Here is a 126,081-nt window from a genome sequence, read left to right on the forward strand (position 1 = left end):
TATTTGAATCAAAGAAATGTCAAGACAACTGCAAAACGGAGGAATTAGATGTGTTTACTAATAAGGCGAATAGGAGACAAATCCAAACAACAATCAGTCAGAACACAGGGCCAGTGGGGGTGAGATATTAAAAAAATGATATGACATTAATGACATAACTGCTTGGAAGGAGTCTGTTGTGTTGTTAACACTGAAACTTCCCAGGTACCTCAATGTTGACACATGCGCACAACGCAGTGCACTAATCTTGATAAGGTCTGTAAGTGATTGCCACTGAACACAGGAACGTTTGAGTTTATTATATTCCTTGGTGTCTTCCCATAGTCCTTATTTTGACAGAGAGCAAACGAATGTGACTCAAATCATTTTGTCATTGCCTTTTCTCACCAGATCTAAAAGCCATGACTTCTGCACAAAAGTATTTGAGTACTTTTTTGTAGCCATTTGAGGAAAGTTTGTGGGCAGAGAAATCAGCACAGACCTGAAGTTTTCTTCTCACATGTGTGTTTGGAGATAGAGCTGGTCGTATCTACAGAGGTCCCTGCGGGCTCCGAGCCTAAACCATGACCTCACTGAACTGTGGGAAATGTCCACTGAGTTCCACATCCATACCAGTTTAATTCAGTCATGCTGTTGTCTGTGTGATGAAGGTTTCACATGGATGTGACTGATCACTAACTACAGAGGAGTTCTTTAAAACACACACATCCATTGCTATATTCAAAGCTAACATTGGTTATATATGTAGTTTTAACAAGATTAGGTATTTGCATGGCTTTTATGAAGGAAAGGTTTCATGGAGAAACTATGATAAGCTGAATACACATTGAATCAACGTTTCTACATCTTGTTTCAGCCTGATTTCTGCAAGTATTAGTGTGACCATCAAGAAATGAGTATGGTAATGGAGGAAATTACCTGCTTTGAGTCCTTTTTGTGAGTTCATCAGAGATTGCTGTAGCCTATAATTTGCTTTAACCTTCCATCCCTGGTTCTCAAGACCAGGCACCTAAGTGGCTCTACTCTACTCTTTTCTACTCTTCTATTTTACTCTTCCTTTTTAGATATTTAGATATACCTTAGTATACTAGCATAGTTCCACCTTAGAACTGGAATATAATATATAAGATATACCTTACTGAATTTTCATGTCTAAGGTAGGAGGGTTCTTGGACCAGGTCAGGTCTTAGAATATGTGCTGATACTGCTTGTCACTGTATCCCACACATTGTGGAGCTGGCCTGGTCTCTGAAGAGCAACCTCGAAGGCAAAAAAACAAACAAACAAAAAACAGGTCGATCTTCTGAAAGTCACTATCTGCATCATAGAACTGATACATGGGCATTCCCTTGGGCTTTTTCAGTTGCAGTGGTCCATCCACAGAGAAACATGCTAGATGACTGTTGTGTTGGAGTTTATATTCCCTCATAATACAAGTAGTATGCCTGATGTGATAGTCCATGAGTCCAAAGCCAATTTTGACCTAAACAGTACCAACTAAGGGGACTAAACAACACTTACATGACCGAAGGGTCAGCGGTTTGAATCCGGCTCCCAGATGCATATTGCTGTTGTGTCCTTAGGCAAGACACTTAACACACCTCACCTGTATATGAATGAGGTGGTGGTCGAAGGGGCCGTAGGCGCAGAATGGCAGCCACGCTTCCATCAGTTTGCCCCAGGGCAGCTGTGGCTACGCTAGTAGCTAACCACCACCAATGTGTGAATGTGTGAGTGAATGAATAGTGCAACTTGTAAAGCGCTCTGGGTGTCTTGAAAAGCGCTCTATAAATCAAAGACATTTTTATTATTATTATTATTACAATTCAGCCTCAGTATGAAATGACCTATACAAAAATATATGATAGCCTTCCTACAGTGATAGCTATATTACACAGGGGTCAACATTTAAAAATGGTACAGTCATATTTCTCAATATTTTTCAATATTTTTCTAGATTCCAGAAAGATTCCAATTTCCAATCATTTGGACAATCTATGCCTGAATATTATGGAGTTATGGGTTAAAAACAGCAAAAAATAGTGACAAAGGTCAGTTTCAGTTTGTAGAGGAGTCAAAAGATTAAGTTGTTCCAATTGTAGTTTGACCCCAGGTTTGAATCTCAACCTAGGTGACCTTTGCTGCATGTATTTTGTGATCTATGCTTCCCTGCCATTTGGCGAGCTAAAATGGAGTTGGTTTCTTAGTGTGTCTTAGTACACAAACATTTACATTACATTAAAACGGCACACTTTACGATGGATACAATAATGAGCATTTATTTGTCTCAACACTGAAAGATATCTAAAGTTTAAAAAAAAAAAGCTCATTATCACAGTAGGGGGCAGTAGCGAGCACGTCTCTTAAACTTCAATTCAGAAGTTAGTGTGACAAACAGTAGGCCATTTATTCGCTTCTCCCAGACGGCCCAGAGTTACACAATGATGTAATAACACTACGTCTGTCAGCGCAGAAGGAGCTGTATTCAAATGAGTGCAAACACAGAATAGCTACACATTCACAGACTCATGATCAAATATACAGCAGTCTCTTCTAATTACCGTCATTTTCCGTGACAAAAGATAGAGTAAAAAGGAGGCAGTGAAAGCACACGCTCACATACACACACCTATGACACTTCAAGGCTCTGTACGATGGAAGTGGTGTGTGAAAGCCAAGAAAAAGACAGAATGCCCCACCTGAAAACAGTGTCACCACTGAGGTGGAGGTTAGGGGCAGATGAATTAATAATCACCACCAGCCCAGTCAAATAGTGGATGAGGTCAGACAAGTCATACTGTGCTTGTAGACTCAACCTCTTTTTAGATGGCATTCAATGTGGCCAAGCAATGCAATTTCCTTTTTGTTTTTTCTCTTTTTTGTTCAGAGAGAGGTTCAAAGCCTACCCATGCCCAAAGATCCTAATTCATCTGTTTACACTTATGTCCTTGATGACATTACCCTCATGGCAACAAAGAGCACCGCCATTTGGAGATGTAAGCAACAGTGCATACAGCATCAGAACAGCTAGTGTTTACTGCCGACACATAGAGGTGATGCTGGGAGCCGTTAATAGTGTGAAAACAGTCATCAGAGTGATGTGCACATCAGCAACACACTGATGAGCAATTAACACACCCACGTGTTTGCAATGATTTGGGTGGATATAAAAATGTGCAAATTGATGAGAAAAATGGCACTAACAATGGCTGTGTTTGTGTTTTTAGAGGACCTTGCAAATGGTGCAATCTGATGTGAGCATGAATTCAGGGAATGTGAGGATTTACTTGCAAATGATGATAACTGGCTCATAAGCCGATTTCGATTTCCAAGGCCACTGTTACTGTTGGAGTTGCACGCAGAACTGCAGCCGGCCCAGAGTACAATACAGCGAGGAGCCCGGGGTTGTCTGAGCCCACACAGGTGCTGACCACACTGGGCTTCCTGGCAACAGGGACATTCCAGCAGCAACTGGCCAATCGGTCAGGAGTGTGCCAGTCAACCTTGAGCCAAGCCACGCCATGATAACTTTCAACAGGAACTCAGTGGGACTGTGGAAGACATCACTGAATGCCAACGAGGCAGTCACACAAATAACCATCAAGTGTGGAATATACCAAGATGATACATTGTCCCTGCTGCTGTTCTGCACAGGATTTAACCCCTCAGCCAACTCATCACAAAGAGCAGCTACAGATATCAATTCAAGAGTGGAGTAACCATCCATTAATGACATCAAGCTGTATGCCAGTAGTGAGGGAGACACTGACATTGACTCACTGATCCACCTCACCAGGATCTACAGTGATGATATCAGGATGTCATTCAGATTGTAACCCCCAAATTAGAAGACTGGCTCCAGCAGAATTCCAGGCACAACATCAGAGGTGTCCAGAAGAGTACAGTCCTAGGAACAGCTAAGATACTGCACCAAACCCTCAAACTCCCCAGAGGACCCAAGTTTCCTCCCCCGAGGGAGATTTTGTTTATATATATATATATATATATATATATATATATATATAGGGTGTCTCATCCTGGGGGACCAAATTGCACCGTTTTCTAGAAGAATGGTGCAATTTGGTGCGTTCCCGTCTGTTAAAATGCACAGGAATGCACCAAATTGCACTATTTTCTAGAAAAATGGTGCAATTTGGTCCCCCAGACCCCCCAACTCAATATAGCTGGCTTTCAAGCTCACCTCTCTTTTCAAAGAATTTGGTTAGCAGCTGCTTTCCCTCATTACCTCCGCCAAGGAGGTTATGTTTTCGGTCGAGTTTGTTTGTTTGTCTGTCTGTCTGTTTTCAGCAGGATAACTCAAAAAATTTTGAACAGATTTTGATGAAATTTTGTGGAGTGGTTGGAAATGACAAGAGGAACAAGTGATTAAATTTTAGTGGTGATCCGGATCACGATCCGGATCCAGGAATTTTTTAAAGGATTCTTCACCATTGCAGGATGTTGTGAAAGTGTAGGAACACGGACCCACAACAGGGGGCGCAATGAACGGACAATGGAGGAAGGTGAATAACAAGGTTTACTATTGTGAAACGAGCACAATGAATACAACAATCACAATTTGGGGTCGAATCCGCTGGTGTCGTGTGGGCAGGCTCGAAGGTAGGAGACGTCCGTCTCAGTCAAACCGAAACCACCCAGATCTCCTCTGCCACCGAACCCTGGAAATACTGGAACCGCCAAGTCCCGAATTCCCAGGTGGCCACTGCCTCCGCTCGTCGGATCCGGTACTGCTGGCGGGAGAAAGCAACAACACAGGTGTGGATGCGACAGCACCCAGTAACGGAGAGGGGAGAAGCCACCTCCACCTCTAGTCACAATATGGCAGGCAGGTGAGTACTTATCCAAGCAATTTAGCTTACAGTAATCAGCTGTCCTGAAAAGGTTTAACAAGTCTTTTAGCTAGTTAGTCAGAATATAAATGCAGAGAACGTTACCTCAGTCTAAAGGCGATATCTCGGCACTGAGGTGGAGACGCCGTCCTCCTGATATACCTCTGTGCTGAGTGGAACAGCTGTGTCCAGTGATGGGTGACAGCTGTCACCCAGGCTGCTCCCATAAGGCGGCAGCGCCCTCTGGTGCCTGGAGCCCGCACTCCAGGCAGGGCGCCCTCTGGTGGTGGTGGGCCAGCAGTACCTCCTCTTCAGCGGCCCACACAACAGGACCCCCCCCTCAACGGGCGCCTCCTGGCGCACGGCCGGGCTTGTCCGGATGGCGACGGTAGAAGTCGGCCAGGAGGGCCGGGTCCAGGATGAAGCCCTTCTTCACCCAGGAGCGCTCCTCGGGACCGTACCCCTCCCAGTCCACCAGATATTGAAAACCCCGGCCCATCCGACGGACATCAAGGAGCCGGCGTACAGTCCAAGCCGGTTCCCCGTCGATGATCCGGGCAGGAGGCGGCGCCGGGCCCGGGGTGCAGAGGGGTGAGGTGTGAAGGGGCTTGATCCGGGAAACATGAAAAACTGGATGGATCCGCAGTGAGGCCGGAAGCTGGAGCCTCACTGCGGCGGGGTTGATGACCTTGAGGATCTTGTAAGGTCCGATGTACCGTTCTTGAAGTTTCGGCGAGTCTACCTGCAGAGGAATGTCCTTGGTGGACAACCAGACCTCCTGCCCAGGACGATACTTGGGGGCCGGGGCCCGCCGCCGGTCTGCATGTTTCTTCGCCCTCGTCCGGGCCTTCAACAAAGCAGAGCGGGCGGCACGCCACACCCGACGGCACTTCCGTAGGTGGGCCTGGACCGAGGGCACACCGACCTCTCCCTCAACCACCGGAAACAAGGGGGGCTGATACCCCAAGCACACCTCAAACGGGGAGAGGCCGGTGGCTGATGACACTTGGCTGTTGTGGGCGTACTCAATCCAGGCCAGGTGGGTACTCCAGGCCGTCGGGTGCGCGGCTGTCACACAGCGAAGTGTCTGCTCCAGTTCCTGATTCGCCCGCTCTGCCTGCCCGTTGGTCTGGGGGTGGTACCCAGACGAGAGGCTGACCGTGGCCCCCAGTTCCCGGCAGAAGCTCCTCCAGACGTGCGAGGTGAACTGGGGACCGCGATCGGAGACGATGTCTGATGGTATGCCATGCAGACGGACGACGTGGTGGACCAGGAGGTCCGCTGTCTCCTGGGCCGTTGGGAGCTTCGGGAGGGCCACGAAGTGGGCCGCCTTGGAGAAACGGTCCACTATCGTGAAGACGACGGTGTGTCCCTGGGACGGCGGGAGACCCGTGACAAAGTCCAGGCCGATGTGGGACCAGGGGCGATGAGGCACGGGCAGTGGCTGTAGCTGCCCTGAGGTCTTTCTGTGGTCGGCCTTGCCCCTGGCGCAGGTGGTACAGGCCTGGACGTAGTCCCGGACGTCGGCCTCCAGGGATGCCCACCAGAAGCGTTGCCGGATGACTGTCACGGTCCTTCGCACCCCAGGGTGACAGGAGAGTTTAGAACCGTGACAGAAGTCCAGGACTGCAGCCCTAGCCTCTGGTGGGACGTATAGTCTGTCCTTTGGTCCGTTTCCGGGGTCCGGGTCACGGGTCAGGGCCTCCCGGACGGTCTTCTCTACGTCCCAGGTGAGGGCGGCCACGATAGCGGACTCTGGGATGATGGGATCCGGGGGATCCGACGGTTCCGTTTTGACTTCGTCTTCGTGCACCCGGGACAATGCATCCGATCTTTGATGATCCGGAAGTCAAAACGGCCAAAGAACAGTGACCAGCGGGCTTGCCTGGGGTTCAGCCGCTTGGCGGTCCTGATGTACTCCAGGTTCCGATGGTCAGTGAAAACCGTGAATGGCACGGCTGTTCCCTCCAACAGATGTCTCCACTCTTCGAGGGCCTCTTTCACAGCAAGGAGTTCCTGATTGCCGACGTCATAGTTCCGTTCAGCGGGGGTCAACCTGCGGGAAAAATAGGCACACGGGTGAAGGACCTTATCGGTCTTCCCGCTCTGGGAGAGCACCGCTCCTATCCCTGAGTCCGAGGCATCCACTTCAACCACTAACTGGCGGCTAGGATCGGGCTGCACCAGAACTGGTGCAGACGAGAAGCGCCGTTTCAACTCCTTGAACGCGGCTTCGCACCGATCCGACCAGGTGAAGGGGACTTTTGGGGAGGTCAGGGCTGTCAGGGGGCTAACTACCTGACTGTAGCCCTTAATAAACCTCCTGTAGAAATTAGCAAAGCCGAGGAACTGTTGCAGCTTCCTACGGCTTGTTGGTTGGGGCCAGTCTCTCACCGCCGCAACCTTGGCCGGATCAGGGGCGACGGAGTTGGAGGAGATGATGAACCCCAGGAAGGACAAAGAAGTGCGGTGGAATTCACACTTCTCGCCCTTCACAAACAGGCGGTTCTCCAACAACCGCTGCAGGACCTGACGGACATGCCGGACATGTGTCTCAGGATCCGGGGAAAAGATGAGTATATCGTCTAGATATACGAAGACGAACCGGTGCAGGAAGTCCCGCAAGACATCGTTTACCAACGCTTGGAAAGTCGCGGGAGCATTAGTGAGACCGAACGGCATGACCAGGTACTCAAAATGACCTAAGGGGGTGTTGAATGCCGTCTTCCATTCGTCTCCCTTCCGGATCCGAACCAAATGATACGCATTCCTAAGATCCAGCTTGGTGAAAATTTTGGCTCCATGCAAGGGGGTGAACACCGAATCCAACAAGGGCAAGGGGTATCGGTTGCGAACCGTGATTTCGTTCAACCCCCTGTAATCAATGCATGGACGAAGCCCGCCATCTTTTTTACCCACAAAAAAGAAACCAGCACCCATCGGAGAGGTGGAATTCCGGATCAACCCGGCAGCTAATGAGTCCCGGATGTAGGTCTCCATTGATTCACGCTCCGGCCGTGAGAGGTTGTACAGCCTACTGGACGGGTACTCACAGCCTGGAACCAAATCAATGGCACAATCATAAGGACGGTGGGGAGGAAGCGTGAGAGCCAGATCCTTGCTGAACACGTCAGCGAGGTCATGGTACTCCGCCGGCACCGCCTTCAGATTGGGCGGGACTCGGACCTCCTCCTTAGCTTGGGAGCCGGGAGGAACCGAGGAACCTAGACACTCCCGATGGCAGGTTTCGCTCCACTGAACCACTACCCCGGACGGCCAATCGATCCGGGGATTGTGCTTCAACATCCAGGGAAAACCCAAAACCACACGGGAGGTGGCCTGAGTCACAAAGAACTCGATCACCTCCCGGTGGTTACCTGACACCACCAGAGTTACTGGAGGTGTCTTGTGCGTGATTGGTGGGAGTAGGGAGCCATCTAGTGCCCGAACCTGCACAGGCGAGGTAAGAGCCACCAGAGGGAGCCCTATCTCCCTAGCCCATCTGCTGTCTAGCAGATTCCCCTCAGAGCCCGTGTCCACCAGTGCTGGGGCCTTCAGGGTTGAATCCTCAAACAGGATCGTGACTGGGAGTCGTGTAGCAATGTGGGTGTGTCCCACGTGAATGTTCTGGCCCACCCCTGGCCCAGTCTCTAGGGGCGGGCGTTGGAGTTTAACCGCTCGGGGCAGTCGTTTGCGAGATGCTCACTCGAGCCACAAACAAAACAAGCTCCGTGGGCCCGCCTCCTTTGTGCTCCAGGTGCCCTAAATGTTGCCCTGCTCGTGTCCATAGCTTCGTCAGCAGGGGGAGCCGTAGGCGCACGGAGCGCAGGAACAGAGGAGCGTGGGGAGGGCGGAGGTCGATCGGAACCGGAAGGGAGAGGGACGACGCGTGCCTGGCCACGCCCTTCGCCTCGTTCCCGACGGCGTTCTTCTAACCGGTTGTCGAGTCGTATGACCAGATCGATGAGACCATCTAAGTCCCGCGGTTCGTCCTTCGCCACCAGGTGTTCTTTTAGGACCAGTGACAGTCTGTTTACAAAGGCGGCGCGGAGAGCAGTGCTATTCCAGCCGGATCTCGCCGCCGCGATGCGGAAGGCGACTGCATAGGCAGCTGCACTCCGACGCCCCTGTCTCATCGACAGTAGCGCGGTTGAAGCGGACTCTCCTCTGTTGGGATGGTCGAACACCGTTCTGAGCTCCCGTATAAACCCATCGTAGGTATGAAGGAGCCGTGAGTTCTGCTCCCAGAGCGCTGTAGCCCAAGCGCGTGCCTCCCCGCGAAGCAGGTTTATTACATAAGCTATTTTGCTAGCATCAGTCGCGTACATCACGGGACGCTGTGCGAAGACGAGCGAACACTGCATCAGGAAATCCGCGCACGTCTCCACACAGCCTCCGTACGGTTCTGGAGGGCTTATGTATGCTTCTGGGGACGGAGGAAGGGACCGTTGAACGACCAGTGGAACGTCACTTTCACGCGCAGGGTCCTCGGGAGGGAGAGCTGCAGCGGCGCCTGGAGGGCGCGCCTCCACTTGTGCGGCGAGAGCCTCCACCCTGCGGTTTAGGAGAACGTGCTGCTCGGTCATTAAATCGATCCGAGAGGTGAAAGCGGCGAGGATCCGCTGCAACTCACCGATTACCCCTCCCGAAGCCGCCGACGCGCCTTGTTCTTCCATTGGCCGTTCAACAGCCGGTTGACGCCCCTCGGGATCCATGACGCTGGCCGAGATATCCTGTTGTGAAAGTGTTGGAACACGGACCCACAACAGGGGGCGCAATGAACGGACAATGGAGGAAGGTGAATAACAAGGTTTACTGTTGTGAAACGAGCACAATGAATACAACAATCACAATTTGGGGTCGAATCCGCTGGTGTCGTGTGGGCAGGCTCGAAGGTAGGAGAAGTCCGTCTCAGTCGAACTGAAACCACCCAGATCTCCTCTGCCACCGAACCCTGGAAATACTGGAACCGCCAAGTCCCGAATTCCCAGGTGGCCACTGCCTCCGCTCGTCGGATCCGGTACTGCTGGCGGGAGAGAGCAACAACACTGGTGTGGATGCGACAGCACCCAGTAACGGAGAGGGGAGAAGCCGCCTCCACCTCTAGTCACAATATGGCAGGCAGGTGAGTACTTATCCAAGCAATTTAGCTTACAGTAATCAGCTGTCCTGAAAAGGTTTAACAAGTCTTTTAGCTAGTTAGTCAGAATATAAATGCAGAGAACGTTACCTCAGTCTAAAGGCGATATCTCGGCACTGAGGTGGAGACGCCGTCCTCCTGATATACCTCTGTGCTGAGTGGAACAGCTGTGTCCAGTGATGGGTGACAGCTGTCACCCAGGCTGCTCCCATAAGGCGGCAGCGCCCTCTGGTGCCTGGAGCCCGCACTCCAGGCAGGGCGCCCTCTGGTGGTGGTGGGCCAGCAGTACCTCCTCTTCAGCGGCCCACACAACAGCAGGATAGGGGGAATTTTGACATTCTAGTTTCTAACTCCACAAAAACAAGGCAGAAAGGCTTGAAAAAAAATTAGGGTGTAACATAGTCAAATGTTCTATCAAACAACAAACTTTGGTGATGATCGGATCCGGATTCCGGATCTGGTGATCCAGAATATGCAAAAATATAGGGAAAACAGAAAATGTGTCAGTGTGAGGTGACAAATGAAGCTAGAGATGCACAACTAACACCAAATTGTAGCTGAATCTATACTGATTCAGTAAGGTGTCATCAGATTTGATGTAGCTTCAAATGTTATGGAGCTAGATCCAGAAGAAAACCGCCATTACCGAAAAATCATTTTTATACAATAACTTTTGAACTAATAAAGACATAAAAGTGATTCCAAGTTCTAGTGGTATGTTTTCATGGTCAAGGATGTCAAATATAAAGGAAAGAAAAGTGTATGTATCATAGTTTTGGTTGTAACACTGAATTGTTGACTAGATCACTGTGCCGAGGGAATCTCTTTAGGGTCAGTGACCCTATGGCCTTGTGCAGCACATGCAACACTTAAAAAATAGTTCTATTTCAGAATTTACTGTTATTTATTTAGAGAAGTGTTTCATAAATGTTAAAAAAATCATATATTTGCAGTTTAGTTGAATAATAAATTGAATTTTGTCTATTTGTTTTTGTCTATAAGCACATGCAATATCAATATCAGTGCTCAGATGACAGTAGCTTCTGGGAAAGGTGCAAGTTGCAATAAACTGTGATGTCAAGCGCTAAGGATACATGCTATCCAGTCACAGCAGATGAAACTTTTTTACTAGCAATCATCATTGTTCAGACTTTTTTAGGTTCAGTGATTCCACGGCGTGTAGATGTTATGGCGTCAGTGACCCCATGGCTTTGGCGGAGGTTTGCACTCTCTGAGTGCTTCTAGTTTAGTTTTCTTTTCCTGTCCTTTTTTCTTTTCTTTTTTTAAAATCCGGCCTTTGATTTTTGAGGAAAGACATTTTATTTCAGCCTAAACACTAGGGCTGCAACTAACGATTATCTTACTAATCAGTTCATCGGTCGATTATTTTTTCGATTGTTTTTTGTTTTGTTTTTTTTACTTACATGTGAGTTTTGCCATTATTTCTTTAAGTGAGTTATTATTAAAAGGCCTTTGTCACACAACATCAACGTTTGACCTTGTAACAAAGTTATGTTATATTCTCCTCAAAAACATACCTGGAGTAGTGTTTTGTTTTATTTTGCACATACATACATCACTGACACCGCAAAGAGATTTCCATCAGGTTTAGATGCCTACAGCAACTATCTCAACCACTGACAACAGTCCACGAAAGTATTTTAAAGGCCTGACGAAAGTGTAATATGTTATATTTAATAAGATATTTTCATGAAAAAAGACACAAATGTGCAGTTTACTGCATTTTATTTTTTTTCTTGTGTAAAAACACAGCTTAGATGTGGTTTGACTGAAACAAATTGTCATTAAACTTAATAAAACAGGGATGAAGTGTAGGATTAAGATGCATTAGGTGTTCACAGTTAACGATTATTTCTATATTTATTTATGTTCATTGTTAGTTGGTTTAATCTTTTCTGTTTTGTTTTATCAGATTCTTTTTGTCTGTTTCTCTAAAACTGTATTGTGGCATTATTAGTTATTATTACTATTGTTGTTGTTTCTATTATTATTATTATTGATATATAAATACAAATAAATGAATAATATTACAATTTGTAATACATTTGACTCTTTTACGACAACAAACGCTGAGCCATGAATTATTATACAGAAAACAAATGTGCTGACAGCTGCAACAGCTTAATGCTAACTTCAACATGAAAACACCATAGACATGCTAACGCGTTAGCATCGGTCCCGTTATTAAGTTATAAAATACATCTATCAACTGTTCCAGAAGACCATAACAGGTCAGATTAACATTAAAAGGTAAATGTTACTCACAGACATATGCTCTTTGGGGTTTTAGTGGGGAAAAATTAAGATTAAGCGAAATAAAACACTGAATTAGCAAAGCACCAGATCGAAGCAGTGATTCGTAGATCGAAGCAGTGATTCGCTGCTTCGATCTACGAATCACTGCTTCGATTGGTTCAAGGTTCAAAGCAAAGCCGCGCTGCAGAAACGGTTGATTTATATGGAAGAAACGAAACATTTGCGGTAAAACAAAGTTATTTAACAACTAAATGATGACTAAATTAGTTGACAACTATTTTAATAATCGATTAAATCGATTAGTTGTTTCAGCGCTACTAAACACCTCCTCTTTCTGGGCCCTCAGAGATCTTTTAATATTATTATTAGAGCAGAATTATGTTTTGCAACATTTATACATTCATTCTAATTATAGTCTATTATATTTTACAACATGAATTGCATGGACATTAATAACATGCAACACAAAAATGTATTAAATGCCAGTTTTTTGTGCCCCCCCCCCATGCTCTGGGCACAGTTTTCAGTTCACTATTTATTTTTTGATGTTTTAAACCTTTATCTTTTGTACCACATGATCAATGTAACCTCTCCATCTGAAGTTTCCTAAGAAACAAATCATCTGTCTCCAGTTTTCCAGAAAACCACCTAGCAAATTCAGGTTTCCTTGCCATTTGCTGGGGAGTTAGTTCATTCTGAGACTGAATTTTGTATGGAAAAAGGTGCAAGTCAGCCCTTAGGATGCGTTGCACAGAACCCAATGATTTTTGTTCGCTGAATTAGGGTCAACTGCAGCATTTTTCCTGGACTTTAATATCTTGCAGAACAAACTTTAGGGTTCCTGAAATGAGAAAAACACCATTATTTTCCAGTAAAACCCTTTCCTGGTGTTAATATTTCAGAGTACATAGTGTGAAATGTATGTTTGTATTTACCACCACTGGTCTGTGCATTATTTCATGATGAAAACTGACAAGAAAAGAAAGCACTGATTTTCTCAGTATTTGCAAAGAACAGTTTTTTTGTCATGCTTGCAGCTTACTCTCAGAATGTCAGACTTGCTGAGCACGAGGTCACTTGTGCTATAAGAAACATACATCAGTAATCGGCTCATCTGTATGATGTCATACCTCTGTATTGTGTCATGGAGGGGCCTTGGTTTCATATTATCCAGAACTGATAACTGGCTTGTACAAAAACATACATGTACAATAAAATATGTGTGTGATCAGTCCTGTATAAACATTTATAATGGGCATTGATACAATATAGTGTCAAATTCTGCTCAACACAGAGTTGATTAGAACTTAAATGTTAAGCTGTTCCTGCATTTTAAGCAGCGCAACAAAGACGGATACCTCTTTTCTGTAAATGTGTGTTATACGATGTTGATTGTGATTGCAGCAAGTTATTTGTGCAGGATTTCTCTCCTGTGGAATGCTGCTCACTGCCATTTTAGGCATACATATGTTATATGTCAAACGGCTTTAGTGGGGGAACAGCACTAGCGTGGTACTATGGGAATTGTCTCAGTGTTCTTGTATGAAGGAGACCTCAGTTGTCAGTTGCTACAGTTCTGGCACTAATATATCATCGCTGCACTGCCTTAAATGGGAAACAGACGCCCAGATTTGTGCTTTTCTGCAACATGTTTCTGATTAAGACCAGATTGGTCTGTGGTTGGTTCTGATCCACAGCCAGTTCTGACTCAAGAACAAGACTGTTTACCCCCAACTATCCTTTCATTTACATTAATCTGTCCTCCTTCACAACCTATAACAATGAAGTATAAAAATGGCTCCAAAAGTTTGAACAGCTTAATAAAAGAAGCTGACGTTCAACATTTTACTGAATTCATATCAGAGATGCCAGAATTTAGACTAAATGCAATTACTACAGTTATTTTCATTCTAGCAACTCAACACTCAACACTAGTGTTAACTTCACGAAGCCAAAGAACAGTGGAAGAGTTTTACCAATTACTGAAAGTGTCAAAAAGGGCTTAAAAATGAAATTCAAAGACAGTGACCAGCACAGTTAATAATAAGAGCAATCTGAGAAATTTGTGACGTCCACCAATCTGGATCCAGATCACCTCCAAAATTCAGTGGAGTCTTCCATGTCCTAATGTCTATTTGTGGTGCAAATTTAGTGAGAATCCATGAAGTAGTTTTGAAGTAATTCTTCAAAGCCCATAGAAAGTGAAATCTTGATCTAGAATCTGGATCCAGATCACCTCCAAAATTCAGTGGAGTCTTCCATGTCCTAATGTCTATTTGTGGTGCAAATTTAGTGAGAATCCATGAAGTAGTTTTGAAGTAATTCTTCAAAGCCCATAGAAAGTGAAATCTTGATCTAGAATCTGGATCCAGATCACCTCCAAAATTCAGTGGAGTCTTCCATGCCCTAATATCTATCTGTGGTGCAAATTTGGTGAGAATTTGTGAAGGTTCTTTTTTTTTATGTAATCCTTCAAAGCCTATATAAAGTGAAATCTTGACCCAGAATCTGAATCTGCATCACTTCCAAAATTTACTGGAGTTGTCCATGGCCTAATATCTATCTGTGGTGAAAATATTGTCAAAATCTGTGCAGCAGTTTTGATGTGATCCTGCTAATAGACAAACAAATAAATAAATAAATGCCAATGATTTTATTATGTCCTTGGTGGATGTAAACATAAGCCACCAGACATCCCGCTGAGAAGAACTACAGATAAAATCTGGAAACATTTCACACAAAGCTTTTACTGGATGCTAAGCACAGGATGGAACCTGTGACAAACTAAAATTCTTCGTACTCCTGAAATGGCTCCCACTTCTGGATGGCGGGCTATGTGCCTCTGATGTCTGAGCTGCATAGCAACCTTGCAATTTACTTCATCTTATGCCTAACTCAAAACCCACTGTATGTGCTACTATGAGTAGTCTACGGGGAAAAATGTGGCAAAATTGTACTTGAGACTTGAGAAGTTTGTAGACTCCCTGTGGAGACTTTTGGTCCTGTACATGCAAATGCTATGGATCCTGCAAAAAAAAAAAAAAAAATCAAGAATGCATACAGTATATACGGGACCCGTACATACTGTTTTACGCCTGAACCAAGTCAGGAGCACAGCTAGTGGGGGGTTTGCAATGACAGTAGGACGCAACGGTCACTGTACGAATGACATGCCTCAAAAGTACTACACAAGTGTTGTGTGGGCCGCCAGAAGAGGAGGTACCGCTGGCCCACCACCAGAGGGCACTTCCGCATCACGGCTGCGAGATCCGGCTGGAATATGACTGCGCTCTGCGCCGCCTTCATAAACGGACTGTCGTCGGCCCTGAAGGAGCACCTGGTGGCTAAGGAGGAACCGCGGGATTTGGCTGAGCTTATCGATTTGGTTATACGATTGGACAATCGGTTAGAAGAACGCAGACGGGAGCGAGGCGAAGGGCGTGGTCAGGCACAAGCCGTCCCTCTTCCTCCTGGGTTCGAAAGAGAGCCGTCTTCCCCATGCTCCACAGCCACAGCGCTCCGTGTGGCTACAGCTCCCCCTGCTGACGATGCTAGGGACACGAGCAGGGCCACATTCAGACAGAGGAGGCTGATCCGCGGGGAGTGCTTTGTCTGCGGCTCGAGTGAGCATCAGCAGAGAGTCTGCCCCAAACAGTCAAAACACAAACGCCCGCCCTTAGAGAGTGGGCTGAGGGGGGGTCAAAACATTCACGTGGGTCATACACATCTTTCAACACGACTCCCAGTTACAATCCTGAGAGGGGATTTAATCCTTCAAGCCCCAGCACTGGTGGACACGGGGTCAGAAGGGAATCTGCTGGATAGCAGATGGGCAAGGGAGGTAGAGCTCCCTCTGGTGGCGCTTTCTTCGCCAGTGAAGGTGCGAGCACTAGATGGCACTCTTCTCCCTTTTATCACACACAAGACACTACCTGTAACCCTGGTAGTGTCTGGGAATCACCGGGAGGAGATTGAGTTTTTTGTAACTCCTTGTACCTCCCGCGTGATTTTGGGCTTCCCATGGATGATTAAACACAATCCCCGGATTGATTGGCCGTCTGGGGTTGTGGCTCAGTGGAGCGAAACCTGCCACCGGAATTGTTTAGGATCCTCGGTTCCTCCCGGTGTAAACGCTAATGAGGAGGTTAAAGTCCCTCCCAATCTGACGGCGGTGCCCGTTGAGTACCACGATCTTGCTGATGTCTTCAGCAAGGATCTGACGCTCACCCTTCCCCCGCACCGTCCGTACGATTGTGCCATTGATTTGGTCCCGGGCATTGAGTTCCCATCCAGCAGGCTGTACAATCTCTCACGTCCCGAGCGCGAATCAATGGAGACCTACATCCGGGACTCATTAGCTGCCGGGTTGATCCGGAATTCCAGCTCCCCGATGGGTGCAGGTTTCTTTTTTGTGGGCAAGAAAGATGGCGGACTCCGTCCATGCATTGATTACAGGGGGCTGAACAACATAACGGTTCGTAATCGATACCCTTTACCCCTGTTGGATTCAGTGTTCACGCCCCTGCATGGAGCCCAAATTTTCACCAAACTGGACCTCAGGAATGCATACCACCTGGTTCGGATCCGGAAGGGAGACGAATGGAAGGCGGCATTCAACACCTCATTAGGTCATTTTGAGTACCTGGTCATGCCGTTCGGCCTCACTAACGCCCCCGCGACGTTCCAAGCTTTGGTTAATGACGTCTTGCGGGACTTCCTGCACCGATTCGTCTTCGTATATCTGGATGACATACTCATCTTTTCCCCGGACCCTGAGACTCATGTCCAGCATGTACATCAGGTCCTGCAGCGGTTGTTGGAGAACCGGCTGTTTGTGAAGGGTGAGAAGTGTGAGTTTCACCACACCTCTTTGTCCTTCCTGGGGTTCATCATCTCCTCCAACTCCGTCGCCCCTGATCTGGCCAAGGTTGCGGCGGCGAGAGATTGGCCCCAACCAACAAGCCGTAGGAAGCTGCAACAGTTCCTCGGCTTCGCAAATTTCTACAGGAGGTTCATTAAGGGCTACAGTCAGGTAGTTAGCCCCCTGACAGCCCTGACCTCTCCAAAAGTCCCCTTCACCTGGTCAGATCGGTGCGAAGCCGCGTTCAAGGAGTTGAAACGCCGGTTCTTGTCTGCACCAGTTCTGGTGCAGCCCGACCCTAGCCGCCAGTTCGTGGTTGAAGTGGACGCCTCTGACTCAGGGATAGGAGCCGTGCTATCCCAGAGCGGAGAGACCGATAAGGTTCTTCACCCGTGTGCCTACTTTTCTCGCAGGTTGACCCCAGCTGAACGGAACTATGACGTCGGCAATCGAGAACCCCTTGCGGTGAAAGAGGCTCTTGAGGAGTGGAGACACCTGTTGGAGGGAGCGTCTGTGCCGTTCACAGTTTTCACTGACCATCGGAACCTGGAGTATATCAGGACCGCCAAGCAGCTGAACCCCAGGCAAGCCTGCTGGTCACTGTTCTTCGGGCGTTTTGACTTCCGAATCACCTACCGCCCCGGGACCAAGAACCAGAGATCGGATGCCTTGTCCCGGGTGCATGAAGATGAGGTCAAGACTGAGCTGTCGGATCCACCGGAGCCCATCATTCCGGAGTCCCTCACCTGGGACGTGGAGAACACCGTCTGTGAGGCCCTGGCACGGAGCCCGGACCCCGGAACTGGACCAAAGAACCGTTTATACGTCCCACCAGAGGCCAGAGCTGCAGTCTTGGACTTCTGTCATGGGTCCAACCTCTCCTGTCATACAGGGGTGCGTAGGACCGTGGCAGTTGTCCGGCAGCGCTTCTGGTGGGCGTCCATGGAGGCCGACGTTCGGGAGTATGTCCAGGCCTGCACCACCTGTGCCAGGGGCAAGGCAGACCACTCCAAGACACAAGGACTTCTGCAACCGCTTCCGGTGCCTCATCGCCCCTGGTCTCACATTGGCCTGGACTTTGTCACGGGCCTCCCGCCGTCCCAGGGCATGACGACCATCTTCACGATAGTGGACCGTTTCTCCAAGGCGGCCCACTTCGTGGCCCTCCCGAAGCTCCCTACGGCCCAGGAGACAGCAGACCTCCTGGTCCACCACGTCATACGTCTGCATGGGATACCAACTGACATTGTCTCGGACCGTGGTCCTCAGTTCTCCTCACAGGTTTGGAGGAGTTTCTGCAGAGAACTGGGGGCCAACGTGAGCCTCTCGTCTGGGTATCACCCTCAGACGAATGGACAGGCAGAGCGGGCCAACCAAGAACTTGAACAGGCCCTCCGCTGTGTTACATCCGCGCACCCGTCGGCTTGGAGTCACCATCTGGCCTGGATCGAGTACGCCCATAACAGCCAGGTGTCCTCTGCCACAGGCCTCTCCCCATTTGAGGTGTGTCTGGGGTACCAGCCCCCATTGTTCCCCGTGGTGGAGGGAGAGGTCGGTGTGCCCTCGGTCCAGGCCCACCTGCGAAGATGCTGTCGGGTGTGGTGCACCGCCTGTTCTGCCTTGTTGAAGGCCCGGACGAGGGCTAAGGCCCATGCAGACCGCCGGCGTTCCCCGGCCCCTGCTTACCAGCCCTGGCAGGAGGTGTGGCTTTCAACAAAGGACATCCCCCTCCAAGTGGACTCACCCAAACTCAAGGACAGGTATATTGGTCCATTCAAGATCCTGAAAGTCCTCAGTCCGGCCGCAGTGAAGCTCCAGCTCCCAGCTTCACTGCGGGTCCACGCGGTTTTTCATGTTTCCTGGATCAAGCCACACCACACCTCACCCCTCTGTGCTCCCGGACCGGCGCCACCTCCTGCCCGGATCATCAATGCAGAGCCTGCATGGACGGTTCGCAGGCTCCTGGACGTCCGTCGGAAGGGCCGGGGGTTTCAGTATCTGGTGGACTGGGAGGGGTATGGACCTGAAGAACGCTCCTGGGTGAAGAGGAGCTTCATCCTGGACCCGGACCTCCTGGCCAACTTCTACCGACGTCACCCAGACAAGCCTGGTCGGGCGCCAGGAGGCGCCCGTTGAGGGGGGGTCCTGTTGTGTGGGCCGCCAGAAGAGAATGTACTGCTGGCCCACCACCAGAGGGCGCCCTGCCTGAAGTGCGGGCTTCAGGCACGAGAGGGCGCTGCCACCAAGGACACAACCGGGAGTGACAGCTGTCACACATCAACTCATGACAGCTGTCACCCATCATTTTATCACTCCATAAAAGCCGGATGTCATCTCCACCTCGCTGCCGAGATATCATCTACCTGTGAAGGTAATTCTCTGCTAAACTGAAAACATTAACTAACAGTCTGAACTTCTTTGCAGCCGTTTTCCTGTAAGTGTTTCCTTATCTGTGGGATTGGCGTTTGGTGTGATCAGCGACGGCTTCGCTTCACCCCCCAACCAGATAAGTGGTTGACAGGATTTCTCTCCTGTGGAATGCTGCTCACTGCCATTTTAGGCATACATATGTTATATGTCAAACGGCTTTAGTGGGGGAACAGCACTAGCGTGGTACTATGGGAATTGTCTCAGTGTTCTTGTATAAAGGAGACCTCAGTTGTCAGTTGCTACAGTTCTGGCACTAATATATCATCGCTGCACTGCCTTAAATGGGAAACAGATGCCCAAATTTGAGCTTTTCTGCAACATGTTTCTGATTAAGACCAGATTGGTCTGTGGTTGGTTCTGATCCACAGCCAGTTCTGACTCAAGAACAAGACTGTTTACCCCCAACTATCCTTTCATTTACACTAATCTGTCCTCCTTCACAACCTATAACAATGAAGTATAAAAATGGCTCCAAAAGTTTGAACAGCTTAATAAAAGAAGCTGACGTTCAACATTTTACTGAATTCATATCAGAGATGCCAGAATTTAGACTAAATGCAATTACTACAGTTATTTTCATTCTAGCAACTCAACACTTAAAGCTGTAATGGCTTTGAATTTTTTTAACAGTTAAATCATAAAAAGAATTTGTCACCTCTATAATTTCAATCCATAGTGTGCAAATAAAGGATTCGGATCATCTTTTTTTCAACAATATGATCAAATCCACCTCTTCTAAGCAAAATATTGGAATTTTGAACCAGACAAGTAAAACATGCGAAAACATGTCATGACAGATTCACTGAGAAACTCAGTTTCCCAGCATGCCATTTGAGAGAGAAAGGGAACAGCTAGTGTTAACTTCACGAAGCCAAAGAACAGTGGAAGAGTTTTACCAATTACTGAAAGTGTCAAAAAGGGCTTAAAAATGAAATTCAAAGACAGTGACCAGCACAGTTAATAATAAGAGCAATCTGAGAAATTTGCGACGTCCACCAATCTGGATCCAGATCACCTCCAAAATTCAGTGGAGTCTTCCATGTCCTAATGTCTATTTGTGGTGCAAATTTAGTGAGAATCCATGAAGTAGTTTTGAAGTAATTCTTCAAAGCCCATAGAAAGTGAAATCTTGATCCAGAATCTGGATCCAGATCACCTCCAAAATTCAGTGGAATCTTCCATGCCCTAATATCTATCTGTGGTGCAAATTTGGTGAGAATTTGTGAAGGTTCTTTTTTTTTTATGTAATCCTTCAAAGCCTATTGCCTGTTGTGTGGGCCGCCAGAAGAGGAGGTACTGCTGGCCCACCACCAGAGGGCACCCTGCCTGAAGTGCGGGCTTCAGGCACGAGAGGGCGCTGCCGCCAAGGACACAACCGGGAGTGACAGCTGTCCCACATCAACTCATGACAGCTGTCACCCATCATTTCATCACTCCATAAAAGCCGGATGTCATCTCCACCTCGCTGCCGAGATATCATCTACCTGTGAAGGTAATTCTCTGCTAAACTGAAAACATTGACTAAGTCTGAACTTCTTTGCAGCCGTTTTCCTGTAAGTGTTTCCTTATCTGTGGGATTGGCATTTGGTGTGATCAGCGACGGCTTCGCTTCACCCCCCAACCAGATAAGTGGTTGACAGGAGCTGCACGTGTGTGTGATTAGAGGTGGAGGTGACTTTCCACCTTCTGTTTTTGTTACTGGGTGTGCACACACCCACATCTCACTGTTTGTGCTCCTCGCCAGCAGTACCAGATCCGACAGTCGGGGACGGTGATCACCTGGGAATTCGGGACTTGGCGGCTCCAGTATTCTCCGGGTTCTGTGGCGGTGGAAATCGTGTGGTTCCGGCTCTTATCAGGACAGACGTCTTCTATCCTCGAGCCTGCCCACACGTCACCTTGGTGTATTGACTGCTGTCAGATTCTGTGATTGTCTGTATCATCGTTGTGCACATTCACAACATTAAATTGTTACCTTTTGGCTCATCTATTGACCGTTCATTTGCGCCCCCTGTTGTGGGTCCGTGTCACTACACTTTCCCCAACAACAAGTACTCCACGCTTGCTATTTGTGAGGCCTGCAACAGAGAAGTACATCTGAGTTTCTACCCTATGTGTGGAGTGCACGCGCGACCTGCACATCACACAAGTGGCAAGACTGTTCGGGTACATATATTGGGCAGATCATGTAGCATTGTAAAAGGAAAGAAGATGGCTGTCTCCATACCACCGCAATGACTGAGGATGTTGGACCTGTATTGCTGGCTTACAAACCTCGGCCCAGTGTCATAAAGCCATCTAATTTTTTAGTCTACTAAACTTACTTAGTTGACCAAGGTTAGTCACCCAACATTAGTCGTCTAATCTCCGTTTCACATCAACGGCTAAACTTGTCCATTTTCAGGGACATAAGCAGCCTCGCCAGTGCCATTGCCAAGAAATGCCTCCAGGGGGCGAGAGTTTTGTTTTCTTCCAAGTTGGTCATCTGCTACGGACACGGCTGAGTCCGCCGCACCAGAGGAGAAGCACTCCTGGCCTCGGTGTCTATAAACATCTCCAATGGATTATTCCGGTCCCAGAACAGCCGCTCCTGCTGCAAGGCTCTCATTCCTTCCTGCTCCATAAATTGGTGGTACATGATAGCCGCCATTTTTTAGATAAGACATGGAAGTTTTTTTTTTACTAAAATAAGATTAGCCTCTTCTGTACCAGGCTAAAAACATTGGCTAACGCAAAACTTTAGCCGTCTAAGCGCTTTGTGCAACAACTAACGTCAAACGATTTGTCAACTAAGTGAGTTTAGTCAACTAAACAAGATTAGACCACTTTATGAAACCGGGCCCTGGTGAATTGCAAGTCACTCACACTCTATATGCACTGAACATACACTGATCACATGCATCAGACATACTCTCTGCACGGTCTAATGACAGAATTTTCCCCAGGCCTCATGCAAGTCAGGCGTGTAACTTGTACTTGACAAGTACTATGCCTGCACTCTTTTCCAGATTTTCTCCCGGATTCCTGAGGCCCGGCTGTAGGGTTGCCAACTCTCTGAAAAATAAATAAGGGACACCTCACCGCCAGGGCCGACCAGCCGACTGACCATTGCCTTCACCCTTCCCAGCGTCTGTGTGAAACGATTTTTAACCATTTGACTGTTGACTTGACCCTGAATTTAGGTAGGTGTATACATGCATTTGTTCTGATATGAACACATGGAAAACAAATTATTATTTAGCAATTTATTTTTAGTGCAAAATAAATTTTCACTCACAATTTCAATATGAGCATTCTGTCTTCTTTAAAAATAAATCTCTGTAGTGCTATTGCTTAACTTAAAATTGTATAAATTAACAAAAAAAAAACAATAGAAAATTTGCATCATCCAAAACAATGTAACAGTGCAAAACAATGTAACAGTGCACATTTACACATTTAGTGTAATAAAAAGTGCAAAAAATAAAGTCTGAAAAGTAAACAATACTGTTGTCGCGCACCTTTTCCACCCAGCCATTTTCCTTTTCTCATTCTCCCCTGTATTTTTGCATTCTTTTTTGTTTGTTTGTTTTTTTTTTTTTTTTAGGAGGAGGAGTAACGACGTTACAGACATTGCTGTCCGTAGGCATATCTGCAGTGTCGGTGTCTGTATCGATATCAGCCATGCTGCTTTGTTATTGTCGTCCAGCGACCATCGTCGGCTCATGACGTCGGTATCTTCTTACGAGCAGATGTCCCTCGACCAATGAGATAAGAGTGATTCTGTATCGTCAACTCGTGTCTGTCAGCTCATTGGTGAAAAGCTGGAGGGAGGCTGGGATCAAATTTACCGTAAGTTTCCATATAAAGCGCCAGTCAAGATCCAGACTTTTTGATTCTCACAGAAATACGGGACAAACTGCGTCCCGTTTCAGGTCAATACGGAACGCACACTTTTATTTCCAAATAAGGGACGATTCCGTTTTTCAAGGGACGGTTGGCAACCCGGCTGTGAGCTACCATACCCTGCAGCCCATGCATATCGAACACAGATATAGCAAGTTGTGAGTTAGGCTTTAAATGGTTTAGGGTTAGGATAAGTTTAATTTTTCTGCATGAATAAAAACTTTCACAGAATGCATTTGTACAACTTATGTTGTTTTGATGTATTGATTTTTTTTTTCTTTCAGGAGTTTGTGAAGCCACACATGAGTGACTCTTCAGCAGTCCTAATTACATCACTTAAAAGTGTCACTTTATTGTGTGACGAGAACCATCTGCAGTTCAGTGACACTTACATCATGGCAAGAACACGCAAAGAGGTGCATGTAGTACAGACTTGTAACTACTATGGACTGTCAGACAAGTTCTGAATTGTTTCAGTGTTCTGATGGAGAGGTGTCACTGAGAGGATTCCAGATAGAATGAGCTATACTGTTGTGAAAAGCTGGATGTTGAGTAATTTCTTACTTTTAAATTCAGAGAAGACTGAAATGGTGCTTGGTCACTGCACTCATCACATCTAAATGCTGGGTCTGTTAGAGAAGCACAGGGCTAGCTGCTGGTGACCAAATTTAGTAATCTGTCTGCCTCCCTGTTGATTTACTGCTGGTGCAGATATTTCTGGTCGACTGAATTCTGCTCCTTTCCTTATGTCTGAGGCACTAATGACACCCTCAACGGATCCTGGCCCTGCACCCCAGGGCACCGGACTAACCTCAGATTGCCCTGCCCGTTGCACCAATAACTGGAAGTTGTACTTCTTTGGGACCGAACCGGTGTCGCCGACCGAATGGTCCCCCTAAAAATAGGTCCCCCCCCCCGATGTCGTGGTTCATGGATTAACTCCTCATTTCTGCTTCAAACTGCACTCCAGTCATCATCTATCTCAGCAACAGATATCTGACTCTTTTGTACAACAATCATTTCCACATAAATTCAGCATTATTTCATCATAAAAGGCAGCAGAAGTGATCAGAGCGCCACGGCTAAATGAGCTGCGAGCTGATGCGTTCGCTGCGCGTCGGTCATTTCAAAGCGTCATGGAATTTCATTGAGTTTCTGCTTAAAATGACTTTGTTTCTGCTTAAAACTAACTTTAGAATGATTTAAGAGGTTTTACCTTCATCATCTGATGGTTAATAATCCCATTAATCCATTTGATCAGTTTGGGTGAAGAAACTCCATCTCAGACATGTTGCTGTGGTCCGAAATGACGCATGCGCAGATGCAAAAGGCAGACCATTTGGTCTGCTACACTAGAGGTGGGCGATACCGGGAATTTTGGTATTGATCCGATACCAAGTAAATACAGGCCCAGTATCACCGACATTGATACTGATACCAATACTTTTTCATATTTAAGCTTCATGGATCCAAAGGATCCAAAAGACCTAGGATAGAATTTTGCCAAACATTGTATGTGACAAAATAATACTTTATTATCACAATCAACATTTTTGTTTAAAAAAATATCACTCAACACAACTTAAAACAAAATCTCCTGAGGTAGAGGACTGACAAACCACAATACAAGGGTGCGCTGCTCCGTGTTGTGTGACACGGCGCAGCACTGCTCTTACATACAGAGAGTAGACTTTGATGAATCTACGTGCGCAGCAGTGTGTGCGGGAGAGAAAAAAAAAGCTTGAGTATCGATCTTTTTACACAAGGATCATTCAATATCAATACCAACGTTGGTATCGATATTATCGATATTAGGATCGATCCGCCCACCTCTACGCTACACCGGAACTGGTCATGGACACCGATAGATTAAAGACCCATGAAGGACTGCTTTTTTGTCAGTTAAGTGCTCTGTTTTTGTTGCTCTTTTTCTGTTTCTGTTTTTTCGTTTGTTCTGTTTGGTAAGAAATTCTTAAAAAATCTGTAAAAACCTTGCGTAAATGTAGTTAGATTGGTGTACTTTTTTCTTGAATCCAGTAGATGGCGATGTTGCACTGAGCATAGGTTTGCGCTATTTACTTATAATTTTTATACATTTTATATTTCTGTACAGCATTATAAATAGTATTTGTTTGCAATAACAGCTGAAGTACTTTGCTTTGGTAAGGTTAGACCTTACTTGTGTGAAGCACCTTGAGGCAGCATTGTTGTGATTTGGTGCTGTACAAATAAAATAAATTGAAATTGAATCGAATTTGCAATGCTTTATTGTGCTCAAGGGTGCAGTTTAGAACTAGAAATTGGGGGGGATAAAGTGTGAGGCCCGCAGGGCCGAAGCCCATAGGCTGGGGGTCTGGGGCCGCTTTAGGCCCCCAGAAGCCAACAGTTTCTAGATAAGCTCAGATGCATTCTGAACATCCAGAACAGTAATTTTAATGTTTTGAGAAGACCATAAAGTGGACACCATTTGACTTATGCAATTTGAAACTGTGGATATAAGTACTTTATTCTGAGAATAGCCAGCATTGATTTTATTAACATCCTGGTGTAAGGTATCATCACATATGTAGAACTCAAAAAAGAATGATAGGTTGAGTTTTCATTAAAAAAAAACAAGCAACTGCAATGTGGTAAAATGTATTCATAAATATGAAAGAACAGGCTCTTAATAATTATTAACTATCGCATACTGTATTTTTTTTCTCTCAAGATTTGTTTTTGCATAAGTTTGAAAAAACAACAGATCATAAGTTTAGGATAAATTACTTATCATGAATTTAATTTTCGAAGTCACACTAATGACAACACTCATACTGAACATAATTTTGCTTGTATAGACTGATTTTGGAGATCAAGCAATAATTGCAGATGGGCTTTCTGAGGTCCCAGATAGCTTTTCTGATTTCCTTTTCTAACTTTCAGAATTTAGTAAATTAGCATATGGTCCATTGACACTAGTCCCTAGAGGCAACTATTTTTGGCTTCAAATCTGGGCAAATGCAGTCCCAGAAAATTCAGAATGTGACAAACAAGAAACAGGTGTTGGAAACAATTACATTGTTGTAATCAATGCTGCTAAAAATACAAACTTGCAGAAACAAAGATACTATTCTGACATGGTTTTGCACATAAGACTGACAGCATGTTTCAAGTACACACATATATGTCAGAAGGTGGGGGGAGCATACCATATTCTGTCCCCCCTGGTTGAAAAGGTGGGGGGGACATGTCCCCCATCCCCCACCAAATTGCGCCCATGATTGTGCTAACAGCCACCAAACTCTACATTTTTTTCTGCTATAAGATATTGAATAAAGGTTACACCAACTTTGTTCCCATGATATTTGTGTTATGCATAAAAACAAGTTTTCAGCAAGCAATTAGTTAAGACCAAATCAGCACACACCTAAGATATTTAAACCTGCTGCTTCTGGCCCAAATCAGGGAGAATTCAAATGTCAGTAAGCACCCAAATATCTGTCCCTACCTGTAAAGTACCAGTTTGTTGGGAGTTACTGATTCGTCAGGAATGATCTCTTGCTATCCTCTGTATTTAATCAATGGGTTATTCATTAATTTCCTGTTAGATTGCAGGATCATCAGTACTGGCCTTTACACAGGTTCTGTGAGTGCTGATTGGACCAGGGGAAAAAATCTCTGACTTATGGTGTTCATCAGAGCTGTGTTCTGGCTTTTGCTCTGTTCAGTTTTTGGATGTTCTGGATCTTCGGTAGGGTTGTGCAAACCAGCAGCTTTCTTGGTGAGGAAAGGTTTACTGACCTTGACTTCACAATGCTGTGATCTTTGTGGAATCATTGGATAGCTTGATGGCAGCACCTAAGTATCTGAGTGCGGAGTCATAGTGTCAGTGTTTATGACTGTCCTGGATCAAGAGTAAGATCCAGACCTTCAATAACTTCCTGGACTTAAGTATCAGAAGTGAATGTGTATGTGGCAAAAGTGTTGTTGCTGAGATATTACTTACAAGGATATGACCTGATCAACTGTTGTTGCCAAAGTGTATCTAAAGTGTCCAATTTTCAATGTTCGAAAAGTATGTATTTGACATAATGATTATATTATGATACAATTTCAATAAGTTTTGACAGGAGCAAATGTGGTGATCTGCTGTATCCACATTATACAATATTTTGAAAGTATTGATTTTTTTGTTGTTGTTGTTGTTATTACCGTACATTAATCTGTTTCTGTGTCTGTTAGATTTTTTTTTAATTTTGTAGATACTAAACCGTTAGTATTTTCCATTTTTTTAAATTTTTTCCTCCGATATGAAGCAATCAGCAATGTTTCTCTGATGCCATCTAGTGGCCAAATGAAGAACGTCATGTTTTTCCTTATAACTTGCTCGGAATTAAGATTTTTCTCTTCTTACATATAAGTGACCCATTTAACATGTTAAAGTAAGTTATTTCTACTACTGTTTGCTTGTACATTTATCAGCTAGATTAAAGGTTTGAGATGCGACGTTTCGTGTTCTGTCCCTAATACTTGCCGTCGTTACGTCATCAAAACGAGCCGTGCACAGGCATGGCAGACGATGACTTGTGACCTTTTTCTTTTCATCTACTTAGGTGATTTTTTTATTGTTTTTATCCTGCCATTTGTTTTGTCTAGCACATGTTCATACTTATTTAATTGTTGGTGGTGAATAAGTTTATCAATGATGTACTTATTTTGTGTTAAAGTAAACATTAGCAACAGCTAAGCTCCGAGCCTAGCTAATCAACATGTTACAGAAATGGTAAATCTGTACACTTATTTATTTTTAATTTTGCTATAGAGCTTGATCGGAGATTTCCAGAATGTCTGTGAAGAAATCATCAGTCCATGCCAAATGGATAATCGGAAGAGTAATTGGGACTAAAATGTTTAAGACTGCCAAAGTGAGAGTCACACGGCTGGTTCTGGATCAGTACTTACTCAAGGTAAAATTTAAGTGACAGTTTACTGTTGACATGATTGTTCTTTAGCTTATTCCACAATCATGTCGGAGAGTTTATATCTGTCAGTCAAATAAGGATGTGGTTCAGTTTATGAATGAGCATTTCAGCCTGTCAGGGACTACAGATGGAAATTAGCCTACGGCTGCGTGGACTCCACAGTTGTTTCTTTACATTTCAGTCAGACTGAGTTCTGTAGATGTTGTTTTTATTCTCTTTGGTTTGGAAATGTTTCAGGAATTAGTGATCTTTTATTACTATGTTTAGTTTACCACAGGGCTGTCACCGTTCAGAATAACATAATGAGACCAGATTATAGTCAAAAACAAGTCGAACCTTGCGAATCCAGACAGGCTGAGAGGTCTGATTTGAGGAAGGCAGCAAGCTTTAAGTCAAAGGCTTTAAGCAAAATTTGGAAGAACATTAGAGCTTGACAGACAGGGAACGCGTCTTGTAACACAACCCCAAATCCCGTAGTTCAGGATCTGTATTCCTAAAGCATTCTAAGGCTAAAAGTAGCTCTTAGTAATGTCATTCTAAGAAAAATATTAGAATCCCTTGAATTCTTAGAATTTTCCTTTGGTAAGATAAAATTTATTCAGAAAGCATCTTAGGCCTTAAGAGAGCTCCTAATGTGCAAAACTGTTAAGAGGAGGGAGGAGGACTCTTAAACAGACAAGACCACAGAAAGACAGAAAGGAAGGAGAGATGTTCTCTGTATGTTGAATGGCAGTGATTCAGTAACACGCTACCAGCTTGATTGTGCAGGGATAATGTTTGTGGCTGACCTCATCAGGAATGAAATTACTTTTCGTACCTAGTGTAGTAACATAACGCCTGAGATAAAGGTCATCACAACATTGCAATACCTGGCTGCAGGAAAAATGTAAATTGCATGTAAATTCTATAACATTCATACAATTATCAATATCAATGTAAGCAATGCCAGCAAGCTGCAATCTCCGCTCTCGCTTTGGATTGCATCACATACCAGCGCTTCTCACACTCGTCTCTTGTGTGCAATTATCAGTATGGAGAGTAAACATAATAAGCTAATCCATATAATAATCAGCATGTGAATGAGTTATGTTGAAACATTTTGAAGCTGTGTAACAATTAATTTAATTTTGCTGAGTTTCATCATCATGACATTAAATTATTTTCATGATTACACATTTCTTAATACAGTTCATATGATCTGTTGATTTTACTGTCCATTCATGACTAGGAGTGCATTTGTTTTTTGTTTTTTTTTTCTCTTTCCCTTTTTGTGACAACCAATCACAACTCTTAAAGGACTGTGTCATACCTAGCAATGGGGTCAACCCCGCCTCCTCACAAAGAAAATAAATGTTTCTTCTTGCTCAGAGTTGCTCTCAGACACTTCCTGGCTCACTCTTAGGCTAAGATTCATTGCTAGGAATCTTTAGGCTAAGTTGGGAGCGCTCTAAGAGGACTCTGGGATCCTTTGTGAATACGGGCCCTGGTCCGTAGCACATTTCATTACATCACAGATTCACAGAATGTGAATTCAACACCTGAGTAAAACATAAACTACAATGGGCTTTGATCTGAAAGTGAAATTATTAATAGTAATATGAAATATTTTGTAAAATATGAGTGAAAACATCACAAGAACTTTCCATCCACCTTGAAGAACACATTTATTTTGCGTGGAACCACAACAGATAAAACACCATAAATTTATGCTTATCAACTTGAGCAGAGGTTCTGAGCTCGTGTTGTATCGTACTGCTTACAAAAATTGAAATCAAAGTACAAAAACTGTTATTTTTCCAATAGTACAGTCACTGACTACAACCACAACTCTCACTCGCTTTCCACCCTTCACCTTTCTGCTTTTTGCTTTGACCTGACTTGGTGCATGTATATAAACACGACATGATACATTAATTACAAGGTGTAGTTATCACCCTATGCATCTGTCCATTATTAACTACATCTAAACCATTTGTTCTATTTCAATTAAGCTTCACAGACTGGTAAAGCACCATGTAAGGATGTGCATGGAGGAAAATAAATCTGGTTTGGACTTTTATTTATAAAAAAAAAAAAAAGGCCCAGACCAGAATTATTTTCTGTATGTATGTATACATACTGATGTACTGATGATTTATTAAAATACATTATTTTAATACATCATATTTGATCTACATCATATCTACATAGTTGGCCACTTTGTTAATTCAGGTATTTCATCACAAGCAATTTACTATCACCAATATATAATATATGTCAGTAACTGGTGTGGCAGAATGGGGAGTATCATTTTATGAGTTTGATCAGATATCTCATGTACCTGTGTGACTTCTATATAAAAAAAAAATGCTGTGCTTTATAAATAAATGGTGCAGCAATTAAATTCATTTTGCATGAAGTGGTAAATGCAGTTTATACTCTCTCTCTCGAAGATGCATTTTTGAACAGCTGCCTCTTATAATCCAGGAAATACTCTATGGTATTAAATCACTTAGAAACTTGTAGATACGTCAAGGTGCACTCCTACAAAATAATAAAAGGAAGTCATCTCAGTTGTATGATAGGATAGGACTGTGGCAAAATAATGGGTAAAATTACATCAAACATTATTAAATGCAGATGAATTTTAGCACATAGTGAACACTGATGGACTGAAAACACTAGTAGTTAAGCAGATAAGAGAATATTTAGAGCAGAATCCTGCAAATGTTGATAAAAGCATCAGATTCAGCAGAAATACTCCTTAGACATTCCTCTTTTGAAAAAAACGATTGGCCACTTGAATTTTCAGTCAGCGTTCAGGTAGACGTCAATTGAAGAATTACACAGGGGTCAAAATTAAAAGATGCTCCAATCATATTGAAACCTATACCACATTATTTACCTGATCATAAAGATTCCAAAAAGGTATAGTTTGGACTATCTGTGACTGAATTCTATGGAGTTATGGGATAAAAACAGCAAGAATGGTGACAAAGCTCAGTGTCAGTTTATACAGGGGTCAAAAGTTAAAGTTGGTCCAGTTTTGGTAAAAAGTGATGCAAATTATTAGTTGATTTAACAGGGTTTTTAAAAGGAATAGTTTGGACCTTGTATCATGCTTAGTTATCACGTTACGGGGTAACGTGTCACATGTCATAGAATCCAATGGACGTTGACCTTGTTGGACCTTTACTTTGCAGACCAAACATTCAACACTGTCAAAACTACTCCATTTATTAATCCTATTAGCTCAACTATTAATTTGCATCACTTTTTACCAACATTGGAGCAACTTTAACTTTTGATCCCCTCTGTCACCATTTTTGCTGTTTTTATCCCATAACTCCATAGAATTCAGTCACAGATAGTCCAAACTATACCTTTTTGGAATCTTTCTGATCAAGCAAATAATGTGGTGTAGTTTTCAATATGATTGGAGCATCTTTTAATTTTGACCACTGTGTAATTCTTCAATTGACCCCTACCTGTCCACCGATTGAAAATTCAAGTGGCCAATCATTTTTTTCAAAAGAGGAATGTCTAAGGAGTATTTCTGCCGAATTTGATGCTTTTATCACCATTTGCATGATTGTTTCAGTTATCTGCTGCACTATAGGAAACTTCATTTGGGTTTCTTCTACGATATGCTTTCTGTAACTGTGTGTGAGCAGACTCCTGCATGTCAGTGAATGTAGCACCAGACATGCAGCAGCATAGTAGTAAAAACCATCTTTGGCCAGTAAATGCAGGATTGTGCATGACACAAATACAAGCTCATCCAGTTTGCTACACATGATGTTCTGAAAGCACAGCTGTCTCTGATTTGTTTTTTTGTTTGTTTTGTTTCAGAAAAAGCTATGTGTGTGTCAAAATCATGCTTTTGACATCAGGAAATGTGAATACTGAAAGTGCAGTGGAGTACTGATTGGTGTTTATCCAAAGAAGTCTAACGATCCTCACTTTTGTCTTCCCTTTAGTACTACAACAAGAGAAAGACCTACTTTGCCCACGATGCATTGCGGCAGTGCACTGTGGGGGATATCGTCCTTCTAAAGGCTCTGCCTGAGCCCAGGTCTAAACACGTGAAGCATGAACTTGCTGAGATTGTTCATAAAGTAGGCCGGGTGGTCGACCCGCTGACTGGAAAGAAAGTAGCAGGAACTGAGTTTCTTGAGTCGCTCACTGACCTTCCACACGGCCTGGGTGGCGAGACGTCACTAACAGAGAAATTACAGGAGCTCAACATCTCATCTGTCCCCCACGTCACCGAATCAACACCAGCACCCACGTCTTCTTAAAACTGAAAAATAATAAAATAAAATCCAGCATGTAATATTTCTTTTTAATATGTTCATGGAAAATAGTTTTTGAAGATCTACCTCTGTAGGTCATCTGGATGTCAAGTCATTCTCAAGTCATGAATTGGCAAGTCTCAAGTCAAGTCCCAAGTCATTCTCAAGTCATGAATCGTAAGTCTCAAGTCAGCTTGCAAACAATTGGTAGTCATTATGGCTTGAGACTTGACTTGAGACTTGTGACTTGCTAATTCATGACTTGAGAGTGACTTGCTGGTGACTTCATCCCACCTCTGCTCTTTTGTTCTGATTGATGTAATGGTAAGGAGTCCGAAGCATTTAGGGAGTTTCACATCATGGACCATCAAGGCCCAGATCTGAGTTCACTTCACCCTAATGTCCAGTCCAGTGAACACTCTGTAGTGTATTTGAGCACAGGTCAAAGAAACGTGCAACGATCCACTTGAAAAGGTGGTCTCAAGTACAGTTCATATGCACTAACACCTGGTGTGACAAGCTGCCAATGTAGTATGTGATGTAATGTGACTGTTTTGTTCAAACATGGCAGTGAAAGGATCTCTCTGCTTAGGAAATTAAATGCTTGGTGGAATTTTGGGCAGACAAAAATGTACAGTCACAACTGGAAATTAGAAAAAAAAATTCAGATGTTGGAATAATTCAAGAGTAGTTACATTATGTGGCTGCACAACAAATGTTGGACAATGGTGACGATGTAAATGCGCTCTGGTGTCAAACAACATAATGTGAAAGCTGGCTATAGGATAGGGGCCACAATTATAGTCAGACAGAGTATAAAGTAATATGAAAACACCCTCAGTGAGATGAGACAACTGCTTATTGCTCACTGCCGCAGTCCCTCAGTACTTGTTCCATCTGCTGGAGCCTTTTAGGAGGCAAAGCTGGAAATACTCTGGTTCCTTGGAAAGCTACAAAATAATGGTAGTCCATGAGCCAGTAGTCGGTTTTGACCTACGAGTAATTGTAATCGTAATTGGTACCACTTAAAGCAGACCTGGGCAGACTGCGGCCCGGGGGATACATGCGGCCCTTTGCATGTCTCTGTCCGGCCCTCATGAGGTCTGTGATTATTATTACATATATTAAAAATGTCAAGCTTCTGTGTTGCAAATAATTAGAGAGGTTTATTTAGGTATATTTAAATATTTACATATTATTACAATAATAAAAATTACCTATAAAAGCTATTAAATAGGTAATTTTTTGTAAAATTTGTAATGGGAGACGGCCGAGTTATCGATGGTGTGGCCCTCGGACATAATTCAGGTTCCCTATGTGGCCCCTTGTAAAAATTAATTGCCCACCCCTGACTTAAAGGGACCACACGACACTTAGAAACTAGCTTCAGTGTACCACAGCCTACACAACAAGGTATGGTGGTCATCCCAGGGGACGAGCTGCAGCCAGGTAGGAGTCAATGCAGAATAACACGGGTGAAAATTTTAAAATGGTCCATTCATGTTGAGAAGCATATCGCATTATTTGTCTGGTCATAAAGATTGCAAAAGGGTACAGTTTGGACTATCTATCTATGACTCAATTTGGAGTCATGGGGTAAAATACCTGACAGTGTGAGGAAAATATTTAAAAATGTCATTTGTTGAAAATAATTGTATGCCCATTTTGTGTGGCCTTTCTGCATCTACAAACTGATTTATGAAGATAAAATTTCTATCAGCTAAATGCAGTGAACAGAATAACCCTCACATTTCTTCAGTAATATTCCTTATTAAATATGTTAAATTACTGATTTAACCAGGTTTGTCATTTATGAGCTATGCACAAACCATAGAGGCTAAAATGACTAGAGGAGACATTGGCTTTCACTTGAATAATTGTTTATTTTGAACATGTAAATAAACTTATAAACAAGTGCACTTTGCAGAAAATATTCACAAACTGAAAAGCATAAAGCAGCAGAAATTGTCAAGACACTTTGTTTTCATATTCGATAAGTAGTGAGAACTACAGAATTTATTTAGGCCCACCTCCTCTCTATAACACTCACTAATAGTTGTCCAGCTCCTTAATTTCCCTTCATTTATTTACATAGATATTACCTTATTTTTTTGCAAATCAAAAATATAGATTCATAATATCCTTATCAAATATCTAAAATTATCAAGCAAAATTCAAGTTCAATACTCAGAAATATATCATAAAAATGCAAATGAATTCATTACTCATACAGTGATGTGAAAACATTTGTGCGTCCTTTAGCTTTTTACATTAGAAATTTTTATTCAAGATTCAAAGTGTTTATTGTCATACATATATATATACACACACACACACACAGCAAGAACAAGCAAGTTTCTCTGTGCAATGAAATTCTTACTTTGCTGTCCACACTGGTGCTGAGTTATATATAAATAGTAAAAAATACAATGGCAAAAATATCTGGTTTATACAGTGTCTGATACCTACAGTGGAATGTGCAACACAGTTGTGCAAAGTGTGTACAAAATGTACAGTGATGTGGTCCACAGTTGTGACTTCTGTCAACTGTTCAGGACACTGATGGCAGAGGGGAAGAAAGTTTTTAGTGCTGATGTTCTGCATTAGATTACAATTTGTTCATGTAAATGGGGAATCTTCTTCACAGACTAAAGTTAATTATGGAGTTCCACAAGGTTCTGTGCTAGGACCAATTTTATTCACTTTATACACGCTTCCCTTAGGCAGTATTATTAGACGGTATTGCTTAAATTTTCATTGTTACGCAGATGATACCCAGCTTTATCTATCCATGAAGCCAGTGGACACACACCAATTAGCTAAACTGCAGGATTGTCTTACAGACATAAAGACATGGATGACCTCTAATTTCCTGCTTTTAAACTCATAAAACTGAAGTTATTGTACTTGGCCCCACAAATCTTAGAAACATGGTGTCTAACCAGATCCTTACTCTGGATGGCATTACCCTGACCTCTAGTAATACTGTGAGAAATCTTGGAGTCATTTTTGATCAGGATATGTCATTCAAAGCGCATATTAAACAAATATGTAGGACTGCTTTTTTGCATTTACGCAATATCTCTAAAATCAGAAAGGTCTTGTCTCAGAGTGATGCTGAAAAACTAATTCATGCATTTATTTCCTCTAGGCTGGACTACTGTAATTCATTATTATCAGGTTGTCCTAAAAGTTCCCTAAAAAGCCTTCAGTTAATTCAAAATGCTGCAGCTAGAGTACTGACGGGGACTAGAAGGAGAGAGCATATCTCACCCATATTGGCCTCTCTTCATTGGCTTCCTGTTAATTCTAGAATAGAATTTAAAATTCTTCCTCTTACTTATAAGGTTTTGAATAATCAGGTCCCATCTTATCTTAGGGACCTCGTAGTACCATATCACCCCAATAGAGCGCTTCGCTCTCAGACTGCAGGCTTACTTGTAGTTCCTAGGGTTTGTAAGAGTAGAATGGGAGGCAGAGCCTTCAGCTTTCAGGCTCCTCTCCTGTGGAACCAGCTCCCAATTCAGATCAGGGAGACAGACACCCTCTCTACTTTTAAGATTAGGCTTAAAACTTTCCTTTTTGCTAAAGCTTATAGTTGGGGCTGGATCAGGTGACCCTGAACCATCCCTTAGTTATGCTGCTATAGACTTAGACTGCTGGGGGGTTCCCATGATGCACTGTTTCTTTCTCTTTTTGCTCTGTATGCACCACTCTGCATTTAATCATTAGTGATCGATCTCTGCTCCCTTCCACAGCATGTCTTTTTCCTGGTTCTCTCCCTCAGCCCCAACCAGTCCCAGCAGAAGACTGCCCCTCCCTGAGCCTGGTTCTGCTGGAGGTTTCTTCCTGTTAAAAGGGAGTTTTTCCTTCCCACTGTAGCCAAGTGCTTGCTCACAGGGGGTCGTTTTGACCGTTGGGGTTTTACATAATTATTGTATGGCCTTGCCTTACAATATAAAGCGCCTTGGGGCAACTGTTTGTTGTGATTTGGCGCTATATAAAAAAAATTGATTGATTGATTGATATGACAAAAACAAACATCTGGCTTTTTATATTAAAATTTCTCAAATGATGCCCTTTACCCTTTAAACTCACATTGAAAAGTAACCTCTACATCAGGAATTAAAAACAATTCTAAAAGCCAAAATGATGGTGTGCATATAAGTATCTTAAAGTATAACACATGTAAACCATCAATTTTGCATCCAGTTTCCTTCAGACAAGTCGGGATGGATACATGAACATTTCCAAGACATTAATTTTATCTTGGACTTGATTTATATAAGTTAGGAAATATAAACAGTATAGTACTCGGTGGTACATCTGTCCAGATGTGGCAGTTCCGTTCCCAAAAACTGAGTGACTGTGCAAGAAGGAGACTCGTGAAGAAAGACAATAAGACAGCCCTGAAGATGTTCCTGGCTTCTGTGCCTGCAACTGAAGAAATTGTGCGTCATCCAAGTTTTGCAGGACACTTTCCCATTAAGTTGAATGGGAAAGTGTGTTTTGACTGGTACTGCACATATACATACATAAATATAGATACACAGTACATACATAGTATATGTGACCATGCATATGTAATGCTACCTACAATGGGATTCGTAAAATTCTACATATACGTATCTTACCTATTAATTATAAAAAAGGAAAATAATGGTGCAGAATATATCTTTAGTAACCTACTGAATAAAACTAACTGCTGTAAATGCCTGATTATCAAATGCTCACCTCATTCTGGTACCTTGTGAGAATCATGTCCTTGTACTTTGTTATAGACTGATTTATGTTTGTACATTGCTTTAGTCTCACATTCAACTTATGTTATGCTTAGTTATCAAGTTAAGGGATAACATACGTCATAGAAACCAATGGACGCTGACCTTGTTTGACCTTTACTTTGGAGACCAAACATTCAACATGTTTAAAATTGTTCCATTTATTAATCTTATTCATTCATTCATTTTCAGCCACTTACGGTGGCAAGAGAGCAAGCAGCTCATTCCACACTTCCCTATCCTCAGCTAAGACCTGTAACTTTTCCCAGGGGGTAGCAATGTGTTCCCATGCAAGCTGGGGAAATATAATCTGTCAGGCGTGTCCTGGGTCTTCCCCAAGGCCTCCTTCTGGTTGTATGTGCCTTAGGAAGACGACCAGGGGGCGTCGTCACCAGATGCCTGAACGCACGTCAGTTGGCTCCTTTCGATGTGGGTCCCTCCCAGATAGTTGAGCTTCTCACCCGGTCCAGGAGTGTAAGCCCAGATACCCGATAGAGGAATCTCATTTCTGCCATTTGTATCTGCAGTCTTAAACCCCCGTCACATATAGCAAGAATGTGCAGGAACCAGCCAGACACGGCGAATATATTACCATAATCGGACGCAGTTGGGAAGAAAAGAGGAGTGGTCAGCCGTGTCAGAACACAGCCAGGTTACCTCATCCACACCTGCACGATGACATCCAAAGCGTATGTAGACAACAGGTAGACTGCTGTCAGACGCCATAAAAGGCGCTGAAGACTGCCGATGTCCAAATGTCTGGATGGCAAACATGGGACCGGAGTGGGGGGCAGAGCTGTGTTCCTCCCTTTGCACAGTCCCTGCCGGTGTCATGCCAAAGTAGTTATCCTCATCAGATACAAATTCTGACAGGGATAACTACTTTGGCACGACACCAGTTCCACATCCACACTGCGCTCCTGGGCCGTTGTTGGAGGTGAGATTTGTGTTTATTAATGTCACGGCCTGGCACAACAGTTCCATGTCATATCCCTTACAGAGTTAGAAGGTGATCATATATTACAGTGGTGAGATTTGTTCAGCTCTGAGCCTGACGTGTGCAATGACGTGTTACTGTACATGAGACCACAGAGAGGCACAGCTGCCTGTGGTCTACAGAGATATGATGGAGACAATAGTTCATATTATTTATGTCGCCCACGGGAAGGAATGGACAAATATCTGTACTGTAAGGTCTATTGTGGATATAATAGGCTGCTCAGATTTGCGGTGACGTGCACGCAATAGCGCATGGTGCTTTCGGTTTGATAGTCGCTGTTAACATTCATTGTACAGGATGAAGTGTGCCACATACATATCAACAGATCCTTTGCTCTCCGGGGGGCAGGACATTGGAGGTGGACATCATTATACATGGCACATGCAGGTCATACTGGCAGCATTGCCATGCCAGGTCCATCTTGAGGTTCCCTCATTCAAATCATTTCGGATCCTGTTTTTCCGCCATCAAAATACTATGTATTCTGATGGCGGCAAACTGGATGGACACCTATCCAGTGGTCCAAGATTGCACATGGACCACTGGATAGGTGTCCCATCTTGATGGCGCCCAGAGGGTTTTGAACATGTGCATCACACTTGGGGCCGCGGGCCAGTTTTGACCAACTGTGTGGAGTCTCGCAGATAGCTGTCAGAATGTTTTTGAACTGTAACTGGACACTTTTTGGATGTGGGCTGAATCGTCATTCTGACGCCATTCGGCCTCATTCTGGCTATGTGTGACAGGGATATTAGTCTTTCAGTCATTACCCAAAGCTTAAATGACCACAGGTGAGGATAAGAGCGTAAATCAACTGGTAAATTGAGATCCTGGCCTTCTGGCTCAGCTCCTTTACCACAATGGTTCGGTACAACAACTGTAAAATTTCAGGCACCGTCTCAATCCGTCTGTTGATCTCATGCTCTAATTTACCCCTACTTATGAACACGACCCCGAAATACATAAACTCCTCCGCTTGGGGCTTTAACTCTCTCATGACCCAAAGGGGACAGTCTGTTTATCAGATTTGGAGGTGTTGATTCTCATCCCAGTCGCTTTGCACTTGGCCTCAAACCTGCTCAGTGCACATTGGGGGTCACTGCCTGATGAAGCCAACAGAACCACATCATCTGCAAAAAGCAGAGATGCAACTCTGAGGTCACCAAACTGGATACCCTCCGGTTCCTGACTGCGTCTTGAAATCCAAACATCACAAACAGGATCGGTGACAAGGAGCAGCCCTGTGGGACTTCAACTCCCACCGGAAACTAATGCAGAGAATGTGGGCACAGCTCCTACTTTGGTCATACAGAGACCTGATCTCGCATTGCAGTGGTTCTGGTACACCATACTCCCGCAGCACTCCTCCCTTCCCCTCAGGATACCCCAATAAGGGACCCGGTGTTCGGTCGAGATGTGCGGTCTTGCCGAATTGTGTGTCCCGATGCATAAATCGACAGTTCCGCATCCCAACAATATTGTGCTGTAAATACAGCGTGCACATGCAAATTTAAATTTTTTAAAATTGAAAAGACACTTATTGCTGTTGTATTTTTTTGTGTAAAGAGAAAACTTATTTCCATTTCCTTCAGTGAGGGAGCTCAACTCCACACATGAATGTTCTGTCGAGTTGACTTGTCGAGTTGTGTGTCCTGACAATATTGCGCTGTGAATACCGTTTGCACATGCAAATTTTCAATTTTTAAAATTTAAAAGACACATATTGCTGTTGTATTTTCATTTCTTGGTCGCTTGGTTGGGGAGTTCAACGTGGTAAAGAGATGCAAAGTCAACCTGGGGGGTGGGGGGGGGGATTGTAGACAACGTGCGCATGCGCAGTTGTGCAGAGCCCTGGCTTCTTAACAGGCTCATAGCCCGACAACTGGCTCGGCTATGAATTGGGCCGGATAACTGGTCTCCATCTTGGAGTGAGATTTCCCACTCCTAAACAACCAATAGGAGAACAGCGCTCACGCCACACCCCCAAACTTTCTCAAAGTGAGGCTGACCAACGTTGACATCAGCGTCTCGGCCACCAACCAATCACAGGCTAGGAGAGAGAAGCCAGTATCTGGCTCAGTTCCGGGCCGGTTGTTGGGCTAGGAATGACATCTCGTCAGGACACTGGTCATACACCTTTTCCAAGTCCACAAAACCCTCCAGTATCCTTGCAAGGGTAGTCCACTGTTCCATGACCAGGACAGAACCCACATGCTCCTTCTGAATCTGAGGTTCGACTCACAGTCCTCTCTTGTTCCCTGGCATAGACTTACCCAGGGAGGCTGAGAATTGTGATTCTTCTATAATTGGAGGACTGCACAACGCGCTGTGCTTTTTATTTTAGCTACGCAAAGACTAAGAAACTATGGGAAAATGTTTCAAAAGCTGTCGCCTGTAAACAGGCAGAGCGGGAGTGTTTGTTGTTTTCGTGAGGGAGCGAGGGAGTGTTCAGCAGGTCTGTGACAGCCACAGCAGAGGCAGCTGTTAGCCACAGGCTAACGAATGCAGCTCGACAGCAACAGCGCCCGCTGCAGCAAGAGGACTGAGGACAGCGACCTCAAAGCGCACATTTTTCCATCAGTTCAAGCTTGTGCTGGCTGACTGTGTGGCCCCCTGTCGGCTCAAGTCCACACGCCAGGCCCAAAGTCCACGTGAAGCCCGTATGGAGTTTCGCAGAAGGATGGCAACCGGGTTGGATGGGGTGCTGATAACGCTGCTTTTAGCCTCAATTTTTACATCTCTAGCACCACCGTGGAAGAATTAGGCATGGAGGCATTCAGGAACAGTTTGAGTTCGGTGTTAACAGACTGCTACCAAAGAACTATCCCTAAAGACTAACTATTTCGTGAGGCAGGTGATTGTAGAAGAATTTTTAGGTCCATATTTGAACTGTGATGAACTATCAAGTGTCCTGATCCGAACTGTATGTCCTCTGGTTGAACTAGCAGGTGTTCAACCCAAAAAAAGGGCTCTATTAGTCATTTAGTCTGTCAGGGGCTTTCCAAGGCCTTTTAGGTGCTTTCCCGCAGGCCGCGTGCAGGGGCCTCAGGCCAGCTGCACGTGTGGCTGAGGCCACGTGCGGAGGGGGCCTCAGGCCAGCTGCACCTGTGGCTGAAGGTCTTTTAAAAAAATCAGTTGTAAATCCTTCATGTTTTAATGGGAGCGTTTGTCACATTGAAATAATGGCCTAACACCTGCTTAGGGTTCACTAGAGGACGCTTCCAATAGAAAACCATGTCTTGGGAATGAAATAAATAAAAAAGTCGAAGGAGGAGCGATGCCCGCGGGTCTCCAATAAATAGACGAGCGCGGTTGTCATATTCAGTCTCTCTAGAGGACTCAGTTTGTCTAAGCTTTGTGTCGAAGGCTTAAATAAACTTAAAAACTCTGTGCATTTTATCTTGCTTAAGGCTGAATTATTCTAAAGTGTTGTGTCATTTTCTAGCATATCACTTGCAATTAGTTTGTGTTATCTAAAAGACGACATCCTGAGAAGACTAAAGACGAGCCGCGACAGAACTTGGCGAGCCAGCTTCAGGAGGGTCCAGGGGCATTCCGGCAGCCTGGGGCAGTCCAGCTCATCCCTCCAGACCGTAAATAACAGTGATCACGACTAAAAGGTAAGCAGAAACCTTTTATAATTTCTGCACGATCTGGAGGAGTGAGTCGGGATTTCCGCCCAAGTTGACAGGTGATATTTTTAATTGCCTCTTACCCAAAAGAACCTGGACTAAGAAAATTGATAAGAGACTAAAAAAAGATAAGATTGAAAATTATCAGGCCTTGTAGATAAAATGCTCAGAAGGTGTGTGTGTTCCCGGGAAAAAGAATGTCTATGTGAGTGAAAGGTCAGGAATGTTCATGAACTCTGGTGCGGAAAGAGTGCATGGAGAACTAACCTGGATGCTTGGGGAATAATTGGTGTTGAAATTCGTTACTAACGTGCCGGCTGATAGCATGCGCTGTAGGGGTTAATTTAGGGGAGTATACTGACAAATAGATACAAGGTAATACAAGGTTATTTAAAGAGTTTAACAGAGACTGAAGTGAAATAAGTGAGAAAAAAGAGTTTAACAAGAGAATACGTGCAGAGAAAGCACAAGATAAGCGCCTGAGGGGGCGCAGTAGAAATACCGTACATGATAAAGAGATTTAAAAGTGCAAAGTGGCACAGCTGACAGTAAGTAAAAGAGCTCAATAAAGGACGTCATTTTTTAAGAAAAGAGAAAAACTATAAAAAAAGATAAAATAAATGAAGAGTTAGTGCAGAATACATGAGAATTAATGAAGCAGAAAATAGTGCAGTAAGGCACCAGATACACGCTTGTGGGGCGTGGGAGAAGAATAAGTAATTAAGTACACAGTAATATGAGTTTTTTATAAGACAAGAAAAAGAGTATTTTCAGTGCAAAGGCACATTAAGCTCACGAGGAGCTCAGTAAGTGAAAAAAAAAAAGGTAGAAGAAAGTGCAGAAAGGCACAGGATACGCACGCGAGGCGCGGTAAGGCGTAGAAATAAATGAAATATTGTATGCTCAGAAAGGAGCTTGTGAAAATAATATAGTAAGCACAGGATACGCACGCGAGGTGCGGTAAGGCGTAGAAGTAAATGAAATATTGTATGCTCAGAAAGGAGCTGGTGAAAAATAATATATTAAGCACAGGATACGCACGCGAGGCGCGGTAAGGCGTAGAAGTAAATGAAATATTGTACGCTCAAAGAGGGCTTGAAAAAAGTAATATATGAAGTTGCTGACAGCGCCGGAGAAGCTGTCTAACGTGAAGAAGAGATACATGCTTAAACAGAACACATTGGTGTTAAGTGAATAAAAAGGTTGTTTAAAGCCGCGGAGTGAAAAGTGGCAGAAGTCTAGATAGAGATATATAGAAAGTTGTTTTTAATAATTTTTGTGTATAAAGCTGTTGAAAATTGTGTGTGGGAGAGTGGAGAGTAATCTGTGTAAAGCTGTGAGAACTTGCAGGCTGGCTGACATACAAGATTAATGTGAAAGAGTACGAGGGGGAGGTATTTAGACCCAACAGGAGGACTTGGGAGGTGCATGACAGGCAGAGAGGAAAGTGTGAGACAGAGACAGTGAAGAAAAAGACAGGAGAAGAGTGCTATGTAAATATATTATTTCAAAGAGAGAAAACTAATAAACAAACATAGCAGAAAAAGACTAGAAGCAGAAAGTTAAAAAAAAAAATTAGAAGGAAAATAGAAAGTCGGGAGCAAAGACATTAGGAAGTGTTAGGGTTGTAAGAGGATTAAATAAATAAAATTGGCTATAAATCAAAAGAGATAAAGCTTAGATTATAGTGAAAAAGCTGACAGACTGATCAATGCTTGGGACAGTCATTGATGGGAGACTTAAGTGATGATGAAATAATACTCCCAGAACATTACTTGACTGACGGAGACATCGAAACCCAGGGAATCAGGACACATTTTTGGCTGGAAAGGACCTATTTTGACAGGGTAGGAGCAGAACATTGGCAGGACAAACAAGAGATCAATCAGAAATTATGGCAGATTACTAAGGTAATCAATCTGAAGCAAAAGAAAGAACAATTCCCTCTAATTAATTGGGAGCTGCTGATAAGACGTCTGTGGCATCAGGGTTTAACCCCGTGGCTGGAGCTGCTTTGTGCTGACCCTAATAAAGAACTTAGCATACCATTAAATCATTTAGTAACACTACCAACCGATCCAGGTGAAGAACTGTTTCCTAGGTTGACTCTGACTGTGGTCCCAAGGAAGGTTCGGTGGGAAACAGGTAAATTTTCATATTTAGTTAAAGAAAAAGAAGACGGGCATAGCAGTTGGAAATTTAATCCTTTTAAGGGTTTAAAATACAAAACAGGTGTTACAGCCAGCAAGTTATTGGTCTGGATCAGGACAGCCCCTGAGGGACTACCAGAACACCATAGAAACACCTCACATAGCGTTTGTCAGGGTTACATGGGTAACTCTCAAGGTCAAGGTCGGGAAAGTACCCTGCTAGACTTAGTACTAAGAAAATATCCAGGAAAACGCATTAAGGCCAACCAATGTATGAAAAAGTGGCACAAAAGGTCACATGGGGGCAGGCAATGGCCTTTGGAGGGATCATTTGATCCCGTGATGTGTGAAGCAGTTGCGGTAGAAATACAGAAAAAAGAAATTAAAGATCAGCAGAAGAACGTAAATAACAACAAAAAACGCACTGAAGAAAAAGAAGTTTTGGCCTTGTTCAAGCAGGAAGCACAGAGGCTACAGCAGAAAAGAGAAAAAATGACAGAGGAAAGATCCAAAGAGACTAAAGCCAGTGCACCGAGCTGGGAAGCAGAGCCACCCCCATATAAACGTCATGATATGGGGAAGACAGCTGGACAATTTGTATTAGGAACTCGTGAAGAGGACCAAGGCATGGATGTGGAGGGCAAATTCACACTGACACTAAAAGCTCGAGAGCCACAAGGAGACAGGTCCTCAGTCTGTCAAATGGATCATACAAGGTCTCCAAGTCCGAAAGTAAGTGGTCGCACACCACGACCAGCAGGGGGGGCCACAAATAACAGTGACACGGAGGCAGACGAGGATAAAGAGAGAGACCTGAAGGCTCCGCCTGCACATCGAGGTCCACTGAAAACCGTCCCCTCCCACCATAAGTCAGCCGACTGGACCTTCACAGGCTATAGAGGCTCCGAAGAGTGGCACAAGAGCTTCTGTGACACACTGGATCTGGCCAGAAGAGATAATGAAGAACTAGCTGAGCAACTTCGGCTAGCGAAGGAAAGAATACAAAGACATAGGGACGCCGAGGAAAGAAGAATATTACAACAATCGACGCCCAATCAAGGGAATCACATTATAGAGCCACCCACCCGAAAAATTTCTGGTGAGATCGTCATTGAGACTGCAAAAGAGGCCCGACTCAGGCAAAGACAACAATGTGTAGCCAAAGACATAGCGGCTTTAGAACAGAATATAACCGACTGGATGGACTGCCTGGAACCAGTCAGTCGCACTCGATCTGGAAGACAGTATGGAGCCCGCACAGAAGAAGAGGAGGACGAAGACCTCATATGCCCATTGGTGGTTAGAAATGGTCATCATGTGTATACCCCATGGAGCTGGACAGACATGGTGGGGCTGGCCAACAGACTGCCAGACATCACCCAAGGAGCTGGGAGATGGATAACTGCCTTAGAAGAAGGCACTGCAGGGGTAACCTTGTCTTTAGGTGACATAAAAGCCTTGCTAATGCATGTCATGGGAAAACATGACACTGAAGAATTAGCAGGAAAGGTTGGATTAACACAAATGATGGGCACTAATCAACATGATGAAGTCCCCTTTAATCGCTATAGAAACTCCATGTGGGAAGGACTGAGAAGAAAGTACCCTGAGGTCTTGGATCCCTCTAAATTGGATGATGAGGAGTGGACACCTGAAGAGTGCCCAAAGAAGTTCCTGCACCGATTCCAGAAGAGATGGGCGGAGGAAACAGGAAATGCATGGAACCATTCTCCAGCAACTGAAATCCTGTTTAAAATAACTGTAAAAAAAGCTCTACCAGATGAGGTTCAGAAAGCCCTAGATGGAGTTGTGGGACTATCGAAAATGAATTGGGCTTTATACTCTGAGCATATTTGTCACCATCTTGAAATCTACAAGAAAGAAAAACAAAAAGAAGAAGATGCAGCAAAATCCCTGACGAAAAAATTGGTGCAGATGCAGTTGGGAGAGCTAACCAAAGTCAAGAAAGAAAAAACAAAGACCCAGGCACCAATGATGACCCCTGTTCCTTCTGAGTCGGCAAGCCTAGGCCCTACGGCAAACACTGCTGCCACCATACAGGCACCTGTGGTAACAGCCACACAGAGCCCCCAAGGAGCAGCAGGGAGCACTGCTGCAGGAGAAGTCTCAGCACCAGTGGAGCATCACTATCACTACCATAGCACTGGCACACCCGGAAATGGACCCACCTACAGTCATGGGTGGAGAGGAGAGTCACGGAACTTTCAAGGTCAAAGAGGAGGGTGGCGAAGAGGATCTCGCCAACCTTCATTTGGAAACAGATTCCAAAACTCAGCTCCCAGGAACAGTCAAGCGGGACCGCCTATGGGACCAACACCCCCAATAGGGGATCAACCCTCTAATGAGTGTTGGAGCTGTGGACAACCTGGACATCGAATGAGAAATTGTCCGGCCCGACCTTGGGTTGGACCCTCTGCCTATTGGCAATAGGGAGGCCTAGAGAAGACAGAGGGGGAAACGGTGGCATTGGCTATTTCGATGATACCTAAGGAAGAGCCAACCGTCACTGTTAATATACAAAACAGAGATTTCCCTTTCATGGTGGATACAGGGGCAACATACTCTTGCATAGGGAAAATGGGCGCTCATCTCCCCCTCTCTGGGTCTGTAATTAAGACCATCGGCTTCTCTGGGAAGACTCAAATAATACCGTTTACACGCCCACTTCCTGTAACGATTGCAGGAAAAACAATTGAAGCACCCCTGTTATACTCACAAAATACACCTGTGAATTTGCTGGGAAGAGACATTTTATGTAAGCTACAAACCCAGATAGTGTGTACCCATCAAGGACTGCAAATACACTTTCCTGACGAAGCACTCGCCAACATTATGGCGCTTATGGACATGGAAAATAAGGTCCGACCTGTGCAACCCATGGTATACTGGCTGAAGTTACAACCAGAAAATTCAAATCTTCAACTGGAATGGGAAAAATGGAAGCCCTGGGCAGAACAACACTATGAAGCAGTATGTACACCTAGTTTACCTTTACATGTCACCCTGATGTTCGATGCCAAACAAGAACAAACTGACTATGCATGCTGCTGGGATGTATTGATGAATCAACGGCTGTTTCACATAACCACCACAGAAATTTATTTAGGCCCCCAAGGGGCCGCAGCTTCTGTCAAGCTAACTTCAGCTGAACAACAATGGTATCAAGTGCCGAATGCCACGCCTCATGTGACCCTTTTAGTCTCAGAAAAGTACGAATCCCATGACCTAGGTCCAATGGTAAAGACAGCCTCAGAAGTTGAAGAATGGCAAAACATGGAAAGTCCACAAGTACATCTGTCAAAAGACCAGCAGTTTATACGAATTAATTTAAAAGTAAATGATGAGGCTATAGCTCAAAAAGTGGAGCTCAATCCTAGACCAGAGGGACAGATGGTGTTATCGGCCCAACAAGAGAAATTGTTAGAGCAAATACCACCAGTGGTGTGGTCCAAAAGCAAAACGGATGTAGGACTAGTAAAAACAGCCTTACCAGTAAAAATAAAAGTAAAACCGGGAGCAAAACTGCCTCACCAAAGGCAGTATCCATTAAAACCTCAGGCTATTGAAGGCATAAAACCAGTAATTAAGGGACTAATGGCAGCTGGAGTTCTAATAAAAACTGCAAGCCCATGCAATACTCCTATCTATCCTATCCCTAAAAACAATACCAAAGAGTATCGGCTGGTACATGATTTGCGTCCTATCAATGCAATAATAGAAATGGATGCACCTATAGTACCTGATCCGCATACTATACTATCAAGCATCCCTGCTGGAGCAAAATGGTACACAGTAATTGATCTGTGTTCAGCCTATTTCAGTGTGCCTGTGCACCCAGACTCACAACATTTGTTTGCATTCACATTTCTGGGACAACAGCTAACGTATACACAGCTACCTCAGGGACTGAACCTGTCCCCAGCCATCTTTAACAAAGTCCTGGCTGAAGATTTACAACACCTTGACATACCCAGTACATTGGTGCAATATATGGATGATCTCCTTATTGCATCAGAGACTCAAGAACAGTGTGAAAAAGATTCATTAATTGTATTGCATGCATTGGCAGATGGAGGTCATAAAGTAAGTAAGGACAAATTGCAGTTCTGCAAACAACAAGTAGAATACTTGGGAAGACAGTTGTGTGGGACCACGCGATGTATAGCCCCAAGCCAAGTGGAGGCTATAATCAAGGCTCCCAAACCCCAAACAGTGGGACAGATGCTTTCATTCCTTGGGATGGCAGGGTACAGTCGGCCGTGGATTTGTGATTATGCTATAAAAACTGCACCTTTGCGTGCCATAATTAGAGCAGTGGGGCAAACAAGCAATGCAGCTCTCCTCGTCTGGACAGATCAGGCAACGGGAGCTTTTGAGGCCCTAAAAACAGACATGCAATCTGCTCCCGCGTTAGGTAACCCAGATTATGGGAAACCTTTCCATTTGTATGTTACTGAAAAAGCTGGATATGCTTGTGCTGTACTAATGCAGGAAACAAATGAAGGAAAACAACCATTGGCCTATTATAGTACAAAGCTTGACAACATTGAAACAGGATTGCCACCATGCTATCAGGGTCTAGCAGCAGCTGCCTTTGCATTTCAAAAAGCATCATCCATAATCATGGGACATGCAGTAACGTTGTACACGTCGCATCAGTTACATGCCCTGCTAACCAGTCAACGTTTTGTCTTAACACAAGCTAGACGCACTGGATATGAAGTTGTGTTGTCCGCTCCAGAAATAACAATACAACGTTGTCACACGGTGAATCCCGCCACCAAATTGACCACACCGTTAGATGGTACTCCACATAACTGTGTGGCAGAGACAGAGAAATTTTTGAGAGCCAGAGAACATTTGTATAATCACGCCATAGATACAGATCTAACCCTGTTCGTGGATGGCTCATGCTTTCGGGATGCCGCGGGATTGCATGCGGGTATGGGGATTGTTAAACTAAACACGGATGGCGAGACCTTTGAATTACTGGAGTCCCAAGGAATTGATCAGCCTTGTTCAGCCCAACTGGCAGAAATCAAAGCCTTAACTATGGCTTGCCAGATAGCTAAAGATCAACGTGTTAATATCTACACAGACTCAGCCTACGCTTATGGCGTATGTCATGTACATGCAAACATTTGGAAACAAAGGGGATTCCTGAGAGCAGATGGCACCCCTGTCACTCATGGAGAAGCGATTTCCCAACTGTTACAAGCTCTCCAATTACCGTCTGAGGTAGCCATCATTAAATGTGCAGGTCATCAAGAGAATAATAACATCATAGCTCAAGGTAACAACCTAGCAGATGACGCAGCGCGCAAAGGAGCACAAGGAGAAAATATGTTTCCCCTGCTAACCATCCAAGATTGTGCCCCACTGGTTTCACTTGACGCACTGATAGTGGCTCAAAGTAGGGCCAGTGGAGAAGAAAAACGAATGTGGGTTAAACGAGGCGCTATTGAGACACGCAGTCAGGGGCCAGCGGACAAGCTGTGGCGCAGTAGTCATGGACATTTTGTGTTACCCACCAATTTATTACGACATGCAATCATTTGGGCCCACGGACCCGATCATTGTTCGCGAGTCCAAATTATGAACAAACTAAAAGCTGTCTGGTGGTCACCATATATGGCAGCAACAGTGGACCGTTTGTTGAATGAGTGTGAGGTATGTGCACAGTACAATGTCCGGAAATCATTCACAGCCCCTTTAGCCCACATTCCGGTCCCTGATGGGCCATTCAGACATCTTATGATGGATTTCATAGACATGGGAGCTGAAAATCGAGTTAAACGAATGAGATATGTTTTGGTAGTGATATGCAGATTCAGCCGATGGATTGAGGCAGTAGCCTCTGCAAATCAAGACCATAAAACGGTAGCCAAATTCTTGTGCCGAGATGTCTTTCCAAGATTTGGCATTCCAGATACTATCTCATCTGACAACGGTAGGGCTTTTGTAGCCAAGGTTACACAAGAAACATTCAAACAATTGGGTATCAAACAGAAGTTTGGGTGTGTTTATCACCCTCAATCAAATGGGGCAGTGGAACGGGCTAATGGCATTTTAAAGAACAAACTAGCAAAAATCATAGCAGACAGCAATGGCAAACTAACCTGGCTGGATGCGTTGCCGCTTGCTTTATTGTCAATGCGCTCACAAACTAACCGACTAACCCATTTGACACCATTTGAAGCTCTTACAGGTCGGCCGATGCCTATTCCATACCTGAGAGGACCCTACGAAGGACCATCGCTGGAGCAGCTACAAGACGAATGGCATAATTATCTGAGACAGTTAACCCAAATACACAAAACTATCTTTTTGCAGGTCAAAGGTGCTACAGAAGACAGAGAAGCAGAGATTCCACTTGAAAATCAGAGCATCCAGCCTGGTGATCTGGTTTACGTTAAGGTGTTCAAAAAGAAGTGGGACAGGCCCCGCCGAGAAGGTCCTTTCAAAGTTATTCTTGCCTCACGTACAGCAGTCAAAGTAGACGGTAAGGACACTTGGTTTCATTTAAACCACTGCTGTAGGGTTGGTGGCCCAGCGCCCCTGCGGCCTCGGCAAGCTCGTCTTGGCAGAGCCGCCGGGCCAAGGGGGGAAGCAGGAGAAGCCAGAGACCCTACAGCAGCACCGAGGGACGGCCACGCCTCCCTGCAGCCAGAAGAAGCACTGAGGGAAGGCCACGCCTCCCTGCAGCCAGGCGAACACTGGCCAAGGCGCTCACAGAGACTGATTGAACAAAGACGACGCACAGCTTCAGAGAGTAGTGGATCCCTGCCAGATAGAGCAGCGACAGACTCAGATGCAGACTCAGAGACAACTGGAGACGCAGGCCAACAGACAGACAGAAATACAGACCGACAGATAGACAGGCCACAGGAGACATCAGACTCGGACAGCAACTCAGTAGATTTACCGACAGAAGAACCACAGGAAGTACAACCCAGACAAAGCACAGATACACCACACATCCCTAGTGACAGCTCATCTAGTGACAGCTCACTCAGTAGCACATCTAGTAGCACATCTCAACAGTCACCAGAGCAATGATTAAGGAATTATTCAAGGGATTGACAATACTACTGGTGGTCAGTATGGGAGAAAATAGACATCCAAAACATACAAGTGACTGTGCCGTGGCCATGGCCGCAATAGCAGCTAAACAAGGCATTCTAAACACAGGAAAAACATATAATTTGGTATACATTAAATCAAAAGCCTACAAGAACATAGGAATACAGGGAAAGCTGGGGGATTACATATTAGGCGAAGCCATTAGCATCAAATGTGAAGAGGAGGGAACACTCAACATAGAGGTAATTTGTGATAAAAGAGGATGCAGGGAAACCAAGCAAGACGTAACTGTTACAGTACATGAAGCCACAAAATGGGTAAAAATCAAACCAAGGAAAAAGAGGACAATTAGAAGCCTAGAAACAAGCAGTCACTTAGGGAGATGGGATCCCAGTACAGACCTAGCCCGCACACAAGGGTTGAAGACCAATTTATACTCAACAAAAATATAAATGCAACACTTTTGGTTTTGCTCCCATTTTGTATGAGATGAACTCAAAGATCTAAAACTTTTTCCACATACACAATATCACCATTTCCCTCAAATATTGTTCACAAACCAGTTGAAATCTGTGATAGTGAGCACTTCTCCTTTGTTGAGATAATCCATCCCACCTCACAGGTGTGCCATACCAAGATGCTGATTAGACACCATGATTAGTGCACAGGTGTGCCTTAGATTGCCCACAATAAAAGGCCACTCTGAAAGGTGCAGTTTTGTTTTATTGCGGGGGGGGGGGGGGGGGTACCAGTCAGTATCTGGTGTGACCACCATTTGCCTCATGCAGTGCAACACATCTCCTTCGCATCATCTGTGAAGAGAACACCTCTCCAATGTGCCAAACGCCAGAGAATGTGAGCATTTGCCCACTCAAGTCGGTTACGACGACGAACTGGAGTCAGGTTGAGGATGACGAGCATGCAGATGAGCTTCCCTGAGATGTTTCTGACAGTTTATGCAGAAATTCTTTGGTTATGCAAACCGATTGTTTCAGCAGCTGTCCGAGTGGCTGGTCTCAGACGATCTTGGAGGTGAACATGCTGGATGTGGAGGTCCTGGGCTGGTGTGGTTACACGTGGTCTGCGGTTGTGAGGCTGGTTGGATGTACTGCCAAATTCTCTGAAACAACTTTGGAGACGGCTTATGGTAGAGACATGAACATTCAATACACGAGCAACAGCTCTGGTTGACATTCCTGCTGTCAGCATGCCAACTGCACGCTCCCTCAAATCTTGCGACATCTGTGGCATTGTGCTGTGTGATAAAACTGCACCTTTCAGAGTGGCCTTTTATTGTGGACAGTCTAAGGCACACCTGTGCACTAATCATGGTGTCTAATCAGCATCTTGGTATGGCACACCTGTGAGGTGGGATGGATTATCTCAGCAAAGGAGAAGTGCTCAGTATCACAGATTTAGACTGGTTTGTGAACAATATTTGAGAGAAATGGTGATATTGTGTATGTGGAAAAAGTTTTAGATCTTTGAGTTCATCTCATACAAAATGGGAGCAAAACCAAAAGTGTTGCGTTTATATTTTTGTTGAGTGTATTTTACCAATGGTTGAAATTTTCGGCTAGGCAGATCAGTGAAAAGCCTTGCATAGCCTGTCACCGGAAAGGTGTGATACCTCAGGCTAAACCCCTACCTGATATCAACAACTGTTATAGGAGCCCCCAACATAACTCAGACCAAGCAGAATGCTATACACAATGTGTTATGAAAATGGCAGTAGGTGATGAAAAATATGCTGCCGACAGTAAACTTTGTCCAGTGCCCCTAAGTACAGAAGGAACCGTTCCACCTATGATTAAAATAGAGAAAGGGATGATACACCCATTCTGTATAGCTAAAGGCTTAGTAGCACAATACATAAGCGATTGGCAGGTAGGGACGACCCAGCCAAAACACCACATACAGTGTATGCAAAAGCAGCAAGAATACAAACCGGCCAAAACAGCATGGAACATTACCGTCTGTCACACCCTGCCAGCAGCAGGCATACAGTGTGAACAAATAGTACCGGCCATAGGGGGGGTCTGTAATTGGACTGAATCTCACCCATGCTTCATGGGTATCTACTCCAAATTTAGCTAAGGGAACGGTACCCTTAGCTGACATCTTTTGGATATGCGGACAAAAAAGGAAACTCCTGTCATCGCTGTCCCCGAATTGGAAAGGCCTTTGTGCTCCTGTGATGCTCACAGGAGCAATAACAGTAATTGAAATGCCGAATTCAATACAACCCATGCCACAGAAACTTCGTAAGAAAAGAGGAATAATGACGTTTAAAACAGACTACAACATCACAGTAAGAAACGGGATACCAGAAGGGATACCCCGACAGTTAGAAGCCATAGACAGTAGCAGAGTTAAAGCAGATGAAGATGCGGATAAATGGGGATGGGCATTGGCTCTGTTTGGGGTTACTCCAAAAATCCGTTCTAGGTTCCAGGAGGTGCAGTGGATTAATTACTTGTGGTATAATCAGCAAAGATACCTGAACTGGACATTGGCAGCAGTAGGAGCCTTAACCGAACAACTGCACGCCACCTCGCTAATGACAATGCAAAATAGATTAGCTATCGAGATGATGATGGCTGATGAACAAGGAGTTTGTATTATGATCAAAGCCACCGAATGTTGCACAGCTATTCCCATGCGTACAGTGGAAGACGGAAATTTGACAGAGCTCTTAATCACACTTGAAGAGATGCAACAGGAACTGTTAAGTAACTCCATAGGAGGGAGAAATGAAACTGACGATTCTGGATACATTGTAGGGAATGGAATTAATATTGGCCCACTGTTTTCACTGTTTGGGACTCTAAGGAGAGGGTGGATATCATGGAAAGACTGGTTATACCAGATAGGTGTAATCTTGGCACTAACAGGGGTGGCGGTCTTGCTGGTAATATGTTGTGGTATTCCCTTGATAAAATTTCTGGTCAACAAATTGATTTCATCCACAGTAGGACAGCTCCCACTGTTAGCCATCCGAGCCCTAGAAGAAAGCACAAACGAAACAGACAGAGAACCAGAATATATGGAAATGGATGAAATACCAATTATCCTCCCCGACAGCCCCCAGCTCCCTAATATTGTGGCGTATACCCCAGATAGGGAGGACTGGGATGGACCGTGCTTGGTGATATTGTAGACGAGGAAGAAGACATGCACGCACATTTACATTCACACACATGCACCCACAAAAATGAGGGATAGGATAGACAATATCTGAAAGAATGACATGGAGCTGTAATAATGAACGTATATGTATATTACTAGGACACAGGAGTATGGCTGAGAGACCAGACTCCCCTGATCAGGGACCTATGCCTGATCTGCCTCTATCAAGTCTGATTGGACTCTCAGAACTGCTTGGAGAAGAGGATATACAGGAGGGATGGTCGAGACATGATTGGTCGCCACAGCCGCCTTCCATCCAGCAGCTAAACCAGTTGGCAACAGAAGGATCTTCATCGTTCCAGCACCTGGCGATGACGGCTTCACAGAATCTGCCTGCAGCAAGAGTCGGCCCGAGGACTCCACCATCACCTGAAAGACCCTTTGGACTCAGGAACAGCCATGGAGACAGTCACATGTGCCAGTGGCAACGATACCCTCCAGGGGAGGCAGCCAAGGTCGGCCATATGCAGCAACCGCCCGAGTGCATCCTAGACCCAATTCACTGCTAGGACCTGTCCCCAGCTTTCCACCCCCAAGGCAGGAGAGATATTCTGATCAGCCCAGTACCTCTGGAGGAGGATCAGCAGGGGTAGACCTTAGCCGAACTCACCCACCAGGACAGAGGGGAGCTTTGTACAGGCTGCTAAATGCCCAGAGTGTCCCACCCACTTGCCTGTGCGACATCAACAATACTCCCCCACACACGAAATGCCTTCCCCCTTGTACTTCCTGTCCCCTGGATTGCACAACCTTAATCTGGTCATGGTCACCCCACAGGACATGGCAATCTTGGTTCGAGAGCTTCATCTTCCACAAGAGTCTGTTCCAAAAACCTTGGAGCAGCTCCTGCCCCTCACAAATCACATTCCCCATGAGCTATTTGAGGAAATCATGCCACAACTAAGTCAGACAGCTGCATACCTGTTCAGGATACACCGTGACAATGCCAACATCTCTTGTGCTCAGGAGGGCCTCCATACTCAACTGTGTGGTCTTCAGTCTAGTATGGACATGCTAGCCTGCATGATGGAGCATATGGAAAGGGAACAGCTAGGGCTGGCCACCACCACCCTGAATGTGGGCAAGAATTCTCTGTGGGCCCTGTACAACCTGGCCAAGCAGCACAAGGAGCTGGAAAGATCCATCAGAGAACTGCACGACTGTCTGAAAGCCAGAATTCCTGATCCTCCCCCCACTACCCCTGAAAGGCCAACCTCCCCATGTTCCCCAACTTCTCCCAAAACTTCAGATGCTGAGTAAATGCTGAGGAGCGCGGACTGACGTAATGGCACTGAACACGGACTATGATCTTGGTTCTTGAGTTTGAATTGCGGACTGGTTTCAGAAATCTGAGTGTAAATAAAACAAAGAAGGATATATGTTAGTAACGAAGGTTGGGTAAATGTCTGTCCTTAGCATCATCTGCGTAACACAGATAAAGCTAAATGCATACACATAGATATCACATTGCAAAGCTATAAAAAGGGGACCCTTACACGGCGTGTTTGTAGATTTAGTAGTAAAAATGCACCATAGGGACCCCTTTTTTCTTAAATTATAGCATGCCTCAAGAGACATGCATCGCCTAAATTTGGCGTCTAGCCAAAAAGGGCATTAGAAAACAAGCTGAAAAAGAAGAAAAACAAAGTGGAGAATGTTGAGAAATGGCCTATAATGAAAACCATTATATGATTGACTAAGGCAAATGACTTAAGGACGGACATGAAGGGAAACCATTTATTGTGTTTATCATTTAACTAGACATAGCTGCGCTAACCTTAGAATAGTTTCTTGATTGGTTGACTAAATAGTGGTAACGTAGGGGTTATTTGATGCATTTAAATAATAAATGTGTGACGCTTTAACAAAATAATATGTAGAACCAAGTATACTGGGTTGGAGCCTCTGGTTGAGTGAGTCAATAGATGCCAGAAGATGATTGGTTGCACTGATGTCAATGTGAAGCCTTTACTTTGCCATGATTAAGAGGTTGATGTAACTTGTTTTATGTGGCCATTTTAAGTGCCTTGAATTACACCAAAACTCAATGTTTGAATGTCACCTTGTGTTGATATAATCCAGCTAATTGCTCACCTTGTGCCTTAGTATGTAGGTTCACCTGCACTGCAATATATTTACCGTGTGAAGTATCACTGATATTCATATCCGCACCAGAGTTATCAGTAAGTCGAGTGATGTGTTTTTCTTTTTTATTGCAATGCACAAATGAGGATGTCTTGTCAGTAAACAACCCAAGAGTATAGTTGATGTAATGGGACTCTTTCGAGTCCCAGAGGAGGGACTGTAGAAGAATTTTTAGGTCCATATTTGAACTGTGATGAACTATCAAGTGTCCTGATCCGAACTGTATGTCCTCTGGTTGAACTAGCAGGTGTTCAACCCAAAAAAAGGGCTCTATTAGTCATTTAGTCTGTCAGGGGCTTTCCAAGGCCTTTTAGGTGCTTTCCCACAGGCCGCGTGCAGGGGCCTCAGGCCAGCTGCACGTGTGGCTGAGGCCACGTGCGGAGGGGGCCTCAGGCCAGCTGCACCTGTGGCTGAAGGTCTTTTAAAAAAATCAGTTGTAAATCCTTCATGTTTTAATGGGAGCGTTTGTCACATTGAAATAATGGCCTAACACCTGCTTAGGGTTCACTAGAGGACGCTTCCAATAGAAAACCATGTCTTGGGAATGAAATAAATAAAAAAGTCGAAGGAGGAGCGATGCCCGCGGGTCTCCAATAAATAGACGAGCGCGGTTGTCATATTCAGTCTCTCTAGAGGACTCAGTTTGTCTAAGCTTTGTGTCGAAGGCTTAAATAAACTTAAAAACTCTGTGCATTTTATCTTGCTTAAGGCTGAATTATTCTAAAGTGTTGTGTCATTTTCTAGCATATCACTTGCAATTAGTTTGTGTTATCTAAAAGACGACATCCTGAGAAGACTAAAGACGAGCCGCGACATGATATTAAGAGCCCTTGTCACTGCAAGGCACCGGGCTTCCTGGGAAAAATACTTGAGCAAGACCAAATAACATTCCACATTCTTGTGCTCTGAACAAATTCTGTTTCGTCACTCTTCTCTGCTCAGGGGACATTTCTCCCAACCCGGGACCCCAGGTGAGAGGGACTGAAGAGAGAGCAATTATACGGAAATGGCAAGGGACCAGCAAGAAAACCTCTGACCTTCAAATTCCCCTGCAAAATGTGTTTTAAACCCGTCAAGAAAAATCAAGATGGTGTCTTCTGTGACGGCTGTGGCCTGTGGATTCACAGACGCTGTCTCAACATGCCAGATGAAGAATACAGGCAGCTCAGCCACCCCGACCAGGTAAATGAACCTTGGTTCTGTATGGCATGCTGTCTTCCCCAGTTACAGACTCATTCTTTAACCCTGAAGGGGTTGACACTGTAGAAAATTGTCCCCCTGGACAAGCCAACATAGAACAAGTGAAAACTGTTAAAGGGCTTAAAATGGCTCACCTCAATATAAACAGTTTACTGGCAGAATTAATGATCTTCCTCTAACAACAGTATATTGACATTCTGATCTTATACAACCATATCTACTGATGAGATCTCCCTTCCAGGGTATGCTGTGGTCAACCGTCGAGATCGTACAAGACGTGGAGACGGTGTCATCTGCTATGCTAGGAGCGCTCTCCCAGCCAAGCCTCTGATGCAGTCGAAGCTACGCAGTGCAGAATGCATTTGGACTCAGTTTAACCCTCCTTGACAATGCTCCTCTGTGGTTGGGGGAATCACCCAGCAGTTCTTTGCCTAAGCTCATCAGGGAGCTTGACAAGGAGGTTCAGCTGCTAACTATGACTGACAGGGAGATTTATTTCCTTGGTGACTTCAATGCAGACATCACCTCTCAATGTGGCTCTGAGCTTCTCCAGTGTGCATCTGACCTTGGCCTGCAACAGTTGGTTGATGAAACAACATGGTCCACCCAACCTCCACTTCAATCATTGATCTGGTATTTATGTCCGACGTCAGCAAGGTGGAGGATGCTGGGTTGACATCTATTGGCATATCTGATTATAATCTAGTGTTTTGTGTGAAAAAATTGGATAGAAGACATATTCCTTCCAAATATACTCAACAAAAATATAAACGCAACACTTTTGGTTTTGCTCCCATTTTGTATGAGATGAACTCAAAGATCTAAAACTTTTTCCACATACACAATATCACCATTTCCCTCAAATATTGTTCACAAACCAGTCTAAATCTGTGATAGTGAGCACTTCTCCTTTGCTGAGATAATCCATCCCACCTCACAGGTGTGCCATATCAAGATGCTGATTAGACACCATGATTAGTGCACAGGTGTGCCTTAGACTGTCCACAATAAAAGGCCACTCTGAAAGGTGCAGTTTTGTTTTATTGGGGGGGATACCAGTCAGTATCTGGTGTGACCACCATTTGCCTCATGCAGTGCAACACATCTCCTTCGCATCATCCGTGAAGAGAACACCTCTCCAACGTGCCAAACACCAGCGAATGTGAGCATTTGCCCACTCAAGTCGGTTACGACGACGAACTGGAGTCAGGTCGAGACCCCGATGAGGACGACGAGCATGCAGATGAGCTTCCCTGAGACGGTTTCTGACAGTTTGTGCAGAAATTCTTTGGTTATGCAAACCGATTGTTCCAGCAGCTGTCCGAGTGGCTGGTCTCAGACGATCTTGGAGGTGAACATGCTGGATGTGGAGGTCCTGGGCTGGTGTGGTTACACATGGTCTGCGGTTGTGAGGCTGGTTGGATGTACTGCCAAATTCTCTGAAACGCCTTTGGAGACGGCCTATGGTAGAGAAATGAACATTCAATACGCGAGCAACAGCTCTGGTTGACATTCCTGCTGTCAGCATGCCAATTGCACGCTCCCTCAAATCTTGCGACATCTGTGGCATTGTGCTGTGTGATAAAACTGCACCTTTCAGAGTGGCCTTTTATTGTGGGCAGTCTAAGGCACACCTGTGCACTAATCATGGTGTCTAATCAGCATCTTGATATGGCACAGCTGTGAGGTGGGATGGATTATCTCAGCAAATGAGAAGTGCTCACTATCACAGATTTAGACTGGTTTGTGAACAATATTTGAGGGAAATGGTGATATTGTGTATGTGGAAAAAGTTTTAGATCTTTGAGTTCATCTCATACAAAATGGGAGCAAAACCAAAAGTGTTGCGTTTATATTTTTGTTGAGGTATATATATATAAAAAAAGAAACTGGAAGAACTTTGATGATTCTAAGGTTCAAAATGACTGTCTACAGTTCAAATTTGTAGGTTTCTTTTCTGCTGACTCAGTTGAAATGGCTTGGTCTATCTTTAAAACGTTCGTACTACAGGTCACTGAAACTCATGCCCCAGTCAAAGAGTGTAAGGTGAGGGGTCAGTCAATCCCATGGTTAACTGATGAAATTTGAGATGAAATATACAAAAGAGACCACCTCAGATGAGTTGTGTCTAGGTCAAGATGTGCCCATGGTCATGCAAAATTCAGAGCTCAGAGGAACAGAACTTGTGATCTATTAAGATCTGCTGAAAGAGCTTACTTTGACACAATTATTAACAACAGTGCAAAAAAATCAAAATTGATCTGGGCTAACCTTAAGATGCTTCTGTCTAAATTCTCAGTCAATTATTCCTAACCTCCTCATCAACAGGGTGGAGATATCTGAACCTGTTGCTATGGCTGGTGCATTCATCAAATTCTTCACAAATGTGGGAAAAGATCTGGCAAGCCAGTTTAAGAGTATTGCATTCCCACATATAAATATAACCTGCCCTGTGTTTCAGGTTTCGACCTGTTGGCATCTCTGAAGTCTGCAAAACTTTGAAAAATCTCAATATATCCAAAGCACAGGGTTTGGATGGCATCCCTGCTCGTGTCCTGGAGGTAGCTGCACATGAGCTTTCTCTGCCCTTGGCTACCATTTTCAACTTTTATCTGCTTAACAGCACCATCCCTGCCGACTGGAAGGAGGCCCTTGTCTCCCCAGACTTCAAGGATGGCAACAAACAGGACATGTCAAATTACAGAACTATTTTAGTCATTCCGCTTTGTATGAAGGTTTTTGAGAGACTGGTATACGACCAGCTTTATGCTCATATCTCAAAATACCACTTACAGTCTGGTTTCAGGCCCAGGCATTCTACTTCTACAGCTCTAATCAATGTAACAGACTACCTGTACGACCAGAGGCAGCACAGCCATACCACCGGTGCTGTTTTCTTAGATTTAAAAAGGGCCTTTGATACAGTGGATCCACAAATCCTCTTGCAAAAGCTGTTCGCCATTGGTGTCCAAGAATCAGAATTCCTCTGGTTCCAAGACTATTTCACCAACAGATCTCAAAAAGTCAAAATTGCTAATCCTACCTCTGGCTCCCTACCTACAACCCCTGGCAAAAATTATGGAATCACCGGCCTCGGAGGATGTTCATTCAGTTGTTTAATTTTGTAGAAAAAAAGCAGATCACAGACATGACACAAAACTAAAGTCATTTCAAATGGCAACTTTCTGGCTTTAAGAAACACTGTAAGAAATCAAGAAAAAAAATTGTGGCAGTCAGTAACGGTTACTTTTTTAGACCAAGCAGAGGGGAAAAAATATGGACTCACTCAATTCTGAGGAATAAATTATGGAATCACCCAGTAAATTTTCATCCCCAAAACTAACACCTGCATCAAATCAGATCTGCTCGTTAGTCTGCATCTAAAAAGGAGTGATCACACCTTAGAGAGCTGTTGCACCAAGTGGACTGACATGAATCATGGTTCCAACATGAGAGACGTCAATTGAAACAAAGGAGAGGATTATCAAACTCTTAAAAGAGGGTAAATCATCACGCAATGTTGCAAAAGATGTTGGTTGTTCACAGTCAGCTGTGTCTAAACTCTGGACCAAATACAAACAACATGGGAAGGTTGTTAAAGGCAAACATACTGGTAGACCAAGGAAGACATCAAAGCGTCAAGACAGAAAACTTAAAGCAATATGTCTCAAAAATTGAAAATGCACAACAAAACAAATGAGGAACGAATGGGAGGAAACTGGAGTCAACGTCTGTGACCGAAACCGCCTAAAGGAAATGGGATTTACATACAGAAAAGCTAAACGAAAGCCATCATTAACACCTAAACAGAAAAAAACAAGGTTACAATGGGCTAAGGAAAAGCAATCGTGGACTGTGGATGACTGGATGAAAGTCATATTCAGTGATGAATCTCGAATCTGCATTGGGCAAGGTGATGATGCTGGAACTTTTGTTTGGTGCAGTTCCAATGAGATTTCTAAAGATGACTGCCTGAAGAGAACATGTAAATTTCCACAGTCATTGATGATATGGGGCTGCATGTCAGGTAAAGGCACTGGGGAGATGGCTGTCATTACATCATCAATAAATGCACAAGTTTACGTTGATATTTTGGACACTTTTCTTATCCCATCAATTGAAAGGATGTTTGGGGATGATGAAATCATTTTTCAAGATGATAATGCATCTTGCCATAGAGCAAAAACTGTGAAAACATTCCTTGCAAAAAGACACATAGGGTCAATGTCATGGCCTGTAAATGGTCCGGATCTTAATCCAATTGAAAATCTTTGGTGGAAGTTGAAGAAAATGGTCCATGACAAGGCTCCAACCTGCAAAGCTGATCTGGCAACAGCAATCAGAGAAAGTTGGAGCCAGATTGATGAAGAGTACTGTTTGTCACTCATTAAGTCCATGCCTCAGAGACTGCAAGCTGTTATAAAAGCCAGAGGTGGTGCAACAAAATACTAGTGATGTGTTGGAGCGTTCTTTTGTTTTTCATGATTCCATAATTTTTTCCTCAGAATTGAGTGATTCCATATTTTTTTTCCCTCTGCTTGGTCTAAAAAAGTAACCGTTACTGACTGCCACAATTTTTTTTTCCTGATTTCTTATAGTGTTTCTTAAAGCCAGAAAGTTGCCATTTGAAATGACTTTAGTTTTGTGTCATGTCTGTGATCTGCTTTTTTTCTACAAAATTAAACAACTGAATGAACATCCTCCGAGGCCGGTGATGCCATAATTTTTGCCAGGGGTTGTATTACTTGCGGCATTCCCCGCGGATTGATTCTCAGTCCCCTTTTGTTTACATTGTACATCAATGATCTGCTGAGTGTGGTCAAGCCCAGCAAAGTAGTACTTTATGCTGAGGACACAGCACTATTTGACCCTGGGAAAGCAATCTCTGAGATCCAGACTAAATTGTCAGAAGACTTAAGTGCAGTCTTTACTTGGCTGCAGGCAAACAAACTTACTTTAAATGCAAAGACAACCAAAACCATGTTGTTTGGCTCCTAGCAGCGGCTGTTGAAAATCCATAAAGGGCTCAAAATCCAAATCAATGGCGAGACATTGGAACAAGTCTCACATTTCAAATACCTGGGTCTCTGGTTCGATGGTGCTCTAAAATGGAAACACCACACTGAGATCATTAGTAAAAAGATTTCTCAGCATATTGGTATACAGGCCAGAATTCGCCCTTTCATCTCCTCAGCCACTGCAAACCTGCTCTACAAATCTATGATAGCCCCCATCATCTCATATGGTGATGATATTTGGTCCAAGGGGCTACAATATAATCTTGAGAGAATCCAGAAATTACAGAACAGAGCTGCTCGGGTTGTGTTCAGGTGCAGTTGTAGAACTTACATTTCAGACATGCACAGGGCGCTCAGATGGCCAAAGTGCCTGGACAGTATTACGCTTCATGAATGCTTACTGGTGGGGAATTGTGTATTGGGGAAGGTACCCTCCTACCCAAGAGGCAACTTCATGAGGGCTTGTGAAATTCACACACACAGTACCCGGCATGCAGATGCCAGACTATTTGTACCAAGAGTTAAACTAGACTGTGTGTAGCGGCTGCACTCCGCGTTTTGTTGTTATGACTCCACCCATTCACTCCCCTCGGGATGTGAACTCACGATCCTCGGCATGGAAGATTGACTCTTGAACTAGAAGGCTAAAACCCAGGGCTCTGGCCTTGTGACCAGAGAATCCTTTTGAGCTGTTGGGAGAGTGAGGTTTACTAACTACATCTGCACAGCGACACCTACTGGCCTCCGTTACATGTGCAAATAAACTATTTTTCTATGAGGGGGCCATTCTACATGTATCAGAAGCGCTACCTTTTACAATGTGCAACCAGCACTCAAAAGACATAATGGACTCATATTGAAAACAATGTAATATAATCACTGGTGAAATCAGCATCAGAATGTCATTACATATTTTCATTGATTTGCCACTATCTGGGGCTGGTCCCCTATTTCCCTCTCTTGCTGTCTCTCTCAGCCTCTGTGCTACTATTGATATTTATGTGCTGTTTATCTAATGAAAGACACTCTTAATGTACCACTGACTTTGAATTTTAATCTGTGATCTTTAACTATTTAAATTTTAGTCACAATGTGCTATGGTATTAAATTTGACCAGTGACATATGAATGGTAATCGAATGCTTGAATGTGTGAGTACTCAGTGTGCTGTATTTAATACTGTTTACTGTGGCCAGCCAGGATATCCTGAATAAAGATATTTTTATTATTAGAACTGGAACACACTGGAAAGTGATTGATCCTATTAGAAAGACAGATTAAGTGATTTAATAATAATAATAATTATTATTATTATAATTATAATAATAATAAATTATGCTAAGTGTTTGTTTTTCTGTTGGAGTTAAAAAAAAACAAATTCGTTACGTTGAACACCAGGGTACACTTAGATGACGTAATGTTTAGTGACGTCAGCTATTAAAAAGCAACAGCTTTCTGGGGAAACATGGCGGGCAGAGTCCTCCAAAGAGCAGGCAACGGCCTTAAACACACTAGAAACGCACTGCGGACCAATGGTCATGTAACGGTTTTCGTAAGGTTAGAGTTTCACACATCAAAGTAGCCACAGCAAACGAAAACAACATAAATAACGCCTGTAGTTCTTTTAGCGTTGGATAGCTTCGATGGCTAAGCTAATGCTACACTATGTTAGCCAGTTTTTCCAAACTTGCTAAGTTTTTGCTCATGTTAATTTTAATTTTTATTTTTATTTAAGTTGCGAAGTGGACTATTATGTATGTTCTCATATCATCTGTGCGATGTTATGGCTTTGTGCTTAGAGGTGATGTTAAAGTGTGCAGAGAATAAGCGTGTTTCTCAGTGTAAAGCTTCAACTTCAAGGTCAAACTGTAGTGTTTGTTTTGACTGAGTGACACAGTCTGAGCTGTGGCAGGTGTCTGTGCTAAACAAGGCTCTGATCCTTCAACACAACCCCACTACAGCATTCAACACACTATTTACAATGCTTTCTTTTTCTTATGTGGAAAAACATTGAAAGCCTCAATAACTACTGTGTGCTACACTTGCAAAAAAAAAAAAAAAAAGTTTCCAAATTATTCACGTTTTGGAAAAGTAATGTTAATTTCCATTTTCAAGTCCACTTAGAAGTCATCTATGAGATCTTGCTGTTGGTAATGAATAAGTTATCTAGAATTGCCACAGCAAAGTCATTACAGATGATCTGTGTTTGGATTTGGCACAAGTTTTACACCAAATGCCCTTCCTCGTGCAACTCCAGTCTTTCTTGGAGAAATGCACACAGGTGCTGGTCTTCCTAAGAGATGTCTCATCTAAGTACTGACCCTGCTTTGTTTCTGAGAGCTGACTGAATCAGGCTTCCACAAAGCAGAGTATTCCAGCAAACGCGATTAAGCCAAATACAGCTTATTTTGACAAGTCGCAACTTTCTAAGTGAGGGTTCCATTCCAGCAATCTCACTAACGTCAAGTTACTGTAGTAACTTATACTTCTGAACTAATCTGGTCGCTACCAGGCTAACTGTCAGGCTTAGTCTGTGTTGCCGCTTAACAATACCTCTCAACTCTGGGAAATATCAGAGAGGGAGATATTTTTTGCCATAAACTTATCATGAATGTGCAACCCACCCTTGAACCCTGTAGAGTACTGTGCATTTTTCTTTCTTTCTTATTAATTTGTTAATTAATCCTATTTAATTTATTTATTTATTGCACAGTATGTAAAATAGTAAAAAAAAAAAAAAAAAAGTCCAGTAGAGCTTAGTGCCACTCTTTGCAGCTTTGAGTTCAGCTTTGAGTTGTAGGTTTGAAGTCACTGGCCTTGCAGTCTGAGTTGAGTTTGAATCAAAATCAGAATCAAATTTATTGCCAAGTAAGTTTGCACATACAAGGAATTTGATCTGGGGTTATTGAAAAGAAAAGAAAAACACTTCTATAAGTAAAAGAGTCAAATAGACAAAACCATATTCACTGTTAAATAAATAAAATGAAATGGAATGGAATGCCAGTGCACACGCCGAAACGTGAACAATTACTGGCCTCCGCTTCAAGTTGGACCAATGCAATACATTCTGGGTAAAATGTACTGATAAATAAATGTGTCCTTATTCTGAAGATGGCAATACTTTATGCTACTGCTGTAGGTGTTTTTGACGTCTAAATTATGAAACATGACACCATAAGTGAGTGGTTGGGTTGTATTATGGGCTTCAAAATGCCAAGCTTCATGCTGTTTGAGTGCAGTGATGTTGGAATAATCCCAGAAATTTCTCCTGCTTGTTCACAAAAGCTGACAACTTAATAATTGAATTTTTTCTGGAGTCTGACATATCACTCTATAAAAAATGTTTTCATTTTTTTATGGAGTGATACATAGCTTAAAGTTGTTTAAATTAATGTATCACTACATAATTTTTTTTATTTGTTTTATGGAGTGATACATAGTGTAAAGTTATTTAAATTAACATATCACTCCCTAAAAAAGTTTTAATTTGTTTTGTGGAGTGATACCTTAGTTTAAATAACTTTAAACTAAGGTATCACTACAGTTATTTAAACTAATGTATCGCTAAATAAAAACAAAAGAGTTAAAATTTTTTATGGAGTGATATGTTAGTTTGAAGGTTGAAATGCACAAGAAGTCAGCCTCCAGAAAAAAAAAAATTAATTATGACATTATCTACTTTTTGCGAGCATGCAAGAGAAATTTATGGGATCACTCTGGGTTGTAGTACATATGCCAGGCCTGTGTGTGGCACTGTAATGTCTCCAGAAAAAAGCAGAAGAAGACTAGAGCAATTTAGCAGCAAAAGCTACAGCTTTCCAGTGCAACACACGGAGTAAAATAGTCAGAGAAAGAGTCAGCGCTGATAATCTGAAATAGACTTGCTACGCATTTAAAGCGAAGCGGTGTGTTTGTGTATTTTAAAAACACGCGGACCGCTCTACATGGGGAGTGACTTGATTCAGTGGCCGGCTGCTGTCTCTCTCTGCCCGGTGTGAGGGGAGTGCTGAGAGCCCCTTACACCGGGCGAATCACAGCTCTGTCCTCGACCACATTGACAGTCTCTGGAAGAAGGGAGGAGGAGGAGGACTACAAATACTTGGGAGTGGTGATCGGCAACAGACTAGACTGGGCATCTAATACTGACGCTGTGTGCAAGAAGGGGATGAGTAGACTCTATTTCCTGAGGAAGCTGAGATCCTTCAATGTGTGCAGCAAGATGTTGGAGATGTTCTACAATAGTGTTGTTGCCGGTGCCATTTTCTTTGTTGCTGTGTGTTGGGGCAGCAGCATCAGAGCCAGGGATTCAGATAGACTGAACAAGATCATTAAGAGAGCTGGCTCTGCACTTGGTCAAGGGCTGGAGTCGCTGGAGATGGTGGTGGAGAGGACACTGAGGAAGTTGTTGTCCATTATGGATAATGAACAGCACCCTCTCCACCGGTCGGACAGCGGAGCAGCTTCTCACACACACAGGCTGCTTCAGCTCCGCTGTCGAAGGGACAGATACAGGAAATCTTTCCTGCCACATGCCATCACACTGTATAATAAAAGCTGATCCATCCTTTATCAGTATATTGAGACACCCCAAGACATCTGGTGTATACTGCTAATCCATATATCGGCTCTAATATACTGTTACTGTACATTATTACTGCACATTGTACATTATTATTGCACACTTTACTGCACATATTATATTTTTTCTTTATTTCGAATTTTCATTTTATATATTTTATTTCTATTTTATTCCTTATTTTATTCTACTATTAATAGTGGGAACAAGGGTGCACTGTCTAAGTGTAAATGCTGCTACTGCAAAGACATTTCCCAGCTTGGGATGAATAAAGTATTTCTATTCTATTCTAAGAAGATCCTCTCAGCAGAAGTCCGTCACTCTTTGTTCTGTGTTTTGCTCGGACTCGCACTGAATGTTTCGCTTTTTAATTTTCGATTTTTTTTGGGGGGGGGAGCAACACGCAGCGCTTTACAAACATGGTAACTTAAGTGAAAATAAAACAGTGACTGCGAGGCTTGCATGTTCAACCTCCAGCTGAAATGCATCTGCTGAATCGCAGGGGAATCTAGCAGGGGAAAATATCAACTAGACATAGGTCAAAAGTGACTGGTCCGTGTCCTCAGACCAGTGGATTTCTCTACCCCTGCATGCATGTACCCACAAGTGATACTGGATATTTATTGATGTTGATATTACTTATGACAAAAACAGCAGGATGAATGCAGGGCTAGGTCTGTATTATCTACTAGCATTTAGGAAAAAATGCTTCAAAACACACTGCAGGTGGACATTGACCTGAGCCATATTGGATGAATTACACATTCAGTATTTTTCTACTGCTTATGTGAGTCCAAGCAGCTCATCCCACACTTCCCTATCCTCAGCCAAGTTCTCTGCCTCTTCCTGAGGGATCCTGAGGTAATACCAAGCCATCCTGGAGATATAAGTTCCCCAGCCAGTCCTTGGTCTTCCCCGGGGCCTCGTCCCAGTTGGACATGCCTAAGTCCTCTCAAGAGAGATGACCAGGGGGAATCCTCACCAGATGCCCAAACCACCTTAACCTGCTCCTTTCAATGTGAAAAGCAGTGGCTCTACTCTGAATCCCTCTCAGATATTCAAGCTTCTACTCTGTCTCAGAGTGTAAGCCCTGATACCCAATGTTCAAGTGAGAATAGCAGCATTAATCGACTAGTAAATCGAGTCTCGCCTTCTGGCTCAGCACTTTCTTCACCATGACAGTCCAGTACAGTGTTCACAAAACATCATTTGCAGCCCCAATCCATATGACAATCTCATGTTCCAATTTACCTCATCTCTGGATTAGATTTTTTTTTCATCTTTCAATTTTTAGATTGACAGTGTCAATAAATGTCAGTATTTCAGTTTCTGAAGACAAAACCTAAGTTAAATGCTCCAGAAGCAAAGTGAAACAAAATACATTTGCGGTAAAAACCTGGTAGCGAAACATGAACAACATTCCCACCATCTGGTGATGACTGTCTTCTCGACTTCAAGTACTCAGTGACTACAAATCATTTTGCAAGATGTATTATAATGGTATTTCATTGTTCTGTTAGTGAAACATGCCAAATCAACATGCAGATCCACACTGGATGTGCTGTGGTGATCCTGAGTGAGAACAAGGGAGATGCCAAAGGGATTATTAAAATAGTAGTTCACTATTCTATTAGTTATGATTTGGCTATCCCATTATTTTTATCTCTTTAAAATTGGGGATCCCACAGAAATGAAGTGCTCTAATTCCTTTACCAGTCACCTGATTTTCAAGTAAGCACCCTCAAAGCTGAAATCTATGTGTTTGTGGTCATAATTTACTTTAAACTCCAATTTACTGTGGTAGATGCCTAATAATGTCCAAATATGTATTGACCTAACTGTATATATTTTATGCAGCATAAGAATTGTTGTATATCACTTTTGTGGTTCCTTTCACCCCAGGAGTCTGGCTGGGTTTCGTGATGACAGCTGGTTCAAGTCTCTTTTTGTTAGAAAGGTCGACCCCAGGAAAGATGCGCACTCTAATGTACTTGCCAAGAAGGAGGACAACAATTTGTATAAAATACAGTGTATGTATACTTAACCTGACTTTAACCATCATAGTGTGATGTTGAAAAATTGATAAGACTATGGAAGAGTCAAATAGAATACCAAAAAGAAGAAAAGAAAAAACAGGGGTAACTTGGTGTTTTAAAGCCCCTGTCACAGTGGCGTATTTGTAGAGCTGCTCATTACAGCCTGTCGTTTACGCTGTAATGAGCAACTCTCCGCCCACTTCACGTGGCCTTTTTTTCTCAATACGCAGCAGTATGTTGAGGGCTACGCTCGTAGGACGGAAGAAATTAAACATGTTTAATTTTCTTCGGAGTACAGCACAGCATGGAGCCTTCACGCGAGTACACGCTGCGCCGTGCTACTGTCCGCTATTGTGAGCCCGCCCATGCTTCAGCACGGTACTGTGCGCCATTTCACATCTCCCTGTTGTTCTTCTGGAGCTATAAATACTGCAAGATCGTCACTTCACTTTATCATACTGGACTCATTATATAAGGACTGTTCGCTGTGTCGCATCGTTCCATAAAAGCGCTATCTCGTGCGCGGTCTCTCTCTCTCTCTCTCTCTCTCTCTCTCTCTCTCTCTCTCTCTCTCTCTGTGTGTCACAGAGAGAGAGAGAGCGAGAGACAGACACCGCTTTTATTTTAAGGAGTCTGATAGTGCACGCGGTCTCTCTCTCTCAGAGAGGGAGACCGTGCGCGCTATCAATAAAAGCCCTCTCTCCCAGTTTAACGAGTCACAGCCTTTTGTTCAGGGCAGCCTTTACCACAGCCAGACTCAGCAGCATCTGGACACAAAGAAAGTGATCCACCAAGACAAAAAAAATAATAATGTTAAATGACTGTTTTTGAGCCACACCACACCATGCAGTAGAGAACAGAGCGCACTTCCACAGAGGCAGAAAATAGCACTGAACTGGTGCGGCATGTTACACGTGACTGTGTGCACACATTAAAATGCGAACACACACAGCTGCAAGTATGAATGAACACTGAAAAAGGCTGAGTACGCGCGTTTTTCTGGTGTATTTAAATGAAACACAACGCCGCAATGAGCAGCTCTACGAATACGCCAATGTGACAGGGGCCTAAGGAAGATATGTTAACCAGATGACTCACCCCACCCCCACCCAGTGTGGCCTCCACATCTCCCACCTCATTTTCTCAATGCAAAAATGCATTTCTATTGACTTCACTGGTATTTGAATTTTCTCACCTTCATTGTTTGCCAGGGAAGAGCTGGTGATGTCACAATAAGCACAACACAGTTAGATTTTGTTTTCCATGATGTTTTGAGAGTTATCTTTTTTCAGAAAAGCCCCTGTCCAACTTGTGAATCGCATAATGTAGTTTTCACTCTGTGATAGAATCTATTTCAGACATTCAGACGTTATTAAACAACGTCCAAAGAAATGTGCTGATCATAACTGTGTTTTGGAAAACTAAAATCAGCTAACCTCCATTGGATTACAAATGTTAACACACAGAATTTCACAATATAAGTTTTTGTTGTGTAATGTTTGTTTTTCATTAAAATACTTCATTTTGAAGTATATATGAAGGGAAATAGCAGTAGCTTTGTGCACTTAGTGGATTCTTCCACAAAAAACCTTAACAGTTTTGGTATGGGAAACTTGGAAATGTACGAGGTCTACTAGAAAAGAAACCGACCTTTTTATTTTTTTAAAAAAACTATATGGATTTGAATCACGTGCGATTACGTCAGACAAGCTTGAACCCTCGTGCGCATGCGTGAGTTTTTTTCACGCCTGTCGGTTGCGTCATTCGCCTGTGGGCAGGCTTTGAGTGAGCACTGGTCCACCCCCCTCGTCGGAATTCCTTTGTCTGACTTCTTCCTGAGAGACTGGCGCTTTGCTTGATCAAAATTTTTTCTGAAACTGTACGGCACATCCAAGTGGACACCATTCGAGAAATTCAGACGGTTTTCGGTGAAAATTTTAACGGCTGATGAGAGATTATGGAGTGTTACTATCGCTTTAAGGACAGCCCACGGCGCTGGACGGCTGAGCCGCCGTTGTCAGCCTGTTTCGAACTGAAAACTTCCAAATTTAAGCCTCTGGTGACCCAGGACGTCGTGAGATAACAGAGAAGTTTCAGAAGAGGTCGGGATCAGCAGTTTATCCGGACATTCCACTGGTAAAGAAGATTTTGTAATGAAAGACGTGCGGACGGATTCGCGCCTCGGCACCCAGCCGCTCATGGCGCGGCGCCACAGAAAAACTTGGACGTGCCTTACAGTTTCAGAAAAAATTTTGATCAAGCAAAGCGCCAGTCTCTCAGGAAGAAGTCAGACAAAGGAATTCCGACAAGGGGGGTGGACCAGTGCTCACTCAAAGCCTGTCCACAGGCGAATGACGCAACCGACAGGCATGAAAAAACACACGCATGCGCACGAGGCTTCAAGCTTGTCTGACGCAATCACACGTGATTCAAATCCATATAGTTTTTGAAAAAATAAAAAGGTCAGTTTCGTTTCTAATAGACCTTGTATTTTAGATTTATGGCAACCTTGACAAAAAAAAAAAAGGACAGAGATCAACCTGTTGAGCATAGTTGGGTTAGTAACTGCTGGATTAAAAGCTGTTACTGTCTGCATTGTCATGTTCACTCCTGTTTTATTATCTCGTTGCAGTTCACAATGTCAAGCCTGAGTGTCTTGAGGCTTACAATGATCTTTGGTAATTTTTTTATAAACATTTCTTAGATTTAGTGTCCCAGGCTTGAACATAGTCATGAAAATCATGCGTTGGTTTTTATTAATTATTCTGATACATTTTCTCGTGTCTGTGTGCTTAGTGAAACAGTTTTGCCTTCCATTCATGCTGACCCTCACTACCCTTGTGAACTGGTGGGCACCTGGAACACATGGTACGGAGAACAGGATCAGGCAGGTAAGAGCACATAGCAAACTGGTAAGCCTGCATGTGAATGACATTTGGTTCATTTGTAAAAACTCTTCTTCAAGACAACCTGAAGAGAATTAAAGGCCCATAAATTAATCTGAAGATGAAGAAAAATGTGTAGATTTGATATGGGATTACCATGTGATGTTTAATGATGCATGCACTGGGACGAGAGCTCCGCCTTTAATCAATACACGCACCAGCTTCATGGGAGTGCCCTGACTAACTTGCTTCATCCAAATTCAGCTGAATATTATGCTCTTTAAATGCCACAATTACACTACCTTGGAGTTCAGACCATGTTTTTGGTGGCCTATGGTGCAAAGAATTTCTGGTGCTACTCTATCAATTTGCCAGCACCATCCCTGTCGACACTTTTTTTAGACTAACACACCCATGGGCACACATGCAATTCTATGGTGGTCGATAGGGACCACAACACATCCATATTAAGACATTAGAAAATACACAAACCATTTACAAATGCAAAAAAAAACAAAAAACTGTAGCAATTTGTTGCATCAAAAACATCTTGCAAATTGAAAAATGTTGGCAAACATAGAGAATAAATAGAAAAATGGTAGCCGCACACTCCAGTCTCATATCTGTCTTTATTAACCCATGTTTCAGCCCATGTCCTTGATCAAAAACATTGATAAAGACCATATACTTGGGTATATGTAAAATTTATAAATTTATAGTCGTAATATTATGAGAATAAAGTCGTAATATTATATTATGACTTTATTTTTGTAAAATTATGACTTTATTCTCGTAATATTACAACTTTTTTCTCGTAATATTACCACTTTATTCTCGTAATATTACGACTTTATTCTCGAAGTCTTAAAATTACGACTTTATCATACTGAACTCATTATATAAGGACTGTTCACTGTGTCGCATCGTTTCATAAAAGCTCTCTCTCTCTCTCTCTCTCTCTCTCTCTCTCTCTCTCTCTCTCTCTCTCTCTCTCTCTCTCTCTCTCTCTGTGACACAGAGAGAGAGAGAGCGAGACACCGGGGTATGACTTTATTATGACTTTATTCACAAAGTCTAAAAAAAAAAAATTCAATGTGGCCCTAAAACGCAGTTGTAGATTTGGGTTAGTGTTATTAAAACCGTTTTTTGAGCTGCTACTTGATTGCAACAACAGTCCCTGTAGTCACGACTAACATCTTTAAATGGCTATTACACACCCTCAGAAACAGCGCAACGGCCCAACTACAGCGTAATTTTTGTCATACATGCTGTTATAATGCTGACAAGAAGTACGTATATATATATATATATATATATATATATATATATTAGGGCTGGGCAACGTTAACGCGCTAACGTTGCGTTAATTATTGAGGTCATTATCGGCGACAATTTTGTTCCTCCCCTTAACGCTGCGGTTTTTTTTTTGTTTTGTTTTTTGGCCTTTTATGACTGTGCTCGTTGCCTTTTATTTTGAAAGCGTCAGTCGGGGGCGAGCTTATGCTGCTGCTTCCTGCTGATAGCTGAGTTCACACAGAAAACGACACGAGGATGGAGAAAAGTACAGGCTATGCAATGCACAACAAAACAAAATGCAGAAAGACGCCGAACTTTTGAATGGACATTTTCGGTACAAAGTTCTACAGGATCAGGCCCGGATCTTTTACGCATCGTTCGTCATCGGTAAAAAAAAAAATCTTGAATAATCTCGAATAGCCGAACGTGTCCCCGCGGTGAACACAGCTTTTCGGTGGTTTTCATGTCAACCTATAGTCCGCAAATGATACGGATTTTTCCGAGTTTCAGAATCATACGGACGTACAAATAAAGTCGGATATTCAGGGTTTGGTCTGTAATAAACTATTTCTGCAGCGCGGCTCCACTTTGAAACCATGAACCATTGAAGCAATGCTTCGATCCAGTAGCTCGTTGGTTCTTTGATTCACTGCTCTTCAGAAACGGCAAGCCGTTTCTTAACCCCTCGCAATGCCATTAAAATATCGTCAGTCACTTTTGTGTGGATTAAAGTCACTAACTGGGACTCTTGTCTTGTTGCTGTCAAGAAACGAGAATCGTCCTCCGTTCCATTGACACAGCTCGAAACGCTGCGCGGCCGAGACAAGAGTCCGGTTGGAATTAATAACTTCAAAATGAATCGCCGCTTTAAATAAAATTACACCTCTTAACCAAATGTAATACAGACAAGAAACTACAATCGACTAAAACGGGTTTTTTCCTCCTAAAATGAAACGTGCTGTATTTTCTTTTCAAATTACATCCTGAAGTGAAGCACAGCATCTGTAAACTCAGCTCAGATATATGGAAACACATTCATGCCAATGTCTGAAAGGAAATGCTTTTGACAAAAACTACAGATTTTGTTTATTCCTATTTATGTCCAGAGATCAAGGATTCACCATGTAGAGTTCATTATGTACAAAGTTTAAGGATCCAGTGACCAAATTCATATTTATTTACTTTAAGACTCAATAAAATGTTCAGTTTCGATTCAGTTTAATCGGCTTATAAAGTGCCAAATCACAACAAAATCTAAATATACTAAAACAAATACATCACAATTGTACACATATCAAATTGTGGCATGTGCACAATTGTGACGTATTTGTTTTAGTACATTTAGTCATGGACATGAATATTATTTTGATATGAAACAGGATAACAAATGACCTGCCAGTGGTTTTATATTTGATTTCATTAGTGTGTTTCAGTTGGAATTTACATTTTCAAATTTATGCTATGTTCATTTACATTTTCAAATAAAACTGTGCTTTTAAGCGGCTTTTGAATTTATTTTTGGGTTTCACATATACCATGCGATTAATCATGATTAATCACAGAAAGTCATTGAGTTAATGCGATTAAGATTTTTTATGTTTGCCCACCCCTAATATATATATATATATATATATATATATATATATATATATATATATATATAATTATTATTATTATTGAAAAAAATTGATCTTTTGATGTATGACTCGATCCGTGGGAATTAAAATGAGAATCGATTTAAAATTGGCAAATCAATCTTTTCAACCCAGCACTATAAAATACTGTAGGAGAAACACTAAATCTCTGTAATATTAAATTTAATTAATCTGTAAATACATTTATTGTTGTTTTGAAAGTTGGGGCAACCTTTCCTGTAATCCCTCTGGTGGCTCCCTATGCTTCCCAGAATGCACCATGGCACCAGCAGAGTTCTGTTGTCTCACAGCGCATATAAACAATGGCTAGAGAGGATGTTGATGCCATTGATCTAGCGAGTTCACGGGCGATTATAATGATGACATGTTCTCCCACGTTGAGAGGGTTATCCACAACCCCAATTCCAGTAAAGTTGGGATGTTGTGTGAAATGTAAATAAAAACAGAATACAATGATTTGCAAATCCTCTTCAACCTATATTCAGTTGAATACACCACAAAGACAAGATATTTAATGTTCAAACTGATAAACTTTATTGTTTTTGTGCAAATATTTCCTCATTTTGAAATAGGTGCCTGCAAGACATTTCAAAATAGCTGGGACAGGGGCAACGAAAGACTGGGAAAGTTGATGAATGCTCAAAGAACACCTGCTTGGAACATTCCACAGGTGAACAGGTTAATTGTAAACAGGTGAGTGTCATGACTGGGTATAAAAGGAGCATCCCCAAAAGGTTCAGCCATTCACAAGCAAAGATGGGGTGAGGATCACCACTTTGTGAACAACTGCGTGAAAAAATAGTCCAACAGTTTAAGAACAATGTTTCTCAACGTTCAGTTGCAAGGAATTTAGGAATTCCATCATCTACAGTCTGTAATATAATCAGAAGATTCATAGAATCTGGAGAACTTTCTACATGTAAGCAGCAAGGCTGAAAACCAACATTGAATGCCCGTGACTTTTGATCCCTCTGGTGGCACTACATTAAAAACCGACATCATTGTGTAAAGGATCTTACTGCGTGGGCTCAGGAACACTTCAGAAAAGAAAACCATTGTCAGTTAACACAGTTTGTCACTACATCTATAAGTGCAAGTTAAAACTACCATGGAAAGTGAAAACCATACATCAGCAACATCCAGAAACGCCACCGCCTTCTCTGGGCCCGAGCTCATTTGAAATGGACAGACGAAAAATGGAAACGTGTGCTGTGGTCTGTTGAGTCCACATTTCAAATTGTTTTTGGAAATCATGGACGTCGTGTCCTCCGGACAAAAGAGGAAAAAGACCATCCAGATTGTTACCAGCGCAAAGTTTAAAAGCTAGCATCTGTGATGGTATGGGGGTGTGTTAGCGCCCATGGCATGGGCAACTTACACATCTGTGATAGCACCATCACTGCTGAAAGGTACATCCAGGTTTTGGAGCAACACATGCTGCCATCCAAGCAACGACTTTTTCAGGGACGTCCCTGCTTATTTCAGCAAGACAATGCCAAGCCACATTCTGCATGTGTTACAACAGCGTGGCTTTGTAGTAAAAGAGTGCGGGTACTAGACTGGCCTGCCTGCAGTCCAGACCTGTCATCCATTGAAAATGTTTGGTGCATTATGAAGTGCAAAATACGACAACAGAGACCCCGGACTGTTGACCAACTGAAGTCATACATCAAGAAAGAATGGGAATGAATTCAATCAATCAATCAATTTTTTTTTTATATAGCGCCAAATCACAACAAACAGTTGCCCCAAGGCGCTTTATATTGTAAGGCAAGGCCATACAATAATTATGTAAAACCCCAACGGTCAAAACGACCCCCTATGAGCAAGCACTTGGCTACAGTGGGAAGGAAAAACTCCCTTTTAACAGGAAGAAACCTCCAGCAGAACCAGGCTCAGGGAGGGGCAGTCTTCTGCTGGGACTGGTTGGGGCTGAGGGAGAGAACCAGGAAAAAGACATGCTGTGGAGGGGAGCAGAGATCGATCACCAATGATTAAATGCAGAGTGGTGCATACAGAGCAAAAAGAGAAAGAAACAGTGCATCATGGGAACCCCCCAGCAGTCTACGTCTATAGCAGCATAACTAAGGGATGGTTCAGGGTCACCTGATCCAGTCCTAACTATAAGCTTTAGCAAAAAGGAAAGTTTTAAGCCTAATCTTAAAAGTAGAGAGGGTGTCTGTCTCCCTGATCTGAATTGGGAGCTGGTTCCACAGGAGAGGAGCCTGAAAGCTGAAGGCTCTGCCTCCCATTCTACTCTTACAAACCCTAGGAACTACAAGTAAGCCTGCAGTCTGAGAGCGAAGCGCTCTATTGGGGTGATATGGTACTACGAGGTCCCTAAGATAAGATGGGACCTGATTATTCAAAACCTTATAAGTAAGAAGAAGAATTTTAAATTCTATTCTAGAATTAACAGGAAGCCAATGAAGAGAGGCCAATATGGGTGAGATATGCTCTCTCCTTCTAGTCCCCGTCAGTACTCTAGCTGCAGCATTTGGAATTAACTGAAGGCTTTTTAGGGAACTTTTAGGACAACCTGATAATAATGAATTACAATAGTCCAGCCTAGAGGAAATAAATGCATGAATTAGTTTTTCAGCATCACTCTGAGACAAGACCTTTCTGATTTTAGAGATATTGCGTAAATGCAAAAAAGCAGTCCTACATATTTGTTTAATATGCGCTTTGAATGACATATCCTGATCAAAAATGACTCCAAGATTTCTCACAGTATTACTAGAGGTCAGGGTAATGCCATCCAGAGTAAGGATCTGGTTAGACACCATGTTTCTAAGATTTGTGGGGCCAAGTACAATAACTTCAGTTTTATCTGAGTTTAAAAGCAGGAAATTAGAGGTCATCCATGTCTTTATGTCTGTAAGACAATCCTGCAGTTTAGCTAATTGGTGTGTGTCCTCTGGCTTCATGGATAGATAAAGCTGGGTATCATCTGCGGAACAATGAAAATTTAAGCAATACCGTCTAATAATACTGCCTAAGGGAAGCATGTATAAAGTGAATAAAAGGTTAAAAGGGAGTTTTTCCTTCCCACTGTAGCCAAGTGCTTGCTCACAGGGGGTCGTTTTGACCGTTGGGGGTTTTACATAATTATTGTATGGCCTTGCCTTACAATATAAAGCGCCTTGGGGGTGTTGACTCATTTAAACTAACATATTCATCCTGCTGTAACCAGGTTTCTGTAAGGCAGAATAAATCAATATGTTGATCAATTATTATATCATTGACCAACAGGGACTTAGAAGAGAGAGACCTAATGTTTAATAGACCACATTTAACTGTTTTAGTCTGTGGTGCAGTTGAAGGTGCTATATTATTTTTTCTTTTTGAATTTTTGTGCTTAAATAGATTTTTGCTGGTTATTGGTGGTCTGGGAGCAGACACCGTCTCTACGGGGATGGGGTAATGAGGGGATGGCAGGGGGAGAGAAGCTGCAGAGAGGTGTGTAAGACTACAACTCTGCTTCCTGGTCCCAACCCTGGATAGTCACGGTTTGGAGAATTTAAGAAAATTGGCCAGATTTCTAGAAATGAGAGCTGCTCCATCCAAAGTGGGATTGATGCCGTCTCTCCTAACAAGACCAGGTTTTCCCCAGAAGGTTTGCCAATTATCTATGAAGCCCACTTCATTTTTTGGACACCACTCAGACAGCCAGCAATTCAAGGAGAACATGCGGCTAAACATGTCACTCCCGGTCCGATTGGGGAGGGGCCCAGAGAAAACTACAGAGTCCGACATTGTTTTTGCAAAGTTACACACCGATTCAATGTTAATTTTAGTGACCTCCGATTGGCGTAACCGGGTGTCATTACTGCCGACGTGAATTACAATCTTACCAAATTTACACTTAGCCTTAGCCAGCAGTTTCAAATTTCCTTCAATGTCGCCTGCTCTGGCCCCCGGAAGACAATTGACTATGGTTGCTGGTGTCGTTAACTTCACATTTCTGTGTCGTCGAGTGGGGAAAAACGGTTAGAAATGTGAACGGGTTGGCGGTGTACACGGGGCTTCTGTTTAGGGCTACGCTTCCTCCTCACAGTCACCCAGTCGGCCTGCTTTCCGGCTGCTCGGGATCTGCCAGAGGGGAACTAACGGCGGCTAAGCTACCTTGGTCCGCACCGACTACAGGGGCCTGGCTAGCTGTAGAATTTTCCACGGTGCGGAGCCGAGTCTCCAATTCGCCCAGCCTGGCCTCCAAAGCTATGAATAAGCTACACTTATTACAAGTACCGTTACTGCTAAAGGAGGCCGAGGAATAACTAAACATTTCACACCCAGAGCAGAAAAGTGCGGGAGAGACAGGAGAAGCCGCCATGCTAAACCGGCTAAGAGCTAGTAGCTGCGCTAAGCTAGCGGATTCCTAAAAACACGCAAAGTGAATAATGTGTAAATAATTTAGAGGTGATTCAGCAGAAGGAGTGCTTTAGTTAAGGCACGTGACGATTACACTGTGAAACAAATCGTAATCTAGATAACTAGATCAATCTAACTGCACAGATTAAACAGCTAACAGATACAGAAAAACACCTCTGTGCTCTGGAACAGGAAGTGATACAATACCGCAGTGAGAGCCAACCACCAGTAGAGGTGGTTGGCTCTCACTGCCAACCACCAGAATTCCACCTACAAAGCTTCAACAGTTAGTGTCCTCAGTTCCCAAATGCTTATTAAGTGTTGTTAGAAGGAAAGGTCATGTAACGCCGTGGTAAACATACCACTGTCCCAGCTTTTTTGAAATGTGTTGCAGGCATCCATTTCAAAATGAGTAAATATTTGCACAAAAACAATAAAGTTTATCAGTTTGAACATTAAATATCTTGTCTTTTTGGTGTACTCAATTGAATATACTCAACAAAAATATAAACGCAACACTTTTGGTTTTGCTCCCATTTTGTATGAGATGAACTCAAAGATCTAAAACTTTTTCCACATACACAGTATCACCATTTCCCTCAAATATTCTTCACAAACCAGTCTAAATCTGTGATAGTGAGCACTTCTCCTTTGCTGAGATAATCCATCCCACCTCACAGGTGTGCCATACCAAGATGCTGATTAGACACCATGATTAGTGCACAGGTGTGCCTTAGACTGCCCACAATAAAAGGCCACTCTGAAAGGTGCAGTTTTGTTTTATTGGGGGGGGGATACCAGTCAGTATCTGGTGTGACCACCATTTGCCTCATGCAGTGCAACACATCTCCTTCGCATAGAGTTGATCAGGTTGTCAATTGTGGCCTGTGGAATGTTGGTCCACTCCTCTTCAATGGCTGTGCGAAGTTGCTGGATATTGGCAGGAACTGGTACACGCTGTCGTATACGCCGGTCCAGAGCATCCCAAACATGCTCAATGGGTGACATGTCCGGTGAGTATGCCGGCCATGCAAGAACTGGGACATTTTCAGCTTCCAAGAATTGTGTACAGATCCTTGCAACATGGGGCTGTGCATTATCCTGCTGCAACATGAGGTGATGTTCTTGGATGTATGGCACAACAATGGGCCTCAGGATCTCGTCACGATATCTCTGTGCATTCAGAATGCCATCAATAAAATGCACCTGTGTTCTTCATTCATAACAGACGCCTGCCCATACCATAACCCCACCGCCACCATGGGCCACTCGATCCACAACATTGACATCAGAAAACCGCTCACCCACACAACGCCACACACGCTGTCTGCCATCTGCCCTGGACAGTGTGAACCGGGATTCATCTGTGAAGAGAACACCTCTCCAACGTGCCAAACGCCAGCGAATGTGAGCATTTGCCCACTCAATTTGGTTACGACGACGAACTGGAGTCAGGTCGAGACCCCGATGAGGACGACGAGCATGCAGATGAGCTTCCCTGAGACGGTTTCTGACAGTTTGTGCAGAAATTCTTTGGTTATGCAAACCGATTGTTTCAGCAGCTGTCCGAGTGGCTGGTCTCAGACGATCTTGGAGGTGAACATGCTGGATGTGGAGGTCCTGGGCTGGTGTGGTTACACGTGGTCTGCGGTTGTGAGGCTGGTTGGATGTACTGCCAAATTCTCTGAAACGCCTTTGGAGACGGCTTATGGTAGAGAAATGAACATTCAATACACGAGCAACAGCTCTGGTTGACATTCCTGCTGTCAACATGCCAATTGCACGCTCCCTCAAATCTTGCGACATCTGTGGCATTGTGCTGTGTGATAAAACTGCACCTTTCAGAGTGGCCTTTTATTGTGGGCAGTCTAAGGCACACCTGTGCACTAATCATGGTGTCTAATCAGCATCTTGATATGGCACACCTGTGAGGTGGGATGGATTATCTCAGCAAAGGAGAAGTGCTCACTATCACAGATTTAGACTGGTTTCTGAACAATATTTGAGGGAAATGGTGATATTGTGTATGTGGAAAAAGTTTTAGATCTTTGAGTTCATCTCATACAAAATGGGAGCAAAACCAAAAGTGTTGCGTTTATATTTTTGTTGAGTATAGGTTGAAGAGGATTTGCAAATCATTATATTCTGTTTTTATTTACATTTTACACAACGTTCCAACTTCATTGGAATTGGGGTTGTGGAGGAGGTGTAGTACTTGTGATGGACTTCTGCTGTGCCCCGATGTTGTCTTGTCCATACTTTACGTGGTTTGTTTACATTGTGCCATGAACCGGAACTCTGCTGAAACTGACCTCTCGCATGAGTCATGGACTGCCAGATGGTGCGAGATTCAAGACTGTGAAACAGCGAATGACTGTTTTTCATCTTTCAAAGGGACGCAAAAGAAAAAGCTTAAGAACCACTAATATTTAGAGACAAATTATACAGTTGCACATTGCGTTCAATCTCATATTACCTCTCCACTTTTTGACAGCAGTCACATTTGATAAATATGAATAGGAATTATCTGCTGGTTTATAGATGGGACAAGACTCCTTTACTGAGAGCTCTTCAATAATCACATCAAACTTTGCTAGTGCTGCTTTTGCTGGTCATTGTTCTCCAATACAGTAGGGTTCTATATTACAAGGTTCAGTTGGATCAAAGTATTTATGAGTCACTTGTGTACAAAATCTGACTTCACAGGACACTCTCATCCTGCTGCTGTTCACTGCAGGAGTGTTGAGGAGGAATTCTCAAACTGCTTTTTTCCCCCCTGTTTTAAATTTCTCTTCAAAAGCCGTTTGCTCTTGTTCTTCTACCCACTGAGAAAGGGAACTTTTGCTTATAATAATAACAACAATACAAACTCTGTTGCACTTTCTCTGGTTGCTGTCCTTGTGGTGAAAGTCATTTCTCAGTTGTAGTCTGCTGCTAATATCTCTGTGTACTGATACTGTCAACCTGGTAAAGATCATCAGAAAAGTTGATTCAAACATGCTGTTAGTTTTGACAAATGATGTCACATTTCCCATTGGTGCACTTGCTTCCAAATCAGTTGAAGACCACCTGTACATGTTTTCCATATACATCTGGACTCTGGATATACATTAGACTCTATTGGCTTTGCTCAAAAAGTAAATGAGTCCACCCACCACTTTAATCATATCTTAGATCTTGTTCTGACTTATGGTATGGAAATAGAAGACTTAACAGTATTCCCTGATAACTCCCTTCTGTCTGATCATTTCTTAATAACATTTACATTTACTCTGATGGACTACCCAGCAGTGGGGAATAAGTTTCATTACACTAGAAGTCTTTCAGAAAGCGCTGTAACTAGGTTTAAGGATATGATTCCTTCTTTATGTTCTCTAATGCCATATACCAACACAGTGCAGAGTAGCTACCTAAACTCTGTAAGGGAGATAGAGTATCTCGTCAATAGTTTTACATCCTCATTGAAGACAACTTTGGATGCTGTAGCTCCTCTGAAAAAGAGAGCTTTAAATCAGAAGTGTCTGACTCCGTGGTATAACTCACAAACTCGTAGCTTAAAGCAGATAACCCGTAAGTTGGAGAGGAAATGGCGTCTCACTAATTTAGAAGATCTTCACTTAGCCTGGAAAAAGAGTCTGTTGCTCTATAAAAAAGCCCTTCGTAAAGCTAGGACATCTTTCTACTCATCACTAATTGAAGAAAATAAGAACAACCCCAGGTTTCTTTTCAGCACTGTAGCCAGGCTGACAAAGAGTCAGAGCTCTATTGAGCTGAGTATTCCATTAACTTTAACTAGTAATGACTTCATGACTTTCTTTGCTAACAAAATTTTAACTATTAGAGAAAAAATTACTCATAACCATCCCAAAGACGTATCGTTATCTTTGGCTGCTTTCAGTGATGCCGGTATTTGGTTAGACTCTTTCTCTCCGATTGTTCTGTCTGAGTTATTCTCATTAGTTACTTCATCCAAACCATCAACATGTTTATTAGACCCCATTCCTACCAGGCTGCTCAAGGAAGCCCTACCATTATTTAATGCTTCGATCTTAAATATGATCAATCTATCTTTGTTAGTTGGCTATGTACCACAGGCTTTTAAGGTGGCAGTAATTAAACCATTACTTAAAAAGCCATCACTTGACCCAGCTATCTTAGCTAATTATAGGCCAATCTCCAACCTTCCTTTTCTCTCAAAAATTCTTGAAAGGGTAGTTGTAAAACAGCTAACTGATCATCTGCAGAGGAATGGTCTATTTGAAGAGTTTCAGTCAGGTTTTAGAATTCATCATAGTACAGAAACAGCATTAGTGAAGGTTACAAATGATCTTCTTATGGCCTCGGACAGTGGACTCATCTCTGTGCTTGTTCTGTTAGATCTCAGTGCTGCTTTTGATACTGTTGACCATAAAATTTTATTACAGAGATTAGAGCATGCCATAGGTATTAAAGGCACTGCGCTGCGGTGGTTTGAATCATATTTGTCTAATAGATTACAATTTGTTCATGTAAATGGGGAATCTTCTTCACAGACTAAAGTTAATTATGGAGTTCCACAAGGTTCTGTGCTAGGACCAATTTTATTCACTTTATACATGCTTCCCTTAGGCAGTATTATTAGACGGTATTGCTTAAATTTTCATTGTTACGCAGATGATACCCAGCTTTATCTATCCATGAAGCCAGAGGACACACACCAATTAGCTAAACTGCAGGATTGTCTTACAGACATAAAGACATGGATGACCTCTAATTTCCTGCTTTTAAACTCAGATAAAACTGAAGTTATTGTACTTGGCCCCACAAATCTTAGAAACATGGTGTCTAACCAGATCCTTACTCTGGATGGCATTACCCTGACCTCTAGTAATACTGTGAGAAATCTTGGAGTCATTTTTGATCAGGATATGTCATTCAAAGTGCATATTAAACAAATATGTAGGACTGCTTTTTTGCATTTACGCAATATCTCTAAAATCAGAAAGGTCTTGTCTCAGAGTGATGCTGAAAAACTAATTCATGCATTTATTTCCTCTAGGCTGGACTATTGTAATTCATTATTATCAGGTTGTCCTAAAAGTTCCCTAAAAAGCCTTCAGTTAATTCAAAATGCTGCAGCTAGAGTACTGACGGGGACTAGAAGGAGAGAGCATATCTCACCCATATTGGCCTCTCTTCATTGGCTTCCTGTTAATTCTAGAATAGAATTTAAAATTCTTCTTCTTACTTATAAGGTTTTGAATAATCAGGTCCCATCTTATCTTAGGGACCTCGTAGTACCATATTACCCCAATAGAGCGCTTCGCTCTCAGACTGCAGGCTTACTTGTAGTTCCTAGGGTTTGTAAGAGTAGAATGGGAGGCAGAGCCTTCAGCTTTCAGGCTCCTCTCCTGTGGAACCAGCTCCCAATTCAGATCAGGGAGACAGACACCCTCTCTACTTTTAAGATTAGGCTTAAAACTTTCCTTTTTGCTAAAGCTTATAGTTAGGGCTGGATCAGGTGACCCTGAACCATCCCTTAGTTATGCTGCTATAGACGTAGACTGCTGGGGGGTTCCCATGATGCACTGTTTCTTTTTCTTTTTGCTCTGTATGCACCACTCTGCATTTAATCATTAGTGATCGATCTCTGCTCCCCTCCACAGCATGTCTTTTTCCTGGTTCTCTCCCTCAGCCCCAACCAGTCCCAGCAGAAGACTGCCCCTCCCTGAGCCTGGTTCTGCTGGAGGTTTCTTCCTGTTAAAAGGGAGTTTTTCCTTCCCACTGTAGCCAAGTGCTTGCTCACAGGGGGTCGTTTTGACCGTTGGGGTTTTACATAATTATTGTATGGCCTTGCCTTACAATATAAAGCGCCTTGGGGCAACTGTTTGTTGTGATTTGGCGCTATATAAAAAAAATTGATTGATTGATTGATTGATTGATCTGGACCTACATCAGAAAGAAGATCTTGCGTAAAATGTGTGCCAAATCAACACACACACTAGTGATGTGAAGGTCCATTCATAAGTGACCTGAAATATCCGATTCTTTAATTTACCCTGACCGCAACTTGAACCACGAATATTAATGAAGACAAAATGATTCCCTACTCACAAATTGGCATTGCAATTAGTGCATAGAACATAAGCAGCACTGCTGTTGTCTTCACAAACAACCTCTCCAAATCCTTCCTTCTTTTCTTGGCGGTCTGCTGTTTAATTTTTTAATTCTCCTGGCTTGAACGTCTACCACACTTTCTCCATGTTCTCTCTCCAATCACATGTCTGTGGTAAGCAGGTACTGCATCTTTTCACATTCGGATTTATTTAACCAATGATGTTTTATAAAGCAATTTTTTTTTTAAACATTGATATTAGCCTTGAAATATTATTTGATTTTTGCCACAACAGATCCAGTACGCTGGATGTCCTTCCTGACTCAACTCCAGTTTTACTTGGAGAAATTTACACAACCCCTGGCCTTCTCAGTGGTCTCCCATCCAAGTACTATTCAAGACCTCTTCTGCTTGGTGTCTGACATCCAGTGTTGAGGTCACACATTACAAAAGCAACGCAATTACAGTAATGTATTTCTTTTTGCTGTAACACATTAATGTAAAGCATTACTAATAAGTTTTCAGTCATACTTTTTACATATTTCAGTAATGTGTGTTACAACCCAGTTTTAACCCCAAATTTAGTGGTGTTTTTTTTTAATAAAAAAAAACAAAAAACAACAAAACAAAACTCACCACCAATGTGAGAACTTTGGCAAAAGAGAAAAAATCTGTGACTAAAAGAGCTGTTTCCTCTTGCTGGAAGTCTATTCTTGAAGATCTCAGAGGGTGGTACATTTGGAAGATGGACATATGTTCTTTTCAGTTTGTCAGAGACCAGGACAAGAATATAATAATCAAGTGCAATCTAGTGGCGTAATGAATCACAGCTGATCTGTGATCCGTGTGGACCTGCCCCCCACGGATTGGCACACGTGTGAACTGCAGGTTAAATGCAAAGTTTACACGAGTGTGATCTTTCTGCTCATTGTGACTTGTTTTGTAATTGCTTTTATTTTGATGCAGTTGCATTAAAATCACACTGAGTGGAGGGGCTGTGCGTACAGTTTGTTCAGTTGCACATGCCTCTTGCTCCACGTCAGTGATGTGGGGCTTTTCCTCAAAAGCTGCATTGATAAATCCACTGCGCACGCTGTTGATAAACATATCAAAACTCTGATTGAATCTATCACCTTGATAAAGGTGTTTTTGATTAGCCGATTAAATTTGATTCACTTAAAAAACTGTGCGCTTCCTCTCTTTTTTTTTTGTGCGAGGTGGAGTGAGCAGCTACGGAGCATTGTGTATTTTTAAAAAATATACAAACACTGCTTTGCTTTAAATACACAGTACATCTCTTTTAGATCAACAGTGCAGATTTTTCTTTGTTTGGTAGCGTGGATTCATGGAGCTGATAGAGGGATTTAAAAACCACTTTTCTTCATGTCTTTTCTGCACCTGGCACACAGACTGTGCACGGACAGACCCACAGAGGTGAGGGATGGGAATGGTCCGCTCAAACCCCTTAAATGTCCACTTTTAAAGACATTTTTTGCACATTTTTTAATATGAACCAGATTCTGCTACTTGAAAGAAATGTAATATAATGTAATAATAATAATCCCTTAAGTGCACTTGTTTACTCTGCGGAAGGTTCCCAGTTCAAGGCCACACCTGCCACATTTTTCTATGTAACGTGGAGTTGTGTCAGGAAGGGCATCTGGTGTTAAACTTCTGCCAAATCAACATGCAGATCCACTTTGGCTCTGCTGTGGCGACCTTGAGTGAAACAAGGGAGAAGCTGAAGAGACTTACTAATAATGACTTACTCTTTGAAATATTTAAGAATAAAGTAATGCAGTTTGAACCACTTTGACTTTGACTGAAATACTGGTTTTGACTGATTTTGTCTGAGCCCAGTGAATCGAGCGTGTGTAGCTGAGCTGAGTCTCCACAGCTATGGCCAGAAGACTTTGTGCAATCACATGCTCTCGTGGTAATAAATAACTCTTGAAAATCAGAATCTACATTTTCAGATGATTTCCATCTGAAAAGTGTTTTTTTGCTTCCTTGTTTGCTTTGTTTTTGAAATATATTTATTGAGGCCTAAACAAGGCTTAAAATGGCTCTTAGGCTTTTGCCTAAAACCCACCAGGACTCCACCCTGGGTCTGGCTGAGGCCCTACAGTGGGGCCCCAGACCCCCTGCCAACTTTCAGGACTCATCAGGATTTCTCATTCTCATACCTGAAAATGGAAAGTAAAGTAGTATGTCTTTTTTTTTTTTTTTTTTTAATCTGGTCGAATCGTATCTGGTCTGAACCATGGATTTGTGGTCTGTAACACCCCTGTTGTTAGTAGCCCTTAGGGCCTACAGTCATTATGCTACACTATATCGCCCTCCACTGGATGTATAATGAGTTGCAGTAAACTACATTTTAACATTTTAGAATGCTGAGTCCTACTTCTGCAGTTATTTTGGTGAAAGTTACTCACAAGTAACGCAGGAGTTGTGTAAAGCATTGCAGTTCAGAATCAGAATTTCTTTATTGTCCCGTAAAGGGAAATTAATGTTGCAGCAGGAGCACACAAAGGACAAGGTACACAAAGATAACAATATCAACAGTGAAAATAAGACCCAATTAAAAGTCTAAAATCAAACAAGGAAGGAAACAAAGGAATAAACTTAATAATAATAACTAACTAAGTAACCTTTATCACTAAACTTAGTAATAAAAGTAAAACTTAATAATAATAGTAATAATAATAAAATAAAATAAAAACAATACCCATACAATGTCAAATATTCAATCCAGAGTCCATGCCAAAAACAAAAAGTATTGCAAAAATGCAATATGTGGATGTGCAAATAAGCAATAGTAGTGCAAAATAAAATCATCAAAGGCTAATTGCCATTGAGTAATAAAATTGCACTAGGAATAAACGAGACCTGAAATCTTTTAGTCCTCCTCATAGGAGCCCTAAAACGACGGCCTGAGGGCAAAAGCTCAAACTCTTTTTTTCAGTGGATGATTAGAACAATCCAGAACAGCATTAGCCTTTCTCAGGACCTGTCTGTTATAGATGGACATTACCCCGGCCTGCTGACTGCCTGAGATTTTTCCAGCAGTTTTGACAAGACTGCCAAGATGACTCTTATTTAGACAATTCAAATTTCCAAACCAAGCAACAATACAAAAAGTCAAAACTGATTCAATAAAACTTCTATAAAAAAGAGTCATCATCTCAGAAGAAACCTGGAAGGTTCTCATCTTCCTCAAAAAGAACAATCTTTGCTGAACCTTTTTGGAGATAACATCAACATGAGGTTAAAGCAAAGTTTATTATCAAGGACCACACCCAGATATTTATAGTTCTCCACCATCTCAACATCAACATTTTTAAGAACAGTTGGTGATGGAAAACAGGTAGACTTCCTAAAATCACTAATCATATCTTTAGTTTTTGACACATTCAATTCTAGAAAAGACTCCTCACACCAAGAGACAAAGTCATCAACAGCAGACCCATGGTCCTGCTCATCTCCCTGAAGAAGACTGACAATAACTGTATCATCAGCAAACTTTAAGATGTGTCTGTTACTGACACTGCTGCGGCACTCATTAGTGTACAAAATAAAGAGCAGGGGTGACAAGCAGCAACCCTGAGGAGAGCCAGTAGAAGAGGGGAGCACACAAGAAAGAACACCATTGACTCTCACACACTGTGACCTATGAGTTAAAAAGTCAGTTATCCAACTAATCAGGTGAGGATCAAGTTTAAAATGATGGAAGAGCCTATCAGCAAGCAAAAAGGGTTGGATGGTATTGAATGCTGAGGAAAAGTCTATAAATAAGAGTCTGGCATGTGTCTTCTGCCCCTCCAAATGCCTAAACAAAAAGTGCAGTAATGTTACCACTGCATCCTCGACACCTCTGCCAGCTCGGTATGCAAACTGCAGCGGGTCAAGTTGTTGTTCAACATGCAACAAAATTTCTGATCTGATAATCTTCTCAAAAGTCTTCATTACTAAAGAAGTCAAAGCTATGGGCCTGAAATCATTAAATACTTTGGGGGAGCCACTCTTTGCTATTGGAACAATAACTGAATGTTTCCAAAGCTTAGGTACTTTGTGCAGCTCAAGAGACCGTGAGAAAATATAATGGAAAATGCTGCTCAGCTGATCCGCACACGTTTTTAATACTTTACCACAGATATTATCAGGTCCAGGGCTCTTAGCCTTAGTTTTCTTAAAAAGATTTGCCACATCATCCACATCAATAGAAAATGCTGGAGACATTGTCAAAGTATCTTTAAAAACACCTGTCCGTGCAATAAAATTCTGATTTTCAAATCGAAGATAAAAACTGTTTAAATCATCTGCTAACTCTTTATCTGAAGTAAAACCATCCAATGAAATTTTGTCATTCCCCTTCCTCAGTAACCCTGTCATTGTTCTCATTCCATTCCAGGCTTTCCTCAAATTGTTACTGCTCAGTTCAGCCTCAATTTTATCTTTATACCTTAATTTTGCCTTTTTTATTTCAGACCTCACTTCCTTCTTTAGTTTTCTTTCTGTAAGGTCATCACCCATATCAAAGGCAATTTTCCTTTTGTGAATAAGTCCCCTAATATCCTTAGAGAGCCATGGTTTATTATTAGGAAAAATTTTTACCTCCATAGAAGGAATCACAGAGTCTCTGCAAAATGAGATATAGCTACACACAACATCGGTGAGTTCATCAATATCTGAGCAGTCCTCCTGGAATACAGACCAGTCTGTGCAATCAAAACATCCTTGTAGGGCAAGTGAACTGTCATTGCTCCAGACTTTGACTTGCTTTTCGCAAGTCTTTTCCCTCCTCAGCACAGATTTATACGTGGGAAGGAGGTGAACAGTGTTATGATCTGAAGAGCCCAGTGCAGGTCCTGCCTCAGATTTGTACGCCCCTTTAATAGATCCATAACACAGATCTAAAGTTCTGTTACGCCTTGTAGGACAGGTGACGTACTGATAAAAATTTCTCAGTGATTTCTTAAGATTACAGTGATTAAAATCCCCCAAAATAAAATTTGGAGCATCAGGAGAAATAGATTGCAGGTCGTGTATCACTTTAAAGATTGTGTCTGAAGCAGATCTGACGTCAGCTTTGGGGTGGATGTAGACCACCGTGACAAATATTTGAGGAAATTCCCTTGGGAGGTAGAACGGCCTCAGTGACACAGACAAAAGCTCAATATCAGGTAGGCACAGCCGCTGGCGCACAGTTACCTGACTGCACCATCTGCGGTTTATGTACAAGCATACTCCTCCTCCCTGAGTTTTACGCGTCGCTTCACTGTCCCGATCCAGACGCACAGGAACACCGAAGCCGCTGAGTTCCAGAGAAGAGTCACAGTCCGAATCAGACAGCCATGTCTCAGTAAATGCTAAGACACATGCATCCCTGAATTCCCGTAAGTGAAGAACATTTCCCTGTAGTTCATCAGTCTTATTCCTTAAAGACTGAACATTTGCCATGATCATAGAAGGCAGAGGAATACGGTTCTTACTTTGAAGTTTCCTGATGCACTGACGCACGCCGCCTCTCCGTCCACGTTTCCGACATCTCGGCTTCCCAAAGCTCTCCCGAAATACGAAAGATAAATCTTTTGTAGAGTTTTTGACCAGCCAAGAGTGTGTGGGATCATTCCCGGCTGCACAGTGCCGTCTTAATCCTATGAGAGCCTCCCGTGTATATGTGATTGTTTGGGAGTGCTCATAGCTCCAGGTAAAATTCGCAATAAACAATGCGAATAAGAGATAAATCATCTCCATTGCGACAGGGACTCTGTTAAAACAATCACAAATGTACAGGTTTCCAAAAACAAACACTTAAAACAGGTTAAAAAGAACATAAAATAGACACAGAGACAGTAACATTGTTAATGTATCTGATTACTTTGAAATAACAGTAACTGGTAATCTATGATGTGTTACACTTTGGATGTAACTTGCCCATCACTGCTGAGATCTGATCGGATCAGCCATACAAAAAGCATAGTGGCTGCTGAGGTATTATTTGACTAATATACATAAAATTATTTTTCACTGACCCACCCACAGCTGACCTGAATATCAGTAAAAAAAATACGACCCTCGTACAAGGGTCAGCTGAAAAGTTCTGCCTTCGACACAGTTATTTCAGTAACAAGCAAGATACATGAATGGCATATCTGCTTAAACTTTGGATTGCTCTTTATCAGGCAGTGTCATTAGTTTACTCGTCATCTTCTCTTCCCACACACTTACACCAGTGCTAGAGAGGGTTTTGCATCCCGACAGTGAAGAAAATGGATGTTTTATCTGGACTTGTAGTCGCTTCTATCTCTGTCCAATCAGGTGTTCTTTCAGCTTGGGAATAAGGAAAACATTGGAGGGAGTACGGTCCGGATTGTATGGTGGGTGGGGTCAGATGCAATGCATCCTGTGTTTGTCGACTCGTGTGTGGGTGAGCACTGTCATGCCGAAGAATTTAGTTTTTTCTAGTACAATCCTGCTTCATGTGTGCACGTAGCTTTTGTAAAGTGTCCACATATCAGTCGGAGTTGACAGGAGGACCATGCCGTCACACTCGCACGTGATACTGTAGGTCTGTGGCTGTTATGGGGCACCCACTACAGGCCTGTTCATGCAGACTCGTCGTGGCTGGATTTTCGTGCATCAAACTCCTTGTCCACCTCCTGACTGTACTGACATCCACACAGGCGTTGCCATAGACAGCACTCACTCTTTGGTTGTCTGGAGGGGCACAACCCTCCACCATGAGGAATTCAATAATGGCACGTTGTTTCAACCACACATCCACATAAGTTGCTTTTTTTTTTTACCCATGACTGTGGACATGCGTTATGTCGAAAGCAATTCTGCACATGACTGAAATTATAGGCCAAAACTGTTTGGTGTAGCAACTGTCAGTAAGTAAAAGATTTTCTCTCGTACTAGATTCACCTTGATCTCTTTCGTATTACTGAAATAATCATGTTAGAGGCAGAACTTTATAGGTGAACCTCATTTCTGTTTGACTTGTTGAACTGTGGACACCAGCTAATTCAGATCAGCCCACTCATCACCCACATACATAATAAATAAATAAATGTATGTAATTTTATTTTAAGATGATGTATCCTGGTGCTTGTACTCTGTATATTTCTCTGTTTGTTGGTAGGGTTCTGGAAACTCTTGGATTCACTTTGTGTTAACTTGGGTATTGTGGAGAAATGGTTGTTCTGTTTTGTTTTTCACCCTCCCACAAACAAAAAATATCTAGTGGGAAGAAGGTTATAATACTTTCCCTCTGTCTTCTCAGCAGTCTTTCCCAGAGTCTTCTCACATTTTTAAAGAGATAATTGTAGATTATTAGGATGTGATTTAGTTCTCACTGAAATTGTCTTTAGATTCATAGATGGACTGGATGTAATGCCACTGGAGTGTCTGGAATGATCACATAACTACAGTTGAAGGATTACAGTATGCAGCCCGCAGGAATATAGATGACCCGACATGTATAAATATGAGAGAGCTACATTATTTTTGGCTCTTCTGCTCCTTCTATTCTAGTTCACCTGTGGAGATATCGGGGAGGATACCCGGCCCTCACCGAAGTCATGAACAAACTCAGGCAGAATAAGGTAATGGGTGGTCTGGTTAGTTCAGCTTATTGGCAACTGATGACATGTAGGCTCTTTTGTCAGTGGCCTCTTTTAGAACCTCAGACCACATTTAACCATATTTATATTTTAACCCCCCCCCCCCCCAGCTTGTTGGTGTGGTTGTAAGTTTGCTACATGGCTTACAGACTAAAATCCAAGCGTATCAGTGCAGTTTGCACAGTTACCAACAGTCTAGCCATGTCCATGTTATGTTGTAGATGTAATGTGCAGAATTTAAGGAAGTTTATTCCATTGTTTTTAAAATTATTTTTTATATACTTTCTGTGTTTGGGAACATAGCATTTAAAAAAAAGTTGAAATATAATTCAAAATGTAAATTTGGTCGACTTCTACTCAGGTGTTTTCCCAACTTTGATGGGATTTGAGTGAGACTATGTGTTAAAATAAAAAATAAAAAAAAACTTGTTTTTATCCTTGCATTTTTTGTCAGTTGAGTAGGATTATTGTGACTGATGATTGATGAGTCTAATGTTGGATTTAATGCTTTAATGGGAACCATACATAAATGATAGAGGATAACACATTATTACTTTAGCCAAACAGCTTGTGTTTGTATCCATTTTTCAGAAATTACTGAAAAATGTGAATCCGTTTTTACACAAATCCGTTTTTCAGAAATCTCAACTGGGATTTCAGTGTTCTTGTATAATTGACATTTTCACAATTTTTGTAATCTCAAAAAGTTGGCTCATTAACTGAAGGTAGTGTACATATCTTAATTAAAAATTTGAAGGCTTATGTCTTGCATGACTGATTGACCATCCATCTGTTTTCTAAAGCCACATATTTTAGTTAAAGGTCATCAGGGGCTGGAGCCCATCCCAGCGGCCATTGGGTAAGAAGTGTGATACACCGTGGATAGGCTGCAAGTATAGTAGGGCTGACACCTACAGGCAGACAAACACATTCGCTCTCTCACTCACAATTCACCTAACCTGCATGTTTTTGAAAATAGCTGGAAACAGGAGCACCCTAACGGAACCCACACAAACACTGGAAGAACATGAAAACTCCTCACAGAAAGGACCAGGTTGGAAGTGAGTCTGGGACCGCCTCACTGTGGGGCAACAGTGCTAACCACTATGCCACTGTGCTGCCCTGATTGATTGCCTACAAATTCAATTGGTCCCCAATGTGACAGATGCAGATCTGGCAGATTAGAATATTTTTAAGATGGTGGTGTTCACACAGTGTGAAACAGTTGGTCTTTGGCCTACTTATGCACTCAGCACAGCTCCAGTTTATGGCTGGCTTTCGATTTGGAGATACAACTGCATCTTTCCTTTAGCTTAGACATTAATGCCGTGGAACAGGATTTTAGTCATGTAAGGCACCTGTTTTATGCCATATATTGTTGCCCTGCAGAAATGGTTGCTGGTGACAACAAATGCAGAGTCTGATGACACATACTGCCAGCACTCTTTTTAGATAGAAATATACAGTAATTCCTCATTTGTGTAGAATTGGAAATAGAATATATTTAAATATATTCTATTTCATGTAATTATTATAAACGTGAAATCTGTGTATCTACCTGATCACTTTAATTACGAACTTGTGTTTGTCTCTCTGTACAATGAAATGTGTGAGGAATTCCAGTATTTGTCTTACTAAAAAGGGTGGCATCCATATGTGTTGTCAAACGTCTGTGACAATTTATGCCAGAGACAATTCATGCCTTCAGACTGTATGTATTCTCACCAGCAACAATTTACACACAGCAACCAATGTATGCCATAAGACACATGATTCTAAGGGTTTAAAGCATTTTGCTTTGTACTCATGCAATGGACACATGTTTTTTGAAGAGTGCATTGAGGAGCCACAGGTCCACAGCTGAAAAGCTCAAGCCAGCTGACACATGCTGTAAAAGATCTGTTATTGTGTTCCTTTTGTACCATAGCTACTGTTGGGAGCTGTGCATAGCTCACCACACACTCTTGTCAACAATTCTCAGTGTTGCAGTCTGTTAGTATGTGGGAAATGGGTTGCAATAGTGTTGCCACCTTGAGATTTGCATCCTTGCATAACTGTTCACAATTGTAATTTGTTCTGGCTTTGGGACAGAGAGTCAGGCCTGGTAGGTTGATAAAAACGTTTGTGCAGGTTCCCATGCATGGGGTTACTGCTGTAGTGGTACACGGTGATGGAGTGAGGTGATTCTAGCCTTCTAAATTATTAATACCATCAATTAGCTTAGTTGTTTATGCTGTAATAATTATGGCTCACCTTAGTGACTTCATCTACACCAAGTAACTAGTTTCTCATGTTGTTATTGCTGCAGGAGTTCATGGATTACAGAAAGGAGCGGGGGAAGATGCTGCTTTCCCGTAGGAACCAGCTGCTGCTCGAATTCAGTTTCTGGAATGAACCCACCTCGCGCTCAGGACCCAACATCTATGAGCTCCGATCATACCAGCTCAGGGTAAAGTGAACAACTTGCTACAGTCAAAATCAAGATTATTTTGTAAATAACAATAATGATAAAAAATAAATCATTTACTGTATATTGCAATTTCAGGCAAAAACATTCAAAGTGGTCCACATAACCAATATATTGAGAAATTACAATAAAAAGAATTTTTATAAAATTACATCCCTAAGAAGAATTTAAAATTGAAACACCAAAGATGACTAAATACAAACCAGAATACGAGGTCTGTGAGAAAAGTATCGTACCTTTTTATTTTTTTCAAAAACTATATGGATTTGATTCATATGTTTTTACGTCAGCCAAGCTTGAACCTTCGTGCGCATGCATGAGTTTTTCCACGCCTGTCGGTTGTGTCATTCGCCTGTGCGCAGGCTTTGAGTAAGCACTGCTCCACCCCTCTCATCATTGTTTCATTGCGAGGAAATGGCGGAATGATTTGGGCTTTTTTTTTTCCATCAGAATTTTTTCAGAAACTGTTAGAGACAAGCAGCTGGAAACCATTCGAAAAATGTATCTGGCTTTCGGTGAAAATTTAACGGGCTTCACAGAGAATAAGGAGTGTTACTACAGCTTTAAGGACGCCCCACAATGGCGCGCCGCGCTCTGAGCCACCATCGAGAGGCAGAAAACGCCACATAATTTCTAAACGGATCGCTGTGTGGAGCCTGGACTGTCGTGTGCAATTTCTCTGGTTATCACAAGAGCTGGACATGAGCCATTTTCCGGCAGATTTCACTTTTAACAAGAGATTTTGTCATGGAAAGCCGCGCGGAGGCGTCGCGTGTCAGGACCGATTCGCTGATTGAGCGAGACAAAGGAACACCTCCGTTTCGGAGTGCCAGGGGACAAGTTGGGACATGCCTATCTCGGCTTTCAATGCTTACCAGCCCAGTGAGTATAAGAGAAATTGTGGAGAGCTGGGCATGTCCCAGCTTGTCACCTGGCACTCCGAAACGGAGGTGTTCCTTTGTCTCGCTCGATCAGCGAATCGGTCCTGACGCGCGAAGCCTCCGCGCGGCTCTCCATGACAAAATCTCTTGTTAAAAGTGAAATCTGCCAGAAAATGGCTGATGTCCAGCTCTTGTGATAACCAGAGAAATTGCTCACAACGGTCCCGGCTCCACACAGCGATCCGTTTAGAAATAATGTGGTGTTTTCTGCCTCTCGATGGTGGCTCGGAGCGCGGCGCGCCGTGCGCCATTGTGGGGTGTCCTTAAAGCTGTAGTAACAGTCCTTATTCTCTGTGAAGCCCGTAAAATTTTCACCGAAAGCCAGATAAATTTTTCGAATGGTTTCCAGCTACTTGTCTCTAACAGTTTCTGAAAAAATTCTGATGGGAAAAAAAGCACAAATCATTCCGCCATTTCCTGACAATGAAAATCCGACGAGGGGGCTTGACCACTCCTCCCACAAGGCGTGCTCACAGGCGAATAACGCAACCGACAGGCGTGGAAAAACTCACGCATGCGCACAAAGTTTCAAGCTTGGCTGACATAAAAACATATGAATCAAATCCATATAATTTTTGGAAAAAAATAAAAAGGTCCGTTACTTTTCTCACAGACCTCGTATATACGGTGAGGAAAATAAGTATTTGAACACCCTGCAGTTTTGCAAGTTCTCCCACTTAGAAATCATGGAGGGGTCTGAAATTTTTTATCTTAGGTGCATGTCCACTGTGAGAGACATAATCTAAAAAAAAAAAAAAAAATCCGGAAATCACAATGTATGATTTTTTTAATAATTTATTTGTATGTTACTGCTGCAAATAAGTATTTGAACACCTACCAACCAGCAAGAATTCTGGCTCACACAGACCTGTTAATTTTTCTTTAAGAAGCCCTCTTATTCTGCACTCTTTACCTGTATTAATTGCACCTGTTTGAACTTGTTACCTGTGTAAAAGACACCTGTTCACACAATCAATCACACTCTAACCTGTCCACCATAGCCAAGACCAAAGAGCTGTCTAAGGACACCAGAGACAAAACTGTAGACCTGCACAAGGCTGGGCTGGACTACAGGACAACAGGCAAGCAGCTTGGTAGAAGACAACAACTGTTGTGATTATTTATTAGAAAGTGGAAGAAACACAAGATGACTGTCAATCTCCCTCGGTCTGGGATTCCATGCAAGATGTCACTTTGTGGGGTAAGGATGATTCTGAGAAAGCTCAGAACTACACAGGAGGACCCGGTCAGTGACCTGAAAAGAGCTGGGACCACAGTCACAAAGATTACATTAGTAACACATGATGCTGTCATGGTTTAAAATCCTGCAGGGCAGCAAGGTCCTCCTGCTCAAGCCAGCACATGTCCAGGCCTGATTGAAGTTCACCAGTGACCATCTGGATGATCTAGAGGAGGCATGGGAGAAGGTCATGTGGTCAGATGAGACCAGAATAGAGCTTTTTGGAATCAACTCCACTTACCATGTTTAGAGGATGAGAACAACCCCAAGAAAACCATCTCAACCGTGAAGCATGGAAGTGGAAACATCATACTCTGGGGGTGCTCTTCTGCAAAGGGGACAGGACGACTGACCCGTATTGAAGGGAGGATGGATGGGGTCATGTATTGCAAGATTTTGGCAAACAATCTCCTTCCCTCAGTAAGAGCATTGAAGATGGGTCATGGCTGGGGCTTCCAGCATGACAGTGACCCCAAACACACAAGGTCCTGGAGTGGCCTGGCCAGTCTCCAGACCTGAACTCAATAGAAAATCTTTGGAGGGAGCTGAAACTCCAAACCTGAAAGATTTGGAGAAGATCTGTATGGAGGAGTTGACCAAAATCCCTGCTGCAGTGTGTGAAAACCTGGTGAAAAACTAGAGGAAACGTCTGACCTCTGTAATTGCAAACAAAGGCAACTATGCCAAATATTAACATTGATTTTGATTGTTGTCGTGCGTTGCCTGTGCTGCTTCATGGCCTGTTTGGTGCCTTGATTGGGGCACTCCTTCTGCTGAATCACCTCTGGATTATTTGCACATTATTTACTTTGTGTGTTTTTGGGAATCCGCTAGCTTAGCGCAGCTACTGGCTCTTAGCCGATTTAGCATGGCGGCTTCTCCTGTCTCTCCCGTACTTTTCTGCTCTGGGTGTGAAATGTTTAGTTATTCCTCGGCCTCCTTTAGCAGTAACGGTACTTGTAATAAGTGCAGCTTATTCGTAGCTTTGGAGGCCAGGCTGGGCGAATTGGAGGCTCGGCTCCGCACCGTGGAAAATTCTACAGCTAGCCAGGCCCCTGTAGTCGGTGCGGACCAAGGTAGCTTAGCCGCCGTTAGTTCCCCCCTGGCAGATCCCGTGCAGTCGGGAAAGCAGGCTGACTGGGTGACTGTGAGGAGGAAGCGTAGCCCTAAACAGAAGCCCCGTGTACACCGTCAACCCGTTCACATCTCTAACCGTTTTTCCCCACTCGACGATACACTCGCCGAGGATCAAACTCTGGTTATTGGCGACTCTGTTTTGAGAAATGTGAAGTTAGCGACACCAGCAACCATTGTCAATTGTCTTCCGGGGGCCAGAGCAGGCGACATCGAAGGACATTTGAAATTGCTGGCTAAGGCTAAGCGTAAATTTGGTAAGATTGTAATTCACGTCGGCAGTAATGACACTCGGTTACGCCAATCGGAGGTCACTAAAATTAACATTAAATCGGTGTGTAACTTTGCAAAAACAATGTCGGACTCTGTTGTTTTCTCTGGGCCCCTCCCCAATCAGACCGGGAGTGACATGTTTAGCCGCATGTTCTCCTTGAATTGCTGGTTGTCTGAGTGGTGTCCAAAAAATGAGGTGGGCTTCATTGATAATTGGCAAAGCTTCTGGGGAAAACCTGGTCTTGTTAGGCGAGACGGCATCCATCCCACTTTAGAGGGAGCAGCTCTCATTTCTAGAAATCTGGCCAATTTTTTTGGATCCTCCAAACTGTGACTGTCTAGCGTTGGGACCAGGAGGCAGAGCTGTGGTCTTATACACCTCTCTGCAGCTTCTCTCCCCCTGCCATCCCCTCATTACCCCATCCCCGTAGAGACGGTGCCTGCTCCCAGACCACCAATAACCAGCAAAAATCTATTTAAGCATAAAAATTCAAAAAGAAAAAATAATATAGCACCTTCAATTGCACCACAGACTAAAACAGTTAAATGTGGTCTATTAAACATTAGGTCTCTCTCTTCTAAGTCCCTGTTGGTAAATGATATAATAATTGATCAACGTATTGATTTATTCTGCCTAACAGAAACCTGGTTACAGCAGGATGAATATGTTAGTTTAAATGAGTCAACACCCCCGAGTCACACTAACTGTCAGAATGCTCGTAGCACGGGCCGGGGCGGAGGATTAGCAGCAATCTTCCATTCCAGCTTATTAATTAATCAAAAACCTAGACAGAGCTTTAATTCATTTGAAAGCTTGTCTCTTAGTCTTGTCCATCCAAATTGGAAGTCCCAAAAACCAGTTTTATTTGTTATTATCTATCGTCCACCTGGTCGTTACTGTGAGTTTCTCTGTGAATTTTCAGACCTTTTGTCTGACTTAGTGCTTAGCTCAGATAAGATAATTATAGTGGGCGATTTTAACATCCACACAGATGCTGAGAATGACAGCCTCAACACTGCATTTAATCTATTATTAGACTCTATCGGCTTTGCTCAAAAAGTAAATGAGTCCACCCACCACTTTAATCATATTTTAGATCTTGTTCTGACTTATGGTATGGAAATAGAAGACTTAACAGTATTCCCTGAAAACTCCCTTCTGTCTGATCATTTTTTAATAACATTTACATTTACCCTGTTGGACTACCCTGCAGTGGGGAATAAGTTTCATTACACTAGAAGTCTTTCAGAAAGCGCTGTAACTAGGTTTAAGGATATGATTCCTTCTTTATGTTCTCTAAAGTCATATACCAACACAGAGCAGAGTAGCTACCTAAACTCTGTAGGGAGTTAGAGTATCTCGTCAATAGTTTTACATCCTCATTGAAGACAACTTTGGATGCTGTAGCTCCTCTGAAAAAGAGAGCTTTAAATCAGAAGTGTCTGACTCCGTGGTATAACTCACAAACTCGTAGCTTAAAGCAGATAACCCGTAAGTTGGAGAGGAAATGGCGTCTCACTAATTTAGAAGATCTTCACTTAGCCTGGAAAAAGAGTTTGTTGCTCTATAAAAAAGCCCTCCGTAAAGCTAGGACATCTTTCTACTCATCACTAATTGAAGAAAATAAGAACAACCCCAGGTTTCTTTTCAGCACTGTAGCCAGGCTGACAAAGAGTCAGAGCTCTATTGAGCTGAGTATTCCATTAACTTTAACTAGTAATGACTTCATGACTTTCTTTGCTAACAAAATTTTGACTATTAGAGAAAAAATTACTCATAACCATCCCAAAGATGTATCGTTATCTTTGGCTGCTTTCAGTGATGCCGGTATTTGGTTAGACTCTTTCTCTCCGATTGTTCTGTCTGAGTTATTTTCATTAGTTACTTCATCCAAACCATCAACATGTTTATTAGACCCCATTCCTGCCAGGCTGCTCAAGGAAGTCCTACCATTATTTAATGCTTCAATCTTAAATATGATCAATCTATCTTTGTTAGTTGGTTATGTACCACAGGCCTTTAAGGTGGCAGTAATTAAACCATTACTTAAAAAGCCATCACTTGACCCAGCTATCTTAGCTAATTATAGGCCAATCTCCAACCTTCCTTTTCTCTCAAAGATTCTTGAGAGGGTAGTTGTAAAACAGCTAACTGATCACCTGCAGAGGAATGGTCTATTTGAAGAGTTTCAGTCAGGTTTTAGAATTCATCATAGTACAGAAACAGCATTAGTGAAGGTTACAAATGATCTTCTTATGGCTTCGGACAGTGGACTTATCTCTGTGCTTGTTCTGTTGGACCTCAGTGCTGCTTTTGATACTGTTGACCATAAAATTTTATTACAGAGATTAGAGCATGTCATAGGTATTAAAGGCACTGCGCTGCGGTGGTTTGAATCATATTTGTCTAATAGATTACAGTTTGTTCATGTAAATGGGGAATCTTCTTCACAGACTAAAGTTAATTGTGGAGTTCCACAAGGTTCTGTGCTAGGACCAATTTTATTCACTTTATACATGCTTCCCTTAGGCAGTATTATTAGACGGTATTGCTTAAATTTTCATTGTTACGCAGATGATACCCAGCTTTATCTATCTATGAAGCCAGAGGATACACACCAATTAGCTAAACTGCAGGATTGTCTTACAGACATAAAGACATGGATGACCTCTAATTTCCTGCTTTTAAACTCAGATAAAACTGAAGTTATTGTACTTGGCCCCACAAATCTTAGAAGCATGGTGTCTAACCAGATCGTTACTCTGGATGGCATTTCCCTGATCTCTAGTAATACTGTGAGAAATCTTGGAGTCATTTTTGATCAGGATATGTCATTCAAAGCGCATATTAAACAAATATGTAGGACTGCCTTTTTGCATTTACGCAATATCTCTAAAATCAGAAAGGTCTTGTCTCAGAGTGATGCTGAAAAACTAATTCATGCATTTATTTCCTCTAGGCTGGACTATTGTAATTCATTATTATCAGGTTGTCCTAAAAGTTCCCTAAAAAGCCTTCAGTTGGTTCAGAATGCTGCAGCTAGAGTACTGACGGGGACTAGCAGGAGAGAGCATATCTCACCCGTGTTGGCCTCTCTTCATTGGCTTCCTGTTAATTCTAGAATAGAATTTAAAATTCTTCTTCTTACTTATAAGGTTTTGAATAATCAGGTCCCATCTTATCTTAGGGACCTCGTAGTACCATATTACCCCATTAGAGCGCTTCGCTCTCAGACTGCGGGCTTACTTGTAGTTCCTAGGGTTTGTAAGAGTAGAATGGGAGGCAGAGCCTTCAGCTTTCAGGCTCCTCTCCTGTGGAACCAGCTCCCAATTCAGATCAGGGAGACAGATACCCTCTCTGCTTTTAAGATTAGGCTTAAAACTTTCCTTTTCGCTAAGGCTTATAGTTAGGGCTGGATCGGGTGACCCTGGACCATCCTTTGGTTATGTTGCTTTAGACGTAGACTGTGGGGGGGTTCCCATGATGCACTGTTTCTTTCTCTTTTTGCTCCGTATGCATCACTCTGCATTTAATCATTAGTGATCGATCTCTGCCCCCCTTCTCGGCATGTCTTTTTCCTGGTTCTTTCCCTCAGCCCCAACCAGTCTCAGCAGAAGACTGCCCCTCCCTGAGCCTGGTTCTGCTGGAGGTTTCTTCCTGTTAAAAGGGAGTTTTTCCTTCCCACTGTGGCCAAGTGCTTGCTCATAGGGGGTCGTTTTGACCGTTGGGGTTTTTCATAATTATTGTATGGCCTTGCCTTGCAATATGGAGCGCCTTGGGGCAACTGTTTGTTGTGATTTGGCGCTATATAAGAAAAGGGTTGATTGATTGATTGATTGATTTTCACAGGTGTTCGAATACTTATTTGCAGCAGTAACATACAAATAAATTATTTAAAAAAATCATACATTGTTATTTCCGGATTTTTTTTTCGTTTTTTTTTTTAGATTATGTCTCTCACAGTGGACATGCACCGAAGATGAAAATTTCAGACCCCTCCATGATTTCTAAGTGGGAGAACTTGCAAAATCGCAGGGTGTTCAAATACTTATTTTCCTCACTGTAGTTAAAAGAAAGCAAAATCAGAAATGAGCCTTAAGAGATTCAGCATAAGTGGATATACAGTAGTGTTCAGAATAATAGTAGTGCTATGTGACTAAAAAGATTAATCCAGGTTTTGAGTATATTTCTTATTGTTACATGGGAAACAAGGTACCAGTAGATTCTCACAAATCCAACAAGACCAAGCATTCATGATATGCACACTCTTAAGGCTATGAAATTGGGCTATTAGTAAAAAAAAACAAAAAAGTAGAAAAGGGGGTGTTCACGATAATAGTATTGTGGCATTCAGTCAGTGTGTTTGTCAATTTTGTAGAACAAACAGGCGTGAATCAGGTGTCCCCTATTTGAGGATGAAGCCAGTGCCTGTTGAACATGCTTTTCTCTTTGAAAGCCTGAGGAAAATGGGACATCCAAGACATTGTTCAGAAGAACAGCGTAGTTTGATTAAAAAGTTGATTGGAGAGGGGAAAACTTATACACAGGTGCAATAAATTATAGGCTGTTCATCTGTGACAGTTGGAAGACGCCTGTGTGAAGCTAATTTATTTGCAAGAATCCCCCGCAAAGTCCCTCTGTTAAATAAAAGACGTGCAGACGAGGTTACAATTTGCCAAAGAACACATCAACTGGCCTAAAGAGAAATGGAGGAATATTTTGTGGACTGATGAGAGTAAAATTGTTCTTTTGGGTCCAAAGGCCACAGACAGTTTGTGAGACGACCCCCCAGACTCTGAATTCAAGCCACAGTTCACAGTGAAGACAGTGAAGCATGGTGGTGCAAGCATCATGATATGGGCATGTTTCTCCTACTATGGTGTTGGGCCTATATATCGCATACCAGGTGTCATGGATCAGTTTGGATATGTCAGAGTACTTGAAGAGGTCATGTTGCCTTATGCTGAGGAGGACATGCCTTTGAAATGGGTGTTTCAACAAGACAATGACCCCAAGCACACTAGTAAACGAGCACAATCTTGGTTCCAAACCAACAAAATTAATGCCTCGCAGATGTGAAGAAATCATGAAAAACTGTGGTTATACAACTAAATACTAGTTTAGTGATTCACAGGATTGCTAAAAAAGCAGTTTGAACATAATAGTTTTGAGTTTGTAGCGTCAACAGCAGATGCTACTATTATTGTGAACACCCCCTTTTCTACTTTTTTTTTTAGTAATAGCCCAATTTCATAGCCTTAAGAGTGTGCATATCATGAATGCTTGGTCTTGTTGGATTTGTGAGAATCTACTGAATCTACTGGTACTTTGTTTCCCATGTAACAATAAGAAATATACTCAAAACCTGGATTAATCTTAGTCACATAGCACTACTATTATTCTGAACACTACTATAGTAATATTGACAGGTAGACTTTGCCACAAAGTAGGTGCTTGAGTGGCAAAGGCTGCACAGCCTGCCAACTTCTTGTTCCCTACAGTAAGAAGATGCAAAGTAAACCACCATCCTGGGACCACAGGGCATGAAAAGGCACTTAAGGAGTAAAAAGATTGGAAAGATATGTAGGTGCACAACCATTTAGAGCCTTAAGTAAATAGCAAATCCTTCCGATCTGCTCCGACATTCAAATGCAGCCATTGAAGAGCAGCTAAAACAGGTGGCCTGTTGGCAGGGTCTATAACTGGGGTAGTGCTGCAGGAGTATGGGTTTGCAGAACTACTGCAATGGATAAACCCCACTCCTCTGCTGCCAGACACTTACACTGCACTCCACATTTGGGGCTGAGCATGTCTACATAGACATAATGTGGTTTTGGTTTAGGAATATTACTTAGTTTAGCCCTGTTCTAAGTTATCTGTTAGTTTAACTTTTTTTTTTTTTTACTGTAGGTGCTCTGTAACAGTGTGCAGAGGCATGTGCTCCTTGTGCAGAGCATGTGGTCTAAACACCTCTCAGACATGTCTCCTCCAACTACCTATGGATTTTTTTTTTTAGTATTTATTTATTTATTTATTATTTCACAATGCGCGTTATGTGTGAGACAAAGCACGTGATCCAGAGATGCCCAGTGTGTTTTACACGCCTCCATGCTTGAGGTAAACAGCAAAAACAGTTTTTACACTGACACATGTTCCTATGGACGAATATGTCTGTGGATGAACATTTTACAGAAGGTAATAGGCACTGAAGTGCGCAGTCCATGTGGTGCATTTAGATGTGCCAAAATACTAAGGATTTCAGGTAATAATGACTCCACCCACCTCCCCATATAAAACCTGTCTCATTCAAATATGTTATAAAATAAAGGATTTACAGTCAGTTATACTGCACGCAATACAAGGTTTTTTACAAAGACGGCAGACAATAAGGATATATTTTATGGCTTTGCTCACTGACCAAGAGTCACATTTATCAATAATTTAAGAAACCAGACCTGGTTTTAACCCAAAATGTTGTTGAAAGAAAATGGTATTAGCTTAGTAGTAACATTAGGCTGGACTACTGTAATGCACTCCTTATCGGGATCTCTGGCAGAAATTTACAACGTCTCCAGTCCATTCAAAACTGTGCTGCCAGGATCCTGATGGGGGTGCCCAAAACTCAACACATTACTCCCATCCTCAATAAACTCCATTGGCTTCCTGTTAGGTTCAGGGTGGAATATAAGATCTGCCTCCTGACCTATCAGTGTGTCTATGGCGGTGCACCAGTGTACCTCAAATAACTTCTGACCCCTATGAGCCCATGAGACGCCTCCGCTCAAACAACAGTCACCTCCTCCAGGTCCCCAAACCCAAGCTCCACACAATGGGGGACAGAGCCTTTCAGGCAGCAGCACCACGCCTGTGGAATGCCCTGCCCATCCACCTGAGGGCGCCACAGTCAGTGGACTCTTTTAAATCAAATCTTAAAACGTTTTTATTTCAGAAAGCTTATGAATTATAGTTGCTAATTTAATTTGATTTTAATTGATCCTTTTTTTTTATTGTTGTTGATTGTTGTTTTATGCTTCTGTTTAACTTCTGTGGCACTTTGAGATTTGTTTACAAATGTAAAGTGCAATATAAATGAAATGTATTATTATTATTATTAACATTAGTAGAAATTCTTCAATTGAACACTCATGTCAGTGATGTGACGTTGGTGCTCCTGCGTTGTTTGTGATCACACGGTGTGTCTGCGGTTAAACCCATCTGGACCGCACCCCAGACTAACTCTGCAAGTCGGACCAAGCCACAACCTGTAGCACTCAGACTAGTCAATCAAGCTCTACTTTAATTTAGTAACATGCTTGGGCATGGTCCAGATTGCCTACTGTGAGTGCACTCTTAATCCTGTGTAAATGTAGAAAACATGCGACCTCTTATCATGATTCATCAACATGAAGTAATACAGCTTACTTTCTTTATCTTGTAACCCTTTTATTTCAGCCAGGGACTATGATCGAGTGGGGCAACTACTGGTAAGCTTTAATTTTAAACATTTTTTTAGTCTATTTTTAATGTTATTTCAGTGTGAATTAAACTTGATTTATCTTGATATTTCATTTGACAGACCTGTATCAATACCTTTTTGGCCAAGTTACACAAACTCTATTTTGTTCCATTTTTAAACAAATAAAACTTACTATTGTTTTATTGGGTTTACAGATTATCAGGTAAATGTAAATCGTTGGTACTTCTTGGCTACACAGCATATGCATGACACCTAAGCATGCCTGAATAATCTGTGCATAAAAATGAAATATAATTGACATGTTTACCTGGTGTTATGATAACGGCTCACTGCTACATAGTAAAATAGCAAACAAATCTTGGGAAGATCTGTGGTTAGACCAATACATCTGATGTTTTTAATTAAATGGGTTTAAATATAACACATTAAACATTGTTGCACAGAACTGAATAAATTATTGGGATATTGGTGATTGCTAACTACATATGAACCTCAGTCATATTTCTTGTTAACTCAAGCCTTCATTAACAATAAAAATGTCACATAGGTTAACCTTTTCTTCCTTTCCAGGGCACGTGCCATTGAGATTCGCCAGCAGAACCAGGAGGCTGTGGGAGGCTTTTTCTCACAGATTGGAAGTCTGTACACAGTTCACCACTTATGGGGTGAGCATTCTTCCCATATTATCACTGACTTCTCCTTATGTTTTTGAAGAAATGTGTACAAACTTAAACCTGAACATCAAGCATCACAGAATAGTGTAAATGGATATTTGATGAATAATTACATGTATTCTCTCTGCTGTCACAGCATAGGGCTTGTCAAACAAAAATGTTGATAAGTGGGTGAGTGAGTCCATCCAAGCCAGCTCATGTGGACAGTAACTCAAAAACAATACAATGCTACCATCTTGTAGCTCACCAAATTAAAAGAATACATCCATAATGAGGACAAACCCTGTTACATCAGTTCGGGTTTGATGTACGAGATTTATTGAAAAAACAGCTTTGTTTTGTCTGGAACAGGTGCCAACCATTATGATTTTGTCAGAATCATTATGATTTCAGTACACACCGTACAACTTCTTGTAATGTAATCTGGATATGAAAATTTATGAGATACTTATTAGGGTTCACAACCCTCATGCCAGTGTGGGCGATGTGACACAAGTCATTTTAGGCTCCAGTTTTAAAGTCATTATGGTGACAGTAGCAGAGTTGGACTCCAGTTGGCTAACAAGGTTGGTAAAGGTTCCCAATGACCGAATGCAAGAAATGTATGAGAAACATACAAGCGCAGTTCGGGATGACAGGCCACCAGAAAAAACACATTTTATGTTACAGCCTTATTCCAAAATGGATTAAATTCATTGATTTCCTCAAAATTCTACACACAATATCCAATGTGAATTCTGTGGGGTTTTTTTTTTTTTTTAGATTTTAACATTTATTTAAAAAAAAAAAAAAAAAAAAAAAAAAAACACAACTAAGAAATAAGGATAGTCCGACAATTGGCCTAATGTGCATAAGTATTTGCAGCCTTTGCCATTAAGCTCAAAATTGAGCTCAAGTGCATCCTGTTTCCACTGATCATCCTTGAGATGTTTGTTCAGCTTAATTGGAGTCCACCTGGGGTAAATTCAGTTGATTGGACATGATATGGAAAGGCACACACCTGTCTACATATAAGGTCCCACAGTTGACAGCGCATGTCAGAACACAAACCAAGTATGAAGTCAAAGGAATTGTCTGTAGACCTCTGAGACAGGATTGCCTTGAGGCACAAATCTGTGGAAGGATACAGAAACATTTCTGCTGCTTTGAAGGTCCTAATGGGCACAGTGGTCGCCATCATCTGTAAATGGAAGAAGTTTGGATCCACTAGGACTCTTCCTAGAGATGGATGCCCGTCTAAACTGAGCAATCGGGGGGAGGGACCTTAGTCAGGGAGGTGATCAAGAACCCTATGGTCACTCTGTCAGAGTTCCAGCATTTCTCTGTAGAGGGAGGAGTGCCTTTCAAATGAAAAAACATCTCTGCACCAATCCACCACTCAGACCTGTATGGTAGAGTGGCCAGACAGAAGCCACTCCTTAGTAAAAGGCACATGGCAGCCCACCTGGAGTTTTCCAAAAAGCACCTGAAGGACTCTGACCATGAGAAATAAAATTCTCTTGTCTGAGGAGACTAAGACTGAACTCTGTGGTGTGAATGCTAGGTGTCATGTTTGAAGGAAACCAAGCACCATCCCTACAGTGAAGCATGGTGGTGGCAGCCTCATGTTGTGGGGATGTTTTTCAATAGCATGAACTGGGAGACTAGTCAGGATTGAGGGAAAGATGAATGCGGCCATGTAAAGAGACATTCTGGATGAAAACCTGCTCCATAGCACTCTTGACCTCAGACTGAGTTTCATCTTTCAGCAGGACAGTGACCCTAAACCCCCTTTCACACTGGAGCCACCACAGAGTTGCGTATTGTGGCGTACTGACTACGCCGAGTTAATCAGCTCTACACTGAGGTTTTGCTCCCTGCGTAGCATTATGCTGAGGGCTATGTGAGGTGGATGCAAAAAATTAAACCTGTTGAATTTTTTCTCCGTAGAGCACTGGACGCAGAAAGCACACAGTTTTTAAGCAAGTCTACACAATGCGCTACTGTATGTAAATCTACACAACACTGCGCTACTGTACACCAAGCCTCTGCAATTCTACAGGGCAAAAAACCCTTTTATCAGTACATACCTGGATTGATTAGATTACATTAGATTTATTGGTCCCCATAGGGAAATTTGTCTTCACCGACTATACAATACATTGTACATAACAAGACAGACAATAGCACATCACAGGACAGACAGCAACAATATCACAATAGCACAGCACAAGATAGATAATACAGACATCCACAATAACACTGATAACAAAGTAACAACAGCAATACAATGGCAGAGAGACTGGTCAGTGGGGCTTGCTGTTAAGGGCCGCTATAGCTGCAGGGATCAGGCTCCTCCCGAGGAAAGTCCTCCTAAACTTAATGCTTCTGTATCTATGCCCTGAAGGAAGTGGAATGATGAATTGGTGGAGTGGATGAGTGGTGTCTTGTACTATAGAGTTTGCTATACGAATAATGGATCTGTTGTTCATTTCTATGAGGTTATGTATAGAGAGTCCGATGATTTTGGCAGCTTGTTTGTGATGCGTGTGAGTTTGGCCCGGTTTGTGACAGAAAGCACGGTAAAGAAACATGAGGAACAGTACAGAATAATGGGTTGAATGATACTTTGATAAAGTAACAACAGCAAGTGGGGTGCAATGTGTAGTCCTTTGAGTTTGCGGATGACTGACAGTCTTTGTTGGCTTCTTTTTTGAATGTCCTTGGTGTGCTGATCAAAGGTGAGTTTATTGTCCAAAGTTATTCCTAGGCATTTGAAAGTGTCCACTGCCTCAACTATTTGTGTGTTTATGATGGTGGGAAGCTGGGGTGAGGGGCGGCTGATCAGAAGTTCCTTTGTTTTATTGACATTTATTTGGAGATGGTTGTCCGTACACCATTTGGTGAAGTGAGTGATTCTGTTGTGGTAGTCCAGGGAGGATAGATTTTCTGAAAGGAGTGTGAGGATGGCTGTGTCGTCTGAATATTTGAGGTATGATATGGTTGGTGAGATGCTTAGGCAGTCATTGGTGTAGAGAATGTACAGGAATGGGCTCAACACACATCCCTGTGGGACCCCGGTGTTAATGGTAAGTACAGGGGATGTGGTTGAGCCCACCTTCACTGCTTGTAGTCTGTCTGTGATGAATTTGTGGGTAAGATGGATCAGATGGGGGAGAATGTTGAGATGATAAAGCTTCTGGATCAGCAGATGTTTCTGTAGGGAGTTGAAGGCGGAGCTAAAGTCTACAAATAGTAACCTAGCAAAGTTGCCTGGAGAGTCCAGATGCTGGAGGAGGAGGTGCAGCAGGCAGGCCACAACATCCTCTGTACCTCTTTTTGCCTTATAGGCAAATTGGAGGGGATCCAAGTGTGGAGTGACAAGTGGAAGAATGATGTTCAGCAGCAGTTTCTCCAGGCATTTCATGATTATGGATGTTAAGGCTATGGAACAGTAATGATTACGTTCAGTAGGTCTAGGGTTTTTTTTTGGTACTGGAATTATTGTGGCAGTTTTCCATAATGTGGGTATTGTGACAGTCTGATAAGATGTGCAGAATTGGGGAGAGCTCCATGGCACAGGTCTTAAGCACCCTGGCTGGGATGCCATCAGGCCCTGGAGCCTTGCCAGGCTTGCAGCGGCTCAGCTAGCATCGTTCCTCCTCCTCTGTGAAGGGGGCTGGTTCCTCAGGGTCTGGTGGTGAGAGGGTACTCAGCAAGACCTGACACTCGGATGAAAGGTCCTGGTTGTCAAAATGGGTGTAGAATGTGTTCAGCTCTTTAGTGAGGGTTTCTGGGTCACTGACTATACATGTGAATTTGGGTTCACATCCTGTCAGGGTTTTCAGCTTCTGAAAAGCTTGCTTGTAGATTGATAGAAAGATTGATAGATTTTATTCCATCCGCTGGACTTTGCTGGCAGTGAAGCTTCAAAACCATGAAACAAGAAGAGGCAAGCAAAGCGTCCACGTTCAGAGGACATGTCCACCTTTTCACTTCTCACGGAGGATCGCATGAGCGACTGCCACATGCATCTCTGCTTTGCATTCACCTCCTCCAGTTCTATCAAGATTGTGGGAAGTTAAATAAAAAGTCCATTAACTCCTGCTCATGGACCGATCGCTAGCGAGAGGACATGTCAACCGTCATTCCTCATGCACGGAACGCACGTGCGATTGCCAGCTAAAGATTCATGCACTTTCACCTCCTCCAGTTCTCTCACGATTGTGGCATGTTCATAAAGTCCATTAACTCCTGGAAATAATGTCTTCTGACTTTTTCCAATGTATAAAATCCATCTGCATGTCAGTTTGTCATGAAGCCAAACTTCTCACCCCTGGTGCGCAGGGGTTTTATCTCTCTCTCTCTCTCTCTCTCTCTCATGCTGAAACAAGAAGTGTGATGTTTGTGAGTTTAAATAGCAATATTTTCTTCTTTTTTGGGGGGGGGGGACACACAACGGACTCTGGACTTTGTAATCTGATGTTATGAGCCCTGACGAGACACTGGTGTGTCCTGCTGTACGTCTGGAAATGTGAATACCGTTTGCTTTTCATGAACCGTTTTGAGAACGGAGCGCACCTCCACGGCAGAAAAATATAGAGGCAAGGGCTACATATGTGGCATTAATCAACCATATGCAACTGGAAGCAAGACTAGGAACGCAAACACACGCAATCACACACCAGCCTACACAGGGATGACACCAAATCTGCGCATTTTTCCAGCGTGCTCCATACGCTCACAGCGCAACTGTATGCAAGCCCGGTTTGAAAGGGACTTAAGTACACAGCCAAGATATCAAAGGAGTGGCATCTTGACAACTCTGGGCATGTCCTTGAGTTGCCCAGCCAGAGCCAAGACCTAAAACCTGGAGAGATCTGAAAATGGCTGTGCACTGACGCTTCCCATCCAACCTGATGGAGCTTGAGAGCTGCTGTAAAGCGAAATGGGCAAAACTGCCCAAAGACAGGTGCACCAAACTTGTGGCATCATATTCAAGAAGACTTGAGGCTGTAATTACTGCCAAAGGTGCAGCAACAACGTATTGAGCAAAAAGTTGGCAATGTGGCACCTCTGTTGTAATATCCCACAGACTTGTCTACCAATTGCTGGATGGTTCGTAGATGTTGGTTACATTATTGAAAATTTGGAACAACTGTGATTGAACCTGCATGTTGTTTGTCTGCTTTATGAACACTGAGCGTGCCATGTGTTTGTCGCTGTGCTCCAGCCAGCTAATGTTAGGATGTGAATATGTCAGGATGTTCCTGACTGAACTTTGTTTCTGACCCAGGACAACCTCGTGTGATAACAGAATTAATGTCTGCAGCTAGAGACGCAAAACAATAGATAATCATATCAACCACCCATGGGTGCAATTTGGTGGGGGATAGGGAGACATGTCCCCCCCACCTTTTCAACCAGGGGGGACAGAATATGTATGCCCCCCCACCTTCTGACATATATGTGTGCACTTGAAACATGCTATGCCAGTCTTATGTGCAAACCATGTCAGTCTTATGTGCAAAACCATGTCAGAATAGTATCTTTGTTTCTGCAAGTTTGTATTTTTGGCAGCATTGACTTGTTTACAACACCTGTTTCTTGTCACATTCGGAATTTTCTGGGACTGCATTTGCCCAGATTTGAAACCAAAAATAGTTGCCTCTAGGGACTAGTGTCTACACATAAGTATCAATGGACTATATGCTAATTTACTAAATTCTGAAAGTTAGAAAAGGAAATCAGAAAAGCTGTCTGGGACCTCAGAAAGCCCATCTGCAATTATTGCTTGATCTCCAAAATCAGTCTATACAAGCAAAATTATGTTCAGTATGAGTGCTGTCATTAGTGCCACTTTGAAAATTAAATTCATGATAAGTAATTTATCCTAAACTTATGATCTGTTGTTGTTTCAAACTTATGCAAAAACAAATCTTGAGGGAAAAAAAATGCAGTATGCGATGGTTAATAATTATTAAGAGCCTGTTCTTTCATATTTATGAATACATTATACCACATTGCAGTTGTTTTTTTTTTTTAATGAAAACTCAACCTATCATTCTTTTTGAGTTCTACACATGTGGTGATACCTTATTTACACCAGGATGTTAATAAAATCAATGCTGGCCATTCTCAGAATAAAGTACTTATATCCACAGTTTCAAATTGTATAAGTCAAATGGTGTCCACTTTATGGTCTTCTCAAAACATTAAAATTACTGTTCTGGATACTCAGAATGCATCTGAGCTTATCTAGAAACCATTGGCTTCTGGGGGCCTAAAGCGGCCCCAGGCCTATGGGCTTCAGCCCTGCGGGCCTCGCACTTTGTCCCCCCCCCCCCCCCCCCCCCAAGTTCTAGTTCTAAATTGCACCCTTGCAACTGCCAGTTTTGTTTGTCAAAGTCCAACTATAAAAACCAGCCAAGAGTATCAATCTGGGTCTCCACTTTTTTCTCCAGGGTTCAAGATTCTTGGTTAGATCCACTACGGGACCTGTTTGACTACTCATTCTGTCTCTCTCGACCTATTAAGAATCAGAATCAGAATACTTTATTAGTCCCTTAAAGGGCAGTTCATTGCAGACCCCCTGGCCAACCATAAAAACACAGACATAACATTTATATAGATATATGCTAAATAACAATCACAGAATCAAGGTTAAAAACAAGGACAAAATCCTCAGCCAGTGTTCAGGAGTCAAATCGCAGAAGGAATAAAAGAATTTGAATAGCGATTAGTTCTCATCTGGGGCATCTGATAGCACCGCCCAGAGGGCATGAGTGTAAAGCCTAATGATAAGATGTGTCTCTGATCTAAATCAATGATCTGCTGGGCTTTTGTCATGACATGACTCTCCCACAGTGATGCCAGGTCTCTCTGCTGGACGCAGACTATTGCTGGACTATTATTTAACCACAACACTAACAGTTTGAGCTAGCAACTGTGGGAAGAAACATGCTGCCTGCCATGAGCAAATTTAGGATGAAATGTGTCAGAATGGGAATGTGAAGCCAGAATAAATGAATGGATAGAACATGTGGCTGGGGGTGGTACCTAACATTGTTCTTCAAAAATCCAAATTAGCGGTGGCAAACACCTCTGTTTTGGGGAGTTGTTCCCAGAGTCTGTATCAATAGGAAGACATCAGGTGTTCAGCTAATGGGGCCTCAATTTGTCACCAGAAACGTTGTTTGATTGCCACCCTCGGGTGTCGAAACATCAAAAACAAGTGATTAATTTCATACCAGTGTTTTTTTTTAAATTCATATTTAATGGCTTCAGTCAGTGCAGGGTCTGTACTTGCACTCTGTGCCCTTTAGATAGTATCACAATACCATTGCAGTACATTTGCTAAAGTAGAGTTTGATGTATTACATGATTTTATTATTTTTTTAATCAGCTTACAAAGATCTTCAGTCCAGAGAAGAGACTAGAAATGCAGCCTGGCAGCGTGAAGGTTGGGATGAGGTTGTTTATTACACAGGTCAGTCACCGTCTCTATTTTATTTTATTTTATTTTTTTACTTTCTATCCACATGAAGGAATTTGACAGAAGTGTTCTTCATCCCCACAGTCCCTCTTATTCAGCAAATGGAATCTAGAATAATGATTCCTCTGAAGACTTCACCTTTGAAGTAAAACCGTAAATACCAAGAAAGGAGCCATCAAGCTGTCAGCAGCTGAAGCAACAACCACAGTGATGTGTAGGGAGTGTAACCGTTGGGGGGAGTGAGCACTGCCACCAATGTAAACATCAACAGGTCTCTTCAGCTTTAGATTTCTTCATTTCTTTACTCCCATTTTTTTTTCTTTGTGGGATTAAACATGTCTTATCTCTTATTTATTTCTTACAAAGTCAGTTATGCTCATTATGTCAAGACTGCATCTGTTACAGCAGTTAATGTTCCTGATCCATGACGGTGCTGTGTTTAGATGAATACACACTCCTCTGCATCGCCTTTCTCATCATAAAACGGTCACATTTAAAGAAACCTGTCTTATTTTTAAATAAGCCATTTAGAAACAACTGTTTTTGATTGAGGTACCAGGATAGGATGTGAATCTCAATATTTGCAGTTCTAGTGCTGGTCACAGGAGCTGAAAATGTTTCGTAAAATGATGTTAGAAAACGAAACTGCACTGCGCGGCATGTGATTGTTGGTACGTATCGGCTGGAGCTCCTTTACACAGGCACTGCCTGGTGACAGAAAATGATCTCAAAACAAAACAAGACTTCAAGACTTTCTGAAGGAAATAACTGGAAATGTGTTACTCCTGTTGATTGGAAAAGCTAAAATGGGAATAGATCACATGGTTGTTTTACAAAGAGGAGCAGGCTGACTACAAAAATTTTACAATTAACTGTTTGACTTGCAGTGATGCACGGGTCAACCCGTGGGTCGAGTGAGCGCAGATAAGTTTGGTGAGAAAAGTTCCCAATAAGTAATTACATAGTAATTTCCAGCTATATTACAAGCTCTTTAAGTGTCATACAACAGGCTAAGATGATTACTTTCTTCTCTCTTTTCCTCAGAGTGCTTGTTGCCGTTCATGGCGGCAGACTGTATTTGACGATGCATACTACGTTTGCATCCCATCTGCAGAACAGCACAGCCTACTTACCATTGTAGATGTAAACAAAATTATTGCGGAAAAACAGCTGGGGCACAACACAATGCAGAGTCAAACATCTGCTTCTTTATTTGACCCACAACCAGCTGATACTTTTTCTGCTTATCATCCTGACCACACTCTTTAAAAAAAAAAAAAAAAATCTGTGTGGGCTCTGCAAACAAACACACTCTCATACACACACCCCGGGTGATGCATTCAATGTCCTGGTCATTCTTTTAAATGCCACAGACAGTATTTTACTTGATTGAAAGATAAAACATTTTGCACAATAAAAACAGATCACGGTTTTGCAAGTGAAAGTATAAGTGTGTGTGAGAGAAAGAGACAGAGCGCGCGTGTGTGTGTGTGTGTGTTCGTACAGTAGTGTTCAGAATAATAGTAGTGCTATGTGACTAAAAAGATTAATCCAGGTTTTGAGTATATTTCTTATTGTTACATGGGAAACAAGGTACCAGTAGATTCAGTAGATTCTCAGAAATCCAACAAGACCAAGCATTCATGATATGCACACTCTTAAGGCTATAAAATTGGGCTATTAGTAAAAAAAAAGTAGAAATGGGTGTGTTCACAATAATAGTGTGGCATTCGATCGGTGAGTTCGTCAGTTTTGTGGAACAAACAGGTGTGAATCAGGTGTCCCCTATTTAAGGATGAAGCCAGCACCTGTTGAACATGCTTTTCTCTTTGAAAGCCTGAGGAAAATGGGACGTTCAAGACATTGTTCAGAAGAACAGCATAGTTTGATTAAAAAGTGGATTGGAGAGGGGAAACTTATATGCAGGTGCAAAAAATTATAGGCTGTTCATCTACAGTGATCTCCAATGCTTTAAAAGGGACAAAAAAAACAGACGCGTGGAAGAAAATGGAAGACAACCATCAAAATGGATAGAAGAATAACCAGAATGGCAAAGGCTCATCCATTGATCAGCTCCAGGATGATCAAAGACAGTCTGGAGTTACCGGTAAGTGCTGTGAGTTAGAAGATGCCTGTGTGAAGCAAATTTTTTTGCAAGAATCCCCCGTAAAGTCCCTCTGTTAAGTAAAAGATGTACAGAAGAGGTTACAATTTGCCAAAGAACACATCAACTGGCCTAAAGAGAAATGGAGGAATATTTTGTGGACTGATGAGAGTAAAACTGTTCTTTTTGGGTCCAAGGGCCGCAGACAGTTTGTGAGACGACCCCCAAACTCTGAATTCAAGCCACAGTTCACAATTAAGACAGTGAAGCATGGTAGTGCAAGCATCGTGATATGGGCATGTTTCTCCTACTATGGTGTTGGGCCTATATATCGCATACCAGGTATCATGGATCAGTTTGGATATGTCACAGTACTTGAAGAGGTCATGTTACCTTATGCTGAAGAGGACATGCCCTTGAAATGGGTGTTTCAACAAAACAATGACCCCAAGCACACTAGTAAACGAGCAAAATCTTGGTTCCAAACCAACAAAATTAATGCCTCGCAGATGTGAAGAAATCATGAAAAACTGTGGTTATACAACCCCTGGCAAAAATTATGGAATCACCGGCCTCAGAGGATGTTCATTCAGTTGTTTAATTTTGTAGAAAAAAAAGCAGATCACAGACATGACACAAAACTAAAGTCATTTCAAATGGCAACTTTCTGGCTTTAAGAAACACTATAAGAAATCAAGAAAAAAAGATTGTGGCAGTCTGTAACGGTTACTTTTTTAGACCAAGCAGAGGAAAAAAAATATGGAATCACTCAATTCTGAGGAAAAAATTATGGAATCACCTTGTAAATTTTCATCCCCCAAATTAACACCCGCATCAAATCAGATCTGCTCATTGACATTGACCCTATGCCATGACATTGACCCTATGTGTCTTTTTGCAAGGAATGTTTTTGCAGTTTTTGCTCTATGGCAAGATGCATTATCATCTTGAAAAATGATTTCATCATCCCCAAACATCCTTTCACTTGTCCAAAATATCAACATAAACTTGTGCATTTATTGATGATGTAATGACAGCCATCTCCCCAGTGCCTTTACCTGACATGCAGCCCCATATCATCAATGACTGTGGAAATTTACATGTTCTCTTCAGGCAGTCATCTTTATAAATCTCATTGGAACGGCACCAAACAAAAGTTCCAGCATCATCACCTTGCCCAATGCAGAGTCGAGATTCATCACTGAATATGACTTTCATCCAGTCATCCACAGTCCACGATTGCTTTTCCTTAGCCCATTGTAACCTTGTTTTTTTTCTGTTTAGGTGTTAATGGTGGCTTTAGTTTAGTTTTTCTGTATGTAAATCCCATTTCCTTTAGGCAGTTTCTTACAGTTCGGTCACAGACGTTGACTCCAGTTTCCTCCCATTCGTTCCTCATTTGTTTTGTTGTACATTTTTCGATTTTTGAGACATATTGCTTTAAGTTTTCTGTCTTGACGCTTTGATGTCTTCCTTGGTCTACCAGTATGTTTGCCTTTAACAACCTTCCCATGTTGTTTGTATTTGGTCCAGAGTTTAGACACAGCTGACTGTGAACAACCAACATCTTTTGCAACATTGCGTGATGATTTACTCTCTTTTAAGAGTTTGATAATCCTCTCCTTTGTTTCAATTGACATCTCTCGTGTTGGAGCCATGATTCATGTCAGTCCACTTGGTGCAACAGCTCTCCAAGGTGTGATCACTCCTTTTTAGATGCAGACTAACGAGCAGATCTGATATGATGCAGGTGTTAGTTTTGGGGATGAAAATTTACTGGGTGATTCCATAATTTTTTCCTCAGAACTGAGTGATTCCATATTTTTTTTCCTCTGCTTGGTCTAAAAAAGTAACCGTTACTGACTGCCACAATCTTTTTTTCTTGATTTCTTATAGTGTTTCTTCAAGCCAGAAAGTTGCCATTTGAAATGACTTTAGTTTTGTGTCATGTCTGTGATCTGCTTTTTTTCTACAAAATTAAACAACTGAATGAACATCCTGCGAGGCCGGTGATTCCATAATTTTTGCCAGGGGTTGTACAACTAAATACTAGTTTAGTGATTCACAGGATTGCTAAAAAAGCAGTTTGAACATAATAGTTTTGAGTTTGTAGCGTCAACAGCAGATGCTACTATTATTGTGAACACCCCCTTTTCTACTTTTTTTTTTAGTAATAGCCCAATTTCATAGCCTTAAGAGTATGCATATCATGAATGCTTGGTCTTGTTGGATTTGTGAGAATCTAAATCTACTGGTACCTTGTTTCCCATGTAACAATAAGAAATGTACTCAAAACCTGGATTAATCTTTTTAGTCACTACTACTATTCTGAACACTACTGTACATATTGGCGTTTCTTCCCCACGGGTCGTCTTGGGTTTGGGTTATGAATCACTACATATTTTTATGGGTCAGGCGTTACGGATTGGCTCTCATAATGGGTTGGGTGGGTGTGGGTTTTAAAAAATCGTGACCTGTGCATCACTGTTTACTTGTTTTATTTTTGTGAGGTTTTGGTGATTAGTCTTGTTTCTGTTCTACAAAGTGCAACTTTATTGACCTGATTTTGACCCTTCCTGCTCATTATGGTTTGTGCTTTTATTTTAAAATCAATTGGATGGCTTAAACCCTACATTGTTTAAAAACACAAGCGACTCGGTCGTGGATGAGCAGTTGAAGATGAATGAGTGTTTTAAAACAAATGTAAAACTTAAACTCTCCAGTGTCGACATAATTAGTCAGAACATTGTTACCGAGGACAGCTCTTTTATCCCTACAGAAAAAAATAAAGTGTCCAACTCTACTGTAGGATCTGTCTCCTAATGCATCTGTTTGAAGAAGCTACGGCACATCTGGCACTTCCTTCTAGCTGTGGTAATAAGTGGATTAGTAACTGATTTTCATTAGAGCAGAAATAACTGTTACAATGGTTTAGATTCTTTCTGTACTAAACAGTTTGTCAGATGGGTGACTTCGTGCTTTGTCAGATTAGCAATTTCTTGAATTGTTAGGTTGCAGACATATGTGGTGGAAAAGGTAGCGATATCGGTTATGAAGTGTTCTGCAACTACCTTGTGTTGATGAAGAGATAAATAGAGGATTATATCAATGTGGTGAATGTGATACACACCGCTCTAATGAGAATCAATGTACAGTACATACTGAATTAAACTTCTGATGAAAGTTTTAAAGCTTTTCAGTTCCTTTATTTGTAGTTTACTTAATATTTAGCATTGGTGGTGGAATTAAAATACTTTGGCTTACGCATTTGCTTTGAGTTACCTTGCAGCTAGTTTAGGAGTGCTGTCTGTGAAACTCTTACATATTTTGTTTTGAAAAATAACACGTAAAACTCAGTCCACTCTAAATGGACTACATTAATACAGGACTTTACAACAGTGCCTCACGTTGTAAATGTCAGGGTGCTGCCATACAAACCACTTGACTGCACACTAGGGACAAGTTGTAGATAAAGGACCTAAGCTCAGGCCACTTGTAGAGAGGCTACACTGAGGAGAGTCCAGGGGTGTGACCTCTCCTCACCTTCCGTGCAACACAAACTTCATAGCAACAAATGGTGCAGTCTGTGTTGGACCCAGTGCTTTTAGATACACCGTGCAAAAGGACTTCACGGTGGGTGCCTAGCCTCTCAAAAATGTGGCACTTCTGAAAGAAAATTACTAATATCAAGGATTTGAACACAACTAATGTAATTGGTTTAACTACTATTACAAAACATGTCAAATTACTAACTCAAGTAAACACCAGCCATAAGATTTAAAGGTGTAGTTCTTTTTCATTTTTAATATTGGTCATAAAAATTTTCTTAGCGTTCTTTCTCTTGACCTCATAGGATTAGCTCCCAGGTAGTCCATAAACCCAAAGCCAATTTTGACCTAATCCCTACCTCCGAAGGGGACTTGTGGGCTCGGCAAACACACACACACACCCACTCACCCTGTGATGCATTCAGTGTCCATTGTAAATTTCTCTCTCTCTCTCTTTCCCCACCCATTCCCCACAAGCACGACAACAAACACGTGGGTTACAATTCAGCCTCAGTACCATGGCCTACACAAAAATGTATGATATCTATCCCAGAGATGCAGCTATACCCAGACAAGGGTCAACATGTAAAAATGCTGTGATCATTTTGAAGTATACCACATTATTCATTAAAAGGTGTAGTTTGGACTATCTATGACTGAATGTTGCGGGGTAAAACAGCAAAAAGTTGTGACAAAAGACTATTTCCATTTGTACTGGTGTCAAAGTTAACATTACTCCAATTTTGGTTACAAAAAAAATGATGCCAACTATAGGTTACGCTTATAGCATGAATAAATGGAATAGATTTGACTGTTGATTGCTTGGTCTCCAAAGTAATGGTCAAACAAGGGCAATGTCTATTGGATTACCTGTAACTTGATAACTAAGCTGAAAAGATGGTGCAAACTATGATTTTTTAAGTATTTTATCTTTCATATTATCAGGTGTATTTCTTCAAAATGATTCTGAAATTTACTGTTTTTAGATTAAATGTACAGATGATGAAATCAAGACCAAATTAGTGCATTTTTTGTTTCCACCGTTTTTTTACCCTTGCTGATAGCGCTCACAGGGTGTCACCATGAGTTTGCAAAGACTCATGAACAATGTTCCTTTCTTAGTGCTCTATGGTTCCCATTGCTTTTGTAAAGGTTTAGGAATCTTCAAGAACATCTATGGGCTTTTACATAAGCAAGTTGTGTTACATGATTATTGCTTTTATTGTTTTTTTTATTGTTTACATTATTGGTTACACAAACTGGGGACTAACTCTGCCTTCATGTGCTAGTACAATTATGGCAAATACGAGTGCCCTACGTGTAAAGTGCACATGAATGCACCGTCACGTCACAATTTCAACTGGTGAATAATTGAGATAATTTTGATACACAAGTTCCCGAGTTGACATGATCTTTGACATTTCAACATGATAGAGATAAATGCCAGATTTGTCATGAATATGCTGGTGCCACTGCTAAGGACAGGTCCAGACTGCATTGTACCATCCACCCAGCAGAGAAGGTGATCGACTGCAATCTGCCATCCTTACAGGACCTGTACACCTCCAGGGCCCTGATGCCAGCAAGGAAGATGGTGGAAGATCTCTCTCACCCAGAACACAAACTTTTGTCACCCTCCCCTCTGGCAGATGGCTGAGGTCCATCAGGACCAAAACCTCAATACAAAAACAGCTTCTTTCCGTTCGCAGCTACACTTATAAATAATGCCAGAGACCCCCATTTACCCTGCCTCCACCCACTCCCACGAAATACAGATTGATCATCCCTACACTGAAAGTTACTGTACATCTGCAAGTCTTTGCACGGCCTCATTCCACTACAACCCCATTCCAATGAAGTTGGGACGTTGTGTGAAATGTAAATAAAAACGGAATACAATGATTTGCAAATCCTCTTCAACCTATATTCAACTGAATACACCACAAAGACAAGATATTTAATGTTCAAACTGATAGACTTTTTTGTTTTTGTGCAAATATTTGCTCATTTTGAAATGGATGCCTGCAACATATTTCAAAAAAGCTGGGACAGAGACAACAAAAGACTGGGAAAGTTGATGATTGCTCAAAGAACACCCTTTTGGAACATTTCACAGGTGAACAGGTTAATTGGAAACAGGTGAGTGTCCCCAAAAGGCTCAACTGTTAACAAGCAAAGATGGGGCGACTTTCAATTTTTTTCAGTTTATTTTCATTTATAGTGAGGAAAATAAGTATTTGAACACCCTGCAATTTTGCAAGTTCTCCCACTTAGAAATCATGGAGGGGTCTGAAATTTTCATCTTAGGTGCATGTCCACTGTGACAAACATGATCTAAAAAAAAATCCAGAAATCACAGTGTATGATTTTTAAAAAAATTTATTTTTATGTTACTGCTGCAAATAAGTATTTCAACACCTGTGAAAATCAGTGTTAATATTTGGTACAGTAGCCTTGTTTGCAATTACAGAGGTCAAACGGTTCCTGTAGTTTTTCACCAGGTTTGCACACACTGCAGCAAGGATTTTGGCCCATTCCTCCACACAGATCTTCTCAAGATCAGCCAGGTTACTGGGCTGTTGCTGAGAAACATGGAGTTTGAGCTCCCTCCAAAGATTTTCTATTGGGTTTAGGTCTGGAGACTGGCTAGGCCACTCCAGAACCTTGATATGCTTCTTACGGAGCCACTCCTTGGTTATCCTGGCTGTTGTGTTTCGGGTCATTGTCATGTTGGAAGACTCATCCACGACCCATCTTCAATGCTCTAACTGAGGGAAGGAGGTTGTTCCCCAAAATCTCGCAATACATGGCCCCGGTCATCCTCTCCTTAATACAATGCAGTCGTCCTGTCCCATGTGCAGAAAAACACCCCCAAAGCACGATGCTTCCACCCCCATGCTTCACAGTAGGGACGGTGTTTTTGGGATGGTACTCAGCATTCTTCTTCCTCCAAACACGGCGAGTGGAATTAAGACCAAAACGTTCTATTTTGGTCTCATCTGACCACATAACTTTCTCCCATGACTCCTCTGGATCATCCAAATGGTCATGGGCAAACTTAAGACGGGCCTGGACGTGTGCCGATTTAAGCAGGGGAACCTTCCGTGCCATGCATGATTTTAAGCCATGACGTCTTAGTGTATTACCCACAGTACCCTTGGAAACAGTGGTGCCAGCTCTCTTCAGGTCATTGACCAGCTTCTCCCATGCAGTTCTGGGCTGATTCCTCACCTTTCTTAGGATCATTGATACGCCACGAGGTGGGATCTTGCATGGAGCCCCAGTCCTAGGGAGATTGACAGTCATGTTTAGCTTCTTCCATTTTCTAATAATTGCTCCAACAGTTGATCTTTTTTCACAAAGCTGCTTGGCAATTGCCCCGTAGCCCTTTCCAGCCTTGTGGAGGTCTACAATTTTGTCTCTGGTGTCTTTGGACAGCTTGGTCTTAGCCATGTTAGTAGTTGGAGTCTTACTGATTGTGTGGGGTGCACAGGTGTCTTTATGCAGCTAACGACCTCAAATAGGTGCTTCTAATTTGGAATAATAAGTGGAGTGGAGGTGGACTTTTTAGAGGCAGACTAACAGGTCTTTGAGGGCCAGAATTTCTGCTGATTGGCAGGTGTTGAAATACTTATTTGCAGCAGTAACATGCAAATAAATTATTTAAAAAATCATACATTGCGATTTCTGGATTTTATTTTATTTTATTATTTTTTTTGGATCATGTCTCTCACAGTGGACATGCACCTAAGATGAAAAAATTTCAGACCCCTCCATGATTTCTAAGTGGGAGAACTTGCAAAATCACAGGGTGTTCAAATACTTATTTTCCTCACTGTATTTCTTTTGGAGACTTTTGTCACTCAGGAATGAGTGAAAGCTGAGGTGTGTTTGTTTGTTTGTTTGCTGGAATTGCAGAGAGGTACGGGGCCAGTAGGACCTTGCCAGTGGTAGTGGGTGATTGTCTAGTGGTTAAGGCATTGGGCTTGAGACCAGAAGATCCTTGGTTCAAATCCCAGCCTGACTGGAAAATCACTAAGGGCCCTTGGGCAAGGTCTTTAATCCCCTAGTTGCTCCCGGTGTGTAGTGAGCACCTTGTATGGCAGCACCCTCACATCGGGGTGAATGTGAGGCATTATTTAAAGCTCTTTGAGCATCTGATGCAGATGGAAAAGCACTATATAAATGCAGTCCATTTACCATTTTGCAAATAAAGTTAATTTTGATGGAGTATCTAAACCACCGTAGGGGTGAATAGCACCACCTGTTGTATAGGAATGTGTTCACTAGCTCTGCATGAATCCATTTTCTGGAATCAATTTGCCATGACTTGATGTGCAAGGTAACCAATCAGGTGTTAGAAACCTGCCCACTGACTTTGATGGCCGAGTCTGACAAATAAAATTAATTCATGATGCACCGCAACACAAGGACCATGAAACAATTAATTAAATAGTGAAATAATTATATGTTTTTGACCATGAAATAATTAAATACTGAAATAATTATTGATGTATTTAATGCCAATTTTAATTAATGGCACATTTAAGTAATTAATGACACATTTAAGTAATTATTTAATGATGTATTTATTTCTTTAAGTTTGGCACTTTTACTCATCCAATTTAAATTAATTGACACATTTAATTAATTAATGATACATTTAAGTAATTATTTAATGATGTATTTATTTTAATTAATGACAATTAATTAATTAATGACACATGTAAGTAATTATTGATGTATTTATTTAATTAATGGCACAATTAATTAATTAATTATACATTTAAGTAATTATTTAATTACATATTTATTTAATTTTGGCATTCTTATTCCTCCATATGTTTGTTTGTTTTGGTTGCCATGACACCTGACGTAAAATTGCTCCGACGTCATTTTTCACTCAGCAACGGTTAACACTTAGTTCACACAACTAGTTAGCAGTTGGATGTGCTTGGAACAACACTAATAACTGGACATCTTCACCTGTTTACAGCTAAATAAGGCTTTTTACAGTCTGACTTTTACAATCTTCAGACCAGCTGACTTACGGGTAAGTAATGACTTTTACTGCTCTATCATAGTCACTGCAGCGTCCAGTCATACCTTTAAAAATAAATAAAAATGACAAAATCAGGTGCAGCTATGTTTTTAACTGTTTTAATTATCAGTTGCAGTTTGTGTTTGATGGGGATGTTTGATCACAAGTTATCTGGAGTAAAAATAAATCAAGAAAGCTTCTGATTAATTAAATCACTTTTTAAACATTTGTTTACAGTTAAACTCGACAATTCTTTCCTGAATAATT

General features: G+C 42.4%; 2 protein-coding genes and 1 long non-coding RNA gene across 5 annotated transcripts; 2 read left to right on the top strand and 1 right to left on the bottom strand.

The window, feature by feature from the left end:
• Positions 1 to 27,938: 27,938 nt before the first annotated feature.
• Positions 27,939 to 32,720, top strand: mrps17 (mitochondrial ribosomal protein S17). Of its 3 annotated transcripts, none has more exons than XM_034178162.1 (3): positions 27,939 to 28,035; positions 28,245 to 28,389; positions 32,364 to 32,720. In XM_034178162.1, exons 2-3 carry the CDS (start codon positions 28,267 to 28,269, stop codon positions 32,682 to 32,684), a joined length of 444 nt encoding a protein of 147 aa, XP_034034053.1. In that variant the 5' UTR covers positions 27,939 to 28,035; positions 28,245 to 28,266; the 3' UTR covers positions 32,685 to 32,720. The 3 variants fall into 3 exon arrangements, with proteins under 3 accessions (XP_034034053.1, XP_034034052.1, XP_034034054.1); XM_034178161.1 differs by having other exon boundaries at positions 27,960 to 28,108; positions 28,247 to 28,389; XM_034178163.1 differs by having other exon boundaries at positions 28,016 to 28,033; positions 28,242 to 28,389.
• A 31,588-nt stretch (positions 32,721 to 64,308) lies between these two features.
• Positions 64,309 to 116,433, top strand: LOC117517220 (protein NipSnap homolog 2-like). The gene is made up of 10 exons (XM_034178164.1): positions 64,309 to 64,453; positions 69,375 to 69,502; positions 72,141 to 72,186; positions 72,305 to 72,399; positions 93,352 to 93,422; positions 95,749 to 95,889; positions 106,949 to 106,980; positions 107,544 to 107,638; positions 115,032 to 115,115; positions 115,206 to 116,433. The coding sequence occupies exons 1-10, from the start codon at positions 64,362 to 64,364 to the stop codon at positions 115,268 to 115,270; spliced, it is 849 nt and encodes a 282-aa protein (XP_034034055.1). The 5' UTR covers positions 64,309 to 64,361; the 3' UTR covers positions 115,271 to 116,433.
• LOC117517221 lies at positions 109,375 to 119,223 on the bottom strand. The gene is made up of 3 exons (XR_004562682.1): positions 119,212 to 119,223; positions 112,407 to 112,496; positions 109,375 to 109,408 (listed from the first exon to the last, which is right to left on the bottom strand). It is a non-coding gene; the product is annotated as an uncharacterized LOC117517221 (long non-coding RNA).
• Between the last annotated feature and the right edge of the window lie 6,858 nt (positions 119,224 to 126,081).

Source organism: Thalassophryne amazonica, chromosome 9 (assembly GCF_902500255.1).
Source record: "Thalassophryne amazonica chromosome 9, fThaAma1.1, whole genome shotgun sequence".
Lineage (NCBI taxonomy): Eukaryota > Metazoa > Chordata > Actinopteri > Batrachoidiformes > Batrachoididae > Thalassophryne > Thalassophryne amazonica.

Bases quoted from the DNA above. Each gene is read 5' to 3' on its own strand.
- mrps17 (XM_034178162.1), top strand. From the start codon at position 28,267: ATGTCTGTGAAGAAATCATCAGTCCATGCCAAATGGATAATCGGAAGA. The intron at 28,390-32,363 runs GTAAAATTTAAG...TCTTCCCTTTAG, and splicing joins TGGATCAGTACTTACTCAAG to TACTACAACAAGAGAAAGAC.
- LOC117517220 (XM_034178164.1), top strand. From the start codon at position 64,362: ATGGCGGGCAGAGTCCTCCAAAGAGCAGGCAACGGCCTTAAACACACT. The intron at 106,981-107,543 runs GTAAGCTTTAAT...CTTCCTTTCCAG, and splicing joins ATCGAGTGGGGCAACTACTG to GGCACGTGCCATTGAGATTC. The intron at 115,116-115,205 runs GTCAGTCACCGT...TCATCCCCACAG, and splicing joins TGAGGTTGTTTATTACACAG to TCCCTCTTATTCAGCAAATG.